The sequence below is a fragment of the Rhinolophus ferrumequinum genome, chromosome 23, assembly GCF_004115265.2.
Source record: "Rhinolophus ferrumequinum isolate MPI-CBG mRhiFer1 chromosome 23, mRhiFer1_v1.p, whole genome shotgun sequence".
In the NCBI taxonomy this organism is placed as follows: Eukaryota; Metazoa; Chordata; class Mammalia; order Chiroptera; family Rhinolophidae; genus Rhinolophus; species Rhinolophus ferrumequinum.
The window spans coordinates 22,352,521-22,466,559 of record NC_046306.1 but is presented as its reverse complement, the minus strand read 5'-3'; the positions used below and the strand labels follow the sequence as shown (position 1 = coordinate 22,466,559).

At 46.6% G+C, this 114,039-nt stretch overlaps 4 protein-coding genes across 10 annotated transcripts; 2 read left to right on the top strand and 2 right to left on the bottom strand.

The window, feature by feature from the left end:
- The first annotated feature begins 7,706 nt into the window (after positions 1-7,706).
- TM9SF4 (transmembrane 9 superfamily member 4) lies at positions 7,707-56,257 on the top strand. Of its 4 annotated transcripts, none has more exons than XM_033094855.1 (18): positions 7,707-8,075; positions 27,990-28,103; positions 32,903-33,002; positions 37,687-37,855; positions 37,952-38,081; positions 38,836-38,959; positions 40,199-40,317; positions 40,414-40,525; positions 41,865-41,935; positions 43,505-43,637; positions 44,682-44,763; positions 44,857-44,932; positions 46,695-46,778; positions 48,432-48,607; positions 49,129-49,192; positions 50,366-50,485; positions 51,077-51,166; positions 52,358-54,265. In XM_033094855.1, the coding sequence occupies exons 1-18, from the start codon at positions 7,947-7,949 to the stop codon at positions 52,475-52,477; spliced, it is 2,013 nt and encodes a 670-aa protein (XP_032950746.1). In that variant the 5' UTR covers positions 7,707-7,946; the 3' UTR covers positions 52,478-54,265. The 4 variants fall into 4 exon arrangements, with proteins under 4 accessions (XP_032950746.1, XP_032950745.1, XP_032950747.1 ...); XM_033094854.1 differs by lacking the exon at positions 52,358-54,265 and adding an exon at positions 54,280-56,257 and having other exon boundaries at positions 7,711-8,075; XM_033094856.1 differs by lacking the exon at positions 52,358-54,265 and adding an exon at positions 54,280-56,254 and having other exon boundaries at positions 7,719-7,961.
- A 7,714-nt stretch (positions 56,258-63,971) lies between these two features.
- LOC117016226 (putative testis-specific Y-encoded-like protein 3) lies at positions 63,972-68,618 on the bottom strand. Its single transcript, XM_033095431.1, has one exon. The coding sequence runs from the start codon at positions 68,056-68,058 to the stop codon at positions 67,000-67,002; it is 1,059 nt and encodes a 352-aa protein (XP_032951322.1). The 5' UTR covers positions 68,059-68,618; the 3' UTR covers positions 63,972-66,999.
- Positions 68,619-70,226: 1,608 nt separating this feature from the next.
- On the bottom strand, positions 70,227-83,618 carry PLAGL2 (PLAG1 like zinc finger 2). Of its 2 annotated transcripts, XM_033095106.1 has the most exons (3): positions 83,491-83,612; positions 77,778-78,151; positions 73,955-75,294 (listed from the first exon to the last, which is right to left on the bottom strand). In XM_033095106.1, the coding sequence occupies exons 2-3, from the start codon at positions 78,035-78,037 to the stop codon at positions 74,064-74,066; spliced, it is 1,491 nt and encodes a 496-aa protein (XP_032950997.1). In that variant the 5' UTR covers positions 78,038-78,151; positions 83,491-83,612; the 3' UTR covers positions 73,955-74,063. The 2 variants fall into 2 exon arrangements, with proteins under 2 accessions (XP_032950998.1, XP_032950997.1); XM_033095107.1 differs by lacking the exon at positions 77,778-78,151 and having other exon boundaries at positions 70,227-75,294; positions 83,491-83,618.
- A 123-nt stretch (positions 83,619-83,741) lies between these two features.
- Positions 83,742-112,013, top strand: POFUT1 (protein O-fucosyltransferase 1). Of its 3 annotated transcripts, XR_004421811.1 has the most exons (10): positions 83,742-83,922; positions 85,529-85,650; positions 89,865-90,047; positions 91,213-91,325; positions 100,096-100,288; positions 101,853-102,095; positions 105,181-108,249; positions 110,752-110,818; positions 111,261-111,413; positions 111,492-112,013. XR_004421811.1 is itself a non-coding variant. In XM_033094742.1 (7 exons), exons 1-7 carry the CDS (start codon positions 83,790-83,792, stop codon positions 105,367-105,369), a joined length of 1,176 nt encoding a protein of 391 aa, XP_032950633.1. In that variant the 5' UTR covers positions 83,742-83,789; the 3' UTR covers positions 105,370-108,482. The 3 variants fall into 3 exon arrangements, 1 of the variants encoding a protein (XP_032950633.1); XR_004421810.1 differs by having other exon boundaries at positions 111,261-112,013; XM_033094742.1 differs by lacking the exons at positions 110,752-110,818; positions 111,261-111,413; positions 111,492-112,013 and having other exon boundaries at positions 105,181-108,482.
- Positions 112,014-114,039: the final 2,026 nt, after the last annotated feature.

Here is a 114,039-nt window from a genome sequence, read left to right as displayed (position 1 = left end):
CCCTCTGGTCACAGGAAAGACAGGTGAAAACATGGGGATAGATACAACACCAAAAGCATGATCCATGAAAGAAAATCTTGAGAAACTGGACTTCATTAAAACGAAAAACTCTGCTCTGAGAAAGACAGCATTAAGAAAATGAAAAGACAAGCTCCAATCTGGGAGAACACATTTGCAAAACATGTATCTGATAAAGGAGTGAGACCCAAAATATACAAAGAACTCTTAAACGCAACAGTAAGAAATCAAATAACCCGATTGAAAATGGGCAAAAGACCTGAACAGACACCTCACAAAGAAGATATGCAAATGCAAGATAAGCATATGAAAAGATGCTCAACATCATATATCGTTAGAGAAATGCAAATTGAAAGAAAACACAATGAGATACCAGCCACTACACACCTATTTGAATGGCCAAAACTCAGAACACTGACAACACCAAATGCTGGTGAGGATGTGGAGCCTCAGGAACTCTCATTCAGTGTTGATGGGAACGCAAAATGGTGCAGCCACTTTGGAAGACATTTGCCAGTTTCCTATAAAATGAAACATAGTCTCACTATACAATCCAGCAACGCGCTTCTTAGTATTTACGCAAAGGAGTCGAAAACTTATGTCTACATAAAAATCTACACACTGCTATCTGTAGTAGATTTATTGATAACCATCAAAACTTGGAAGCAACCAAGATGTCCTTCAATAGGTGATGGATAAACAAACTATGGTACATCCATATCATGGAATATTGTTCAGTGAGAAAATAAAATGAGCTATCAAGACATGGAAGAACCTTAAATGCATATTGTTAAGCGAAAGACACCAATTTGAAAAGGCTACATGCATACTGTATGATTCCAACTACATGACATTCTGGAAAAGGCAAAACTGTAGAGACAATAAAAACTCAGTGATCCCCAGGAGTTTGGTGGGGAGGGAGGGAGGGAAGGTGGGAGGCATATGTGGAGCACAGGGGATTTTTACGGCTGTGAAACTATTCTGTCATGATATTTTTAATGGTAGATATCTATCATTGTGTACCTGTCAAAACTCATAGAATGTACAGCACAGAGTGAACCTGAATGTAAACTATGGACTTAAGTTAATGACAATGTATCAATATTGGCTCATCAATTGTAACATGTACTGCATTAAGGCAAGATGTAAATAGGAGAAACTGGGGGCTGAATAGGGGGGTATATAGGAACTTTGTACTTTCCACTCATTTTTCTGTAAACCTAAAACTGCTCTTAAAATATGAAGCCTATTAAATAAAAAACAAAAAACAAAAACATGGGGATAAATTTTGTGCCACCAATTCTATGGCAAAACTGCACGCACCCCTGCCCTGGAACGTGGCAAAGGAAGGCACGGGTACAATGAGCCATTCTAAGATGTTAAGGGCTTGCTTCAATCTGGCCTGTAGCTATGGCTTTGAGTTACAATATAGAGAAAGCTGAGCCTAACCTTGTTTCATTTTCCCCCCTTGTGACTTGGAACATAAAGCTGCGTCTTTATTCCCCGACCTGGGCCCTCATGACATAAGGCTCTATCAATTTGCATTCTATTTTGCATCCCTTCCTTTTGAGGGTTGGCAGTCAGTGACTGGTAGTTGTCCCCATAACCATGTTCCCCCTTTTTCTAGAGAAATAAAATTTTTATCAGGGGTGTGTGACTACCCAGAATGAAGGCTACACTTCCTACTCCCTTTGCAGCAAAGTGTGGCCATGTGATTAAGTTCAGATCAATGGACTGTGAGTGGAAGCGTGGTGTAGCACCTTTCAGCGTCCTTTCTTAAAAGACAACTGATGTGGGCTCTTTGCCCCTTATTTTTCATCTTTTCCTCTGTCATGCTGCCTAGAATGTACATGTGAAGGCTAGAGCTCTAGCTGCCATCTTGGACCCTGAGGAAAACGAATTAACTCTAGGGATGGCCAAGCGGAATGGAGCCTGGATCTCTGAAGGTATTTGAGGCATAGCCACCATGTCAGCCAGGAGGATCCTCACAAGGGTGTGGCAGGCACTCTGTGTCACTTAACATGGGCTGGACTTTTAGGTGCTGTATTTTGCATCACAGTGCCTGAGTGTTTGTTTTTTTTCTAAAAGGGCAAAAAGCCTCAGCTGCCAGTGTTCCAAGAAGGCCAGAAGGACTAAGGAATTAATAACTTCTCGGATCAGTCCACGATCAATAACTTTTAGGCGTTAGTATATAAATACGCCAGCTCCCTAGCCTCTTGGTTGGGATTAACTCTGAGCTATGTGCTTTGCGTTGCTTCCCAGAGTTTCCCCACAGGATTCAGCTTCAGTTACCCACAGTGATAACTTGGTTGATAACACACCTTCTCCAAATATAGTTCCAGCATGAAGGTGGGTTGATAGTTTCATGTATATTCATGAATAAGATGAAAACGAAATAATGAGGTATGTATGTATATGATACGAGCAACTTCTTTTGCTGAATAAGGTAAGAGTTTCTAATACTGTCATGCTTTTGTGCTAATCACAATGTAACAGCTACAGACACAACACACTTAAAGTTTCATCTGCGTTATTACCATTTTCTCCATCACTGTAAGTCTAGACTTGGTTCGGCAAACTAGGACAAACTGCATTGTGTTGGAACACAAACACACTGTTATTTCTTGTCTGTAGCGGCTTTTGTACCACAAGGCAGCGTTGAGTAGTGGTGACCCGATCACAGTTTTTAGAGCCTAAAATATTTACTATCTGGGGCTTGACAGAAAAATTTCGCTGGCAAAACAATAATTCAAGTCCTACTTTGTAGCATTTGTTGATTTTTGTGGTGTAGAGTCCCACCATGGCCAATTTCAAGATACTGACCACAACTGCATTATGACTTTCATGGACCTTTGTGGGACATACATTATATTTTATATGTATGTATACACACACACACACACACACACACATGCATATATATTAAACATATAGTTGACAACTGCATTGACATACAAATGAATGTTTTAGCATTATAACACATATGAAAACATTTCTTCAACCCCACAGTTCATTTTTTCCTTCTGATTTCAAAAGAAACTAATTTCTTTCAAACATTTTTGTGGCACCTAAAAGTATGGTGGGCCTGGTGCACTGTGTTAATGGATAAGTTGGCTCTGCTCCCAACCCAACTCCACCGAACACAGAGCTGGAAAGAGGTGTGCAGTGGCGCACAATTTCACATCACAACTATCGTACACATAACAGAGGTGTGAATAACTCAAGAGCAAAATGATTCGGAAGCGATGTGTTTCAAATACCAAATGCTTTTGTTTTGATATCATTTATTTAATTCTCAATATATATAACTTAATTTTCAGTAATGCCTACATTCAACAATTGGCTCACAAAATTCCTGAAAATTTAAATATTGGCAGATAGCTCCTGCAGACCATTGCCTTGTGATGGCCCTTCATCTTCCAAATGAACTACTTTTGCTCGAATCCTTGTCCCCAAGTTGGCTTGTTGAGGAAACCACGCTAAGACAGAGGAGAGTCAACTTCCATCTTGTGAAGCCAGTGTTATTTGGAGGTGGGAGGGAGGTCTGGGAGTCTTCCTTACAGCTGGATCTATTTCCAACTGATAGAGCGTGGCTTGAAATTCATTCATAATGCAATCATTCAACAATTTTTTTTTTTTAGCACATGTTTAATAAGGATACAGTTGGGAACAATACAACCCCAGTCTAGGCCTTCATGGGAGATGGACGATAACAAATAACCGAATTGTGTGTGTGTGTGTGTGTGAGAGAGAGAGAGAGAGAGAGAGAGAGAGAGAGAGAGAGAGAGAGAGACCAGGAAACACCTCTCTGAGGAGGTGACAGTCAGTTGAGCTGAGACTTAAACGTGAGAAGTAGCCAAGCACACAAAATTCGAGAGGATTCCAGACAGACAGAACTGCTAGTGCAAAGGCCCTCAGAGGGAGATGAGCTCAGCAAGTTCCAGAGAGGTCTGTGTGGCTGCAGGGGAATGAGTGAAGGGGAGAATGGTAGGGGATAAGGCCAGATCATGCAGGGCCTTGCAGTCCAGGGTGAGGATTTGGGATTTTATGTGAATTGCAGTGGGAAGCCCTTGAGAGTTTTAAATGGGAGAAACACTGCCTGGTTCTTGTTTTTAAAAGACTGCTCTGGCTGGTAAATGCAGACTAGGGATTAGATTGACAAGAATAGAAGTAGGAAAACCACATAGAAGGTACCACAGAAGCCTAGGTGAGAGAGAGGAAGGTGGCCGAGGCAAGGATGGTGCAGTGATTGTCACAGAATGACCCCCAACGAATCACACCTCCTTAAATTCACGAGCTTGTGTGGTCCCCTCCCATTTTGACTCTGGACTGACCTTGTGACTTGTTTTGACCAATAGAATGTGGCAGAACTGATGCTATGAGAGTTCTGAAGCTTAGGCCTCAGGAAGAGCCTCACAGCTTTCACTCTCACCCTCGGAACCTGAGACCACAGTGTGAAGAAGCCTAGGCTACCCCTTTGGGGATGAGAGATCATGTAGAGAGAGAGGCCTGTCTGATAGCCAGCACCAACCACCCAGACATACAAAGCCACCTTATACCCTCCAGGCCCTGTTGAGCCATCAGATGAGAATATGTGAGATCCCAGGTGACACCACCAGAATTGCTCAGATTGCCAACCCACAGAATCCAGAGAAATCATAAATCTTTGTTTTGAGTTGCTGAGTTTTAGGGTGGTGAGTTATGTAGCAATAGATAACTGAAACTAATGTGAGAAGGACACAGATTAGTACATCCCACCCTTCTCCTTGGAAACACCTAAGGATCAGATTTGCTTCCTCTAAGCCCAGCACCTCCTACCCATTCTCTTTGGAGAAGCACTTTCACAGGTATTAGGAACTACATGCTCTGATGTTACTGTAAGCGCACTTTGGTTTGGGTTTTGGTTTTTTCTGTCTGTTTGGTTCTACAGCAGAGGCATGGATGTGACTCAGTGGATTTGAGTCAAACCTTAGTCGCCTTCTGATTCATTGGGTAAACTTGTCCAAATTTCTCGGAACATTTCTTTATCTTATTGTCTCCATCATTCCAAAGATAAGAAGGACTGTCTTACTGACCTCAAAATAATAGTAGTAAACATAGATACAGTATAGCACTTACCATGTGACAGGCACTGTTCTGAGCTTTTGACGTGTATTAACTTACTCAGTCTGCAGAACCATCCTATTAGGTATTATGATACGTGCTCCACAGATGAGGAAGTTGAGGTTTAGAGAAGTTAAGAAACTTGCCCATCTTCACACGCATTAGGATGGTTATTATTCAAAGCAGCAACAACAACAGAAAATAACAAGTGTTGGTGAGGATGTGGAGAAATTGGAACCCTTGTACAGCCACTGTGGAATATAGTACGGCAGTTCCTCAAAAAGTTAAACATAGAATATCATGATTCAGCAATTCCACTTCTGGGTATATGCCCAAAAGAAATGAAAGCAGCGACTAGAACAGATATTTGTACACCTATGTCCATAGCAGCATTTTTCACAATCACCAAAAAGTGGAAACAACCCAAACGCCTGAAAGAGGAATAAAATTCTGATACATGCTACAACATGGATGAAACTTGAAAACATTATGCTAAGTGAAATAAGCCAGACACAAAAAGACAAATATTGCATAATTCCATTTATGGTATCTAGATATTTAGAATGAGGCAGATTCATAGAGACAGGAAGTAGAATAGTGGTTACCAGGGCCAGGGTGGGGTTGAGTAAGGTATAATGGGGAGTGAGTGTTTAATGAGTATAGAATTTTGGTTTGGGATGATGAAAAATTCTGGAGATAGATGGTGATGATGATTGCACAATATTGTGAATATATTTGATACCACTGAATTGTACATTTAAAAGCAATTAAAATGGTAAATTTTATATGTTGTATGTTTTACCACAATAAAAAAGTTTTTTAAAGAAAAAGGAAACTTACCCATGTGATGGACCTAGTGAGAGGTGGGAATGGGATCTAAACTCTAGCAGTCTAGCTCCAGGATTCTGGTGTATATTACCAAAGGAGATTGGGATATGAAAGCCTTTTGGGAAAAATAGAAAGCATGAGGAGGGGGGAAATGGAAGTACTGAGGAGGGACAATACGCCATTTGTGGAGCTTTGTCTTTATCAGTCATCCCTCTTCAGGCATCCAGAAATGGTGGGAAACACCCAGGATGCAAGCTCCAGGAGAACTGGCTTTTGCAATTTATGGCTTACTAGCTATGAGACTCCAGGCATGTCCCTCCTAATCTCTCAAGCTTCCTCCCCGTTGGGGAGAATATCTGTTCTGCTACTCTTCGGGATGGTTGTGCGGGTCACAAGAGATAATGGGTGTGTTTCAATTTTCTATTGCTGCATGAGAAACCACTCCATAATCTAGAACAACTGGGCTCAGCTGGTGTTGGATGAGGTTATGCATGTGGCTGCATTCAGCTGGCAGTTCAGCTGGGGTTGGTACGCCCAAAATGACTTCATTCACAATTCTAGTGCTTAGCTGGAGTTTCAAGAATCTCTTGAGGGGTTGGCTGGACCTCCCTCCCTCTCCATGTGGCCCTCCAGCAGGGTAGCCAGACTTCTTTAGATTCAAGATGGTGGAAGCAGAAGCTGCCAAGCCTCTTAAGGCCAAGGCCCAGAACTGTCAGTCATTTATACCATATTCTATTAGTCAAAGCAAGTGATAGGACCAGCCAGATTCAAAGGAAGGAGAAACAAAATCTACCTCTTGATGGTGGAAACAGCATGAGCATGCTCATACAAAGATGGGAGGACTTGTTGGCAATCATTCTTGCAGACACTCCACCATACTGGTGCTCATAGGTGGGGGATCAGAGTTCAACTGCCCCCTGCCAAGAGATAGGATTAGATAAGAAAGTTTTATGAATAGTTTTAGCACAATGCTAAATGCTGCAGCACACAGTAAATGGTCAGTAAGTGCTGATTATTATTATTATTATTAATCATTATTATTCTTTTAACAACTTTTTGAAACAGCCACGGTCAGCACTGGTACTATATCCACTTTACAGTGACACATGGACCAAATGAACTTTCAGGTCTCTCCTAATTTTAATACCATGATTCTTTGAATCCCCTTTTCCAGGTAGTGGAAACTAAGGCTTAAGAAGTTTGAGTGACTTGCTTCAAGTCACATACTTACCTAACTAGCACATGGTGAAGTCCACATTCATAGATGTTTTCCTCCACTAAATATGCTGCTTTTCATTCATTCATTTAATAAATAGTGTATTGTATTGGACACCTACAATATGCCTGAAGGAGTATACATAAGAGTATAATGACGATTATTTCTTGAATACATGCTATGCAACTTTGTCATTAAATCCTCATCATAAAACTATGATGAAGGTATTATAATAATCTCCTCCCCATTTTACAGATGAGAAGGAAGCAGAGTGAGGTTAAATGAAAGACAGGATCCTACCTTCATGGGGATTACAGTCTATTGGAAAGGATATAGGATAGCCAAGCAAGGAATCATATATATAATTATAAATTATTCTCAGAGTCGGGCTGCTATTAGAGCCCTGGTACCCACCCCACTCACACAAATCCAGGCCTCAGGTAACCCTGGCAACGGGTCTTCCTGCCAATAGTAAAGATGGAGCCCAAAGAACAAGCGCGTTTACGCACACTCCCATAACCCACAATGCATTGGAGAAGAGGGAGGAGCAGCCTCTGCCAGGAGCTAATATGGCTCCCATAGTTACACCATCCTCTCTCCTCCCTTAATCAGCGACTTGACTGCCCAGACCAGGCTACCGATCAGGAGCGAAGTGTCCTTTGTCCTTCCTGACCGCAACTATAGGAGCGATTGAAATCGGGAGGCACCTCGCAGAGTTGAATTTCATAACCAGGGAAACACCACTTCCGCTGACGTCATTACGGCGACACGTGGATCCAAGATGGCGGCGGCGATGGTGAGTGAAGGAGACTCCGGGAGCCAGAGCTGGAGCGGGGTTCTCCGGGAGATCTCAGGACCTTCCGGTGCCCCGTGCCTGGCCCAAGCGACCTCCGGAACCCCTAGCTCAGGCGTAAGGGCGTCCCTGACTGGGCTTATGTCCCCCAAACTCCCCCTATCCCTGGCCTTGGACCCGCACTCAGGCTTGTCAAGGCCCAGAGTTTTAGGGGAGGCACTGGGTCCCAGGAAAGGTCTCGTCTACCGTCTTCGCGGGTTCCTACCTACTTTGGTCTCCGCCTTTTGTGGCCCCCATTTTCCAATTTTCACTTCCTAGCCTTGACCCGAAGAGCCTCCCCTTTATTCCCACCCTTGCTCCTCCCCCTCACGTCCAGACCCTGCTCTCCCCGCCTCCCCACTATCCTGACCAGTCCGCTGTTGAGACCTCGCTTCTGACCAGCCTTCCCAAACCCTGTTTCAGATCCTTTCCAGAGCCCGGTCCTCACCTCCACCCTCACCTGTTCCCATCGCTCACCCGTCTTGACTGCCACCACCTCGGAGCGTGCCCTATCCACTCTCCAATCTTCCGACCCCAGACCCTTCCCTCACCATTTTTCCTGTCTCCTCTTAATCAACTCCATGCCTTTCCTGGGGAGCATTTATCCCATTGGTTCTCAAACTGTTGTGCATAAGACTGGGAGGGTGGGCATGTTGAAACTACAATTTCCTGAGCCCCATTCCCAAAGATTCTAATTATGTAGGGCTGGCTAGGTGATGCCCAGGAATCCACACTTTTATAAGCACAACAGTGATTATGATGGAGGTGGTCTGTACTACGTTTTTTAAAAAAAACAACAACACTATACTGGTCCTATATGGCTGCCTCCCCTTCCTGCTCCTACAGGGCTGCACAACTCGTTAGGAATGAAGTTTCTTAGGATGGAGCTCGTTAGGAGGAATAAGGGTGCAGTGTGCCTGGAAAGTGGGTCAGAACTTGTTGGCTCCTGGTACAGAACCCTGGAAGTAGATCTCTGAAGGACTGGCCTTTCTTCCAGAAGCTCAGCTCACATTCTGCTTTTCAGGAGATCAGAACCAAAATTGAAGACGTTTAGTCCAGAGTGATTTTCTAGGTCTTTCTGTATGTTGCTTCCTTAGCAGATAATTTTATCCTGGGAGTGAATGCAAAGGAAGACACAGAAAAGGAAGTGACATTTGATTTTAACAAAGGAAGATTTTTGTTTAAATTCTTGGATGTTGGTTTTCACCAAACAAGATTATTGGCTGATAATGAGTTTCCCTCCTGTCAACCGATTGATACCTTGTCCTGTTTGTTTAATGAGGGATTCCTTATTTAGAACTGCAGAGCTCAGGTAAAAGACTTCACAGCCTTGCCTGATTTCTGTGGTGTCAGACTTTAATTTGAACAGTGAATGGGGAAAATCCCTAAAGTGGCATGTTGAAACCCATTTTTTTCTGGGCCGTATTCAGCACAAGATGGTGTAAGAACTAAACAGGAAAAGTCACACCCTCTGTTGCCATAGGGAGAATGTTTAATAAAGTGGCATCTGTATCATCGCACTGGGAAATTCCTGCCTTGTTCAAAGGTTTTTAAGAGGCAGTAAATTAGCGATACATACTTCTAGTACACATTTATAAGGTCAACAAAGATGTGTGTGCTGCTCTGTGCTAAGACCTAGGGATGTAGTTGTGAATTAGAAGGTTGAGGTCCCAACCCATGTGGAGCTTTTCTAGTCTGAGGAGAGAGAGAAAAGTAAACAAATGCATGAACAAGATAACGTCAGATAGTGGTAAGTGCTGTGACTACAGTAACTGATTTCAAGAAACTGAGGATGTAATGTATACAGTGACCCATAGGCCAATTTAAAGGGTGCACACAACAAACTTCATGTTTAATGGGATAGTGAAAAATGTAGAAGCAAGTTTATTACCAGGGGATATGTGTAACAGGCAAAGTGGGGTCACAGATAAGCTTGAGTTTGGTCTGTGTGAAGCACTTTACACGGAAGTCATAACAGTCCCCACACCCTTCTACGCAGAGGCTGTTTCACAACCATTGGGGGTGGAAGCATGTGGATCTGCTTTGGGGTGTATGGGTTTCTGAGGCAAGTCATACAACCAGAGAGGAACTGAGCTGCTGGATTCCGTGACCGTGGGAACAGGCTGGGTTTTTGGTTTGTTCTTTTATTTTGAAAGTTAGGGTTGTGGGTGCAAGTTTCAAGTGGTAGTATTTATTAGCTTTTCCCTCTCCTCCGTGTCCTTAGTGAATGGCCGTTCTTCCCCCAGGGTTGGGCTGCCCAGGTCTGTGTTAGCACAGTGGGTGTTTCCTGAACCTGCAGGACAAGACTTCTCCCACTACAGGAGTATGGCTGGTGTAAACTGAAATTCTCTCCTGCCTTCCTGCTGCCCTCGGTTTAGACGACTCTATTGTAAAGTTACAGGATACAAGATGATCTAGCTGGGCCTGAGGCTCAGACCCTGACAGGCTCCTATGTCACTCTTTATGGAAATAGGAAATATTGAGCATATGAAATATACTTTTGGGAATATTTTTGTGGTGGAACTTTGGAAATGTCCATTGAGTACATTTGCAGGCCTCTCAGGAGTCTAGAAACCTCCATTTGGAGAATAAAACTCTGTGTACTTCTCTGATATATATCATCATTCATACAGTTTTGTTTTTTTTTTCCTTTTCTATCGATTTAATTAATATACCATAAAATTCACTCTTTTAAAGTTACAGTTTGGTGGTTTTTAGTATATTCACCAAGTTGTGCAACCTTCACAACTATGTACCAGAACATTTTCTTCACCCCAGAAAGAAACCCATTAGCAGTCACTTCCCACACTCCCCTCCCCAGTCTCTCGCAACCACTGATTTACTTTCTGTCTATAGATTTGCCTATTGTACACATTACGTAAGTGTAACCATACAACACGTGGTGTTTTGTATCTGGCTTTTTTTTTCTTTTTTTTTTTTTTACATAGCATAATGTTTTCAAAGGTAATCTACGTTGTAGCATGGATCAGTACTTCATTCCTTTTTATGGCCAAATAATATTCCATTGTATGGATGCACCATATTTTATTTATCCTTTTATTTGTTGATGGGCAATGGGATTGTTTCCACTCTTTGGCTATTATGAATAATATTGCTGTGAATATTCATGTGCGTTTTTCTGTGAACGTTTTCAGTTTTCTTGCATGTATATAATATCTAGGGGTGTAATTGCTGGGTCAGTTCACACTGTTTTGAGGTTACTTGCGTTTGATCCAGTCCAGAGGCGGGGGAATGGACTCCATGACCTTAAAGCTCCCTTGAGCAGGTGGATGCAGGGCTCGCCAGTCCCCCCAGCTCAGCCAGAAGCATAGGAACTGTTTTTAGTGGTGCCCTCTGGAAGGCAGAGTCCTGGAACAGGAGGCAGGAGGCCCGGATTCTCACTAGTCCCGTGTGTGGGAAGTTGCCGTGTCCTGTGGGCCTCGCTTGTGGGTGGGCATCAGCCCATTAAGGAAGGAGCACTGGAGCAGGAGTCAGCAGCCTGCACTTAGTCCTAGTACTGCCACTGATGCACTGTGTGGCCTGGGGCAAAGTCCTTTGTCTTTATTGGTCCATTCCCACATCTGTCATATGTGAAATTAAGGTTTGGACTTGATGATTTCTAAATACCAGGTTGAAAATTCAGTTGTTTAGAATATTTGCACTTAAGGTGACTCCTGCTGATATGCCTGTAAAATCAGATTGATTTGGGGTTTTTTTCCGTGAACATAGTCCCTGTGGTCTTTCCAAGCTTTTGTCTGTGATTGTGTTGACTGATCTCTTGAGTTGCCCCACCTGGCACATATTCTTCAGGAGCCACTGTGTCCCTGGAGCTGAAGTGCCGACCCCAGGCCTTGGTTCAGATGTGTTTCTCTGAGGAATCCCTTTAAAGGAGTGCCCTTAATCCCCTCAGGAAGCACAGAGGAGGCAGAGACAGGCATTAAGTTGCCTCTTGATTTCTCTTTTACAACTTGGACAAAAGTTCCCCTTTGATGTCCACATTAAAGAAGCAGGTTGCAGAACGCTGGAGAAGGTTGAGTTTTGATCTACAGGCACTGGCAGGAAGGTGGGAACGGCCCAGGATGAGCAGAGCCATCTGGCCACAGACGAATGATAGGAGCCACCTACCACCCGCAAACCTGCTTTGATCCCTGAACCATTTGCTGACACTAGTGTTTGCCAAATGAGTCATGGTTGGGGACAGCAGGGCTTCTCAGTGCGGTCTCAGCCCTCTTCATTGCTTCCTTCTTGGCCTTCCTATCATGATTTCTCACCTACGCCTGAGCGTTAAGCTGACAGACCTCCCAGGGTTTGAAATCCGAAGGCTTTGTATTCAGAAGGGATGCTAAACACTACTAGCAGTTTTTAAAAAGCAAAATCAGATCACAAGTTAGAACTGAATTCTTAAGGCTGTTAGAGAAGGGAGTCTGGGTGGTCTTAACATCTTTGGGCCTCGGTTTCTACTTCAGGTAGACGAGGTGCTATAAATTGGCAATCCATGAACCACATCTTCACGTGGACTTAGTGGGGGAGGGTGGACATTGGCACAGGACTTCAACATTTTTCAAGTTGTCAGTGTTTAATGACTGGGAGATTACACAATTCCAGGTTTTCATTTTCTCTTGAAAATGTGGGCCCAAATTCCCCATTGGGAGCATTCTCCTTGCAGGGCCCAGTTCATCATTTTCTCCTCAATTCCCTCTTGTCTTACTTCCGAGCAGCTTCACCATTTAGATCACTTGCATGACGTGTCTAGGTGGTTGAATTTGCAACCCCAGAATGAGATGGTTTCTATATAAAGTTTTTCCTACTCGGACATTCTGATTCAAAAGCTATTAAAGATCTGTGGTAATCCCCTACATTACCCGACTTTAAGGGAAAACTTTCTACTCACATGATACATTTCAGTTGATAAACCATATGCCCATCTATTATTCCATCTAATCCTTACAGAAACCCATTTTACAGATGAAAAAACTAAGGCTTGGTCTAAGGACCTGGGCTAGAATCTGACACTCTGATTTTATGACTTTTGACAAACTATTTACTTCTTTAAACCTCAGTTACCTTTATAAAAAAATTTTTTTAAATTGTAGTAAAATATACCTGACAAAATGTATCATTTTAAATATTTTATGTGTACAGTTCCGTGGCATTAAGTACATTCACATTGTTGGTGCAACCATCACCACCATCCAGCTTCAGAACTTTTCATCACCCCATATTGAATCAGTTTCCTTCTTTTTAAAAGAAGGATAATACTCTCCTCAAAAGGTTGTTGTGATGATGAAATGAAATATGAGATGAAAGTGCCTGGCACAAAGAGAGCTCTCTGTAACTTTACTTCTCCAAAGTTTGAAGTCTTCCAGAGGCGAACCATTTAAGCCAGTTGCTTGGACTGAGAGGTTTTTTATATATATAAATACTCAAGGCAGAGAGGGAGGGTCAGTGCGTTTCTCAAATTTTATTTCTGCACTTTTCTGGCCTCAAGGTTTAGGTCTGGTTGTCTGTCGTTTGCTGAGGGTAGTTATTTGTTTCATTGGATTTCCACAGCTTACTGCGGGTTTTCCTCTACCCCCAAAGAACAGCTTTGAGTCATTTTGTCATTTCTGCTCAACAGCTACTCTGTGTCTATGGGCTCTGAAATAAAGGCTACAGTTTCAGAGTCTCCTGTGGCTAATTTGAATCTGGGTTTGTTTATTTTATTTTATTTTTTGCTCTGTGAGTTCTTTAGCTCCATGAGGCTGCTTGGTAAGTGGTCTTTAGCTGTCATTAACCATCCTGCCTATGTGGTTGAATAACTTTGGGGGCTTTAGCTGATTGGGTAATTGATTTCAGTTAGCTGTTGGCAAACTGTGCCCCAACGTGTGTGTGTGTGTGTGTGTGTGTGTTTCCTTAATCTGGGGAGCAATTACTGAGTTATCTTAAAATGGCGACTGTATCTTTGAGAAGGAAAACGAAGAATCTAGCTTGCTGTTAAGGAAGGTGCTGCTTTTGCAGCAGGAATGGCATGGAATAGGAACCAGAAAGGCTGTTCCGATTGACCAGACTACCGTTAGGTGATGCTATATACGGGGAAGGAGAACGCAAGGCAGAGGGCTCAGGAAAAGAAAAGGTTAACTTCTGGCCACAGAGAAATGTGAGTGAATAAAATAATTTTCAGTTCTCAGGGGAAACTTCCTATTTTCTTTGGAAGAAATTAATTGTTCACACCTTTATGGAGGGTGAGGGGTACTTTTTAGTCCTAGTAGTCCTTCATTGGGCTGTTGGGGAGAGATTTTTTTGCATGCCTGGCCCCCAAGAATAAAATAAATAGGGAGGCAAGACCTTGATTCTTGGGTCTCTCGAGCTTTATGACTTTCCAGGTCACCCCTATCTTTGCCAGTGGTGGAGTGTTAGATTACAGCACAAAGAGCTTCTAGATTGCCATCGCCTTGTTCCTTGACATGCTGCCTTTGCCATCTCGTGACATGGAAACCAAGTAAAGCATCGAATGGGCTGGTTCACATCTCTTAGGACTCCCACTCCTTTCATGGCTCTGAACGTACAAAAGATGTTTGCTAAATAATTGATTTTTCAAGACCGAACCTCATATGAGAGTTCCTAGTGGTGATCAATTAAAAATTAAAGGAAAATACAATGGAATTTCTCAAGAAGCAGGTACTTTGTTACTCCCTAACTTCCTTACCGAAATGAACTGTGTGTCAGACATCCTCTGTCAGGCCATCAGGGCTGCAGAGGTAATGAAGTCAAAGAATCACAAAAAGTTGACGTACCCAAGACAGGAGTCTTAGCAGGGACCCATGAACTTCTAAGTCCTCAGTCCTCCTGGAATCACACGTCAGAATCTGCATTTTGTAGCGCTTTTCCTGGGAGCAGGGTCTACAGCTTTTTATGAGATTCTCAGAGGGGTTTGCAATACCCTCCCCGAGGTTAAGAACTGCTGATCTGGTCTGGTTATCCACACACCTTGTGCCAGAATCCCCACTGCATTGTTCTTACCTTATAGCTCCCATTTTCTGTATATTTTCAGGAGAACTCACCCAACTTTCCTTCCCCTTCTTAAAATGTAAATGTATTTAGTTTGAATATGGGTGATCCATGCACATGGAAAAAAGTTAGTATAAAAAAGCTATAAATGAAAAGAAATTCACACAGTCTATTCACCAGAGGTAGATAGTCTTTGATTTTTTAAAAAAATATTTCTCCAAAACATTTATGCACATAAAAACGTCTAAAAAATTTCTAACATACACAGACGTAGAAGAAATAGTATAAAGAACCCCCACAAACCATCAGCCAATTTCAACAATTACCATTATATTGCTAAACTACTTTCATCTATAGCTCTTCTAGCTAGTTATTTTTTTTTTCTTAAATGAAGGTATCATTTAACCCCCAAAAATTACCATTTTAAGGAGTCTAAAAAATTTCTAACATACACAGACGTAGAAGAAATAGTATAAAGAACCCCCACAAACCATCAGCCAATTTCAACAATTACCATTATATTGCTAAACTACTTTCATCTATAGCTCTTCTAGCTAGTTATTTTTTTTTTCTTAAATGAAGGTATCATTTAACCCCCAAAAATTACCATTTTAAGGAGTCTAAAAAATTTCTAACATACACAGACGTAGAAGAAATAGTATAAAGAACCCCCACAAACCATCAGCCAATTTCAACAATTACCATTATATTGCTAAACTACTTTCATCTATAGCTCTTCTAGCTAGTTATTTTTTTTTCTTAAATGAAGGTATCATTTAACCCCCAAAAATTACCATTTTAAGGATACAGTTCAATGATTTTTAGTAAATGTGTACACTTGTGCAGCCATCATCAAAATGACATGAGGTTTTAGAACATTTCCATCACCGCAACAAATTCCATTACAGTCAAGGGATTGACACTTGCCGTCAGTCCCTGTTCCCACAGCCAGCCAACCACTGATCTGCTTTCTGTCTCTATAGATTTGCCTTTTCTGGACATTTCACGTAAATAGAATCATGCAATGTATAGACTTTCGAATCTGGCTTTTATTGGATTGGTGCAAAAGTAATTGCGTTTCAAAAGGTTAATTGCAAATACCACAGTTACTTTTGCACCAACCTAATACTTACTTAGCATAATGTTTTTGAGGGTCATCCATTCTGCAACATGAGTTGGTAGGTAGGTCACTCCTTTTTGTTGTTGAATAGTGTTCCAGTGTATAACTACACTACATTTTGTTTATCCATTCCCCAATTGATGGGTGTTGGGATTGTTTCCAATTTTGGACTACTGTGATCAAAGCTGTAGGAATATTCATGTACAAGTCTTTGTATGGACATACCATGTTTCCCCGGAAATAAGACCGGGTCTTATATTCGTTTTTGCTCCAAAAGACGCATTAGGACTTATGTTCAGGGGATGTCATCCTGAAAAATCATGCTAGGGCTTATTTCCCGGTTAGGTATTATTTTCGGGGAAACACGGTATATTTCCTTTTCTCTTGGGTAAATGCCTAGAATTGGAATTGCTGGATAGTATGGTAAGTTTATGTTTAACTTTCTAGAGATGCTGCCAGACTTTCCAAAGTAACTATACCATTTTATATTCCCACCAATATGTGAGGGTTTCGGTTTCTCCACATCTTCGTCCACACTTGTTATTGTCTGTGTTTTTGAGGTTAGCCATTCTAGGGTGTGTGTGTGGTGATACCTCCTTGTGGTTTTGGTTTGCATTTCCCTTATGACAAATGATACTGAACATCTTCTCATGTGTTTATTAGGCATTCATGTATCTTCTTTGGTGAAATGGCTATACAATCCTGTTGCCCATTTTTTAAATGGATTGTTTGTCTTCTTATTATTAAATTATAAGAGTTCTTTATATATTCAGGACACAAGTCCCCTTTCAGATACATGATTTACAAAAATTTTTCTCTTAGTCTGTGGCCTGTCTTTTATTTTCTTAATGTTTTTTGAAGTATAAAGTTTTAAATTTTGATGAACTTCAATTTATCAATTTTTAAAATGTAGACTGTGCTTTTGATGTTTTATCGATGGTAGCTTTACCTAACCCAAGGTCACAAAGAATTTCTCCTAGCTTGTTTTCTGGAAGTTTTATAGTTTTAGCTTTTCTTTTAGGTCTGTGATCCATTTTGAGTTAATTTGTGTGTATGGTGTAAGGTTCCTTTTGCATATGGCTACCAATTGTCCAAGCACCATTTGTTGAAAAGATTATCCTTTCCCTGTTAAATTGCTTTGGCATCTTTGTTGAAAGTCAGTTTACTTGAAGCATAAACATTTATTTCTGGACTTTTAATTCTGTTCCATTGATCTTTATGCTTATTCTTACCACGCTGTCTTGATTACTGTAGCTTTATAATAAGCTTGGAAATTGGTAAGTATAAATGCTCCAATTTTGTTCTTTTTTAAAGTTGGTTTGGATGTTCTGGGTCCTTTGTATTTCATACAAATTATAGGGCCATCATTTCTACAAAAAAAAAAAAAACCTGCTAGAATTTTGATAGGGATTGTGTGGAAACTGTAGATCAGTTTGGGGAGAATTGTCATCCTGACAACACTGAGTCTTCTAATCCATTAACATGGAAAGTCTCTCCAATTTAGATCTTCATTCTTAGCAGTGTTTTGTTATTTCCAGTATACAAGCCCTTTTAAAATTTTTATTCCTAAGTATTTCATTCTTTTTGAAGCTATTATAAATGGAAGTATTTTTTTCTTATTTTTGGATTGTTTGTTGCTAGTATGTGGAAATACAATTAGTTCTTGTAGTTGTTTTGTGGATTCCTTTGGATTTTCCAGATACAAGATATGTGATTTGCAAATAAAAGCACTTTTCTTTTTAATCTGGATGGCTTTAATTAATTATTTGCTTTAGTGCACATTAGTTACATTTATATACAGTGTTGACTAGAATGGCAAGAGTGCACATCCTTGCTTTGTTCCTCATCTTAGGGGGAAGCATTCAGTCTTTCACCATTAAGTATGATGTGGGCTGTGGGTTATTCATAGCTGCCCTTCATCTGATTGAGGAAGTTCCTTTCTATTCCTAGTTTGTTGAGCGTTTTTATCATGCATGTTTGTTGGGTTTTGTCAAGTGCTTTTCCTGCATCTATTGTGATAATTGTTTGGGTTTTGTCCTTTATCCTATTTATATGGTATATTACATCGATTGATTTTCAGATATTAAGCCAACCTTGCATTCCTGGGATAAACCCCACTTGGTCGTGATGTATAAACCTTTTTATATGTTGCTGGATTTGATTTTCTAATATTTTGTTAAGGATTTAAAAATTTGTGTTCATGAGGAATATTCATTTGTAGTTTCCTTTTCTTGTGATGTCTTTTTCTGACTTTGGTACATGGTTTTAAAATTTTATTTAAAGAAATGAGATTATGCTGTACATACAGTGCTGTGCATCTTACTTTTTTTCCTGTTTAATAACTTAGGTTGGCAGTCCTTTAATGATGATTCTACCTTTCTTTTAAGTAAATATTGCTAAATTGCCTTCCCCAAAGATTTTACCAATTTACCTATGTCTAGTATACTCAGATTTTGTAAAGTTTTGTGACTCTGATAGTTAAAAGGTGAGATGTCATTATTTTTATTTGCATTTTTAAAAATTATGAATGATGTTGAGCATCTTTTAGTGTTTGGCCATTTGAACTTTTTAAAAAAACTGGTCATTTATATTCTTTTGGGTTATTTGTCCTTTGTGGGCTTGTGAGAGCTCTTGGCATATTGAAGACATTAATTCTTTGTGAGGTGTGTGGTGAACATATTTACCCAAATTGTCTTTTTCTGTGGTGTATATTTTTTCATTTTCTTCATTGTATATGTCTTTTTTTTTTTTTTTTTGGCTTTTGGATTTTGTTTCATCCTTAGAAAACTTTCCATGTCAAGATTGTTTAAAAGTATATCTATATTTTCTTCCAATACTGCTTCTATTTCAATTAGTATATTTAAGTCTTGTCTGTCTTCTCCAGTACCAAACAGTTTGGATAGCTCTATGCTGCATTTTAGTATGTAGTAGAACTAGTCTGCCTTCATTTTTCTTCTTTTCAAAATAATCCTGAAGTAAAGGGAAAATACCAAACTGACTACAGTGGTTTGTTTCTTAGTAGAAAAGCCTCGAATCGGGGGAGGGACAAGGAAGACAAAGAATCAAAGAGGATAAGAACTAGAGAGGAAGGGTAAGGAGAGACAAATGGCAATGGACCTGTGGCAGCACGCTTCTTCTTTGGACATCTCTAATCATGACTTCAAGGTGTCCTATTGTCCCTTGGCTCCCACTATGGTGACAAACCTCTGATCACTCTGCTCTGCTAGGCTTGGTGCAGCTGGACTTTCTTCACTCTGCAGATAACTTGCTATGTGACCACGGGTATGTCACTTCCCCTCTCTGGTCTCCTGGATGACTTGACCCCTGAAGTTCTTCAAAAAATGTCTTTATCAGACCCAACTCTGGGTGGAATTTTGCCTTGGTTTGTTCCACCTTTAGGTTGCTTGGGTCGATAGGATGTCCCATATTTTCAAGGGAATCATGAATTTCTCGAGTTTCAAGGGAGGTCACAAGGCTTCTGGTTTACCCCGTGAGAACTAGGGTAGGGATGTTGCCTTTTGCTTCCTTCCGTGCTCACCTGCTCCTGTCTGCTTCATTCCCGGTGCCGGCCCCTTCCTCAGCCGGCCAGCTCTTCTGTCGGAGGTTTCCTTACACTGGGCCCACATCTCCCTCCTTGCAGTGAACTCATCGGTCTGCTTCCCACGCAACCCGGAGAAGGCCCTGGCCTTACCAGTCACCTGCCACGTGCCAAGTGCTTTATGCACCTGCTTTAATCCTCACTGCCATCACCACTGCACCACCCTGCCGTGTGCTTAGGGTTATATTCCTAGTTTACAAATAAACCCAAGACTCAGAGAGGTAACAACAACAACAAAAACTCGCCCCCAAAAAGCTTTCCCAAAGTCACACAGCTAAGAAGTGGTGGCTTTGGGATTTGAATTTATGTCTGTATGGTCCCCAAAGCCCGTGCTTTTTCTACAACACTAGTGGTTCTCAAAGTGTGATCCCAAGACCAGACCAGCATATTAGTATCTCCTGGGAACTAGCTAGAAATGCAAATGCTCAGGCCCTGCCCCAGACGTACTGAAGAAAGCACTGTGGGAGTTGGACCCAGGAATCTATTTTAATAAGCCCTCCTGGTAAATTTCCTTGCATGCTCAAGTTTCAGGACCGCTGCCCACCCACCATTCTGCTTCTCCACTTGGCTGCTGCTTCTTGTCACGTCTCACCAACAATTTATACCGTGTTTCCCCGAAAATAAGACCTAACCGGACAATCAGCCCTAATGTGTCTTTTGGAGCAAAAATTAATATAAGACCCGGTCATATACTATAGTATAAGACTGGGTATAATATAATATAAGACCGGGTCTTATATTAATTTTTGCTCCAAAAGGCGCATTAGAGCTGATGGTCTGGCTAGGTCTTATTTTCAGGGAAACACGGTAGGTGATTTATCCTTATTAGATGTCAAATTTAGGACTGGAACTACTTTGTCTCTGGGGCAGAAATGTGCTGTATACCTCGCCCCCAAACACACACACACACACACACACTCTTTCTCTCTCTCTCTTTCTGTATCTCTCTCTCTCTCTCTCTCTGTCTCTCTGTCTCTCTTTCTCTCTCTCGCTAGTTTTTAAAACTGCAAATAGGATTTATTCTTTTACTACTTAAAGTTCTTCCATTTAGTACTTAAAGTTAGTATCTCCAGCTGCACCAAGGACATGCCCAGATTCCTCAATGTGGCTTTTGTGGGATGTGTCCCTTACCTCTTTTCCAGCCTCCTTTCTACACAGACCTATTCATGCTTGCTAGTCAAAGGATGGTCCACGTCATCATCACCCAGGAACTGGTTAGAAACGCAGACTCTCAGGTCCATCCCCAGACCTGCTAAATCAGAATCTGCATTTTAACAAGGTCTCTAAGTGGTCTGTATGCACAAAGTTTGAGAAGCACCAGCGCACACTTCATCTGCCAGAAACTCCTTATGGTTGCCCCAGGCCTTTGTGCCTGTGTTTTGCTTTTCCTGGAACACTTCCCCTTCCCTCGTCTTTCCCTTCAGGCCATGGAGTAGGTTTGAGTCCTCAGATCTGCACCCCTCCCCATGGAGAGTTGGTGTATTGCTGCTCCTGTGTGTTCCCCAAAACACTGTCCTTAGCCTCATAATCTTTCATAGCATCTGGAACCTAGTTTTGTGATTGGCTGATGACCTGTCTCCGTCCCCCAGCTGGCTGAAAGCTCCTTGTGGGCATGGGTTCTGTGATGCTGGCACAGTGCCTGACACACAGTAGGTGCTCAGTAAATAGTGAACTAATTTCTGCACTGGTTAGAGCATGGGCTTTGGGATCAGACTGCCTGGGTTCAAATCCTGACTCAGCTAGTGTTAGGTCACCTCTCGGAGCCTCAGTTTCCTGATCTGTGAAATGAGAATAAGAGTCTATCTCACAGGATTGTTGTGAAAATGAATTGGGTTATTCCATGAAAAGAACCTAGAACTGTACCTGGCACATAATCAGCATTCAGTAAATGTTAGCTGTAGGTGTTAGCAATACGCTCTTCATCTGTTAATATAACCCACCTGCCTAAAAAGAGCATAAGTACCTGTTTCTCTTCATTCTGACCTTGGGTAAGTTATTTAATCTCTGGATCTCGGGTTAAGTGGCAGTCATCTGTGAAATGATGACAAAAACCCCAGGTAGTTGTAGTTGTGAGGATGGTGCAAATCGGTGTTTGTAAAGTGTTTAGCACAAAGCAGGGACTGGGTGAGTGGAAGGGAGGGGCCGGTCTGCCACAGTGCCTGGTACTTACTGGGTAGGTGCTCGGTAACTGTGGATTCCTGTTGCTTTCTCATGTTGTTTTCCACCAGGGTGAGTATTATCCTCATTGTTGTGTCTTTTTTGTTTTGTTTGTGTGTGTGTGTGTGTGTGTGTGTGTGTGTGTGTGTATGTGTACTTGTTTCATTGGTTTGAGACTTTGGAACAAAAGTGTATTGACGTCTTTGAGGATTTGCTTTTCATTCCTTTGCAACCTGAGCTCTCAGGGAGCCCTTGAGTTCCCCAGGCCTGTCTTTCTGCTAAGATTGGAGGATTCTGTTTCAAAAGAAGGTAGAACTGGAGTGACTTCTTAGATTTAATTGGCTTGATAACCCAGGAGATTGTAATCCTCTGCCCTGGCTTCAAATCACATATCAGATAAGGTAAAAAGCTCTGGTATTAATGGCTTCCTATGAGGGGAAATTCAGAACACACACACATATATATATTTTTCTTTTTTTTATTGGGGAATATTGGGGAACAATGTGTTTCTCCAGGGCCCATCAGCTCCAAGTCGTTGTCCTTCAATCTAGTTGTGGAGGGCGCAGCTCAGCTCCAAGTCCAGTTGCTATTTTCAATGTTTAGTTGTAGGAGGCACAGCCCATCATCCCATGCGGGAATTGAACCGGCAACCCTGCTGTTGACAGCTCGCACTCTAACCAACTGAGCCATCCAGCTGCCCCTCTGGAAGCTCAGCGGCAGCTCGTGGTCTTCAATCTAGTTGTGGAGGGCGCAGCTCACTGGCCCATGTGGGAATCGAACCAGCAACCCTGTTGTTCAGAGCTCACGCTCTAACCAACTGAGCCACCCGGCCGCCCTCAGAACACATATATTTTTGATTAGCAAGAAATAGTAATATTAACTGTGGGCTTTTTATATGGCCTTTATTGTGTTGAGGTAAGTTCCTTTTACACCTATTTTGTTGAGAATTTTAATTATGAATGGATGTTGAACTATGTCCAATGCTTTTTCTATGTCTATTGAAATGATCATGTGGATTTTTTTCTCTCATTTTGTTAAGTGGTGTATCACATTGATTGATTTGCATATGTTGAACCATCCTTGCATCCCAGGGATAAAGCCCATTTGATGTTGGTGTATGATCCTTTTAATGTGCTGTTAAACTTGGTTTGCCAGTATTTTATTAAGGATTTTTGCATCTGTGTTCATCAAGTATATTGGCCTATTATTTTCTTTTCTTGTGGTATCTTTGTTTGGTTTTGGTATCAGGGTGATTGATGCTGGCCTCATAAAATGAGTTTGGAAGTATAACCTCTTCTATTTTTTTGGAAGAGGTTAAAGATTGATATTAATTGTTCTTTGAATGTTTGGTAGAATGTACTTGTGAAGCCATCTGATCCTGGACTTTTTCTTGTTGGAAGTTTTTGATACTGACTCAATCTCCTTATTTTTTTATCGGTCTGTTTAGGCTTTCTGTTCCTTCTTGATTCAGCTTTGGTAGGTTGTATGTTTCTCAGAATTTATCCATTTCTTCTAGGTTACCCAGTTTGTTGTCATATTTATTATAGTCCCTTATGATCCTTCTTATTTTCGAGGCATGTGTTGTAATGTCTCCCCTTTCGTTTCTGATTTCAGTCTTCTCTTTTTTCCCTTAAATAGTGTTGCTTAGTGTTTGTCGAGGTTATCCTTTCAAAAAACCAACTTAATTCTATTGAGTTTTATATCTTTTAAATTCTCTCTTTTTATTTATTTCTGCTCTAATCTTTATTATGTCCTTTCTCTGCTAATTTTGGGCTTAGTTTGTTCATTTCCTAGTTTCTCGAAGCGTAAGGTTAGGTTTTTAGATTTTTTTTTTAAAAGATTTTATTGGGGAAGGGGAACAGGACTTTATTGGGGAACAGTGTGTACTTCCAGTACTTTTTTTCCAAGTCAAGTTGTTGTCCTTTCAATCTTAGTTGTGGAGGGTGCCGTTCAGCTTCAAGTTGTTGTCCTTTCAGTCTTAGTTGTGGAGGGCGCAGCTCAGCTCCAGGTCCAGTTGCCGTTGCCAGTTGCAGGGGGTGCAGCCCACCATCCCTTGCGGGACTCCAGGAATTGAACTGGCGACCTTGTGGTTGAGAGCCCACTGGCCCATGTGGGAATCGAACCGGCAACCTTTGGAGTTAGGAGCACGGAGCTCCAACTGCCTGAGCCACCGGGCTGGCCCTAGATTTTTTCTTTTTAATTTTTTTTTTTTAATGTAGGCTTTATCACTATTAACATCCCTCTTAGTACTGCTATTATTGCATTCCATAGATTTTGGTATGTTGTATTTTCATTTTCTTTTGTCTGATGTACTTCTTAAATTCCTACTTGCTTTATCTTTGACCCAATGGTTGTTTAAGAGTGTGTTGTTTAGTTTTTACATATTTGTGGATTTTCCTGTTTTATTGCTGGGTTCTAGTTTCATTTCATTGTGGTTAGGAAAGATACATGGAATGATTTCAATCTTCTTAAATTTAAGACTTGTTTTGTGACCTAACATATGATTTATCCTGGAGTATGTGCCATGTACACTTGAGAAGAATGTGTGTTCTTCTGCTGTTGGATGGGAGGTTCTATATATGTCTGGTAGGTCCATTTGGTTTGTAGTGTTATTCCAGTCAGCCATGTATTGATTTTCTGTGTGGATGTTCTATCCGTTATTGTTAAGTGGTATATTGAAGTTCCTTACTATTATTGTATTGTTTTCAATTTCTCCTTTCAGATATGTCAATATTTGTTTTATATACTTAGGAGCTCTGATGTTGGGTGCATATGTATCTTTAATGGTTATATCTTCCTATTGAATTGACCGTTTTGTCATTATATATAATGACCTTTGTCTCTAGACACAATTTTTGACTGAAAGTCTGATATATTTTGTCTGATATAAGTGAGCCATTTCTGATTTCTTTTTGTTACCATTTACGTGGAATATCTTTTTCTATACTTTCACTTTCAACGTACGTGTGTCTTTAAAATGAATCTCTTGTAGACAACATGTGCTCTGGGTCTTTTTTTTTTTTTTTTTTTAATCCCATTCAACTACTGTGCCTTTTGATGAGAAATTTAATGCGTTTACTCCCTAGGTTATTCTAATATGCATCAACATTGAGAACCACTATTCTATACATGCAGATAGGGTATAGTATAGGCATAAGAGATATTCTTGGGATTCTTAAACTAGGTACTTGGACAGGTGGCAAGGTGGGAGATGTCAAGAACTCTTTCAATTTGAGGATTTAAAAAAAATTATATTCTCAAGGGGATACAGCAAAGATTAAGAACCATAGTATTCAACCTTTATGTGAGTGGATGGTTTTATATTCTTATAGATCAGAGGTTGGTTGGTGCTTATTAATTTGATAAGGATTTATTGAGTACCCCATCAACAAAGCTAGACAAACGATTAGTGCAGCTGAGGAAGAGATGGCAGATACGTAACTGACCATAATTCAATGTGAAAAGTACACTTTTGGGATGGTCTTTTGATACAGAGTGCCAGATTGTCCCCCACAAGTGTTCCCATTTATAACTCCTCCAGCCATATGAGAATATCACAGCAGTGACATTTTAATATCTAAAACTGATAGTGTCATTTTGGGGCAGTCATTAATTCTAAGCTGAACTTCTAAATTGCTTTTGGTTGCCAGTTTATATCATTCAAAGATTCTAGCATATGGAAATACCATTTGCCATTTTTCATCTGTTGATCCTTCCTCAAAGATAAATTGATTTGAGGTTCGTTGATAGGATCTTTTGAGGCTTGTCTATTTTCTGCATCTTTTTTCAAAAATTCAGAGTTGGGTTGTTTTTATTTTTAAACAACTTTTGGATGACAGTGTATGTCATTAGCTCAAGATTTGTCTTCCTTTCATCTTAGTTAACTGGAATTCAAGTACAAAAAGGAATTAGAGGAAGAGAGGGGACAGAGTTTACTTTTCTCACATAAAACACTCACATTCTGAGGACTGACCAATGAGGCTTAGCAGTGGGTTCCAAAGAGGGAGGGAGGGCCCAGATCTTCCGATGACCAGTCAAGTGGAGGAAATCCTCTGATCCAGAGGAAACCAGATGTGACCAGCCCACAGGCAGAAGGCTTTCTATCACAGAAAGAAGAAAAATCTGTTTGTTGTCGTATTCATGGCAAGCCCATAGAACTAAATGAACCCTTCCATTTGTGCATGCACAGAATGTCTCTAGAGGGATTTCGAGGAGCTGTTGATAGCAATTGTCTGTGGGGACCTAACGTGGGAGGAAGATTTCTTTTTCATGGTATACCCATTTGTACTGTTTGAATTATTTACTGTATCTGTTTTACTTTTTCAAAACTTTCTAAAGCTAGTTTTTTTTTTTTAAAGCCTACTCACCCATCGTTATGGCAAATGTTAACATCAGAGGAAACTGGGTGAAGAGTATATGGGAACTCTCATAGTATCTTTGCAACTCTTCTGTAAATCTAAACTTATTTTACAATTTTAAAAAAAAGGAAAAGGACAGAAAAGGGAAAAATAGTGTCTTCCTGTACAGAATCCTGCCCCATTAGGCAATTTTCTATCTTCTAGTCATGTCATTTCCTTTAAAGATTTTCCTCTTCTCATCCCTAATTCTGCTGACCTTCTCATTACCAAATACACTGCAGCTCTCTTAGCCATTTTTTACTGTTTTTATTGGGATCAAACTATTATTACATAATGAACATCAGCTGGCAGATGCTTATAAATGTTCACAACAAATCAGGGGAAAAACATTCGGTGAATATATTGCTTTTAAGTCTTTGACCAAGCTATGCATCTAAAGTGTACAGAGCTCAGAACTTTAAACTTTTAAAGCTATTTTTTTCTCATCTTGTGCTCTTGGTGAAAATGCAGATGAGTCTACATGTTTGGCAAGCACCCTGAGTGATGCTGATTGCCTAAAAACTGAGTTTCAGAAAGAATCATCTGAGTGTGTGTGGTGGGGGGAGGGGTGGTAACTTGAAGGGTGGGGGCGCTGCAGAGGGAGGCTGCGGCCAACGTCTGGGTGAAAGGAAATGAGGGTCAGAAATGCTGCAGCACTAAAGGGGGTGGAGAGAGAAGGCAGAAGCAAGATTGAGTTGGTGATCCAGGTGTGTGGATGACAGAAGTTCCTTGTTCAGACTGGGCAGAATCAGGAAGCTCCTCTAGTTCCTGGAGGGGTGAAGCATAGTATTAATGAAGGGAAGGCATGCTTTGATGGGTAAATTTCTTGAAGCCAGTAATTGGTCTTTCTTACCTTTGATTCCCACGTGACTATCTGCATGCAGATTATTTACTGAGTGCCCGCTCCGTGCCAGGCGCTGGGGACACAGTCCTTGCTCCCCCAGAGATTACATTCAAGTGGAGGGGGACAGATTAGATACAATCAAACAAATACATATTGTACATGTCACGTAGAGAAGTCCATGAAGAGTAATGAAGTAAAGGGATGGAGGAGTGGGTAATGGGAGCTCTGAGGATGATGTTTTAGGTAGAATGGGCAATAATGGCTCCTTTGAGCAAGTGACATTTTAGAGAGATTCGCGTGAAATACGCAGTGAGATGAACCATGCAAGTATCTGTGGGAAGGGTGCTCTGGCAGAGGGAACGTGGAAGGTGAAGGCCCTGAAGGGTGGAGAGGGGCTTGCTGTCGAGAGACGACAAGTAGGAGCTGAGTGAGGTGATGAGGTCAGGACAGTTTTGAAGAATGCTTGTGAGAAATGAGGTTGGTGATAGGAGCTTCCAGACAAAGCGAGCCTGTTGCTATATAGAGAAATGGGAATTAATGGAACACGGTGGAGCTTTATTTCCTGCTAGCTCTCCAGGAGAGGGATGCAATGTGAAACGCTTAGAAGAACATTGATCCAGAAGTGGGGAAATGCGGCTCCTGCGTTAGTCTTCCCTTTTGCCCCATGTCAATTACTTATCTTATTGCTCATTTCTGGAAGTGCAGAATTGATTTTGTAGCACTCGTGGGGGCATTTGGGAGGTAGCACTTGGAAGGGCTTAGGCTCATCAGAGTAGGGACGAGACTGGGTCAGTTAAAGCAGACATGAAGGTGCTGGGACTTGGTCTGCCCTAGAGGGACGGTCACTTCTCTCCCTCATTCCAACCTCAGCCTTTCTTCTTCCAAGCAGGATTGGTTGCTGTGGTTACTGCTCCTCCTTTCCCTCACGTACGAAACAAGAGCCTTCTATGTCCCTGGGGTGGCGCCAATCAACTTCCACCAGAACGACCCTGTAGAAATCAAGGTCAGTGCATTCCTGGACTTTTGGAGCCTCTGCTGGGCATTCTGGCCGGAGGACCCTCGCCAGCGGGTCACGTCCCTCCTGTGGTTGCAGAGAACAAAGACCTGAGCCAGTTACCCTGGGAAAAAGAGGGTTCACTGCGTGCTCACTGGCTGACAGTAGAGTGCCTTCAGGAGCCTGCAGTTCCAGGAACTCTGCCTCTTCATCTCTGTCTCTCTCTGTGCCTCTGTCTCTCTGCATCTCTGCCTGTGTGAGTGTGTTCTCTCTCTCTGTCCTGTTTCTCTTTCTCTCCGGCTCTTTGTGCATTTCTGTGTCTCTGTATTTCTCTCTCACTTTCACTCTTACACGTTTTCCTCTCTCTCTCTCCCTGTCTCGTCTCCATTTCTTTTGTGTCTCTGTCTCTCTCAGCCTGCTTCCTCTGTGACTGTCTGCCTCCCTCTTTCATCTGCTCCATTCTCCTATCTTACCAGCTTTTCCTGCATAACCTATATTGTCTGTGCATACACGGTCTATTATGGCCCCTGTTTTTTCAATTTTAGCTTCAGCCGCCAGCTGGATTCTCCAGTTCAGTATCTTCGAACTGCGAACTACATATCTGAGTGGTGATATATGAGATGATTTTAAGTGGTTGACAAATATATTTTATTTTAATAGCTATTTTCTTTTAATGTATGTTAGAAAATATAGCTAGTACTTCAACTCATGATTTCATGGCTGTCATTGTTGGTTTACTATTTTTAATACTGATATAATGTTTGCTTCTTAAATGTATTTACTAAAAAATGAGTCAGATCCAAATAAATAGTAGAATAAGTGGTAAGTAGATGGGCAAGTTGGTACATGAACGATTAAGGTTTGGGAAGCATTGCCCTAAATCATAAGCCAGAGAGAAGCCATTCCAACTGGTCCACTTCACCTTTTCAGGTGGGATGCCCACCTGGGGGTCAGTCAGCTGTGGCAGGGGTTGAGGGTGGAAGAGATTCACTTAAAATATGGTTGACCAGGGGCAATGGGCAGGCTGGCACCTTGATTATGTCTCTAAAACAGTGAACTCTTGGTGGCATTCTCAGAGCACCAAGCAGGGCTGGGGTCGGTGATGTATCTTTTTGGATCTGGTTTCCCAGGAAACAAACTCTGAAGTGAAGATTTGGTGTAGGAGATTTATTGGGCAGGCCCTCAAGGGCAGCACTTGGTGGAGGGAGTGAGAGAAGCGGGACAGGGCAGAGGGAGACGTTGAGCTGTGGTACAACTGAGGCCTTGGGGAAGTTCTGGAACTCGAATGGCTGGCCCTTCCGAGTTGTTCCAAATGGAGGCAAGGGCACTGGCTCTCTGTCCCACCACGGACCAGTTACTGGATACAGACTGCCACCAGAGAAGGGGTGTAACCTTGTACAAGGGCTCCCATCTAAAAAGACTCCCCTCTGCCATCACCCAAATACGACCATTTTTAACACTTTGGTCTGTTTTTCTTAGTCTTTTTTTTCTGGACAGTGTTCACAGCGTAGGATATTTGCCATTCTTACAACTCCAGAAATCCCTCACTTCTTGACTGCCACATCAGCCCCCCGTAGAGTCATGTATAGTTCGAATTTTTAAGTCTGTCCTCATATCTTTAGTGATTCTGTAAAAAGGGCTAGCAAAACTTATAAAGCGATGAAAATAAATTCTGCTCCTAAAATAAATGTACATTTCTTGCTTCATTACCATGTTGATGTGAACCACGTCTTTACAGGTCTGTGCAAAAACAAAGCAGTGAGATTGCATGAACATAAAGTTTGTATTCTGTCCTGAGCATCCAGTCTTCACAAGGAGAAGCAGAAGACAAGCAAATCGCAAAGGGCTATCCACATGACATCCTCTCATGTACAAGTCCCTTTGTTTGCCACCAAATTTTAAGTGTTAGCAAAATTTCAAATTGTTACACATCATACTCATTTGGGGCATCAATTACAAGCAACTTCTGATTATCCAGGGGCGTTAACCCGTTTAGAGATTAAACATTTAAAAAATACACTAGTGAAAAAATGAAATTGCCATGAGCCAAGTTCCAAAAGGGCAGAGATCTTACCTGTCCTTTTCACTGCTGTATCACCATCTCCTAGAACATTGCCTGGCAGGGTGGATACGTATGTCTGATGAATGACTATTAGAAGGTGTCTGCATTTCGAACGACACAGTATGGAGTACTGTGGGATACATTCTTATCTGTGGGGATACATTCCAAGACCCCCAGAGGATGCCTAAAACCATGGATAGTACCAGCCCCTATATATATATATATATATATATGTATGTGTATATATATATATATATATATACACACATACATATATATATACATATATACACACACTACGTTTTTTTTCTATATACACATACATATACTTTACGGCTCCTCTTTGGCATGTCCAAATTGCCAGCAGCACTATACTCTTGCGCTTTGGGCATTATTAAGTAAAATAAAGGTGACTTGAACATAACACTGATAGGCCTACAGTTGGTCTGATAACTAACGGGCAGGTAGGGTATACAGTGTGGATACGCTAAACAAAGGGGTAATTCACGTCAGGATGAGTGAGACGGTGTTGAGATTTCACACTGTTCAGAATGGCCTGCAGTTTAAAACCTGTGAATTGTTTATTTCTGGAATTTTCTGTTTAATATTTTCGGACCACAGTTGACCGTGGGTAATTGAAACACGGAAAGCGAAACTTCAGTAAGGGAGGCATACTGTAAGTGCAGCATTACATGTGTTGCCTTATTGTGAGTGTCTTCCTTGGAAGTCAGACTTGTAACTTTCAGGCATAATAATTACAATAACATTTATCGAGGGTTATTTACATGCCAGGCTTTATGCATGGCTTAGCTCAGGATCCCCTCCCGCCCCCCCCACCCCCGCCCCAGGAATGTTCTGGGGCAGATACTGTATGTTTTACAGATTTACTGTACATTTTACAGATAAGGAAACTGAGGCTCAGGGAGGTGAAACCACTTGACCAAGATCACCTGGTTAGCCTGAGAGTGAGTTCAGAGCCCCGTCTCTTCAGCACGACAGTACCCTTCCTCCCAGTGCCTCTACAGAGAGTCCCGTCCAGAGCAAAGCTTGTGGCATAGAGAGGACGGGTGGCGCTGGCTTCCAGTCCTGCCAAGCTGGGCATAGGAGAACAGACACCTTAGGTGGAAAGAGAGAAGAGTGGGAGGGCATATAAAGGCAGGACTTGGTCTCTTTGTAATATGGATTCTTTTTGGATTGTCCAGAAAGAGAATACTAAGAAGCACAAAATAACAGGCAGGCTGTTATAACAGACAATCACTTTTTGGCTGTTTTGCCTCAAGCAATTCATGAAATGCTGATAGAGGTCCTCAGCCTGACATCTAAAAAGCTCTGAAACCCAAACTTTTCCTAAGCTTGTAGGCAAGGCCTGACTGGAACTGACAGGGGACTGTTCATTGACTTTATTTATCCCATTTAGTACAAATATTTGTGTATTTCCTTGTATGAATAGTCATTGGATATGGAGTACTACTCCAGATCCAGCCTGGAGGGTGTTATAAAACCAATATGGGGGGTATTATAAAATCAATGTATATTACATCACACCACCCTTTTAAAATCTGAAAAAATTTTAATTCCAAAATGAGTTTTAAGTAAGGCTTGTAGACCTGGATTCTAAACATTATTTACATTTAGATGGTGTATAAGTAGTGGCTGATAGTTCCTAAATAGCAAAGATAATTTTAGTTACATTTAAGTTTAACTTTATTTTTTGCAACATGTTGATTGGTTCTGATTTATCTGTGGTTTTGGGGTTATCTATGATTTTCACTGTTTCCAGAGCTACATTCTGTGTGCTTGTATCATTTCCTAAACATTTTCCTTCATTCTTAAACCTCATTTTTAATGGTTGCGTAATATTCAGTTTAATAAATATATCATGATTGATTGACCAGTTTCCCATTGTAAGGGCTTTTAGTTGTTTTTGTTTGTTTGTTTTTTCATTTTTCCTCTCTTCTGTCATTCATCAAACATTTAATGAGCACCTACCAGCTCATTATATGTGCCTAGCTCAATAGGACTGGGGTTACAGAGGTGATCAATACACACATGGTTCTTGCCCTCATGAAGCTTAAATCGTAAATTTTATTTGAGGAAGGTAAATTAAAAAAACAGCTAAATAAAATAATTAACATTTATTAGACATGCTATGAAGGTAACTACAAGTGTTACGTTGAAAAAGAGAATGATGGGAGAATCCTTCTATGTAAGATGATTAGGGAAGGACTCACGGGTTAGGGGACTTCAGCTGAGACCTACATGTGAAAAGGAGCCAGATATGCATGGAGTCCGGCAGAGAGGAGCAGCAGGTCAAAGCCTGAGGCAGGAGAGGGCTCGGAGACCTGGAGGCAGAACACCACTGTGGTTATAAGTAAGGAGTAAACCTCTTTGTTCCTAAAGGCTTTTCCTCATTTAGAGTTATTTCCTCAGGAAAGATGCCCGGAAGCAAAATTATAGGGTCAAAGGATATCAGCATGTTGAAGACTCTCATCACCTATTAAATTTGTAGTGATTTTAAACTAAATCTGTAATGTAGTCTAAAACTGATGAAAAGTGAAGTAATTCCGAAATGTGGCCAGTGGAGAACATGGTATCCTACCGTTGTATCTGCTGCAGTTCTTTTGCCTCTTAGATCATAGTACCAAGTATACCTAAGATATGTGGGTACCAGGGAAAATTACTGAGACAGTCAGTCATCTTAGTGTCTGGACTGAGGAATAACGAACGGCCTCTCTTCTCCCACTAGGCTGTGAAGCTCACCAGCTCGCGAACCCAGCTACCTTATGAGTACTACTCACTGCCCTTCTGCCAGCCCAGCAAAATAACCTACAAGGCAGAGAATCTGGGTAAGTTCTTCTCTCTCACTGCTGTCAACCTGTCCCAAGGGGAATCCATTGGGAATCCAGATCTTTCCATAATGATAATAGCAGTTAACCCTTATGTAGCACTCACTGTGTGCTGGACCCTGTTCTGCATAGTTACATACGTATTAGCTTATTTATTTAATCCTCATAACAGCCATTTAGAGAGGTAGCTGCTGTTTTCATTCCCATTTTACAGGTTAAGTGACTTGCCTCTGGTTATGCTATTAATTCGCAACTAAGCTAGGCTGGAATCCACATAGTCAGGCTTCCGACCTGGAGCCGTTGGCTACTTACTGCTCAGACCGGCTCTCCCTTGATTTCTAGGTATCATACCTTTCTCTCTCATAGCTTATGTAACCTGCTCTGCTTTTAATTAAAAGAATGAGTGATCCCCTCTGGCCCTGAAGAAAGTGGAGACATCACCATAATTCTTGCTAAGCTGTGTAAGACTCGCTTCAAATAATGTGTGAAGCTGCCAGGGCCGTGTCTGGCACAAGTGTTCCATACTTAGCAGCCATCTTATTCTACTTCAAATAATTCTCCATTTAGCAGAATTTCAGAATTAAAGGAAAAGACATTTGGAGGCAGGACACAACTGTTAGTACTTACTTGGTGCCTGTCTCAGTGTTAAGTCCTGGAGATAAAAACGTGGAAAGACGTTCTCCCTGTCTTCGAGGAACTTAAGAGACTTAACTCTTCTCTTAACCTTTAGGAAGGAGAAAGGAGAGAACTGGTTCTTGAGCAGGCCTCTGAAAGGACTGCCTTCTCTGTTGGGGCTACCCATGGCTCAGGTGTTTCCAGAACCCCTAGCTGACAAGTATATCTACTGCCAGGTATTGGGTGTCCCAGATCAGCTGGAGGCAGGCCTGGGACCAGTTTAACCAAAAGTGGGCAGCACCACCTGTCTCTGAGTCTTGCCTTGTTCTATTAAACAGATTGATCTCAGGGCCTGGGCTAGCCCCCCCACTCTTCTTTTCTCTCCACACCACGCCTGCTCCAGCCACCTGGCCTCTCTGCCTGGGAAGCCTGAGCACCTGGGTCGTCCAGGCCTCCTGACACCAGGCCCCTCACAGCAGCCCCTCCCTTCCGCTGTGAGCTGGTATGGATCCGTTGGCAGTCTAAGGCTCTGTGTTTGGGCACGCTGCAGTGTGATACTGGGTGACCTTAACCTCTCTGAGCCTCTGCCACGTAGTAATGAAGCTGGGGAATGTTCTTGCCTCATAGAAATGGAAACTTCCATGTACAAAAGTTATCCTGCCATATTGTCTCTCCTGTCTTTGCGTAGTGCCTGTCTTCATGGCCTAGGGGCTCTGTGAACATAGGGATCATATCTTACAGTCCTCTCTGACCAAGAGCCTGACACACAGTAGACATGCAGTAAATGTTAGTGTCCTAGTGAGTGGAGCAGAAACAGCCTTGATCCATTTGGACGGTAAGCCTTGCGACATTATCATCGTCGTCACCATTAATACGGGGCTCTCCCTGTGAGCCGGCACTCCTCTAAGCACTGCTGTGCTTTGACTGAGTTCGTTCTCGCAACAGCCCTATGAGTTAGCTGCTCCTATTGAGACACAAGGAGGTGAAGTCACTTGACCCAGGTCACTCACCTAGTAAGTGGCAGGACCCGGGAACTCTGGCTCCAGAGTTTAGTCCCGTAAGCACTTCATTCTGTACATTATCTTAGGTGATTCTTATAGTAACTCTGCAAAACCAAATATGATCACCCTGTTTCGTAGGAGAGGGAGCAGCAGCTTCAAGGGTTTCAAAGACTTGCTCGGGGGCCCGTGGCCAGTAGGTGGAGAAATTGACTTATTAGCCCAAGTTTTTTAATTCCAGAGCCAGGTTCTTCCTGTTGTCAGACTGCCTTCTCCAGAAAGGCTCGACTGGGCTGTGTGAGAGCTGGGCTCAGGGTTCTCACACTGACGGAGATTCATCCCATGGTGTGTGTGTCGGAGCGTCTGTGGCAGACGTGCTGGACCCTCTCTTAGAGGGTCCACATCCATAGCCTGTTGCTCGTTAGGCCTGGCTGGCTACCTGCTCCCAGCTTGAAAAACTTAAAGGAACACTTCCACATTCGAAATGAGCTGTTTCAGACCAGTATGTCCTCTTTCTCGGTTTACATTGAATTTGTAATTATCAAGAAGTGATACCTGCACTAGAGCCCTGCTCTGTCTGTGTGTTCTTCCTCTCAAGTGAGCTCCTTGTTGACCTGAAGAGAAGTGGACAGTAGGGCATGGTGTAGAGGAAAGCCCGGGGGTTAGCACTGCCACAGTCTCCTCTTAGGACGGTGAGCAAGTCACTGTTCCTGTCTGGCTTTCAGTATTGTTACCTGTAAATGGTAGAGGATGACCCGAATCATTCCAGCAGTGGACCGTGCAGGTGTCTCCTTGGTGGCCTTGGTCCCCACTGGCCAGTCCACCCCTGGGTTTTGCAGACTCACCTGTATTACTAGGCTTCTAAGACAGGAAAGTGGGGGAAGAAGCCTTCATCCAGGCCCCTCTTCATCCGCCCCCTCTCCTAGTTGGCCTCATCCACACTTGCCAGGACTGCTTCTTTGCACAGCTGCGTGGTCCCCCCACAGTGGTACAGCTTGTGGCCCTGCTACTTACCATCTCTATACCAACAACTAACTCACAGTTCCGTCAACAGCCTGGACCGCTCTTCTGAGCCTTATAACTGGATATCTGCCTGCCTACTTGACCTATCAAGTCAAACTTGACAAACAGAGAAACATGCCTTCGCTCTCAGTTTGCTTCTCTTCCTGTTTTCCCACCTAGAACCTGCTTATAGAAACCTCCGTCTTCCTAGTCTGCACCACCCTTCACTCATCTGTTTATCAGTCAGCACCAGGTCCCTAGATTTCACCTCCTCAGGAGCTCCTGAATCTGTGTACTCATTGCCACCCTCATCTCACCCTCTCGTCCAGCCACCATCGTCACTCACTTGCGTGACTCACTGCCATCACCCCCAGCCAGTTCCTTGCATCTCCTATGTTTTCTTCACAAAACATCCAGAGCCGTCTTTCTCTAACCGGAATCAGATAACGTCTTCCTCTACCTTTGTTCAAAACCCTTCATTGGCTTTAGTCACTCTCTGGGTAAAGTTCAGACTTCAGTGTGGCCTGCAGGCCCCCTGAGAGCTCGCTCACCAGCTCGCCCCAGGTCACTCTCCCCCTTGCTCACTGCTTTGCAACCACACAGGCCTCTCAATTTACCATGCTTCCCCCACTCTCAAGGGTCCTTGGCACATACTGTTCCTTCCATCTAGCATATTCTTCCCCTATCTCTTTACCTAGTTAACGCGTCTCTTCCTTTACAGCTCATTTCAAGCATCACTTCCTCAGAGACGCTTTCCTAGACCCATTCCCCCATGTCTAGAGCAAGTGCCTCTTGTTATACAATATGTTCTCATTACCCTGATTATTTAATCAAAGTCTGTCTTCCTATTAGACCATAAGCTCCGTGAGTATGTCTCTTCAACATTATGTCTTTAGAGCACTCAGCACATAGCCAGTACCCAGTATGTGTCTGGGAATGAATGAATGAGAGAATAAGTGACTAGGCAGAGAGTATTACACGAAGTAGGACCACACTGGTAGGCAAATGTTAGACCAGTTGAGTGTGCAGGCATTAGTTGTGCCCATTGGCTTTGGTCAGTCTCCTTCAGCTTGCCCGTTTCCTATCATCACAGTAGAATTGCCACAGTAGCTCAGAATGAAAGCACCACGGGGTTTAGTTGACAGGCCCTAACCGCTTGGTGCCTGTTAGCATGACATCTGGCAGCAGTTTACTCTGAGGCAGTCATACAAGGGGTATGCCAGTTCATTAAATCAAAAGATGCTATGGCTAAAAATCGCAGGTGTTGGAGTTTACCCCACTTTCCTCCCCGCCTGAATCAGGATCTGAAGACATAGCAATAAATAGGAAACATTGTCTGCCTTTAAAGGGCTCATAGTCAGGTAGGGAGGCAGGAACTTAATAGATCAATACTGTACAAGGTGACCACTGACGTAAGAAAAGGTGCAGAGGTGATGCTGCTGCTGAAACTAATATTTATTGCTTGCCTACTCTGTGCCTGGTGCTTTATTTCTCACTATAACCCTGTGAGGTGGGTACTATTATTGTTCCCATTTAACAGATGAGGAAATTGAGGTTCCATGTGGTTAAATGACATACGAAGACTGCTAAGTGAGTAAGTGGCAGAGCCAGTGTTCTGTAGCCGGCAGCCCTCTCTCTTCACCACTGTATGATGCTGCCTAGGTGCAGAGGGAAATCGGAGGAGGGAGTGATGAGTGCTATCCTGAAAAGGTCGGAAAGGGCTTCCCCAGGGGTGACAAAAAAGCTGAGCTGGAAGTGTGCGCAGTCCCAGGAACCTGGGGCAGGGAATGGCACTCCAGGGTAAAGGAAATGGCCTGAGGCCCAGAGGGGTGCAGTGAAAAGGCATGTTTGATGAGATCTGAAGAGTCTGGTGGTGCTAAAGCACACATGAGAAGAAGAGGGTGATGGGTGGGAGTCAGAGGGGCAAGCTGAGCCCGAACAGGTGGTGTTGAGCATTGGCTGCAGAACTGCTGAGGGCCCTGCAAGTCAGCCCTGGGTCTCCGTGGCTCCGCTGACCTCAGCAACCTCAGGGCCGAAGCTCTGAGTTCCATCTGTCTCTCTTACGGCAGGAGAGGTGCTGAGAGGGGACCGGATTGTCAACACCCCTTTCCAGGTTCTCATGAACAGTGAAAAGAAGTGTGAGGTTCTGTGTAGCCAGTCCAACAAGCCAGTGACCCTGACCGTGGACCAGAGCCGGCTCGTGGCTGAGCGGGTCATGGAGGACTACTACGTCCACCTGTAAGTCGCCCTCTGCTCCCTGCCAGCCTGTTCACATGGGGAGGGCGCTGACGGGAGAGGGGGTCCAGAGCGACTGAGCGGGCCTTGGGTTTCCAGCATTGCCGACAACCTGCCTGTGGCCACCCGGCTGGAGCTCTACTCCAACCGTGACGGCGATGACAAGAAGAAGGAAAAAGATGTGCAGTTTGAACATGGCTACCGGCTTGGCTTCACGGATGTCAACAAGGTAGAGTGTCTTTGTGTGCTCAAAGGGCTGCGGGAGCCGTGAGCACGTGGGGCCGCGGAGAAGGGGAGACATTTGAGCTCTAGGCTTAGACCAGAAGAGGTGAGGCTGGCCGAAGCTCATTCCTCTCAGTGCCCCTGGGCAAGGCTCTGGCAGGTGCCACACAGGAGGTGGAAGACACAATCCCCGGAAACTCAAATTCCATGTTTATAAGATTAACCTCCCTCGTCAAAAAAAAAAAAATCTAAGGACAAAAACATTTTTTTAAGGCACAGTCCCTGACCTCAAATAGCTTCTGTCATAATTGGAGAGAACTGACAGTGTAAGACCCTGGATCTTACTTAAGTCCCAGTAGCTCGAGGTCAATGCCAGAGGAATTCAGAGAGAGTTCATTGTTCATTCAGGTTGTCATGGAGGGGATGTGCCTTGAAAACTAGGTAGGCTTGAGCTGAGTGGGGTGGCCGGCAGGCGCTCGGGGAGACCAGGTGAGTGAATGTGTCTGAGAAGATGGTGACAGTCACTGACAGAAGGCCTTGAATGCCAGGCTAAGGGATTGGGGCTTTTCCCTAGGAAGCCCCAGGGAGCGCGGGAGGGCTTCTGTCCAGGGCAGAGCTATGAGCATAGTGTTTGGCATGTTGGGGCAGCTGGGCCCGTTGGACGAAGGGCAGGACCTCAGACCTAGAATGGTCTCCCTGCGTGATTTCCTGGTCGTTTCTTAGCGACAAGTTATTTTGTTCTCTCTGTTGCTGTGTTTTAGATCTACCTGCACAATCACCTCTCGTTCATCCTTTATTACCACCGGGAGGACGTGGAAGAAGACCAGGAGCACACATACCGTGTCGTCCGCTTCGAGGTGATTCCCCAGAGCATCAGGCTGGAGGGTGAGTGGGGAGGTGCGGCCAGCGGGACAGGGCTGGGGGGCCTGGACTTGCACCGCCGGGGTCTCCTCACGCTGTTTCCTGAAATGGCTGATGGGCCCCGGTGTGGGACACGGGCCCAGCTCAGGTAGGGTCACTGCATTCCCGTTAGAGAAGGGGGGGAAGGGAGAGCTGACATCTGCTGTGCCCTGGGTCGGCACCTTATCACCTCTGATAGATGAGTAACCAGAGGCTCAAAGAGCTCGGTGACTTGGCTGAGACCAAACAGCAACTTGGGGCTGGGCTGGGCCTCATACAAGACCCAGCCGCTCCCCCTGGGTGGAAGAACAAGGGGCAGTGTACAGACAGAGCCTTTGGCAGCCGGGTTCCGTTTCTCTTCTTCCATGTGAGTGATTGGCATAGACTAAAATCGGCCTAGGGTGAGCAGACCTGGGCCAGTTTCACCTCCCCTGTCAGCACTTGCTTCCCACAGGGCGAGCTTTAACTCAGGAGGCCTGGCCGTTGGTCCACAGTGGTGGTGGGTTTCTGGGGGTTGTTGTTATTGTTGGTTTGGTTTGTTTTTAAGCTCTGGAATCTAGTTTTCAAACAAAATCATACACAGAAGTCTCATATAGAACATCCTGTTCTGTCACAGCCCCCACTGCCTCTCCCGTGAGTGTCACGAGCACAGCTTTATGCTTATTATGTGATTATTTTCACATCATCTCTCCCCCACTGGTTCTTTGAGGTTAGAGACTTTGTGTCCTTTTCTCATCATTTTATGTCCAACACAGTACCTGGCACATAGTAGGTGCGTATGGTATGTTTGTTGGTTGAATAGATAACAGGATGAACAAAATGAGTAAATGAATGAAGAAAACACCTGAGTGAGTGAATGACTCAAGGGCCAGAACGTGGGAGGCTACATGAATCAACATGACAGAATGAATCCATGTTGTTTTGCTCACTGAATGGGACTGACTGAATGAGTAAGTGAAGGTTTGAATGGAGTGAAGGAAGATTGATCGATTAAATGAAGGATTCACACCCCTCCTCCCCCCCCACACACACACACTAGCCGCTAGGGCCCTTTGGAAGGTAAGGACTTGGGAGGGCAATTTTAAAACTATTATTGCCAGCTCTTCTCCAGGCCTCCACTCAGCCTGCCGCCCCCTCAGGCAGCTTCTGAGGGTACCCCACAGAACAGCCTTTGGATGTTGACACTGGCCCCACAGGAACAGACTGAGTCTCTGTCTTTCACAGACCTCAAAGCAGATGAGAAGAGTTCGTGCACCCTGCCTGAGGGTACCAACTCCTCGCCCCAAGAAATTGACCCCACCAAGGAGAATCAGCTGTATTTCACCTACTCTGTACACTGGGAGGTGAGAAGGGGCTGATGCTCACGACGGGAGGAGGTCCTGATCTGGGCAGGCGTTGTCCAGCAGAAGCCTGACTCTCAGTGCTCCTCCCCCCATCAGGAAAGTGACATCAAATGGGCCTCTCGCTGGGACACTTACCTGACCATGAGTGATGTGCAGATCCACTGGTTTTCCATCATTAACTCGGTCGTGGTGGTCTTCTTCCTGTCAGGTGAGTGGTCTGTGGATTGTACGGTGGAGAGGACGGGGTGAGGGTAAGGGGCTGCGGCATCTCATCACTTAAGGGGGACTTCTAGGGTGTTCTCGGGGCCAAGTGTGGGCCAAAAACGGCGCAGGTCTCTGTGCTGGGTGTCAGGCATACAGGTGAACAAGATTTGGTCCCTACACTGGAGAGCTCCCTGGGGAGACGGGTACATCTCATGCACATGTTCTGTCAGCAAGACTTTATTGTCATGCACTCTGTGCAGGCACCGTGTCACATCTGGAGATATGGGGGCGAGCAAACCCAGCCCGGTCTCCGCCCTCACAGAGTCTATATTCTGGTGGTGAGAGAGAGACAGTAGTGGAGTGATCAGTGCTATGAAGCAGATAAACAAGGTGACCAAATACACAGCCTTTGAGGAAAGGGTGAAGGCTTTAGAAGACCTCTCTAAAATAGGAGGAGCCACACCATTCTGAGGCCCAGGGAAAAAGTGGTCCAGCAAGGGCCACGGCCCTGCAGTGGGACAAGCCTGGTGAGAAACCGGATAGCGAGAGGGTGGTGAGGGGACAGGGTGGTGGGCAGAGGTAGAAAGAAACTGCTGGTTTCAATGTCATATGAGAAGGAAGGATAATGCTGGCTACTGTTTATTAAATATTTAACCCAGGGCCCAGCTGCTGTGCTAATAAACACTTTACAAGCATCTCAGTTCTTGAAGTCCCATGAGCTAAGCCTGAAAACGTTAAGCTAGCTCAAGGTCATACAACCCATTGTCTTAACCAGTACACTGTGCTGCCTGAAGAGATAAACGGGGGGGCTATGGAAGTACGGGACAGGGGGCCTTTGCACTGTTTGGGGTGTTGAAAGGCAAAGATGCCCATAGTGACACTTGAAACGTGTGTAGGAGTCAGTTGGGGCAGAATGGGGCATTCCGGGCAAAGGGACTAGCCTGGGTCATGGCAGGGAGGTGAGAGAGATGCGGCCGTGAACTGATAAGAGAAGCAGCAAAGAACCAGGCAGGGGTGAGTGGGAGGAGATGAGGCCAGAGAAGCTGAGAAGCTGGTAGGACCCAGCCGTGGAGCAGCTGGGGTGCCATTCTCCCTGGAATACAAAGCAATGGCCTATGGCTGCCTACACCCCTCCCAGCAGCTCTTTCCTCCCCCTGCCTGGAGGTTGGCCCTCTGTGTGCGCCTCCCCAAGTAGCTGGGCTGCAGCTCTGCCCCGAAGAGGACCTGAGGTGGCTGCGTGGCCAGTTCTCACTGGAGGAAGCCACACACGCCAGCTGTCACTCAGCGCACCACCGCAGGAGACTTGTTTGGCAGTGCTGATGGCCTCCTCTCCTGTGTTTCAGGTATCCTGAGTATGATTATCATTCGGACCCTCCGGAAGGACATCGCCAACTACAACAAGGAGGATGACATTGTACGAGGTCTTGGCGAGGGCGGGGTGGGCTGGGAGAGGAAGGGCGTTGCGGCTGTCGTGCTTGTGTGTGTTACCATTTATAGAGGAAACCTCACAATACTGAAAACGGGCAAAAAGAGTTTATGACCCAAAAGGATGGGAAGAGCCTTTCTCTTTCCTAAGCATAAAAGCGGCGAAAGAAATCACAGAAAGAAAACGTGATGCATTTGACATTAAAAATTTAAAAACTGTCCTGTATGTCAGAATATATAAATGAAAAGAAAAGTGAAATGGCAAAACAACATTTGCAACACACTTCAAAAAAGATGATAAAAGAATTGGTATACAATGTTTTTAAAAAATCTGTAATGTGATAATGAACAAAAAATTTACAGATAAAAAACTATGCATGACTAGTAAACATGTAAAAAAACTGCTTTTACTTTAGAGATAACCCCCAAAATTGCAGATTCAGACAATCATGACAAGACAGTTTTGGGCCTTCAAATGAACAGACTTTTTTTTTTCATATAGTACTGATTGTTAGCAAGGTTAACATGAGCTAAGCCCCTTCCTGTGCCACCCATGCCAGTGTAAATGGGTATTTCCTGAAAAGTAATTAATTGACAGTACATATCATACAGTACATATTGTAAAATAGTTAACTTGTTTTGATCCTAGTAATTCTTCTAGAATTTTCCTAAGGAAAGCATCAAAAACATGAAGACTTGGTCTAGAAATATTTATTGCAGCTTTATTCATAATTTAAGTAAACTGGATATAGCCTAATATTCCATAATGATGGATTGGTTATATTATGTATAGCTGTACAATGAAAAAGTATACAGACATTAAAATGGTAATTGCAAAGAGTATTTATTGGCATGAGGAAATGTTCATGATCAAACGTCAACTGAAAATTATAAGTATGCCGAAAATATAGTATGATCCCAATTTCATTGTTTAGAAATTATATAATATACATACATAAAGTACTAAAGGAAGTACATCAAAACAGTGGTATTAAGTGTATAAATCATTTTCCAGATCTTTTTGGGGTTTTTTAATCTTTGAGTATTTATGAGTTTTATATCTTTTGCTGTTCAGTCTTCTAGATTTTTAAAAATGTTTCTACAGTAAACATTTATCACTTTTTGTTCATTTGAATATCATACCATACCCCAAAAAATTTTTTACTTTTTTTATTATACAAGTAAGAGTACATATTACTTTTATAATCATTATAAAAATAAATTGCTTCTAAGTCTCACAGCCCAGAAACTATCACAGTTAACATTTTAGTATGTTAATGTTTGCATTATTTTTCCATGCATTAGATTTGTGGAATTTGGGGAAGAGATTTTCCCTTTGTGTAGCTGTAAGCCTCATGTTTGTGCCCTCCTTGTCCCATGTGACAGTTGTCAGGGAAGCACTTTGTCTTGTCACTTACACTCCTGTGTCAGAGCGGAGCTAGTTGACACCTGAGGGCCCTTTAGCCCTAGTCAGAGTGGGTCCTTGGGGGTGGTCCCTACAGGAGCTACCTTCTCCAGAGCCGAAGAAGCAGTCTCACTTTCTGGCCCTTTGTTGCAGGAAGACACCATGGAAGAGTCTGGGTGGAAGCTGGTGCATGGTGATGTCTTCAGGCCCCCCCAGTATCCCATGATCCTCAGCTCCCTGCTGGGCTCCGGCATTCAGCTCTTCTGTATGATCCTCATCGTCATCTGTGAGTGGGCCTGGCGGGCCAGGTGTGGGACGCTGTCACCAGGGCCGCCTGGGCCTGAGAAGGGTGGGCTTCCCTCCCTAAAGAAGGGTGCATACGTCAGTATCCCTGGGCCACACGGAGCCGTCCATCCCCGCAGAAGGGCTGGGTCCTCTCAGCCCCAGGCCCTGAAGATTTGATCCTCCTCGGAGCTTTCTAGCACTGTACGTAGCCGCATGTCCACTCCATCAGTGAAGCCACGCATCAGTGCTGGGAGGTTGGCCTCCTTTGCAGTCAGGCATTAAGTGACTCACCCAAGTCAGCACCAGTATTAGGACTGGAATCAGATCAATGGAAACACCCCCCACCCATCACCCCCCAAAAAATCGAAACTAATATGCAGTAGTTACAGACAGTTCTAAAGTCAATCTGCCTAAATTTTTTTTTTTTTACCATTTCAACCATCTTTTAATTGATGTACAACATTGTATTTAAGGTGTACAGCATAATTTGATGTGTGTATATATTGTGAAATGATCACAAGTTTAGTTAACGTCCATCACCTCACATATTAATAGCTGCAATTTTATTTTTCTTGTGATGTGAACTTTTAAGATCCAAACTCTTAGCAACCAGTCTGCCTAAATTTGTATCTCAGCCTCATCTCCGCCTCCAAGCTTTGTCACCTTGGACAAGTTATTTAACCTCTGAGCCTCAGTTTTGCTACCTAAGAAATGGGGAAACTAACCTCCACCTCGCAGGGTTGATGAGGCAGATTCCGTGAGCTGGTATTCATAGTGCTCTCAGCGCAGTGTCTGGTCGGTTACAAGTGCTCCGTGGGCTGGGACCTGCAGTTAAGATGCAGCCAGCCGAGGCCCAGCGGCTGCTGCGCCCCTCTGAACGCCAGCTAAGCCCCCGTCTTCTCCTGTCGAGTGGAAGGGAGTATGCTGTTGCGAGGGAGAAGGAGCCTCATCCTGCCCCGCTGCCCAGGAACGGCGGCCGACCTGGGATGGGGGCTAGGGCCCTGGCCATGAGCCCCTGTGACACTCTCCTCCCTCCCTTCTCCAGTTGTCGCCATGCTTGGGATGCTGTCGCCCTCCAGCCGGGGAGCTCTCATGACCACCGCCTGCTTCCTCTTCATGTTCATGGGGTAAGTGTGTCTGAGCGGGCTCCAGGGGCTGGCACAGGCCCCTGTGCTCCAGCTAACAGGCCCCTTGGTGTGGATCCCTGCCATTTCCCACAGGGTGTTTGGTGGATTTTCCGCTGGCCGTCTGTACCGCACTCTGAAAGGCCATCGGTGGAAGAAAGGAGCCTTCTGTGTAAGTATCCTCAACCTCCTCCCAGTGGGGGTGGGGTGCTGAGAAGCTTCTTCCTGGGCTCCTCAGGGGAAGTAGGCAGGCCCTAGGGGGCCTTGCGGGAGGGGCACACCCCAGGGTCAGAGATGCTGGGCGCGTACCCACAGCTGCGGTGGCACCTTTTAGGGCCTTGCCACATCCATAAAATGAGGGGATTGAGTTTAGGGGATTTTTAGCCTACATTGTCTGATGTGTCAAGCAAGAGAAGAAATGGATTCAGAATAACAGGATTTATTATTCTGAATTCTGTTCTCACAGCTATTGAAAGCCTGGGGGGCGGGGAGCTCAGACTGTTTCAGCTCTGGCTGCCACACCCTTGGCATATAGTAAGCCCTTAGTATGGAAGAGCAGTGATGGTGATTATTCTAGAAGGATCAAAAAAGGTTCCAGAATTCTTGACGCATAAGCATTTTTCTCACGCCACTGTGTGCAATCTCTAGAGGTGTAAAACCCACCTTCTCCTCCTCTGGTGAAGTCTCCCACCAGATACCCTCCAGGATCTCCCTCAGCCGGTCCCATACCAAAACCCACTCCTTGTATCTGGCGGCCCCCAAACCAGACTCCCGGGTAGCTTCCTTTGCTCCTTGTACTCCCTCATGCCCCACCTCCTCTCAGATATCAAGTGTTGACGGTGTTCCTGCCAAGTAGTCCATGAATTTCCTCCCATCTCCATTCCCAGGACTCTTGCTCAGGTTTAGGCATCTTTGCTTCTCACCTGGACCCTTGACTGTCCTTGGCCCCCCTCGCCTCCCTGCAAGCTTCTGACCCTTCCCTGGTGCTCTGCCTCCCTCCACAGGTGGGCATTTACTACAGCCCGCAGCCGTGTGGGCATCCAACCCGTCTTCTCTCCTCCAGCCTCTGCCACCCTCTCTGCCTGGGCACGCCACCCCACACTCTCCTTGCCTCATCCTTTAGGTCTTGTTAGCCCAGCATCACTCCTCTAGAAGCCCCCTTTGCCCCCATTCTATGTCCTCCTTGGTGCCCAGAGGAGCCTGGACAGAGCCTTGTGCCTACAAGGTGCACCGTGTATGGTATTCCCCCTTTATGGGTCTGTCTTCCTCCCTGGAACTTTGTTCCTTTTCTTACCCCTGGGATCTAGCACAGTGTCTAGTCCATACATTTTAGCTAGGAAGGCAGACGAGGAATTGCTGCTGCACGGCAGAGTAAAGCAGGAAGGGAGGAAATGACATTTGAGCTGCCTCTGGTTGTGTGGGTGGAAAGAGCCTGAGCGTGAAAAGCCCTTGGTACAACATTAACACTCAGGAGGCCGAGACCCTGAGGTGTTGACTGCCTACATAAAGGCCCAGGGACAGGGACATGCTGGAGTGGTGACCGGTTGGTGGGTTGGAGGGCTGTGGACCAAAGGTGACACTGGCAGCTGAGGTTGAATGGCAGATTGCAGAGGGCATCAGGCATTGTGGTCAGTGACCCTCCTGGACGTTCAGGCAGCCAAGCGGTAAGAGGCTCAACCGGAGGCCTGGTGCTCTGCCTGGGAAGGGAGGAAGGGGCAGTTCAGGGATCTCAGAGGCTAGAGAACAGGGGGCCTGCCTAGTCTGGGGGTCAGGGAATGCTTTTTCGGGGTAATGATCGTTCAGCTGGGTCCTGGAGAACAAGGCGGGGTTGAGAACTTCTAGTCTGGGGGCTCCACTGAGAGTGGTGGGAGCTCCACTGAGAGTGGTGGGAGCTCCCAGATGCAGCCCCCCAACCCGTCTTCTCCTGCTTCCAGACAGCGACGTTGTACCCTGGCGTGGTTTTCGGCCTCTGCTTTGTACTGAACTGCTTCATCTGGGGAAAGCACTCATCAGGAGCGGTAAGCGCCCTCCCCAGTGAGAGAGGGCCAGCTGCGCTCAGCCCGCTCCTGCAGGTCACTTCCTGCCATTCCCTTCCCTTTTCTGAGTCCCCAAGTTCTGTTCCAAGCCCTAAGGGCTGAGGGCTAGCTGGGGTTTCCCCAGCCCGGCCCACCCATCTGCCTGTGCCCTGACCTTCCTGTGGGCTCTTTCAGACAGCTGGCCAAAGCTCACTTCTCTATAGGGAGGTTTCCACAGGCCAGGGGCCAACTGGGGAATTTCCCTTGGTCTCAACCAAGGGAAAGCTGCTTGGTGTGAATTTGTTAGCTCAGTATCCCAAAACAAGGCTCTCCCCCAAATGGCCGTGCCCCTCGGCACCAGCCCTTGCAGGTTGTCCTGTCCTCAGAGCGGGACCCTGCCAGCCCGTCATTGCTGACAGCTGCCCAGGACTCAGAGTAGAATTGTGAACTCATTGGTGGTAGGGAGAGGGGGTCTTGATCGATTAGCAGGACTGCGGCAGAAGTGAGGCAGGCCTTTGCCATCCCAGCCACAGTGGGCAGAGCCGCTGCCTCTCCACCTGCAGGTGCCCCCTAAAGGTTTTGGGGGAGGCTTCTAGTCTCGGTTCCTGGAGGATGGGGTTCTTTCCAGCAGTCCTGGAAGCCGCCCTCAGGAAACACAGAATCATGCTCTTCCTCTCACTTCCTCTTTATACCTGTATTCCTTCTCTCTTTCAACATTTTTCTCCCAATTACTAACTTCTCATTACAAACACTCCTTGTAGAAATTTTGGAAAGTACAGAGAAGTTAAAGAAGAAGTTAGAAATAACCCATAATCCAACCGCCCAGAGATAAATACTATATGATCTTTACTATGTGTTCTTTTTTCTTTTTCTTTTTTTTTTTTGATTTATTTAAAATCAAATGATGTGATTTAAAAATTATGAAATAATAATAGCAAATGTTTATATGATACTTACTTTTAAATAAGTCCTGTTCTATACACTTGACATATATTAATTTATTTCTTCCTTGTGTGATTCTTACAAAAACGTAATACTTTAGAGAAGAAGATGAAGAAGAAAATGAAAAATCAGTTCCAATCCCCCATATCCCAGCTGAGGAAGTACTGTTTGTTACCTTTCTGGCATAGGCCTTTCTAGACACTTATACATATAAATATTGGGGTGTTTTTATTAAAATGGAGTTCTAGACATACGGTTTTATAACCTGCTTCATTTACTTTGTAGTATATTGTGGGGTTTTATTTTAACAAAATGAGGAACACACTATTTGTGCAGTTTTGTTTTTTCCCTTTGTTTCTTCACTGAACGTACCACGTGTAATTTCCCTTCATTCTGGCCTCTTCATCTCCCCTTCATTGTTCTCACTTCCCTTCGTCTCTGTTCTTTCCCCATTCCTCCTTGGACGACAAGCCCTGGGATGCCGTGGGTCCATCTTCTCAGCCCACATGGTCCACCATCTGCACACCACTCTTCCCTAGGGCTGGGGTCAGCTCCAGGGCTGGGGAGCTCCAGCCAGGGGACCTGTGGGGGTGTGTCTGTAGGCCCTCCCTTCCCCATGGTGGCCATGGTGAGCCCAGAAGGTCCCCGTCCCTGCTGCACAGCCCCCAGCCTGGCGTCAGGACCACGTGGGGCCTCATGGTGCTGTGCTCGCAGGTGCCCTTCCCCACCATGGTGGCCCTGCTGTGCATGTGGTTCGGGATCTCCCTGCCCCTCGTCTACCTGGGCTACTACTTCGGCTTCCGCAAGCAGCCGTATGACAACCCTGTGCGAACCAACCAGATTCCCCGGCAGATCCCTGAGCAGCGGTGGTACATGAACCGATTTGTGGGGTGAGTCTCCAGCAGGGGCCTTGTGGAGTGGGTGAGGCCAACACTGCCCTGAGCTATCTCCTTAGGATGACGTGGAAGAAGGTACCCCACCCCCCGCGCCCCCACCTCCCCCGCCCCCCAGGATGCTGTGACAGCTGTTCTGCAGCTCAGCCGCTGTAGCGGACTTCATGAAAGCTTAGCTTCACTCCAAGGCAAAGACGACCACGTGTAGCCAGACTTGGTGTCGGCCTAGGAACCAGGACAGGGGAGGGGTGGAGGGTGCAGTGAGACAGGTGAAGACCATCCTTTGGACCTCAGGCAAGTCACGCCACCCCTCTGTACCTCAGTTTCCTCATCTATAAAACGGAGAGACGATGCCCACCCTGCCTACCTCTCAAGAGGCTATAGTGGTACAAAAGCATGCCGAAAGAATTAGGGCCACCACACCCTGGAAACACTCTCAGTCGGGCTGGCCGGGAAGGAGTCAGGGGCTTCCGGTGGCCGGGTCTCCTCGCAGTGCTAACCTTCCCGTCCTGCCGCAGCATTCTCATGGCTGGGATCCTGCCCTTTGGTGCCATGTTCATCGAGCTTTTCTTCATCTTCAGCGTGAGTACTGCTGCCTGCGCCCCGCCCCCTCCACACACACAGCCTTCACTCCCGCTGGCCTGGTCTCTCCACTGAGATGCTCGGCCTCTTACTGCCGGTGAAGTTTCAGGCAGTAAGAGGCCATTTAACCTCTCGGAGCCCCCAGGCTTCACCCTGACGTGGGGTAATAGTCTTGCCTCTCAGGACAGCTTGGAGGGTTAAATGAGATGTGGCATGTGTACAGGGGCTGGTGTGTGGGCAGGGCTCAGTCAAAAGAAGCTGCCCCAGTGATGCTGCAGTCAGTCACCACCACTATGAATATCGTTGTTGCATTTGCTTTGATTCCCGGGGTCCTACACATCTTTACCTGAGTTACTCAAAGTTCTCAGGAAAGTGGGGGATTCTCAGGATCCCTGTGAGGCTGGAATGGGATAATGTCTGTGAAAAGCACCATGCTTAGCATGTGGGATGTGCTGTTAAATTGTAGCTGTGGTTGTGAGGACGACGGCTCCTGTCCCAGGCGTGCCAAGAGGAAAGTTGACAGTAGGGCACTTGACAGCCATCTCATTGTAGCTGACCTAGCTCGGTGCCCAGCACAGAGAGCGCTTTGCATCAGTAAATGCTGGGCAGTATCCACTGCTCTAGAGTGGTCCAGCCCCTCCTTGCTGAGATCCCCTCACCCACCCAGCCCTGCCTAGGACGAGGGTCAGAGGATGGGTTGGCTGCTTTCCCACAGAGGCCACCTCATTCTCTTTGTGTGGCCCTGCACCAATCACCAGCCTCTGCGCCTTGACTTCCTCAGCTGTAGAAGTCCATATTTTCATAGGTTCACATGTGGAGATGTCCATGAAGCATGTAGCTTGCCTTGCACGTGGTAAGCTGCCCCTAAGTGGTGGTGGCTGCTGTGTAATTTTGGGGGTAGGATTTTCAGGCTGGAGCCCACTCATTGCAGGGTCAGCCTTGTCTCCCTAAGAACAGCCTGGCTCACCCTGTGCTCAGGGAGGAGGGGCCATCACAGCCGTATGCCAGGCCCACAGGCCTTGATGGCATGATGGTGTCTCCATTGCTGCCCTGCTGACAGGTGGTATGCTAGTCCTGACTGAGGCTGGCGTCCAGAGAACACGCCAGGTGTGCCAGGGGAAGGGCACTGGGTAGAGGCAGGCTAGCTGACCGCCAGCTACGGTGTGTCCACAGGCAATCTGGGAGAATCAGTTCTATTACCTCTTTGGCTTCCTGTTCCTCGTCTTCATCATCCTGGTGGTGTCCTGCTCGCAGATCAGCATTGTCATGGTGTACTTCCAGCTGTGTGCAGAGGTGAGGAGGGGCTGGGGCCAGGAGTTGGGGTGGGGAGCTGGATCCAGTAGTCCGTGGGTCAGTGAGGCTGTCTGCGTTTCCCATGCGATTCCCATGTACCCCCTTTCTAGCCACATGGTCTTAGGCAAGTACCTTGCTTAACCTCTCTGTGGAGCCTCCGTTTATTCCTCTGGCTGCTCCATTAGTGGCTCTGGTTGGCAGTCGCTTATCCTCTCGGTGCCTTCCTCATGTGACAGGGACAACAGTAGGATCTCACTCAGGGCTGCTACAACGATGAAACTGAGCTGCTTCACAGATAGCGCTTAGAATAAAATGTTAGTTATTACTGTTTTGTTGTTGTTGCTGATTTTTAAAAATTGTTTTGTTGTTGATTTTTAAAAATTGAATAGTAAAGTTCACCCTCTTTAGTCTACAATTCTGAGTTTTTAAAAACATACAACTGCAAAACTACCATCACAGTCAAGATATAAAACATTCCCGTCCCCCCAAATATTACTGTTCTTACCCAGAGCCTTTAACCCCTCGGGCAACTGTGAAACTTGGGGAAGAGGTTCTTCCTGGAGACACGTGACCGTTCTGTTTCCTCCTCAGGATTACCGCTGGTGGTGGAGGAATTTCCTAGTCTCCGGGGGATCTGCGTTCTACGTCCTGGTCTATGCCATCTTTTATTTTGTTAACAAGGTACCTACGTGAGGGAGCCCCTTAGCCCTTTCAGGAAAGGATGGTGAAGGGGAGGGTGCTGGGGAAAAACTCAAGTGTTTGAATCTTACTTTCCCACCAAGAATGGGGAGGATCAATGCCAGTATAGAACTGTTTCTTCTCTAGAACATGTATCTTTTTAGGAAAGAGAGCATCTGTGTCCTATACGTTTGGGAGACAAAAGCCTTCAGAATATGTAACAGTGAGAATATTACATACAAAACCTGTGACATGGAGCCAAGGAGTACTTAAAGGAAATATATCACCTTACAGTGCTTTTAATAGGAAATAAGAGAGACTGATAATACAATATTCACCACAAGAAGCTAGGGGGGAAAGATAACATGAAAGAATAAAGAAGGTAAATGAGAAGAGTTAATAAAGACAAAAGCAGAAGATGCTGAAATAGCCTTTAGTACCCAAATGCAGGACCTCAGGCATCCTATCTCTGGCGGCTTCCTTCCTTTCTTCATTCAAGTACCGTTTGGTCCTTCACAATAAGGACGGCCAGGCCAGGGCTTTGCCTGCGTATTGGAGCGTCGTGCTGTGAGAGCCACATAGGGCAAGTGTGGGTGACTGAAGGGAGCCTGGCTCACCTGACTCAGGAACATTCACAGAGCCTGTTGTCCCAAAGAGTGGCATCCCCACAGAGTTCTGGTAGGTTCATGCATGACACAAACCATGTCCACTGAGAGGAAGGAGTCTGGGGCGCTCTGGTGGACCCTTCAGCTCCGAGGCTAGCACTGAAGACTCGCTCTCACCCGCTGTCCTTGGGGTCTCCAAAACCCAAAAGCAAGCAGTCCTCTGCTTGCAACCAGGGTGTATTCCCAAACTAGGGTCATAAGTCAGTTGGTTGAAACTTGGAAGGTTCTTTCCCCAAAATGTCAGATTGGAAAGGACTAAAGGGATCATTTAGTGCAGGATCCACCCGTTTCCAATTTGCTGACAGTGCCCCTCTTTTCCAGTGATTCCAACAAGTGATCATCTAGCTCAGGGGTCAGCAAACTGTAATCCATGGGGCCAGCAGGCCTGGTTTTGTAAATAAAGTTTTATTGGAACACAGCCATGCCACTTCTTTTACATATCGTCTATGTTTTCACAGTGGCAGAGTTTAGTTTCAACAGAGGCCGTAAGGCCTGTAAAACCTAAACTATTTATGACTTGGCCCTTTAGAGTTTGCTGACCCCTGCTCTAGCACATCAGCAACAGAAGACGCTCCCTCCTGACACGCCCGCTCTCTCTTTGGATAGCTCCTGGTATTATCAAGTTCTTCCTGGATTCACACTGAACTGAATCTCCCGCCCTGTAACTTCCATCATCAGACTGGTATTCCTGAAGTCATCCAGAACAAATCTAATTTCCCTCCTCTATAGCCCTTATTAATCAGAACTCTTTTGAGTGGGAAGTGACCAAAAGCCAGTTCCGAATGGCTTAAGCCAAAAGAGAATATATTGATTGATATAGGGGCTTCAGGCATGGTTAGATCCATCATCCCAAACGATGTCAGGGCTCTGTGTCCACGCCTCAGTTCTGTGTGTGATTTCTTTGCTGGCAGGATTTTTCCACAAAGTGGAAAGATGGCCAGCGGCAGCCCTCGAGTCTTGTCTTTTCAGTTTTGTAGCCCTGGAGCTAAAAGAACGTCTTTCTTCTACCACCATATTATCAATCCCAGGGAAGACTCTTACTGGCCCTGGTTACATGCCGTCCCTCACTGTGCCTCAGGTCCCATACTCCGACTGACGAGCTTAGGTTTTGTACGAGGACTGACAGCCCCAACAGGACCACAAAGTCGGGAATGGGTACCCCAAGACACTGGGCAGAAGGAAGACATGAGACAGCGTTGGGCAAAGAAAACCACAGCCCTCACCCGCTCCCTTGGAGTCACATGAAAGCCTCCTGTCCTTCCTCCCTCTGCCCCATTCTCCTCTGTTCTAAAACCTTCCTCCTCCAGCCTGAGCCTTGGCTGTAAAATGATGGCTTTGGCCTCGCTGAACTCAAAGGGCCTTTCTAGCACTGCCTTTTGCTTCGTCTCTTTCTGGGTTTTACCACCCGATTTACCACTGCCCTGTCCCCGACCCCCAGCTCCCATCTCCCTCACCCCATCTCCAGCCATGAGAAAGCTTATAGAAGGAGAGATGGGGGTTGAGCCTGAAAACATGGCCTTTACCCCCTTGTTGAAAATGTTTGACCTTAGGGAGAAGGTCTCAAAACAGTGACCTTTATTGTTTTCCTTCTGGGCCCCTGGCATTTTGTGACCGTGTGTCTGCCCGTGAGCCCTGGAACAGGCCCCACTCGGCTTTCATGTGCTTAGTGCCAAGGTTCTAGATGAGCGCTACTTGGCCCAACAAGCACCACCAAACCCGGAGTCCTGGCCTCCCTGCCCCGGCCTCTGAACTCTGCAGACGAGTCCCACATGCTCCCCGATAACATCCGTGTGAGTTAACAGAAGAGACAGGCGCTCCCAGGAGGAGAAGACTAGGCTGGGGCCGGCAGGTGGCGACTCTCTGGTCCTTGAGCCGGAAACCGTGATGCCTCTCTCATCCCCCTGCTCCTTGGTGGATGCCCCAGCCATCCAGGAATGTTACTGTACTTTCTGGGGACTGTGGAGGGTGAAGAAGTGGCAGCTATGGCCATGCCTACCTACTGCATTCCGGCCCTGGCCCCTGAGGTCACACCTGCCTCCCAGGGTCCTAGTCCTTTCCCCCAGAAGACTCCTACCCCTGCCAGCAATGGCCTGGGTCAGTGGAGTTAGCCTGGAACTCCTAGCCCTCTCGCCCCAGGTCCCAGTTCCTTCTGCTTCCTAGCCATCTAACTGTGGGTATTGTTTAAACCCCCTCCCCCATCTGTAACGTGGGCTAATAACCTACCGTGGTGGTCGTGAGAATCCAAGGCAATGCGCAGGCCCTCATACTGATGAAGGTTCGCCGTGGCTGTGGGCCCCACCGGCCGCTCACTGCTCACCAGGAGCACGCCCCTGCCCCAGCCAGGCTTCAGCTTCACCACCAGATCAGTGAGGAGGTGGGGCGGGGGCCCAGTTGGCATGGCAGGCTGGCACTAAGCATCCACCCCTCTTCTCTCCCCCGCTCGTGCCCCAGCTGGACATCGTCGAATTCATCCCCTCTCTCCTCTACTTTGGCTACACGGCCCTCATGGTCCTGTCCTTCTGGCTCCTCACGGGCACCATCGGCTTCTATGCAGCCTACATGTTTGTCCGCAAGATTTATGCTGCTGTGAAGATAGACTGATGGGGGTGGACCCTGGCCAGGCCCACTCCGTCCATGGACAGGAAGCCACCCTGCGTGGAGAACTGCAGGCACGCAAAATAAAATAACTCCTGCTCGTTTGGAATGTAACTCCTGGCACAGTGTTCCTGGATCCTGGGGCAGCGTGGGGGGCGGGAGGGCCTATAGATAAATCTTACATTTTTCTTCATCATATTCCAGTTCCATGAGGGATGAGGTTTTTGTGCGTTGTTTTCTCTTCAGTGCTAAGAAAGTTCCCTCTAGCAGGAACTCTCGGACCTGTTTACCCAAGTTTATTTTTCATTTGGAGTTTTTTCCTTAGTTTTTTTTAACAAATGGATCCAGCGTGGACAAGTCCACCGAGACACTGGGTTTTGGTCACTGTCTCCACCTCAGTTCCTCAGGGCTGTTGGCCACCCCACGACTAACTGGAAAAGGAAACGCCGAGCCTTCTGGGGCTTCAGTGAGATTTCCGAGCCTCTCACCGCCTGCCCTCACCATTGATGCCGTGAAAAGCACACTCTGGTCCAGACACGCATTCTCAGTGCCAACTAGCCTCTGCCAGCCCTTTCCCTCCCTCTTCTGTCCTCCCAGCCTCCTCCCTGGGCTGCTCGAGGCAGGGCTTCCAGCCAGGCCCCCAGGTTTCTTGTCACCAGAAGCAAGCCCAAATCTCGGTTGCTACAAGGAAATCCCGTGGATGCACTGGAGGCAAGTGCCCCAGGACAGCAGGACTCACCCCTGCTCAGAGCAGCAGGAGTTTGCTGGACCAGAGGAGAGACATGCAGTGAACTGTTTTTGTGCCAAGAAGCCCTGGATCCGAGGCCAGGTATTTCCAGAGCCAAGCCAGTGTCTACGTGTCTGTCTGGGCTGAGGGTCTCACCCCTCAGGATTGCTCCCCAGCCTTTTCCTCGGGGGGTTGCTGCTGTTTGCAAAGTGTGCTGGTGGCGAAACCCCCCTTTCCCACTTCTAGGGCAGAACAAGGTCTGGAAACCTCAGATCCCTTCCTTTAAGTGGCTGGGGAGAGGCATTCCCTCCCTGACATCCCCCAGCCGCAGTGCTCGTGCACAGCTCTTTTAGCTAGACCCATCCCCTCCTTCCTCTCCCCCTCCCATCTGAGTTCTTGCCTCCTATGGGGAACACCCAGAAAATTGCTGGTGAGAAGGGAGATGGAAGGCAAGTTCTGTCATTCCTTCCCCGTTTCCCAGGAATAGACAAGGAGCCCCGTCTTCCCAAGTTAGAAAAAGGGAGCTAACATGGCAGGCTTGGCTCCACCATCAGTACCCACTCTTGGGGCCAACCTCCTGCCCACCCTGTGCATGTCACAAACACTTGCTCTTAAATTGCAAGAGACCAAACCTACCCTGGGATTAGGGTTTAAGGAACAGCCTCTCACCTTTGTTCCAGCTCCTTGGGGAATCCCACCACAGACAAAGCTCAGGATGCTGGTTAAGCTAGGAACACATTCTACCCCCTCCCCCTTTCCAGATTCTTCCAACAGTCTTTACCACCTCTACCAATCAAACCAGTGAACTTCCCAACCTTGCGTCACAGTAACTCTGCAGTGCCAAGCGGCGGCCACCAAGAATCAGTTGGAGAAAAGGGAACCCAAGCAGTAAGAGAATGATAATGGAGTCTTTTGTTTATTCAGATCTTGGATTTTTTCCCCTAGGAGATTGTCTTTTGGGGCGAGTAGGAAAATGAACTTATAAAGTGTTTAAACAGCATCGATTTTTCTGACTTTTTTAATCATCATCATTATTATTTTTAATTAAAAAAAATGCCTGTATGCCTTTTTTGGTCCAATTGTAAATAAATATGCCATTGTCCTGTTGTCATGTCTCTTGAATCTCTTGCAAGGCTTAGGGGTCTGAGGTGAGGCAACTTCCCCAAATGGGTTGAACCGAGTGGTTTCCCCAAGGGGAACTGATTGGCTCATAAGTCACCAAGAAAAGGAGTGGTTTGTCTTCAGGTCTGGATAGATCCAAGGGCCTTAGGATTCCGCCTTCCTCCACTGTGCTCCTCCCTGGCCCATTCTGTCCCATTGTCAAGGTCTCCTTCCCTATTGGGGGAGGTGGGGTGGGCATGGCACACATTGCTCTAGGCTGACATTAGCCAGTGAGGGAAGCCTGGAGGAAACAGTGAGACGTCGCCTTCCCTACTTCAGTATATTTAATATAGATAAATCCCAGGAAAAGTCTCTGATGGGCCCAGCGTGGATTAGTGTTTGACTCCTTGGACCAGTCACTGTATCCAGGGTGACAGAGTACTATTACAGGTTGTGTACTCTCAGGGTATTGGCTACTATACGTTGCAGAATCACATGGAATGAATAATGAGGCAAGAACGATTTCCCACGGTAAGGGATACAAAGCAACAAAACTAACAGTTGTCTATGATACCCCACCCTCTCCAACTCTAAGCCTGTTAATTTATTCTAATAGTTTCTTAAGGTGGAAGCTTAGTTCATTTATTTGAAGCCTTTATTTTTTCTAATATAGGAGTTCAGTGCTATAAATTTCTTCCTAAGTACTGCTTTAGCAGTATCCCACAAATTCTGATATGTTGTGTTTTCATTGTCGCTTAGTTCAAAATACTTTTAATATCCATTTGATTTCTTTTTTGATTCATGTTGATTTCTTTTTTGATTCATGTATTTAGTCTGCAAATATTGGGGAATTTTTTTCAAAGATCCTGTGTTACTGATTTCTAATTTAATTCTATTGTGGGCAGAGACTAAAATTTGTTGAGACTTGTTTTATGGCCCAAAATATGGTCTGTCTTGTTAAATGTTCCTTGTATACTTGAAAAGAATTCGTATTCTGCTGTTTGCGGGGTGGAGTACTCGGTAAATGTCAGTCATGTCAGGTTGGTTGATAGTGTTGTTAAAGTCTGTGATGTCCTTGCTAATTTTCTGCCTGCTTGTTTTATTGGTGACTGAAAGAGGGGTATTGAAATCTCTGACTGTAATTGTAGATTTGTATATTTCTCCTTGCAGTTCTGTTTTTGCTATATGTAATTTGGAACTCTGTTAGGTGCATATTGTCCTTTAGATGAATTTATCCCTGGTAATAATCTTTTCTTTGAAATCTACTTTGATATTAATATAGCCAGTCCCACTTTCTTTTGACTAATGTTAGCACAGTGTCTTTTTCCATCCTTTTACTTTTAGTCTATCTGCGTTCTTACATTTAAAATGTGTTTCTTATAGGCAGCATATAGTTTGGTCTTTTTTATTCAGTCCTACAATCTCTGCTTTTTAACGTTTAGACCACTTACGTGTGATCAAACAATATGGTGAATGTTGAAATTTAAAAAATTTATTATAGTCAAAGACACATTGCCATTAATCCCCCTCAAAATACTCCCCCTTGCTTTGAACACACATCCCATGTTCTTACCACTTTCTGAAGCAGTTCTGAAAGTCCTCTTTTTTTCTTTCCCCCTTCTTCTGCCTCCCCTCCTCCCACTCTCCCCCACTCTGGTTCAAGCCGTTGTTTCTCAATCTAGTTGTGTAGGACACAGCTCCCTGGCCCATGCCAGTATTATGAGCCTTGCGCTTCCCCCCAGCTGAGGCAATCTGTCATCAGTCATTGGTCAGCTGCTCACAGCAGCTCTCACCAGCTGCCGGAGCTCATGATGGCTGATGGCCACTCATGCTGGCCACCGGATGCTCATGGCAGCACACAGCAGCCCACACTGGCTGCCAGCCGAGTGGCTGCTGGCCACTCCAGCTGGCCGCTGGCCACTCACAGTGGCACACAGCAGCACTTAGCCCACTGTAGCCCACGGCAGCTTATACCAACCTCTGGCTGCTCATGGCATCCCAGCTCCAGGGAGAGCTGTTGTTCACAGCCTTAGCTGTAGAGGGCGCAGCTCACTGGCCCATGTGGGAATCGAACCAGCGACCTCAGTGTTAGGAGCACAGAGCTCCAACCACCTGAGCCACTGGTGCTGGCCATCCCAGAAGTCCCCTTTTGTGAGTGTCTTTAGTTGAACTGTTGTGGCTGCCTCATGTCCTAAATCACTTTGGGGAAGAGCCAGAAGTCGCACAGTGCCAGGTCCAGTGAATAAGGTGAATGAGGACACGCAGTAATGTTTTTATTTGACTGAAATTGCCATATACCAGAAGATGTGTGACACGGAGCGATGTCATGATGGAGGATGATTTACGGCACACTTTAAAACACACCTCTCAACCGTAGCTCACACCCAACTGACTGCACTGAACAAGCTGAAAGTTGTCACACACTGTTACTAAGGTTTGACGCACCGCTTCCTGTATTGAAGATCCCTGCCTTTCCATTGGATGGCACTTGGCAGCAGCATTCACCATATTTCGCGATCACAATGAAAAGGCAGGCTCCATGTCACACATCACTGGTATGGCAATTTTTGTGAAATAAAAACATTATGGTGTATCCTCATCCGCCTTATTCACTGGATCAGGCACCGTGCAACTTCAGGCTCTTCCTCAAAGTCAAAATGACCATGAAGAGTAAACATTTTGAATCAATCCAGGACATCGAGGCAGAAGTAACAGCACAACTAAAGACACAAAAGAGGACTTCCAGAACTGCTTCAGAAAGTGGCAAGAATGATGGGATAAGTGTGTTCAAAGTGAGGGGGAATATTTTGAGGGGGATTAATAGCAATGTGTCTTTTACTATAATAATTTTTTAAAATTTAAACATTCACTGTAGTTTTTTATCACACCTTGTACATTTAATGGCTAGGTTTTCGCTAGGTTTAAGTCTATAATCTTGCCATTTGTTTCTTGTCCCATCTGTTGTTTTTCTCTTTTCCTGTCTTTTTTTGGATAAATCAAATATGCTTTATATTTTAATCTCCTTCGCTGGTTTATTGTCTATAATTTTTTGTTTTGATAATTTAGTGATACTTTAGGCTTTATAATATATATCTTCAACTTATTATAGTGCCTTTAAATGATATACAACTTCACATATAGTATAAGAAGCTTCCATTTCTGCCTTCCCAGCCTTTATATTATGGTTGTCATTCCTTTTTACTTTTACATTATGATATAAACCCCACAATATACTGTTGCTGTTTTTATTTAAACAATTGTCTTTAAAGAATTTAAATAATAAGAAAAATCTTACATATGTACTCAGGTAGTTACCATTTCCAGTGGCCTTCATTCCTTTGTCTAGATATAGATTCCAGCTAGTATCATTTTTCGTCTGCTTGAAAGACATCCTTTTACATTTCTTGTAGTGAGGATCTGCTGATGAGAAAGTTTTTCAGCTTCTGTATGTCTAAAATGTCTCAATTTTACCTTTGTTATTGAAAGGTATTTTTGCTGCGTATAGAATTCTAGGTTGACAGGGTTTTTTTTTTCTTTCCTAGTTCTTTAAAGATGTTACTCTATTGTCTTATCACTTGCATTGCTTCCAACAACAGATCCAATGTCATGAAGCTTTTCCCTGTTTTCTTGTAGGAATTTTATAATTTTAGGTTTTACATTTAAGTCTTTGATCCATTTTGAGTTCATGTTTGTATATAGTGTAAGGTAAGGGTCTAACTTTTCTTTTCTATGTAGAAATTCAGTTTTCCCAGCACCATTTGTTGAAGACTGTCTTTCCCCCATTGAGTGGTTTTGGCACCTTTGTCAAAAATGATTTGACTATATATGTGAGGCTCTACTTACCTATTTTGACATATGGAATACAATTACAACTCTTAATGTCCTTATCTACTCATTTTAACATCTGTTTCAGTTGTGGGTTGGTTTTGATTGCTTATGTTCCTCATTGTGGATTATATTGCCTGCCACTTTATAGGCCTGATTATCTTTGATTGGATGCCAGACATTGTTGAGTTTCACCTTGTTCAGGGCTGGAAACTTTTGTAACCCTGTAAATCCTCTTGAGCTTTGTTCTGGGACAGTTACATTACTGCAAACAGTTGAATCCTTTTGGATCTTGCTCATAAGAATTTTTTTAGGCAATTCCAGAGCAGTGCTCATTCTAGGGCTAATTACCGGTCATTACCGAGGCAAGACCTTTCTAAGTATTCTCAATACCCCATTTTCCTCTCCCCAGTGCCATGGCTGGTGGCAACAGGCACTGTTCCCTTTAGTCCTCCCTGATGGTTCTTCACCTGGCCTCAGGTAGTTTTCCCACATGCTTGTGTCTATCAGATTCCTGATGAATACTCCAGGGACCCTCTGCAGATCTCCAGGGTTCTTCTGTGCCGCTCTCTCTCTCTCTGGTATTCTGTCCTAGGGACTGGTTACCTTGGTCTACCCAGACTCTCAGCACGGTCTCAACTCAGAGAGTGTGCTGGGCTCCACTTCAGTCTTTTGTGCTACAGCCTGAAAACTCTCAAGGTAGTAGCTAGAGCCATCGTAGGACTTATCTTGCTTGTTTTCCATCTGCTTGGGATTGCTGTCCTTTATTGGTCAGTATCCAGAGCCTTGAAAACCACTGTTTCATGTATTTGGTCTGGTTTTTCTGGTTGCTTCTGGTGGGAGGATAAATCTGATCCCCGTTATTCCATCTCGGCTAAAAGCAGTAATCTGTCTCTACTGCTGCCCTTTTTACCTGTGTGATCACAAGGTCTCTGTGGAGGACTGTATGAGTTCTGTTAAGTGAAAGAGTCACTCACACTGTAGGTGCTCAGTCAGTTAGTTATTCCCTCCTCATCCACTGGGCCTGACTCCTAGCAAGCTTAGCTTGGCAGTGACTTGGCTGGACTTAAGGAACTCTCTAGGACCAGAAAGCTTGCAATTGGACCTGTGCTAACCCAGAAGTCAGCACTCTCTAACTCTGAGGGCCATCACGGCATGTAAGTGCCATATGAAGTCCCATAGAAGGGCTGAATTGTGACTGAGCTCTTAGAGATGATGGGCTTCGCTATCCCACTGGACATTGTGGGCAGACATCCATTGCACCCCTGATGCTTGGTCCCAGCAAGTCATGGTACCGTGCTCTCCCTTGCCAATAACTGATTTAAGAGCAGACGTGTGACCCAGTTCTAGCCAATAGATGCAGGACCTGGAGAGTCTAGAGTGGCTTTTGGGAAAGGTTGCCTCCATTTTAAGGGTGTCAGCCTTTTCTGGAGTTGCCATATCCCAAAGTGATGCTTGGAGCTACTTGGCACCAAGTAGTTGCCACCATCTTGGCACCAACCTGAGGGTGGAACCAACAAGAAGGATGGCAGATCAGAAAAGAAGGCCAAGGCCTTGAAGACATCATTGAGCTGCTGAATCAAACAGCCCCAAAGCACATCTCACCTCTGGACAGAGAAGAAAAAAAAAATCTCTTGTGTAATTCAAAGTTAGAGTTTCTGTTAGCTGCAGCCAAAAGTATCGTCCCTGAGCCAGTCAGCTGGAGTGCTGGAGGACTGTGTGGAGGGGGAAGCACCTGTAAGGGACGTTTTCTTCCTGCTGAGGTGTTCCAGGTTCTCCTTTAGATGAGAAACAGGCTGAGAGCCGTGAAAAGACAAGTCCGAGGCCTCAGAGTGGGGAATCGGGAGTGTGCAGGCCTGTCAGGCTTCCCGCTCATACGTGCCTGCTCCACCGTGGCCCTGAGCCCTGGAGGTCCCGAGTCAGCCCCGAGGCTGGGGCCTGTGGGCTGGGGGCCTCAGCCTGCACCCACCTCAGTCAATGTTCAGTTCTGCTGAGCAAGGGCAAGCAGATACCACAGACTTCCTTGAATTTTTGTGCTGAAATCGTGTCCTTGGAGGAATAGATCAAAGTCCCCCAAGCTGTAATCACGGTGGTCACAGGTAACAACTAATTGCTATAGTTTCTGGACAGACTTTTCTGATTGAAAAGCACTGGTTCAGAGTTCTTTCCCAGGCCAACAGAACAGGGTAGACCTCTCAGAGCCGAGGTGAGCAAAACCCTGTTGTCAGAGGCTTGTGTTTGCTCTCCGCACCAGAGCAGGAAGCCCTCCTCACCCCAACCTCCCCCGTCCACCCGTGGGGCATGTGAAAGCCAGGCGGCCACCTCTTAGAAGGGACGGGAATGGGCCGAGATACCACCTCAACTCCAGAGACTGCCTGGAAAAGGGCTGCCTTGGGCTGTAGCCCTAGAGATAGTCTTCTCCTTGCCGACCTGGAAGACCTTCTGGACCTCAAGGATGTGAAGCATTCATTCATTCCACAAAGAATTTCTGAGGCCCCCAATGCCCAGCGTTGTTCTAGGTGAGGGGTGTTCAGCAGTGAATAAAACCAAGTCTCCATGAGTGTAGATGAAAAGGCAGGTAAATAAATGAATCTACAATATGAGCAGTCAAGAGTCTTGTAAGTGCTCTTAACAAAATCCAAATCATAGAAATGGGAAGGAGACTGACAGGGTGCTTTTAGAAAGGGTGGTCAGGGAAGGCTTCCCTGAAGAGGCAGAATTGTTAACAGGTGAGCTGAGAAACCTTGATGAATTGAGGACCAGCCATGCAACTACCTGGAGAAGGTTCCAGACAGAGGGAAGAGCAAGAAAGGTCTTGAACTAGGTTTGAAGACTAGCAGAAGGCTGGTGTCACTGGAAAGTGGTTTGGAGAAGAGGCAGAGGAGATGAAGTTGGAGAGGTGACAAGATGTCAGATCGTGAGTCTTGCAGGCTGTGAGAAGCACGTTGTCTTTTCCTCTTGCATGTGATAGGAGCCATTGGATGATTTGGAGCAGAGGACGTGGCCCAACTCGGGTCTAGAGAACCGCTCCAGCTGCTGTATCTGTGTAAGCCCCTCGCACGTAGTAAGTGCTCATTAAATGTCAGAGGTTCTTGTCACTGTTTTCAGCTTCATCATTGGACTCTTGAGCTCACTGAGGGCAGAGACCTGAATAGTCACCTCGTGCCCCAGTGGCCAGTACAGAGGGGGTGCTACGATGTGTGGATGAACAAATGCGTGACTCAGGACCTGAATGAGTGAGCAAGCAGGAGTGGATTCTGAGAACGTGACTCGCTCTCCAGAGGCGTGGCTGGGACGCACTGTTCCCAAGGTCAGTCACTGTGTGAAGGAAGCATGCCACTGGTTACGCAACAGGAAGATCAGGTAAGCACCTGTTTTGGTAAGTACCAAATTTGCGGTGCAGGAGCCAGAGTGTACCTGCCAATCACCATGTGCAGGGCAGGCAAACCACGTGGGGCACCAGCTTCCAGGGCTGCCAGTATGCTTTGACACCTCACCCTGATTCCCTTGGGAACATCAGAGACTGGTGTTTAGCACAAGAAAAAGCCAGAGGATGCAGCCCCCCTTGGCACTGGTGTCCAAAATTCAAGGTCTAGGCTGTACCTGAGAGGTGGCAGAGATTGCCGTGGGCTAGGGCAATCATGGAGGGCTTCCTGGCAGAGCTGCAGCCTGGACAGATTGGATAAGAGTCAAACTGAAGATACTAGACAGCTGGAATGGCAAACATTCCCCTCCCCTTGTCTCCAGCTGCTCTCTGAGTTCTCCCACCCCTGAAACACATCTGATCCCCCTCCCCACCATCCAGGGGATAATGCCTTAGCTTTGTAGGCAGAGTTCCTCTTTCCAGAAAACAGCCTTAACCTTCCCACCCCCCAGCCTTGCCTCTCCCAAGCAGCCACGTCCAGGGTACGTGCCCTGAACACGTCAGCATTTTCTATCCGACTGCCTCTGGTCAGGAATTCCTTTCCACTGCCCCCTTCTAAACTGCCTGTTCCTCAAAGCTCCAGGGTCCAGACCTCAGAGAAGTCTCCACCCTCTGACATCACACACAGGAGGGATGAGCTGTATGCCAAGCTGGACTTGGTGGGGTTCTGTCTCTTTGGCGTGACCGTTATGTGCCAGTTAGGCCTCTTGCCCTGGTGTAGTTATTAGTCATGCCCCTTTCACTCCCAGATGTGTTCCAGCTGGATGACAAAGTATATGGTCACCCTTCAATGCCCCCACCCTTATTCATTCACACAGGTCACTGTTGTTGAGGTGCACGTGGGGTCAAACAGCAGACAGGAGAGGAGAAGAGATGGGCAGAGGCACAGGATGACTTCAGATAAGCTGGGCAGGGAAAGCCTCCAAAGAGGCCTGAAAGAATTGAGGGAACCAGCGATGAGAATATCTGCGGGAAGAAAGTTCCAGAGACAGAAAAGCAAGTGCAAAAACCGTGAGGTTGGGACGTGGTTAGTGTATTAAGGAGCAGCAGAGAGGCGAGTGTTGGGGGAGCGTAGAGATCAATGGGAGATGTCAGCAGAGACCAGAAAATGCTGGGTTTTGTCAGCCACGAGGAGGAATTAGGATTTTTTTTCTGCCAGTGGAGAGTGTGGGATGGGGGACTAACATGACCTGGGTTATTTTTTCCCCAGACTGAACGGTTTTTATTTTTTCATCATGCAAGTAGAAGACAAAAGTACCATCAATCCCTCTTCTGATCGGACAAAGCCGCCTCATGAATATGTCACTGTTTAGAAGCAGAGATGTCATTTGCAGTGATGTTGACTACCACCGGGCCACTGGAGCACAGAGTGAAGACCATTCGGGTTTTAGAGTTCTTTTTGGAGGTTACCCTCACCGAACATGGTAACAATTTCCGTTCTTAAGTCCTACTATATTACCGTACTCAAGCTACTAAGTACAGGGTTATATTAACAGGCCGCAGCAACTTGATAACAATCGTGAATAGCCACGTAGTTTCCAAATGGCACTGAAAAATTATGAAGACGACGTTCCTGTAAATGTTCTCAACGAAAAGCAGCAAGCAGGCCTGGACAACTCAATTTCCCCCGTAGGTAGAAATGGAGAAGTGGATGCAGAGTCTTACTTAAAAGCAGTGAAATTAAAAACAGCATTAACTTGCTACCAACACAGGGTCACACCTGGATGGAGAAATCCTCTGAGGTTGCAGTGTTACTAGTTCTCCTAATTTAAAAACAACCTGGTGCATCAGAAAAGTTAGGAACAATCCGGGGGCTCTCTTCTCTCCACCCCACAAGCTCAGGCATCCCTGGACCTTTCCGGTTGGCTCTGGCTTCTGTTGCATTTCCCTACCTGACAGCGGCAGTCCTGTGTCCGCCCAGCCCCACCATTATTTTGTGTCAAAGCCTCCCCAGGTCCGGGGGAACAGAAAAGAGAAGGACTTCCATGGGAAGGGGCCTGGATATGGTCATCCCCCAAATGAGATGGAGACAGCCCCAAAAGCCTGAGAAAGGGAACTTGGGGTGGGGGACAGCTAAGTTCTTGTCCCTATAGAATCCCATGACAGGGTTTGGACCTGGTGAAAACAACCTGGTGCATGAGAAAGAAGTAGAGTTAAAGTTAGTCTGAAAGAACACAGCATAAAATAATGAACTATCCCTACCCCTGGGGGCCCAGACCTCCTGGTCTCTGTTCAGCAGCCCTGAGCTGTCCCCCTTTGAAGATTCTGGGCCTTACTGAAGAGGGCAGGACCTGGGAGCCCAGGGCACAAAGATAGCGGCACTCTATGAGCCAAGCCTCCCTCTCTGGAGACAAAGAGGCAAATTCAGCAAGAAAGCCCGTCCCTTCAGCTATTTATATATTTCAAAACAAAACAGAAAGCTTGCTTCTTCAGTTGTTTGTTTCTAAGCTGTCACTTTAAAGAAAATAAAAAGAAAGATGTGTGCTCTGGGCAGGTGAATAGAAAGGCCCTGTGAGCAGAAACACCCCCTCCCCAACACACCCAATCTGGCAGCCTAAAAACAGGTGGAGACGGGAGAGCTGGAATCTGTGGGAGTTCACTGACAGGCTCAGAAAGGTAGGTTTCTGGAAGGGACCCCATCATTGCCCCTGCCTTGAGCACATGCCCAGATATGCCAGTGCAGCCGAGTTACTGGGGGTTTGGGGCCCTCTTATGCATTGGCAGGTGGCCCACCTGGGTCCACAGGCACTTCCTGGGAGCATTCAACAGGGCTGGTGGCAGCCTGAGCAAAACTCATGAGAACGGTGATGGCCAGACATTGGTAGGGTACCACACAGACCTTCAGAAGCAGAGAGCAGGCTGCAAGATGGACCAACATGCGTAAGAAGAGCAATCTGATCACAAAGAAGGCGTTGCCCCTCCTTCGTGTCCTTCACCTGACCCATGCCCATCAGCTACCTGCTGGCTCTGTGCCCATTCTGCCAGATGCCCAACAGTCCAGTAGCCTGCCGGTGATCCTGAAGCTCTGAGGCCCTGGAGTTGACAGCCAGCACAATGCAGCCACTTCATCGTGGGTGATGAGACTCAGCTTGCCGCAGCCAGTGGTGGGGCCAGTATAAATATGAAGCCCAGCACGTTGTGGCCTTAAAGTAGTAGGCCTCGAAGAGGCACTGGTCCTCCCAGAGATGACTTGCAGGTGCCCATCCCAAAAATGGGTGGGAAGGCCATGATTGAAGATAGGCCAGGAAGATGATGGCAGTACACGTCCATGGCATTGGGTGCTTGGGTAGACAGTGTAGCATGTGACAGTCCCGAGATGCAGGAGGGCCACATGGAAACAGAAGAACTAGGCCACGAAGGCCACCATCTTGGATCCCAGTCTACTGAACGTTCAGAAGGGCCAGAGTACACGGAGGAGAAAGCAGACAGCAGAGTGCCATTGTTGGTCCACAGGAGATAGAAGGGAGGCTGATGTAGCAGCCAGGTCCCAGGGCAGGGCTTAGCCAGACTGGAACCCGTAGGGCCTAGGGGAGGCCTCTGTAGGCCACCTTGCTAAACCTCGCCTGGCTCTGTGGGGCCTATCCCCCAGCAGATAATACTGCAGGGGGTTGGGCCACAGGTCCTCTTTAATAATCTGGGCCACACTGTCTGCCTCTGGGAGGCTGTGCTGTGAGAACCAGCTGAAGAAGCTGCGGACGGTGTCCCGGTTCCTGTGTACCAGCACAGGGGGCTCCTGGCCCCGGTGCCATCGGATGCGAGTTGCAATTGACACCACCTGACCTGAGGACCTGCATTCATACTCCTTCACGATCACCTTGTTCCGGAAGTAGGGGTTGCTCCAAAAGCGAAACTTGAACTTGCAGCCTGTCCTGGCATACCTGAGCTCCCTCACCTCCAAATTCATCAGGTAGCAGAGTATGTCTTCATCTCGCGGGCTGATCATAGCTGACAACTGCGGGTGGTTCAGGAAGGCAGTGACCCAGAAGCCAGGAATATTCTGGATGATGAAGCTCCTACGGGCTAGGTGTAACCGGCACATGCGCCCAAACCTGCGCTCCAGCTGCAGGTAGGCCCTGTCCGCCTGGGCACTCACAGCCTCCAGCTCCCACTGGATGGCGTCCAGTGGGTCCACAACTGGGGCATCAAGGTTTAGGGGCCCTGGGACCTCCTGCGCCTCCACTCCCACCTCCATCTCCTCCACCTGCTGCTTTTGCACCTCCCTCTCCACCTCCTCCATGAAGATGGCGCCCTCATTCGTCACTTCCTCGGTCTTCCCACCGGCTCCAGCCTGAGCCCTACACCGCTCTGCGCCACAGGTTTCTGGGGCCTTGTCCCCGACAAGGCCGTTTTCCGGGCTGCGATCAATCACCGCAGAGGCCGCTTCCCTGCCCCCAGGGGAAGCCGGGACGGTTCCGGGGTTGGCTGCCGGGTCGGGGTGTCCGCATCCCGTGGCTTCTCGGGCCCCAGTCGCGGGGGCCAGGCGTGGGCCCCCTTCTTGTGCCCGGCCGGGCGGCAGGCGCGCGGCGGTTTCCAGGCCCTCTACACCCTGGTCCGCCATCACCTGCGGAAGCCTCTGGCCGGGAGGGGCTCGGGGCGCGCGGGCGACACCGCGGGTTCCGCGAGAGGGGCGGCTCGGTGGCTGCAGGCTAGCGGGGGCTGCGGCAGGACCGCGGACGGGAGGCCCGGAGGCGCGGTCTCCTCCTCCAGGTCGCGCTCCGCCTCTCGTGCCCCCTCCTTCCGGATGTGATTCGCTAGGGTCCCCGGGCTGCAGGGAGCGAGGTACCTGTAGGCCTGGCGAAGGGGCAAGGGACCACCCTGTAGGAATGCGACCACGGGCTCCAGACAGAACTGGCCCCAGATTGGTAGAGCTCTGGCCGTGGAAGTGCAGGGAAGCAGCTCGGAGCAGGCACCAGGGATCAGGCCCAACCACCACTCAAAGACAAATAGAACCTTCCATCACTGCCACCACGCCAGGCAATTAGTTCTCGCATCTGCGGTGGGCAGGTGGGAGTCGCCCAACGCCCACGCTCATCTGCCCTTTGGGACACCTGCAGCATCGTACTGGACATATTATTCAGGAACAGGCAGAGGACTCAAGAGGTATCCCTTGCAAAGACTGGCCAGACTCATAGTGGGAGCCAGAGTTGGTCATTGCATGGCTAACGGAGGTGCTCATAATATTTATGTGGAGAAAGTTAAGAACGAGGTCAGAGTAGAAGGATCTGGGGCAAAGGAGGGTCTCAGATGCTGCCAACCAGGGAGCGAGTGGGATCTGCCTGGTTTCCCCCACACCAGCTGGGTCCTCGGACTGGTAGGCTGAAAGGTGGACACTTTGTCCTAGGCCCAGGGGCTGCCCATGGCTCTGTATCAGGTATTTCACAAATGTGAACTCCAGTCTGAAGTGCGGGGTCTGTACTTGGAGAGGATAAGAGCCTGGATGGACCAGCCCCTGCAGCCCTGATCCTACAAATGCACCTGTGCTCTTGTGGTCTTTGCTGCCCAACTTGTGGCCTGTGGTCAATACACCTAATAATGCCTACTCTGCCTGAAAGTCCTTGCACCTCCTCCACAAAGCCTTCAGCTTCCTCTGGTCCAGTGGATAAGATAGTTCTGAGCCCCCAGACCCATCCTAGGGTATGCACCCCCTAGAGGGCAAGGTGGGTTCCCTTGGGGCCCTAGCCAGTAATCCGACACAATGGGGTAGACAGTGAATGTCCAGGAAATGGAAGGCCAAAGAGATGAAGACCGGCCCACTGCCTTTGTATACAAAACACTCGTTACACACAGTAACACTTGTTAACGCCCTGCACTCAGGCTGGACTCCAGAATGACTCGCACGGCTTGGCGATGGACACTGGCTCCAGACCACAGAAAAGCAAGTTCAGTCTGCGCCCTGGGTGGGAGGGTTTCAGCACCAGGGAGGGGGTCCAGGATAGTGATGACGACCTTTGTTAGACTGGCCAAGCAACATCAGGCGAAGCCATATCAGCCTCTCAACAGTTGGTCTGAACCCAATGGGTAGGCACAAACGTGGCCAAGGTCACTCACTAGCTCTGCACCTTGGGCAGTGGGTGACATTTCTCTTGAACGACCAGCATCCATTACTCTTGCTACTAGTACCCCCCATTTCCTTTGAGAAACCACTTCTCCCGTCTCAGCCTTGTGCTCATTGGCTTTATAGACTGGTTTGGGATGGCACGGAACCCCAAGGCCAATGAGACGGGGGTTTCTGCGAATAAAAGGATTCCTCTCTCCTGTGAGCCTGGAAAGGTTCCCTTTCTTTTCCTGGTCAGTACTGTGTGAGAATGACAGGTCTAGAATCATGGCAGTATTCTACTACACAAAGGGACAAGCCACTTTGTAGGGCTCAAGAACGAAGTCACAACTGCACAAGATAGGGCAGAGAAAACTAGGGATGCTAAGACCAGCCCTGCTGGATGTGCTGGATCAATCCTAACCGAGGCTCCCCAGCTGGCATGTTCAGGTACGTGAAATTGTATGAAGCCAGTTTGATTTTTCTGACCCCTGGATCCAAGATTATCAAGTGATGGTATGATGCCACTTACCTCAAAGGCATCCTATTAAGAGCTTTCCTTTCAAAGTGCGGTTTGTAAGTTGTTACTGTTTGTCCCCTACTCACCATCCCCTGGATGCTAACAATGCTTCTTCCCCAGGCTCTCTCTCCCCAACCCTTTCCCAATCAGACAGGTTCACAACTTCCAAACACATCATTCAGAAGTTTTTAATAAACAACTTCATTATAAAAACCTTTTTTTGAAAATGTAATTCTGTAAAACATTGAAAAATCTACTTTAACAAAGATCCGCCCTGTGCATGTCCTAATGGCACTTACATTTTACAATTAAAAACCTTGTTTTATATAAAGCCAAAAATACTCCAAGAGGTTATTCACTGTGTTTACAAAGTGCTAGAAGGTTTTTGTCTTGTATTTTTCTCATTAAATAATCTGGCGTTACGAAAGAGTGGCTCCGAAGCCTTGACCACTGGGGGGGAGGGCAGGCGCATGACAAGTGGTTTCAGGAGTCCTGGTGCCGCGGATTCAGAGGTGGAGAGGTGCGTATTCTTACATCCGAAGAATCAAACTGGAGTACTTCTTCATACCCCTCTACTCAGGCACTAGTTAGCATGGTGACTCCTCCTGTCAGAACCACAACGCTCCTTTCCCTTGCCACAGACCCTACTCTCCAGTGGTGAAGGTCACAGCCAATTCCTTCCACAGCAGGTTCAGAGCTCCAGGAGAGGCCAGGGTGGGGTCCCAGAGGAATCTGGACTTTCCTGGCCAACACCTGCCTAAGGCAAAGTTTATTACATAAATATCCTTGTTAAAAAGCAAAATATTGATCCTGTACAATATAAACTGTTAAAAAAAAAATCGTGCTTACAAATAGCTCCTAGATAAGGGGGGGGGATTGGGGAAGGGGTGGAGAAAACAGCTATCAAAAAGAAGGGTGGGGAGGATTTAAAGGACTACTAGGGGAAAGTTTAGGGCAGTGGGAGAATGTCAACTTAGGACAGTATCTACGAGCAAAAAAGTAATCACACCTGCTTCCCGGATTTCCATTAACAAAATGCAATTTTTAAAAGGTTGGGGGAAAGAACTCATTGGTGCTCCTTTCCCTACCTCTCACCTCTTTCAGATGTGCACAGATCCTTTGCACTGACACAGCTGGGCATGTCATTCCCTGGCCCCCAGGACTGTACTCCACGCTGACCAGCTACTGTGCAGGGCGGGAGGGGCCTGTCCCCTGTTCAGGGCAGCTCGCTGCTGACAGAAGTTGGAGGAGGTGGTGGGGAAAGGGGACATCACCCTTTTCCTGGTCCCTGTTTGGTCTCTGCCACATGCTATGGCTCCTGTCCTGGGCGGATGCCCCTCAGGCTCTCCTGGCTTCAGTAAGGGTACTGAAGTGGGTTTGGTACTGAGTGTAGGATAAAGCTATTCTTATCCTTTGAACAACCAGACCAATGAGGATTTTTTTTTTTTTTTTTTTAATTATGAGAAGGGAGATTTAAGAAACAGCTGGGTGGCTATGGCCCACCACCCAAAACAAAAACAAAAACAAAAGATGAAGGCAGATGTTGCTCTGCACCAGCAAAGTTCACAGTGATAGGGAAATTCCTCGTGGCTGGTGAGGGCACTGAAGGAAGGGGAAAGGAGGGACAAGATGGAAGGGGGGGGCAAGGCCCCAGCTACACATTTTACATATTTGCTTTACCTGTCCTATGAGTTTCTCAGCATTACTAATGGGGAGAGGATTCAAGGATCAGGGAAGAGCAGGTAGAGGAGGGGACTCCTCTAACAGCCTGAGACTATTCTGTGGCCAGAGGCCCATGTGCCTCCGTAAACGAAGGGTGCAGGGAAGTGGGCAGAGGTGGTGAAAGGCTGCTGGGTCTAGTGGTGAAGACCAGAGACAAGGAGAACGGCAGCACTGAGTCCTGCCTGGATCCTCACATCCCATTTCCTGGGCTACGAGCCCCAGTAACATGCACAGCATGCAGGAGGTGGCCGCGTACCAAGGGGGACGCTTTTAAAACTAAACCTTAATCAGTCCCTGGGACTCACAGAAACTAATTTTTAGAAGCAAATCACCTAGTCTGATTCTAACCTTGCCAGACATTTTTATATCTGGTTTTGATTTTCTTTTTTTTTAAAGGTATCCCAAGCTACCCTAAATCAAAACATGCTTATGCACTCCGCATTGCTTCCAATCAAGGGGTAGGAGGCTACATTTTAAGGCTTTCACCTCGAAGAGTACTGGCCTGGGCTGAAGCAGAAGCCTGGGTCTTGAACCTGCTCAGTTCATGACGACAGACCAAGGTGAATTCTAGACAGAAAGGGGAGAGGGAGGACTGGGAGGGGGCTGAGGCAGTTCCTTGGTAGGTTATCCTGAAACCCTAGTGGAGAAGCCAGCACGAGGCACCCGCTGAGAGAAGTGCCCAGAAACTGCTGGCTGCAACTGTAGGAGTTAACAGTAGAGAGGTAGAAGTGTGTTTCTGAATCAGAGTGGAGGTGTCTCAAGAGGGTCCCACAGTGGTGGTTCCCGAGCTCCCATGCACAACTGAGATGAGGCTGGGACAGGGTTCGGCGGGGCAAGGGCTGCGCTGTCTGTGGCAGAGAGCCCCACAAGTCAGGAAAGAAAGCTTGCTGAGTACTGAGGCGGCCACAAGAGGAAGGTGGCAGTTCTCTGATGAAGAGCAGAGAAGCCTATGCACAGTGGCCCTGAGTCCAAGGGAACTGCAAAGTGGAGGAGACACCAGGGACACTGGGTTAAGAAAAAAGTTTGGTGTGGGAGGCAATGATGTACCCATAGCGTAGGACTCAACTATCTGCCCAGTCCTAACTTTCTGATAACTCTTCTTCCAATAATTCCACAAATGCCTGGAAAAGGGAGAGGCAGGAGACAAATGAGGGGTTCATACTTCTTCTTTGCCATTCACACCAGCCTCGAACCCAAGTCCCTCTTCTAAGATTAATAACAACAGCTCATGATGTTTAGGGTGGGGGTGAGGGAACGGGGAGATGATGAAGTGGGCACGCCTTTCGTTTCTTCCCCTCTCCGGTTCAAAAGGAAGATGAGGGGGTCCGGATGTGAACTTGGAGACAAAAAGAGTTGCAGACCTGTGAGAAAACTGCTCCAATCTTCTTGCCTGTCGCCTGCGGACAATGCTGAGGAAGGCAGGAACAGACACAGTCATGGAAGATGGCAGAGACTGAAGCAGTCCAAAGTCAGTTTATTTCCCCACAGGGGAAAAGTGTGACCTCAAGTGAAGAGAAGTCAGCAAGACCTGACTCCGCCTTGTAAACAGGGCTCCAGTTAACACCAGGTACCAAATGGGTCTGGCTGGTGCCAACTGGAATGGACTGATGGGAATGAATTCACGGTGTGTAAACAATGTTCACTGCAATCATTCTAAGGCTAACAGTTCGGCAAGGGAGGTGAAATGGTGTGTCTGAAGCGACTGTGTAAACGGTACCGTTGCTCGACAACACTGACTGAAAATGGAGGTGCCGGTACAGGAGGGATAGGGGTGGTGGGGAAGAATAGAGGCCCACTCTCCTTTCTGCCCATTAGTTGGAAGCAGGTGATGGAGCCAAGTGACCCTCTCCAGCAGGGCCTGACCGATTGCTCTGGGGTCTGCAGGTTGGGACAAGAAGGTGGGCTTCTTGAGCTATTTCTCTCGAGGTCATCCGAAATGAAACCCTGTGTGTCTCCAACAGGTCTCCCCCTTCTCCAAAGAGGAGGAGGTTCGGACACTTTGGAGAAGGAGAGGGCTAAGTGTGGCTGCCGATTCAGATAAAAAAAAAGTAAAAATACCTGAAGTCCTATAGTATGCGACCTTTTCAGGGAGTTGGCGCTCAAGGCTCCTCCTGGAACTGATACTGGAGCCTGAGACCCCAAACCAAGTGCTCGATACAGATACTGGAATTTTTTCTGTTTGAACCCAGCTCTGAAAGCTCAGCTGCCTTCACGGGGGATGCAGACAAGATGGGTAGTGAGGCTCTCCGACAGAGTCCACGCCTGAGCTGAGGGGCCTCCTTGGGGGCTACTGGAATGCCTGGTGGAAACGAGGCAGAGTGGTGGTGCTCAGGCCAGAAGTGAAGACAGGAGGCAAGGAGTGCAGAGGCCCGAAGTTCAGCGGTCCCCCAGCTCCTGGGGAATCTTGCGGCTGAGCTTGCAATGTGGTGAGCAGGGGCTGTGCCTCAGCCTGAGAGTAGCCCATGACCAGGCCTCCTGTGGCCCCGGGTGGGTTACACGAGGGCAGGTTGAGTGGAAGAAAGCCCAGTAAGTGGGAGAAGTCCACATTAGCAGCGCAGAGGGCCTCAGAGAGGTTGGCGGGGCTCTTGGTGAGCAGTGCTTCATCTAGGAGGGCCGCAGCTGCCGCCGGCTGAGGTGAGGCGGGCTGGGGTTCAGCGGATGAGAGAGACAGGCTTCCAGGAAGCTCCGCCAGAAAACTATCCACCTCCACTTTGGGCAATTTGTCGGGCAAGTATGAGGTAGATCCAAGCTGGTATTTAGGAGGAAGTTGAGCTGGAGAAGAGATGGGGGAGGATTCCAGAGGGTAGCTCATACCCATGGGCAGCGTGTTGTGTACCAGGGAGTGTGGCACGCCTGCACTAGGCATGGAAGGGATGTGGGCGCCGTACATGCCCATGGGCAGCATGCCAGGGAAGGCCTTGGCACCCATCATGTCCCGAGAGGCCATACACAGCACGGGGCTCAGCTCTTCCTTCACGCTGACTGTGGAGCTGCAGCTGAGTAGGCCTAACATGTCCACTGGCTCTGTCTTGATCTTGAGCAGCTCCTGAGAGTGGCTCTTCTTGACATGCCGGGTCAGGTGGTCCTTGCGGCCAAACCGCTGGGCACAGTACTGGCACAGGAAGTCCTTCCGGCCTGTGTGCACCACCAGGTGCCGCCGCACATCCTTACGGGTATAAAACCGCCGGTCACAGTGGTCACAGGGGTGCTTCTTCTCCTTGGCACCGCCCGCTACCCGGCGGGAGTGGGCCTTCAGGTGCTCCAGCAGGGCTTGGGTACTCTCAAAGGTCTGCAGGCACACCTTGCAGCTGAGGTCACCGCTGCTGGCCGCATGCATGGCTAGATGGCGCCGGTAGCCCAACTTCGTATTGTAATTCTTCCCGCACTCGGAACAGTGGAGGGCCTCTTTGTTGGGGTCGTGGGTCTGCAGGTGGTTCCGGAGATGGTCCTTGCGGTGAAACATCTTATCACAGTACATGCACTGGTGGGGTTTTTGGGCTGAGTGGGTGGCCATGTGCCTGGGGTAGGGATGGAGGAGAGAAGAAAAGAGAGGTCACAAGGGCTGGCCAGACAACCAAAGTGTCCATTAACAGGGAACTGGATATAGAAATTGTGATAGCGCATGCAATGGACTGGAGTGGAATACCGTGCCAACTGTATTCTATAGATATCCTCGCCGACATGCAGGATCACGTATGCACTGCTATTCTTTGCAGCATTGTAAAAAGTAGCAAAACATTGGGAACACGCGAAGTGTCTATCAATAGGGAACTGGTTAAATTATGATTAAGTCCCAAAAATGACTCAACTTTTTAAAAAAATAAGGCAGCTTTCTATGTACCCACAGGGAACAAGCTCCTATGATACAGTAAGTGGGAAAAAGCAGTGAGACACGAATAGTGCATACAGAACAGTACTATGTACGTGAAAAGAGGGAAAAGTTTCCTTGCATGTACTTACAATATTTCTGGAAGGATATATAAGAAACTAAAAATATTGGTTGCCTATGAGGAGAAGAAATATGTAGTATATAGGTATGAAGGAGCATTTTCACTGTACACCTTTTGAATTTTGAATTATGTTAATGTTATTTCCCTTTCGAGAAATTATATTTAAAAAATTTTAAATGACACAATAAAGGGAAAATGAAGTGTATCGAAACTTCCTGATCTGGAACAATCTCTTAAGATATAGGGGGCTGAGTCAAAAAAGGAAGTTCAGTATAGTGTGTAATACAATCCCTTGTGAAAATAAAAAGGGAAGAGAATACATGTTTGAATGTCTCAGAAAGGACACACAAGAAACTGACCCGTTGGTTGCCTTTGGGGAGAATAGTGGCTGCGGGTGTTAGGACAATTCATTTTTCACTGCATGCCCACTGTACTATTTAAATTGTTTGCCATGTAAACCAGCAACATTTAAAAAATATTTTCATGGCATGGCACCTCAGTATCCCTTGGTTTACCTGCTCCCATTTGGCTGCAAAGCAGCTCAGAATCCAGGAATTACAATTGAGAGCTCCCTTCATACATTCAGAATCAACGCAGCAAGACTTTGAGGGCCCACCACTGGCCAGGCCGTGTGAGCTGTGCCATAAACCTTGCTCTCCATCATACCCTGAAGCACAGGGCAGCCCCACCCCCATCAGTAAGTGGCAGAAGTTGAACTGAAATACAGACCTTCTTGAGAACTGGGTTCACCGAGGCATGCCACCACTGTCCCCATTACCCTCATGCTCCATGACTGCTCGCGCCTGAGGGTTACTAATGACCTCCTATGACATAACTGACGTGATACTATAAGACAGGGAGGCGCCGAGTGATCCACAGTCCACTAACCTGTTTGCAGGTGAGAAAACTGAAGCCCAGAGGCTTAGTAATTTACCTAAGATCATACGGTGACTACGGAGGGAGACAGGGCTCCTGCCTCCTGGACTAGGATCTTCCTTGAAGCCTCCCACTGACAGCCAGCCTGTCGCTAAGGTAGTGTAAGAGGACAGCCCCAACTGGAGCCCACCTAAGCCACCGCAGCACACAGAATCAAAGCATTCCTGAGGACCACAGAACTGTCGTCAGGGCAATCCTGCTCACATGCTACCCTGTTACCTGTTTTAGTTCCTTCCTGTCAACTGTTTTCCACACAAGGAACTGAGGCTTTCTGTGGTTATCTTGTTGGTGTGTCTCCTTGTTTGCTGTCTGTCCACACTATTAAGATAGTAAACTCAAGGAGAGCCAGCACCCCCATCTATTTGTGCCTGGTATGCAGCAGGAACTCAATAAATCAGAGTTTGCTAGATGAATGGATGAAAGACTCGGCATCAGGCAGTCTCTCTTGTTCCTCTGACGGAAAGGCAAGGATAAAATCACAACTGCTTCCAAGCAAGCCCCCGTCCCTTCAGAGCTGCTCTGCCGTGTCTGCTTTACACCATTTTACATGCCTTTACACCATTTTACATGCTATTTCACTTTCGCAGGGATTCTTGGGCTTACAAGTTTCAGGAAAGCCATTGACCCCGAGGACGCCAGGACTCTACAGACACGGAAGCCATCATCTTGTGTGGGAGGCAGTTCAGCAGGGCAGGCACTCACGGAAGGATCTAAGAAGCTGTGTGACCTTGGGTAAGTTACTTCCCCACTCTAAGCCTCCACTTTAAAATTTACAGATTAGACCACAGGGTCACCTTTTTCTTCTAAAGTTCTGACAAATTCTTAATTTCTGGCTAAAATTGTCACTCTTATCTGACAGGGGTGGGGAAAGTAGTATTGAAAAAAATGCTCAATCTAATTTGTTTATGGCTGTCTGATATTGTATCCATCATATTCTAGTGTTTGAATAAAAAAACACCACCATTATTTTTTAGTGAATGACCTCAAATGGTTGGCATTCTGGGCACACTTAGGGGACAAATTAACCTCTCCTCTCCCGCCACACTCAGTGGAGTCTCTCTGGCTTTGTCCTCTGGGAACCTCAAGGCAGGAAGACGTATAGGAGTGTCACCTACCTATACAGCTTGTACTTGGAAGCAAAAGCCTTGCCACAGTGCAGCTGAGGGCAGCTATATGGTCTCTGCTCTGGATGGGGGAGGCTGTGAGGCCTCAGCTTCTCCCCATTTGAGAAGGGTGTCCCCGAGATTTCACATTGGCACTTCACTTGACTCTCCGCCTCCCGGCCCCGAGGCCTGGGAACTAGTTTCCAGCCCACTTCCTCCTCCTGCTTTGCATCTTGAATCCAGGGGGGGACGCTGGTGAAAAATGTGGTCATGGCAAAGCTAATGGCGAAGGGCCATGTTATTCAGAAAGCCTCCCCATCGGCTCCACACGGGCTCTCTGCTCTGTCACAGCCTCCAACGCAGCCTTCAGAAAACAATCTCTTCACCTGAAACATCAGAACACCTGGTGTTAGGGAGCCCCAAACCATGAAAACATGGGCTCTAGAGGCAGCGAGATCCCCGTTCCAATCCAGCCCTTCCACTTAAAAGCCATGTGACTTTCAGCCAATTACTTACTTCCCTGAACTGTTTCCTCATTTAAAAAATAGGTATCATAACCTCTTAAATCATAAGCATGTTTTGAGGATTAAATGAGATAATGAATATAAAGCATTCAGCAGAAGGCTGGGCACCTAGTAAGTGTTTAGGGGTAACCATTATTACTAGTACAACCTGGGCTAACAGGAAACAAGATAATCCGAGGAAGTAAAAGCCCTAAACTCCAAACTTTCTCTTCTAACTTCTCTTTTACATTCTTTCCACTAAACTTAGAGATAGCAGCTCCTCCTCCTCCCCTTTACCACTACTTTCCACAAGACTCCTCCTCATGGAAGTGCTAAGGAGCAATAAAATGTCCAAAAGGCAACAGAGAAGGAGAAGCCTTTACTTAGGAAATTTACACCCTGGAAAGTCAGCCCTGTGCCAGATGTGTTTTTTAGCAGTGCATCTACATCAAGAGGTTCTGTCGGAGGCAGCGATACACACATAGCACAGCCGGCATTTCCCCTAACCCCGTACTGCCCTCCACCACTTCTCTGGGACTCACGGTCTTCGGCACAGACCACGCTTCTTTAGCAAAACCTGTCCAATACCCCAAGGGGCTGAGTGGTCCCTCCTACAGATCTCATGGGCACATGCATTTCTTCATTACGAAGAGGTAACACACTTGCATTAGAACTTAAGTCTCCTCAGCCAAACTCTTATTTTTTGAGGGCCCAGAGCACATCCCTTTCATCACCTAGCATCTACAGAACCACCCTCAACTTTCTTTTAGATGAGTAAATTAGTCATTGAAAGCAAGCTGATTCTCCTGAGCTTAACGTATGCTCAGGAAGTTCTGGTTTAAAGTGGGTTTACAGCCCTTCAAAGTGTGGAGCCATTATCTTGAAGTCTGATCCTTTCTCTTGTTGAGTAGAGGGGTGAGGGTGGGGGGGGTTGCAGCAAGGTGACACAACTTCTTTCCTGACATCAACTCAGAGGAAGAGAGGATGGGAGTTTCGGTCCTGACTCTCAAAAGGGGGACGACGACAGACATTCACACTCACAAGCCCATCACAGATGACCAACTGCACTTCAACTTGCTATAACACGGATTCCTTTTGAAGAGGTCACGCCAAAATCTGGTCATGAGGCTTTTCCATGTGGAGGGAGCAAAAGGGGTTTGCGGGGATTGCCCACAAGAATCTGGGGAGGGCTCCAACCACACAATCCAGCTGTGGGCTACAGAATGCTTGCTCAGCTCATTAGCGCCTGCTGCTTAGTGACCATTCATCCAACAGATTGGCCGTGAACGAGATGATGGGATCAGCAGGTTCATACCCCAGAGAGCTTTGCTCATCATTAACGTGAGCTGCGTCCTGTTCAGGAACCATTCCTCTTGTTGAAGAAATATTGCAATGTAATATGATAAACATTTCCCCATCACGAGTGCAGATTTGCCTAGAAAGATCTGCACAAAGGTGGCTGCATTTTGCATGAGTCATGTGCTGGGGAGGCGTAGGTAGCACTAAAAACTAGTCCCACTTGAGTCTTCAAGTCATGGCATATTTACCTGCTTCACTATAAACCTCAAAGGGCTTGCCATCTCGCTTTCATTATTTAAGGCCCCCACCCCTTCACAAGGGTGGAATTACCTGTTTGTAACACCAGCAATTATGCATCTTGGAATTGGGTAGACAGCAAGCATGAGTTTGAACATCTAGTTTGCAGGGAATTTCCCCTACCTTCAAAGTCAAATTCTGTTCCCCTTGATATCTGAAATCATGCACCTCAGCCTCTGGAAAGCTGGGAAGGGCAGCCAGAGGGAAGCAAGTCGTATCACTCTGGCTGCTGTGAGAGGGGCGCCGAGCCCTGGAAATTCCACACAAACTCAGAAAGAGAGCAGCACGTCCCCAGCCTCCCACACATCCACCTCATATGTTCTCCTGAACAAGCACAAACAAGACAGAGCAGTTCAGTATGCTGCTACTGAAAGAGTGAGCAATGGGCTTCTAGGAACAGGCTGGCGGGGGCTCAGAAGGGCTCACGAGGTTGTACTGATAGAACCAGAGGAGGAAGGCAGCAGCCATGTGCTTGCCTTGCTCTGCACTGAATGGGGCTATGGCTTTAAACAGAAAACAGCCAACACCCGGATCCTATTCCCCCTAAGCTTTTAAGAAAGCACAGCAGAAGGCCTTACCTAAAGTACCTGAAAGGCGGCTGGATAACCGAAGCTGCTAGTGTTACCTTAGGAACCCTTTTGGGAATCTAGGCTCTTTTCCTCTGTCCTTTGTCTGCAAACTCCTCTCATCCAGAAAGATTCCTGGGCTTCTCTCACATTATCAGGCCTATGCCTTCAGACTTCTTCCTCAGCAACTGTCAAAGAATTCTACTTCTCTTTCAAAGCTGCTCTTCTGGTCTCACATGCTAACCTTAACAACTACAGAGAAGCTGACAGAACCTGTTCCCATAAAACAAACACAATCTCTCCCTCCCAGTTACTGGTGTAACTTAGTAGATTTTCATCCTAAGATTCCTCTGGCGCCTGATCTGAAGGGGGTAGCGTGGAAAGAACCTTGGACTTGCTATCAGAAGCGCTGCCTCTTACTGGCTGTGAAACTAAGGGCAGGTTGTTTTGTTTCTCTGAACCTGTTTCCTCAATTTTTAAAATAGAGATTTATTCTCCTTACCTACAATATTCTCGTGAAGGATTGAGACAGCACTCTTGAAAGCATCTGACAAAATGTGTGCATACATGCAGTGCTGTCTCTGAGCTCTAAACTGTGTCTCCCTTCTACATGGGGCCCGAGTAGTACTTCATTTTTTCCCTCCTTTTAATGTTGCTGCTCAGACCTCAGAGTGAGTTTCCTTCCCTTCCCAAGACCTCCCCAAAATGCGGCCTTCCCCTTTTCCCCTCGCAATAAACCTCAGCACATCCCCTCTAACCAGTCCCCTTCACTTTGCCTCCCTCCAGCACCGTATCCCGGGCCAGAGGTCTTTCTCAGGAATCACTTCTCTGAAGGCTCCGCACCCCAAATACAAACGCTTGCTGAAAACTCAGTATGGCTGGCCCTCTTGGGAAGCTGAAAGGAGACAAACTGCTCCCGAGCCTGTCTGTCCCCTGTTGGGAGCCATGCTGCCTGCTGCCCTCTGATGAAACTATAGTTTTTATGGTGTTACATCATCTCGATAGAAACTGTGTTCTTTCTCCATTATTAGCCTGTTTCCTCATCTGTAAAGCTAAAAATACTTACCTCATGGGCTTGTTGTAAGGATTATTTTAGTCAGGTATGCAAGCGGCTCAGCACAGGGTTTGGCTTGCTGTAAGCACCCAACAAGAGGCCGCTATCGGCTTTGCCTTTGCATTGAGATGCAAGTTCCCACCTTCTACTGCCACACTTGAATTCTCCCAGCCCTCCCCAGAAACTGTTGGAAAATAGCCCCCCTGCAGCAAGGAAAGGGTTAATCTCTCAGTGCTCTTAACTAGAGAGACCCAGAGGATTAACAGCTCCACTTCAGTGACTACCCTAAAATAGCTTTCATCCCTCCTGCCCATGAGTTACTCGGGGATCTGAAGAACTCAATTCAACACCTGCTGAGGAGGAAGCACGTCCTGGAACGTTCCTTGGGGTGGATAGAATCTTCCCTTAAGCAGAACCCAAAATAGCAATTGGGAAATTATAAATAGAGTTAAAGGAAAAAACCAGGTCCTGACCTGGGCACCAGAAACAAATCCAAAAGGCACACTGACTGGCTGGAAAACAGTGCGAAGGGAAGGGGGGAACGAGACTAGCTGCCTCCTTCACTCACTTTCTCCCACACACTCCACAGTGGTGGGAGAATTAAATTACAGGGAGGCTGGAGAGTTACAGTCTCCGTGACTTGCATCACTCCAAGAGACATCAAACTGGATTAACAGGGGCTGAATTTCTTCTCAGGCTGCTACTTCTTGTCTGCATAGATGGGCCCTCTCTGGAGTCCCTTTGATTCGCTATTTCCTCTGATTCTCGCTGCCTCCCACTCCTGAGAAGGCCTTGAGCAAATGGCTGCGACTCACTACAGTCCCATTTTCATGAAGAGGAAACCTGATGAGACACCCCCCCCAATCCATCAGTCTCACGTTGGGTTTGTGGTGGGGAGTGGATTAGAAACCCAAGGCCAGACAGACTCTATCACAGCCCCAAGCTGACAGGAGGAAAAACACACAAGCCAGGACACACTGGCAGGTGAAAGCACCAACTCCCAACACCAGTTGTCCCCTTATCTTCCACCTTACAGGTGCCTTTCCTCCACCAAGCGGGGGCCATAGCGTGGGGATGGGTTTGCCGGGAATAGCCTGGCTCCTCCAGCACCTTCTAGACCATCCCACTGTGTGGTGGGAAAGGTTCAATTTCTCCGGGGTTTGGGAGAGATAGGAGGGGACAGCTGCCAGGAAAGGGACAGAAATTCAGGGAGAAGTCTGGAAGAGATCTCAGGGATGGGAAGGAAGGACAAGTATGGTAAGGAACCAAGAACAAGCTAATTGAATCTCTAAGGGACCCCTCCCCGCAAAACAAATAAATAAGAAGATAAAAAATAAATTAAAAAGAAGAAGAAGAAAAGAAAGAAAAAAGAGATTGGGGATTATAAGGGCTAGAAGTTTCCGGGGATTGAAGATAGTCACAAGCGAATTCCCCGAATTAAAAGAGTCTCAAAACGGGTACTTGGATGGAGGATGCTTATTTGGGTTCTCCAGAACCAGGTATTCGAGGGAAGCCTCCAAAGGGGTTATGTGGTTCTGGAAGATGAAACCGAGGATAAAGAGCGCGCTATTTGGAGCAGGAAAGGGGGTTAAGTGGGTCTGGGTAGGCGTGTCTGAGGGGAGGGAGCAGGTGCAGCTTATCTGCGCCCCCCAGACCCGGGTCCCCAGTAAGGTTAGCAGCGCGTTATCTGAGTCACCAGGGAGCCTGGGGGTCGCGGGTGGGGGACCCTCCGGGCTGCGTCTCCAGGTCTCGGAAAGGAAGGGGCCAGTGGGGTTTCTTCAAGTCCCCCAGACCCAAGTATCGGGTCCCGGTAGAGTTTTCGTCACCCTGGGGCCTATCAGGGCCCAGGCTGACGCAGAAGGGGGCCCCGGTCGGGGGTGTGGACGACCGCGCTGTGGGGCCCGGGAAGAGGGGCGCCACTGCTCCGGGTGCCGGTCGCGCGGGAGCAGCGAGACGGACTCCCGACCCGCTCCCCACCGTCCCAGGGGGCCCTTGCCGGCACTCACCGCGCTCCGGGCCCCGCGCTGCGGGCCGGGCCGCGCTCGGGCTCCGCCAGGCCCGCTCAGGCCCCGGTAGTGGCGGCGGTCGGGCCATTGTGCGGTGCATTGTGGGAGCCGCGCGAGCGGGCGCTCGGGTCGTGGAGGGGGCGGTGCCGCGGGCTCTATGGTCCCGCCCGCCCGCCGGCTAGAGCGGCCGGGGCGGCGCGCGGGCGGCGCGCGGGGACCGCCGGGAGCGGGGCGGACGCTCGCGCCCCTTCTTCCCTCCCCGCCTCCGCACCTCTGCGCGCTCGGGCTCTGGAGCTGACATGGGCGCCGCCGCGTGGGCATCGCCGCCCCTGGCGCTGCGTGTGTCTCTCCTGCTGCTACTTCTGCCGCTCCCGGGGCTGCCTGCGGGCTCCTGGGACCCGGCCGGTTACCTGCTCTACTGCCCATGCATGGGTAAGGCCTCCCGAGCCCTCTGATCAAATGGGGAAACTGAGGCCCAGAGGGGCGAGAGTACTCCTCTAAGCCACTTCTCTGAGGCTCCCACAGACACCGTGACAGGTCCAGGAGAGAACTCCAGCGTGGTCACTGAGGGGGCCTCTGTCCAACTTTCCATCTGGCAGATGAGAAAACTGAGGCTAAGAGAGGTTAAGTGTCTTGTGCAAAGTCTACGTTAGCCTGGAGTCCAGTAAATGGAGTTAGTGGGGTAGGACTTGATGTCACTGATTCAACGCTGGCTCTGGGTGATTGTCATTCATTCAACAAATATTTATAGGGCGCTTACTCTGTGCCCAGCCCTATTCTCTGCTCTGGGGATATGGCATTGATAAGAGAAAACTCCCTTGTGGAGCCTTTATTTTAGTTGAGGAAGGCAGATATTAAAAGATAAACAAAAAATAAGCGATTACATAGTATCTTAGAAGAGGATGAATGCTACGGGAGAATAAAATAGAGAAAAGTAGGGGAGAATCTAAGGGCCAGTTGAGGGATGCAATTTAAACGGTATGGTGAATCATCACTGCGGAGGTCATACCTTCTTAAAATCCTCCAGACTCCTTACTGTGATGACTTGGCCCTCTGCCCATCTCCACCATTCCCTTCTCCCTCACCAGGTCCTCCAGCGGCAGCCACACTTATCCCCTTTCTGTTCCTCACACATACTCAGGTTCTGGAGCCTGTGCTGTTACTGCCTGTGCTATGCCCTCTGCCTGGAACACCCTCCTGTTCACTTCTGCCAGACTAACTCTTTCCCATCATCAGGTCACAGCTTAAATGTCACCAGAAAGGACTTCACTGACCTCCTTATTGTTTTCCCTCGCCAAACTTTTCTTCATTTCTTTCTTGAAATTATCAACATTCATCACTATATATTTGCATGATTCATGTCTCCTTAGCTGGACTGGGAATGGCTTGAGGGCAGAGAACTTTTCTTTCTTGCTCACTCCTGTATTCCAGGACCTAGCAGAGAGCCTGGCACATTGTGGCCTCTCGATAATATTTGTGGAATGAATGAATGGATGCTAGTTATAATAAAAAGAATTGGACAGGGTCCTTGCACTTGAAGCATTCACAGGCTGAGGAAACAGCCATTACAGAGGCCAAGAAGTGGGAAAGGACATTCTCAGAAAAGTGAAGAACCATTAACTCAAATCCAATATGAGAGGCAGAGGAGAGGGACTGAGTGTGGCAGTGGATTGGTGAAAGGATCCCAGTGAATGAAGCATTGGAGCTGCCCTTTCTTGTGCGGGGGAGTGGAGGTAGAGGTGGAAGAGCACTCCTGGCTGAGGGAACAGCAGAAACAAAGGCATGGGTTGGGAAAGTGTAGAGTAGACGTGTAGAGCATGTTTGGTAAACAGCAAGGAACCTGGAGTGGCTGAGGCAGAAAGGGTAAGGCCTGACGGGCCTTTTGACTGTCAGTCGTGGGAGTCCAGACTTGATCTCTGATCCCATGCTGCCAGCTCCCCTGGCCCTCTCCACCCCTGGCTCCACATCCATTATGAGCCCTGCATTTCCCATGCCCTTGATGCCCCAGGCCTCACCTCTCCCACGATATACCATTTAGGGCGCTTTGGGAACCAGGCTGATCACTTCTTGGGCTCCCTGGCATTTGCAAAGCTGTTGAACCGCACCCTGGCTGTACCCCCTTGGATTGAGTACCAGCATCACAAGCCTCCCTTCACCAATGTGAGTATCTCCCTCTGAGTATCAGGCTCTTGTCTATCCTTCACCTCTGTTTGACCCCAAGCCCTTCTCTGGGCTTTACCTCGCCCTACTCCCATCCAGAACTGTCTTCCCTGGAATTACAATGAGGAACATTTATCCATTGCCTGCTGTCTGCCACGCACTGTTCTGAGAACTGCATGAAGATCAGCTCTTTTCTCCCTCATCAATCCCTACGAGGAAACAGGTTCAGAGAGGTTAAGTAATTTGCTGAAGGTCACACAGCTTGTAAGTGGTAGAGTTGGAATTCAAGCCCATGTCTGTCTGATTCCAGAGCCTGCGTCTGAACCTAGAGCTCCATTTCCAGCCCTGATTGGTCCCACCCTCTGCATCCCATTGGTCAAGGGGTCATGGGTGGTAATATCAGTTTTGAAAGAGAAACTGAAGCCCAGGTTAGTTAAATAAGGTGTCCAAGGCCACACACCCAGGAAGTTTGGCTTCAGTGCCGCCTCTCAGCGCATCAAGGGGCTGCCTTAGCATGGTGATGCTTAGCATCCTCTAATTCCTTGCTCGTTCTTTGTGTCTTCCACTGGTCTTGTGCCTGTCTTTGTTCACACTGTGTCCGCAGGAGCCTGGCAGTAGGAACTGAATTCATATTTAATGAATTGACTTTGAAAGTTTTTAATAAACTTCAAAAGGTTGGTTGATAGATGGGCGGGGGGGGGTGGGGGTAAGGGGAAAGGTGAGGGGATTAGAAAACAATCAGTAACCACAAGATGGCCACGGGGTTTTGAAAATTAATCTGGGGAACATAATTTAGTGGTTACCAGAGGGTAAGGGGGTTGGGGGGTAGGAGATGAGGGTAAGGGGGATCAAATATATGGTGATGGAAGGAGAACTGACTCTGGGTGGTGAACACACAATGTAATTTATAGATGATGTGATACAGAATTGTACACCTGAAATCTATGTAATTTTACTAACAATTGTCACCCCAATAAATTAAAAATAAATAAAAAATAAATAAATAAAACTTCAAAAAAAACAAACAAACAAAAAAAAGGTTATATTTAGTATATACAAAACACTGTATTTCATTCTCAAAGTCTTTTGTCTGCATAGGTTTTATTTTTTCTTTCGCCTGCCTGTATTTAGAGAGGTTTTTAACAGTTAGAGGTTAAAAGCCAGAGTACCTGAGCTCTTAGCCTGGCTTGGCCACTTACTAGCTGTGTAGCCTGGGTAGGGTCCTTGACCTCTTTATGCCTCGGTTTCCTCATCTTTAAAGTGGGCTGGTAATAATTGTTGCTACCTCCCATGATGACTTAGTGATTGTGGCATGCCTTGAATGTTTTGTGCCTCTCTCTTAGAAACAGCTGAGCTCATCAATGTAAAATGCTTATGATCCAGGAAGTCCTCAGGAACTGGGAGCCATTGATGTTCTGATTGTTTTGCACTCACCATTACAGTTTAGACATTGCCCATTCATCTCCTTTTGGCTTGCTTTCTCTTGCTTTGCCTTCTCACCCGAGAGTCTTTCGGAGTCTCCACTTCTTGCTTTCTTTAGGTTACTCAACCCATCCCAGTCGGGCTCCCCTTCCTCACTGGGACTGTTTTCACAGAGGTCACCAGGGACCTCAGAATTACCAATCCAGGGGTCATTTCTCAGTCTTTATCTCAGCTGACCTCCTGGTGGCACCCGGCTGCATGAGCCTTTCTCCTTCCTGAACTTCTCTACTCCTCCGTCTTCCAAGATGTAGCCTGTTCCTGCTTTAGTCCTGACTTCTCAGCATTTTCCACTTTGTGCTATACGAGGTGGAGGTGGGGGGATCTGCTCTTTCCACCCACTGTTTAAATGTTGGTGTGTCTCCTCTTTCTGTTTGCTTATTAGTTGTGACCTCTAGATGAGTTATCTAGTTTTTGTTGGCTTGGGTTTCTTCGTAAGTAACCTGGAGATGGTTGTACCATATTCCTACTCTTAGAATTAGATGAATAGTCCATGAAATGTGATGAGTACGTACAACACCTGGCGATAAGTCAACACTCAATATATATTAGTTGCTATTATTGCCATTATTTGCTTTGCTATAAATTTCTGTTGATTCTTGTGGTTGTCACTCTTCTCCATGTACCTCCCAAATTTATATGTGTCCCAGACTCTCCTCGGACCACAGGCGTGTGTTTCTAACTCCTTGGCCCTCTAGTCTACTTGGATGTCCCACATATATCTCAAATTCACCAAGCCAGAACTGGACTCGGCATCTTTGCCCTCAAAGCTGTGTCACCTCCTGTATTCCGAGCCTTAGTTTATGTCTCCTCCATTCACCTGGATACCACCACGCCTGGAAATCTAGAAGTCATCCTGCATGCTTCCCTTTACACTCTACTTTGCCTTTCTTGACATTTTCTAGCCTGTCTATGCTGCTCCATCTTCACTTGGACTTATGAGAGATGCTCAGAAATATGTGTTGAATGAACAGACAGTTGAACAAATAAAAAGGACCATTGCAGTAGCCTGGTAATTCCTCTCCGCCCTCTAATCTTACATCGGTACGTTCTCTGCTCCGCCACCAGAATGATCTTTCAAAAAGGAAAGCAAGTCTCATATTATTTCTCTTTAAAATCTTTCAGCAGGACCTTGTTGCTAATAGTTAACAGTGCCTGTACAGACCACAGACTTTGTTCCCAACGTCTGTACATTCGAACACCAGTGGCTCATGCAAGAAGTGTGCAGTGATTAAATCACATTGGGAAGTTATATTCTCATCTTCCCATCTCCCCAAAATTGGAGATTCACAATGCATGTTAGCATATTAAAGGCCCTGATAAGTCTTACAGTGAAGAAACCATTTTTTTTTTCTTATAGTGAAGAAACACAGCATTTCCCAGGCTGGTTTAACTCTCCAGAGTCTTTTTATTGCAGCACCTTTTATCCACCTGAACTAGTGGAACATGCTTGAGAACCCTGACCTATAGGTAATGTCTAAATGTTATTCCGTGGTGTTCTAAGAATTCCTTTTAATCTAGGAAAACACGGAGATTAATGTCACCACCATCCACGTACCCATCAGTAGAAGTGATAATCGTTAATATTGCTACAGTGTTACAGATAAAACTGTGAAAAGATCAGATCTCTCTTGGCTCCTGAGACTAATCCTAATCCCTCCCCCTCACCCCTAAAGGCAACCACTATCATGGATTTAGTGTCTTTGGTGTGACTTCTTCTAAGTTCTTTCCCGTGCTGTCATTGTGGCACTGAGCGTCCTTGTACCCGCCTGGTGCAAAGTGCAAGAACTTTTCTAGTGCAATTACCTAGAGGTGGTGGGAGGAGCATTTTAAATTCCATTAGATGCTGTAAGAGTACATTCCAAAGTGGTTGTTCCAAATGTACGTTTCTACTCCAGCCAAGTACAAAAATGCCCCTTTCCCACATTCTTTCCAACGATTACAGTTAAGCTTTTAAAATTTTGCTAGTCTCACGGATGAGAAGTGACGTCTTATAATTGTAATTTGCTTTTCCCTAATTACTAGTGAAGTTGCATATCTTTTGGGTGTATTGGCTATTTGGGTTTCCTTTGCCGCGAGTGGTTCACTCCTATCCTTTTCCTGTATTTTCTCTTGCATCATTTGTCTTTTTTCTGATAGATCAGCAGGCATTTTTTAACACAGGAGATATTACTCTTTGTTCTTTAGCTTGCAGATATCTTTTCCTAGTCTGTCTCTGTCCTAATTTGTTATCTTTTGCCAAAAGTTTTTCATTGGCATATAGTCCGAGCTGTCTGGGTCTTGGAGTATATGGTTTTGTTTTTTGTTTTTTATATTGGGGAACAGTGTGTTTTTCCAGGACCCATCAGCTCCAAGTCAAGTCATTGTTTTTTAATCTAGTTGTGGAGGGCGCAGCTCAGCTCCAAGACAAGTTGTTGTTTTCAATCTCATTGTGGAGGGCGCAGCTCACTGGCCCATGTGGGACTCGAACCGGCGACCTTGATGTTCTGAGCACCTCACTCTAACCACTGAACGAACTTGCTGCCCACCGGCAGCTCAGCTCCAAGCTCAAGCCATTATCTCTCACTGGCCCATCTGGGAATCGAACTGGCGACCTTGGTGTTATGAGCATCAGGCTCTAACCACTGAGCCATCCAGCCGCCCCTGGAGTATATGGTTTTAACAAATGTCTGCAGAAAAACCACTAGGATATTGAGGAGTGACCCCTGCCTCTCCATTACTCCCTTTTCCTGTAGCTCCATGTGTCCTACCAGAAGTACTTCAAGCTGGAGCCCCTCCAGGCTTACCATCGGGTCATCAGCCTGGAGGACTTCATGGAGAAGCTGGCACCCACCCACTGGCCCCCTGAAAAGCGGGTGGCATACTGCTTTGAAGTGGCAGCTCAGCGAAGCCCTGATAAAAAGACGTGCCCCATGAAGGTGGGTCCTGTGGGACTGGTGGGCCCTTTTTGCCTGTTCCATGTCCTCTGTGACACTGCACGAAGACATATGGGGGGGAGGGGTAGGCATCAGAGGGCATAGAATAGAAATATGGAGACTTAAGTCCCATTTCTGGCATTTGTCGGTGGTATCACCTTGGGCAGAGGACTTTGCTTGCTCTGAACTTTTATATCTACCTACAAAATAAAGACGCCAGTCCCTGCTCTGTCTCACCCATAAAATGTCATGAGGGCCAGGTATAAGAGTACTTGTAAACTGTAAAGTGCCACATCAGTAATAACAACTAATGCTCACATGGTGCTTACAACACGCCAGGTACCATGCTAAGAGCTTTACACATATTAACCCACTTAATCTTCAAAGTGCTCCATGAGGAAAGTACTATTAACATCCCCATTTTAGAGACAGGACACTGAGTATGACAAAGAGGTCCAATATTTTGCCCAAGGTCATATAGCAAGCAAGTGGTGGAGCTGGGATTCAACCCTAGGTAATTGGACTCTATTGTCCACTCTCCTGACTTGTATACTTTCCAGCCTCACAGCAGGTAGACAAAGAAGCTATTGTATTTTATCAGTAGAAATTTATAAATTTCTGACACTTTGGGACTGAGACAGTCTTCTCTGTTTTTCAGCTTATGCTGAAGTCTCGGGAGAGTAGTTGGAGGAGCCATGAAATTTGAGAAAGGAGACTGCTTATAGCCCCGACACTGCCCTCATTTGCTATGTGAACTTGGGCAAGTGCCTAACCCTGTCTGGGCTCTGGTTTCCATCTTAAAAGATGCATTGGATTAGCTTGTCTTGAAAGTCTTTCAGAGCTCTTAACCAGTGGCCCATATCCAAGGTCCACTTCTCCCCCAGACTCACACCAATGCTGCAGGGTCAGTGGGATGGGCATTGTGAGCACGAAAGACTCCTTCAGACACTGTGGTGAATATCTGCTAGAAACTAGACCAGATGTGGAACTGCCCTCCTCAGGCCCCAGCCCAAGAATTACAAAGTGACATTCCTAGTGGGCCATCCTCTGAGGGTGTTTCAGCCTAAATCAAATGGCCCAGGATTCCGCCACCCATAATTCTTTGGCCCCATCCCCAGTTGGCTTTCCCTCCCCCTCAGTAAGCCTTTGACCACTCTTCTTTCTGCAGGAAGGAAACCCCTTTGGCCCATTTTGGGATCAGTTCCATGTAAGTTTCAACAAATCGGAGCTTTTTGCAGGCATTTCCTTCAGCGCCTCCTACAAAGACCAGTGGATCCAGAGGTATTCGGAGGGCTTCGGGGAGGGGCATGGGCATGCGGCACCTTCCTGGCCCTCTCCTCCTCTACCACACCCTAATACATGAGACCAAAGGTGCGGCCATTCTGTCTGCTGAACTTGGGATCCTGTGTGATCTGTTCCCATCTGAACACCTGACACAGTGGGACATTGACCAGCCACGAGGTTGAGGAAGAGCTTATCAGCCGATAAAGGATGTCATAAAAAGAATGTTGTGCAATCACATGAGTCCCGATTTCCTCTTCTAGGCGTGAGAATCACTCCTCTGTTACCTTTGTCTTCACAAGGTGAAAATTGGAAGCAGCTTCTAGAGAAGAACAACTTTAGGCACAGACTGAGAAATGATGTCATCCTGATAATAATTGGATGTGCTTTTTTTAGTTGTGCTCCAGTAGGCTCTATTAAGAAAATAGGTTAGCAGGGCATAGGCACAGGCCATGAAATATTTATAGAGCGTCTGTCATGTATGATACATAGTACTCAGAGGCCTGAGGTGCTATATAAAAATGGGGAAGACCCAGCCTCAGCCTTCAGCTAGCTGCTGTCTGGTTATAATGATGATAACTAACATAGTGCACTTGCCCTTGATGCTATAGTGTGGCAAGAAAGAGCGTGGGCTTAGAAGTCAGACTTGGGTTAGGAGCTCTAAGGAGTTTATGAATTCATGCATGCTCACAGCATTTAGTAGGCCAAAGACAGACCCAGACAAACGAGCACAGGCTCAGAATTAGACAGGACGGAGCTCCGCCCCAGCCCTGCTTCTTTCTCAGGTGACCCAGAGCAAGCCGCTGTAGCTGTCTGGACTGAGTTTCCTCCTTGGTTTAATGGAAGGAGCACTGTGGTATCTGCCTCCTAGTGTATGACGTGCACGGCACATTGTAGGGGGCCAACCAGTGTTAGCTATTGCTATTATTATTTACATGCTTTCTTTAAGCCTTTGAGAACTTTCATGAAGTGGGTATTATCAGTTTCCATTTGACAGGTGAGGAAACTGAGCTCAGTGAGGTTAAATAATTTGCCCAAGGTAATGCAGTTGTTGAGTGGGCAGCTGAGGTCTATATATAAGCCTTTAATATATAATAAGAACTAATATTTATTTATTTCCTACTCTGTGCCAGATACCATTCTAAGTCTTTACTCCTATGTCTCCTAAGGTAATAACTCATTTAATCCTTCCACAAGTCTGTGACAGGTATTACTGTCATCTGTGCTTTACAGGTAAGGAGATTAAGGCAGACAGGACTGAAGTCATTTGCCCAAGGTCACACAGCTTGAAGTGGCAGTCTGGGATTTGAACCCAGGCAGCCTGGGTGGAGAAAATGGCTTTGCCTTTAACAGCTGCCAGATCCTATTTGGGTTGCCTTCGGAGCTAGTTCATGAGCTACTGAGGACACTCAGTTATAGCGGAGTCTAATCCTCTTCATTGTTGATCCCAGATAAGGCAGTCCAATTTAATCACCTACTTCATTCTCCCCATTCAGCTCTGAATGACCTGGACCTGCCCTCAAAGGATGGAGATTTGCCCCTATTCACAAAATGCCAGAAAAAAAGAAAAAAGGACACCAGCTCTACAAGTAGCTCCAAAAGTAATCCAAAAGCCAGGAAAAGCAAATGGTTCTGGTTGGAAGAGGAGGGACAGTACTTTATGCATGCATCAGTTGGGGAATGTTGCTGAAAGACTTGTTCATTGCCCCATAGTCTTTGGAGTTCACGGAGCTGTAGGAATTGCATGAGAGCTTGGGGAAACTTGTGCCTTACAGCCAAATTTTAGCAAAAGGAAGGCTAGTAAGGAAGATGTGGTCCCTGGAGGCAGTTTGAGAGAGTTAGGACCACCTGGGCAGCTTCCTTCCTTCCTTCCTTTCTTCCTTCCTTCCTTCCTTCCTTACTTACTTAAGAAGCACCTCCTGAATCTTAAGCACTGGTCTGGACGCTGGGGATACAGGCAAGAATACGGTAGATAAAGCCCTTGCCCTGATAGAGCTGAGTCTAATGGCAGAGACAGTGAATAAACTTTAACATAAGATAGTTCCAGAAGAAATAGTGCGATGAAGGACATAAACAGGTGATCTGTGATTGGCAGAGCTAAAACCTTAGCTTTGTCAGCTCAGGCTGCTCTAACAAGGTACCACAGACTGGGTGGCTTACACAACAGACATTTATTTCTCACAGTTCTGGAGACTGGGAAGTCCAAGTTCAGGGTTCCAGTACAGTTGGGTTCTGATGAGGACTTTTTGGCTTGTACGTACTGCTGCCTTCTTGCTGTATCCTCACACTTGGCGAGAGAACAAGCTCTCTAGTCTCTTATAAAGGCACTAATCCCATCATGAGGACTCCACCTTCATGACCTCATCTAAACCGAACCACCTTAAAGGCCCTACCTCTTCATACCATCATGTTGGGGATTGGGGCTTCAACATATGAATATAAGGGGGGGACACAAATATTCAGTCCATTACAGACCTGAAGGATGAGGAGCCAGCCATGCAAAGAGCTGGAGGAAGAAGTAGTGCTTCATGGCAGGAGATGGAGAGCAGAGGCTCTGAGGCAGGAGCAAGCTTGGTGTGGCCAAGGGCCAGGGTGGCTGGTGTGGGGCATGAGGAGAGGGTAGGATGTTCCCGTCGCCTGTGGCATAATAAACCGCTCCAAAAGCTAGTGGCTCAACAATAATTTATTATTTCTCAGAGTTCTCTGGGTGGACTAGGCTTAGCCAGGCGGTTCTTTTGTTTGTTTGTTTGCTTGTTTGTTTTTCTGTTTTCTTTATGGAATCCCAACTGTGTAAGTTTCAATCCATGTTAAACATCTAATTTCTTAGAATGAATACCCTTTAGAATACCCACCACAGATTTGGTGAGAGATTGGTTTTTCTTTTAATAAAGAGGAAATGAAATGTAATCCTAATCTCACCATCCCTCCAATACAAGACTATTAGCCTTTTGATGTATATACTTCTACCCGCCAGACTGTTTTTATCCACTTACGCATACCTATACATACTAACTTAAAATGAAGTGTTTATAATCCTTGTAAGACTGAGCAGTAGTCCACTGTAGGTGTAGACCACGTTTTGTTTGTCCATTCATCTGCTGACGGACACTTGGGTTAGCGGGGCACTTCCTGTGCTCTCCTGAGGCTGCATCAGCTGCTGGCGGGGCCTCGCACCATGTGAAGGCTCGATGGGGCTTCATGTCCGAGAGCTCACTCGTGGCCTGCAGGTCAAGCTGACGCAGCTGGGGCAGTTGGCTGGCGTACATAGAGTTGACCTCTCCCTGGGGCTTGGACTCTGACAGCACAACAGCCGGGTTCTGAGAGCGTGCATGCAGGGAATGGGTGTTCCAACGGACAGGAGGTAGGACCTGCTTGCCCCATAAAGACTGGGCCTGGTAACCTGGACGCTGTCACTTCTGCCAGACGCTATTGGGAGACGGCTTAGAGGCCACCCAGTGGGAGGAGGTTTGAAGAATTAATGTGCCATGTAGGACAGGAGATTGGAGAAGTGAACAGGGTCAGACCACAGAGCTTTATGGGCCCTGGTGAAGCGACCTGATAGGAAGCCTGTGAGTGCATTTTAGGGAGTATGGGTTTTCTCCATTTCCTAAAATAGCAGACACTTGCTGTAGAAAACTGTCCTTTGGAGGCGAGGATATGGGTATAGGGAGAATGGCATTGGAAAGTGTCAGGCCCTTCTCCGGCTCACTGAGCGACTCAGCAGATTGCTTCCCTTCTCTGGCCGCAGTGCTCCATCTGTAAAATGAAGCTGGGAGCAAGATCAGTGTTTTTCAAATTGTTCCCTGGAGTTCTTGAGAAATGCCTGCAGTGCCATGGTGGGGGGCAATTTGGAGGGGCTCAGTTCTTCTGTACCGCCTTCAACCCTCTTACATGTCACCCAAAAGTTTGGATGGCTAGCGGTCTAGGTGTTTCAGGCTTCATTTAGGCTACATATAACAACAACAAAAAAGTAACTCAAGTTAATGACAGATGTTTACTGTTTTCTTAAGTAAAAAAGTACTGGAGTATGCAACCCTGGCTGGATGGCAGCTCATGGTGTCATCAGGAATCAGGCTCCCATCTGTGTGCTCAGCCATTCCAGTGCTGGCTTTTACTCTTGGTGTCACCTCATGGACTGAGATGTCTGACAAAGCTTCAGCTGTCAGTCACATCCTTGCCCCAGGCAGCTGGAAGGACAAAAGGGGCAGAATGAGAAGGCACATCCTCACCTTCTTAGGTAGCCTTCCTTACAGCTGACTGGCCAGTACTTAAGCACATGGCCATATCTAGCTACAAGAAGTACTGAGAAATGTCTTTTATTTTGGGCTGCTGTGTGTCTAGCTGAAAGTTCTAGGAGAAGAAGAAAAGAGACATTTCTTTCCCACTAAGTGATTTCTAATCCTTTCAGCTCTGTCGGTTCTGAGTCTGTGAATGCCCTGGTGGAGGTTTAATTCCAGACATTTGTTGCATATTTACTGTTGAAAAGCTATGGACCATCATGCTGAACCATTCTTGTAGCGTGAAGGTAACAAGTATTTGAGTATGTGGCCTCCCTGGGAGGGCATAAACAGGTGATAAATAATTGGTAGGGCTAAGACCTGCAGGATGAGAAGGAGCCAGCCATGCAAACAGCTGGAGGAAAAGGTCATTCTTCATAGCCGGGACAGTGAGAGCAAGGCTCTGCCTCACTTGTGTCCCTACATCTTCTGCACTCAGCGTGGTGTACATCCACAGATGTATACTGGACACAAGTGGATGCTGTGCATAGAGAAAGCCTAGCTGGTTGGGGGATATCAGTAGAGTAGGTGTGGTGGTGGGGAACCCCAAAGGTTTACTGCGTATAGCAGCAGGAAAGACAGCCTCCTTCAGGTGAACGGTCGGGGCAGATGGAGCTACTCAAACTTGCTTTCCAAACAGTGCTCGCCCTCACTGGGAGCAAATGAGCCTCTCAGTCTTGGCTTCTTGCTGCTCGTTAGGTCGAAGCCGACGTTCTGCTGGGACAGCTGGGTACTGATCCAGATCCAGGTGGAGGGGATGGACTTTCTAACTCGCATTCATCACGGGCCAGCAGCAGGTTCTTTTCAAGAGGTCAGGAGAGTGCAGATCCTGGTTTTATCCTAGTGTTCCAGCCCCCTGGGCGATCACAAACTCGTTTTCCTTTGAAACCCTTTCCTTTGAAAGAAACTCAGCTGAGGGCCTGACCCATCGTAGGTGTTCAGTTAACATTCACTTTTTCCTCTAAAGCCTGACAACCTGATTTGGTCTTTCTGGTGAGATCCCTGAATCCTACTCATTCATTCATTCATTCATTCATTCTAAAAATATTGATTACACCTGCTGTGTGTTGAGGCCTGTGCTAGGGTCTGGGAATCAGAAGAATACACTGCAGGCAGCTTTTGAGGTGATCGTTGACCGAGTGGGGAAGACAGGGTGAGATGTGGTGGTTGAGGATGTAGGTTCTGGAGCAGACTGCTTGGATTCAAGTCCCAGCCCCACCAACTCCCAGCTGTGTGATCATGGGCATCTTCCGTAACCTTCCTGGGCCTCAGTTTCCTCATCTATAAAATGAGAATTACAATAGTACTTATCTCACAGGGCTCATAAGAGAATCACATGAGTTAGTATACACAAAGCAATTGGAACATTGTCACATAATAAGGCTCAATAAATGATTTACATGTACAGATGTACAGATGGTTCCTGACTTCCGATGCTTTGACTTAACGATTTTCTGAATTTATGGTGGTATAAAAGTAATACGCATAATAAATTACATGAGATAGTCAACACTGTATTATATAATGGGCTTTGTGTTAGATGATTTCGCCCAACTGTAGGGTAATGTAAGTGTCTGAGCACACTTAAGATAGACGAGGCTAAGCTATGATGGTCGGTGGGTTAGGTATATTAAATGCATTTTCCACTTACAATATTTTCAACTTAAGGCAGGTTTATTGTGACATAAGCCCATTGTAAGTCAAGGAGCATCTGTGCATATAAAATTAAAGTCAGACGAGTTTTAGTTAGAGCCAGGCTGTCGATGAATACTTGTGTGTTGCTTCCTTGGCACTGGGTCTGGACCAGGGTGTGTGGGAATCATGGTGAACAAGACGGCCTGAGCCCCTACCCTCCCGGGCTGACGGTGGAGCAGGGAGGACAGTTGTTGAGAACATCATTGAGCCGAAGGCAGCAAAGGAGAAGGGAGCAGGGAGCCCTCGCGGAGGGGCTGAGGCTTAGGAGTGGCGACAAGACTTGAAGATCTTGGAGGTTTAGAAGGTGTTCGTGGACCGAGGTGTTTGGGTTGGGCGTGAAGAAAGGGGCACGTCCATTGCAGCACTGTCATATGACTGAAAGATTAGAACAATCTTACTGTCTAGCAGGAGGGTACTAGATGAGTACATCCCAGTTTATTTGTGCAAAACAGAAAATTCCAAGAGAAGCTAACCCGATCACAGGATCCACATGATCAATGTGGCCAAATCTCTGAAACATAAAATTGAATTTTTAAAAAGTTGAAATAGGTTACACGCACTGTGGTGACGTGACGAGGAGCAGGAGGAGGATGATAGAATTTTCGTAGAGCTTTCTATGTGCCAAGCACTGTTCTGACGCTTTGCTTGTGTTAATCCATTTAATCCTCTCAGCAGCCCTGTGAGGTAGGAACTATTATCATCTCTATTATACAGACGAGGAAACTGAGGCATGGTTAAGTCAGAAGGGCTAAGTCACCTGCCCAAGTTAATAAATGGCATAGTCAACATTCTAGAAGAAGGTCATCTGGCTGGACAGCCATGCTTTCACCATTACACGGTGTAAAACCCACACAGTGTAATACCTTTCTATACAAATAGTGAAGTGTAGTCATGCATAAAACCACAGTCTCTTCTGGGAAGAGGACGGAAAGAAAGATGATAGGCTAGACCTTTTATTTAGATACATATCTATACCTATCTATATATCTGTATATATTTTTTAAATCTCAAACAAAGCAAAGTATTAATATCTGCTAGTTTGGGTCATGGGTATGTGGATTATTTTTTGTATTATGTGAACTATTTCATAATTTTTAATTGAAATTTTTGTTGAGTAATTGCAGATTCACATGTAGGTGTAAGAACTAATACAGAGGGATGCCATGGTCCAGTTTCCTCCAATGGTGACATTTTGCAAAACTATAGCACACTATCACAGCCAGGATGCTGACATTGATACAATCTACTCATATTATTCAGGTTTCTCCAGTTTTACTTGTACTCACTTCTGTGTGTGTGTGTGTGTGTGTGTGTGTGTGTGTGTGTTTCGTCTGTTCTATTTTATCATGTGTAAGTTCGTGTATCCACCACCACAGTCAAGATATCAAATAGTTCTAACATTACAAAATCCTTGTGTGGCCAGTTTATAACCACACCTACCTCCCTAAACACACACACACACACACACACCCCACATCCCCCTGGCAACCACTAATCTGGCCTCCATTTCTGTTCTCCATTTTGTCATTATAAAAATGTTGTATAAATGGAGTCATACAGTATGTAACCTTTTAGGATTGGCTCTTTTCACTTGGCATAATTCCCTTGAGATCCATCCAAGTTGTTGCCTCTATCAAGAGTTTGTTCCTTTTTATTGCTATAGTATTCCATTGGTTGGATGCACTACAGTGTGTTTACGCATTCACTTGTTGAACGACATCTGAGTTATTTCCAGTTTGGGACTATTATGAATAAAACTGCTGTGAACACTTGTTTCCTGGTTTCTGTGTAAACATAGGTTTTCCTTTCTCTGAGATGAATGCCCAAGAGTACAATTGCTGGGTCATAAGGTAGTTGCATGTCTGGTTTTATAAGAAACTGCCAAATCATTTTCCAGAGTAGCTGTGCCTGCTTCATAATTTTAAGAACAGGATTCTGACTGGCAGAAGGAAGGCAGTCCAGGCAGAGGAAAGAAGCCTCCAGAGATGTGGCGTTTGAAAGTTGATGGGCCAGTAGGGTGTTTCATGTTGCTGGGAGAGGCTCTGGGCTTAGCTCAAGAGGGAACACAGGCTTGCTCCTCACCCATTCAGTCAGCAAATCTTAACTGAGTTCGTATGTGTGCCAGACACTCTTCTGAGCACATGGACACACTGCCTTCAGAAGCCTGAGTCCAGCAGAAAAAACGGGTGAAATAATTACAAGGTGCATAGTATATGGGGAGCGAAGCCTTCGAGAGAGGTCTGATGGGGGCATCTGTGCTTTCCATGAGGGCAGGAACCATGCCTGCCTCATTCTCCCCCGGGTTCCAAGCACCTAGTAGGCAATTAGTAAATATGTATGAAGAGTGAGTGAGCTTATCCAGTGTCACGTTCCCTGTGAGTGTGGCCTGTCCATTGCCCTCTGGCAGCAGCTGCATATCCCGGTCTCGCCGTGTGGGTAAAAGGGCAAGGCTCCAGACACCACACCCTGGAGACAATTATCACACCGCATATTGGAAGCCAGCATGATATATAAAAGCTTGGAATGCACTACTGGAAATTTTTAATTGTTAAGCAAGCAAAGAGGGTTGTAAATTCCGGGTGGCGGGACAGTTGCATATTGTGCCTGTTGCCGCCGCCAAGGTTTCTTATCAGCCCGTTGGGGTTTCACAACCGCTTGTGCTTCTTGCATGTTACAGGGGCCCCTCCACAGGGTCTCTGGGACATGGAGCAATGCCATCCTTTTTCCCGTGGGGGTGGTGGCCATGCTCTTTCTGTGTGTCCTCTCTCTGACTTCCCCTCATTCTGTCTTGTATCTAGATTTTCTCCCAAGGAACATCCAGTGCTGGCCCTGCCAGGGGCCCCGGCCCAGTTCCCCATCCTGGAGGAGCATAGGCCACTGCAGAAGTACATGGTATGGTCAGACGAGATGGTGCAGACGGGGGAGGCTCAGATCCGCGCCCACCTCATCCGGCCCTACGTGGGCGTTCACCTGCGCATTGGCTCAGACTGGGTAACTTTTCCCTTCCTCTCATGGCTGGGTTGGACATGTCCCTGAGCAGGGCCCAGGCCTGTGGGGGTGGAACACTGAACCCATTGCACCATGTCCCAGCCACGGCAAAGAGTCCTCGCTCAGCCAAGTCCATGGGACTGATTCCCGTGATCCTACCATAGACACAGCAGAAATATGGCTCCAAAGTGCTTGCTTGCCAGTTCTCATTTTAACAGTTCCATTTTTATCCTCATTTTTCAGATACATAAATTGAGGTATCAAACTAGACTACGGGATCCAGCCATAAGCCAGGGAGAGACTCATAGCACAAGAGACCTCTGTCCCAGCTCAGTGTGTGGTCAATAGACTCCTTGTTGAAAAACAAGGTCTGGAGATTGGGTGGGGCTCCCAAGAAATGAAGATGTCATTCTCTAAATTTGGAGGCCACTGAAATGTGCAGGAACCTCCTCAGATTATCCTCTGTGTGAAAATAACAGGAGTAATATAGACAGTCTCTTTAATTTACATAAGAAGATACAGATATCGAGAGATGTATACATGTATGTGTATATATACACACACACTTCTATACATAAATATTTATACATACATGTTAGAAATGCTCATTGTTGAAGACTTGAAAAGTATAGACATTAGATCAAAATTCATTCAGAGTCAGTTGAAGAAGTAATCACACATTTACCCTCCTTTTCTTCCACAAAGAAAAGGAGCCTTTTCTTCCACAAAGAAAAGGAGCCAGGCCCAGAATATGTTATGAGTAGTTTCAGTCAAACCTTCAAGGAACAGACCATTCCCATCTGTACTTTCCTAGAACATAAAAAGATACAAGAGGCTATTTTTTCTAAAGTTAGCATTACGCTAATAACCAAATTCAGATAAGGTCAACTTGGAAAAGTATACAACCCATTCTCACTTGTGAATATCATAGATACACAGATCCTAAGTAAGATATTAGCATGTAAAATTCAATAACATATTAAAGAATATACAACACAAACAAGTAAAACTTATCCCAGGGATGCAATGAAATTCACTATGTTAATACCCAAAGAAGAAAAATCATAAATCATTTCAGTAGAGGCCAAGAAAGCATTTGATAAAAGTCAATACTCATTTATGATTTAAAACAAAAAACAAAAACACTTTTAACCAACCAGGAATAGAAGTGACCAACCTTAACTCGATAAAGACTATCTCTGTGAAACCCACAGCAAACATGTGCTTCTTGGGAGCTATCAGAAGTGTTCCCACTGAAGTCAGAAATCAGATAAAGCTGCCCATTGTCACCACCATGGTTCAGAATTCTACTGGAGGTCCCAGATAATGGGACCAGTAAAACCAGTGGGGGAAAAAAAAAAAAACTTTGTCAGAAGCCAATATCCCACTACCCAGAAATAAGCGCTCTTACTGTCTTGATGCATTTCCGTCTTCCCTCAATGCTTTTTTTAAAAAACATAGTTGAGCTCCTCCCATATAGCCTGTCCTTTTTCACTTACCGGCTCTGGCTTCTGGGGTTCCCAGCCAGTTGCTGTCTTTAACTCTGTCCCCCAACCCCACCCCGTAGAAGAATGCCTGTGCCATGCTGAAGGACGGCACTGCTGGCTCCCACTTTATGGCTTCTCCTCAGTGTGTGGGCTACAGCCGCAGCTCCGCGGCCCCCCTCACCATGACGATGTGCCTCCCTGACCTGAAGGAAATCAAGCGGGCCCTGAAGCTTTGGGTGACGGCGCTCAACGCCCAGTCGGTCTATATCGCTACGGATTCAGAGAGTTACGTGCTTGAGATCCAACAGCTCTTCAAAGGGAAGGTATGCATGGGCCCAGTGGGAGTGCAGCGGGAAAGGAATCAGAGAAAGCAGAGGGTCCCACTGCCCCCACTGCATGCTGCATGTCCTCCCACCACGAGGCTTTTGCTTGGCCACCCGGTTTCTCTCCAGTTCCTACCCTTCTTTCAAACCCCAGCTCGAGGAGAAGATTCTAAGATGGTGGAATAGGTACCTGCTACCTCCCATGACCACGTTAAAATTACAGCTAAATTATAGAGCAATCAACCTTAGGAACTATCTGAAGCCTAGCTAAACAGAACCCCTATGACCAAGGATATAAACAAGAGGCCACGTGAGATCAAAAGTTAAAAAAAAAACACAAAAAACGAGCTCACACACCTCTGCTGACATTCTTCAGTTTTCCCTCCACTCCTGCAGCTAATGTGTCCCGACTGGGAGCTGTCACAGAACTTGATCGCATCTTCTCTGCGACACTTTCTAGACTATGTGAGACTAGTGTAGAAATATGTCTTATTTTCTCCCAGGAATTGTGGCTCTTTGAGGGCAGGATCCCAGGTGGACTCAGTATTCTATTCCTTGGAATCTAGCCGGTGCTTTGACCTCCTCCGGGGCTGAGACCCCGGCCCCCTTGCCGTCACCAATGTCTAGGACAGTGCCTAACACAGAGTAGACACTTAGTAAATGTTTGCTGAATAAGGACATAAAGAGTGGGCCCCTGGGAGAGATGCAGGGTAGCAGAGGAATTAAAGGCATGGGCTGTGGAGCCAGAGAACTTGAGCTCTACTCACCGTGCAGCTTTGTACCAGTTACTTTACCTCTCTGTGCTTCTGTTTCCTTTTCTACACATGGGGACTGCAAGTGGTACCTATCTCAAACCGTGATTGTAAGATCAGATGTAAAGAAATTAAAACCGTTCTGGTACAAAATAAATGCTCAGTAATGTTAGCCGTCATTGATAGGAGAAGGTGGTGGTTGATGAAGAAAGGGGAGGACCTTTTGTTCTTAGTAAATGCTTAAGGAAGCCATGAATAGTAAGCCTTCAGTATATGAATATGTAGTAGAATGTGCTTGGTACTGTACGCATAAAGAGTAGGTATCGGTAAAATGAGTGAATTAATAGTAAGCATTCAGTAAGACTTTGTTGAAGGAATAGAAGCCCTAAACGCTTCTACAGACCTTAAGAGGCAGCCGTCTGCTTTTTAGCAGTGAGTGCCCTCTGCTTTATGTGGAGGGGCTCCCTTTCTCTTTTACCCCAGACCCAGGCTGGAAGCCCCGGCTCGTAGAGAAAGTGCTGAGTCAGTGCACTCTGGCCTCCCATCTACCCACTTTATAGAAGAATATCAGAGTTGGCAGACCTTGAAGTGCCTCTAACCCAACCCCTGTGTTTTATTGCTGGGGAAACCAAAGTCCCAAGAAGGGACAGAATTTACCCAAGAGGTCACAGAGCTAATTATAATGGGCATGACACAGAGTGGGTAAGTTTCAGGACATGGGTGGAATTATTCAGGGGATTTTGGCCATGATTAAACTCATATTATTTGTTTGCTACCATCCAAATAGCAAGATGATGATTTTTGTTACATCAGAAACCTCTGCATGACAGCAAAGCACTTTCCGCCCCAGCTCTGCCCACACCCCCACCTCGGTACTTAGTTGAAGCATGTGGAGAGCCCCAGGGAGTTTTTTTGTGAGTTTTTGGCATTGACATACTCGTTACTTGTTACATCTTGAGTCTATTGCCATTTTCTATTTCCTGTTTCTGTGCCACTGTTCTTGCCCTTCCGCGCTCCCCAGCCCCCTTCTCCACAGGCTCAGAGCTCCCCTTCCTCCTGAACTGTGTCTTGCTTCTCTTAAGCTGGGCTTGTGCTGAGCCAGGGATACTGATAAATAAGATACGGTGCTGCCCTCCAGGGCTCACAGTCTAGACTCAAGAAAAGAGATTTTGAGGAAAACTATAATACATGCCACAAGAGGGGCTGGGGCTCATTCATTCACTTGTCCAGTCAGCAGATGTTTCTAGAGGCAGGCTCTGGCCAGCAGTGGCAAGCAAACTGACAGAGCCCAGCCCCCGTCAGGTGCAGGAGACTGACATTACTCAGAGAATCACTAGAGTACAAATTACAAACAGATGTGTGCTCTGAAGTGCGGGGCATGGTTCTGTGAGAATGCAGAACAGAGGACCCTGGCCTAGCTTGGGGGCCGGGGAGGACTTCCTTAAGCGGGTGACACTGGAGCTGCAGAGTGAAGGTTAAGTAGGAGTTAACCAGGCAAAGAGACAAGCACCCCAAACGGAAGAAAGAGCATATGCAAACGCCCTGAGGAGGTTGGAGCCTGGTGTGTAGTGGCTGGAGGTATGAGAGGAGGTGGAGATGTGGCCTGAACAGGGCCTATAGGCCACAGTCAAGATTTGTCATCTTTATCTGAAGAACAGTAGGGTACCATTTAAGGAGGTTCAGTTTGGGGTGGAGCAGGGTGCAGGGTTAGAGGTATCTAAAAAAGTTTCCTCTGATTGTTCTGTGGCAAGCAGACCCGGAGGTGAGGCAGCAAGGAGACCAGAGATGACAGTAGCTGGCCAGGAAGTGGTACTCCATCAAGAGAAGGGTTCACCTTTGGGGAAAATCTTGGGGAAGAGACTAGACAGGACTTCAGGCTTGGAGGCATCCAGGCAGCAGAACTGGGTGGGTGGGGCAGCGTTTGGTCAGGCCATGGTTTGGTAGGGGAAGCCAAGCCCATCGGCTAGGGCTTCATGAGGAAAATAGAGCTTGAGCTGAGATTTGGGGATTTTAGGGTAGGGAAGGATATTCCAGGCGGTGGGAACTAACAAGCAGAGGCACAGAGTACGAAAGAGTGGTGTGTTTGGAGCTGAGGCTGGGGGCGTGGCGGGGAGAAGGGTACTGGGGGTGGTGTTCCATGTGCGGGGGGCTGAGGCAGCTGCTGGACAACACTTCTGTCAGATACCGACCCTACGTCTTAATCCTCTGCGCCGTCGTTTGTGTCTGTAACTTCAGCGCAGAGGAAGAAGACTGGGAGCAGGGTGGCAGGCCTTGGCTGAGCTGGCCACCTCGACCTGCACCTTAGCTGCAATATCCTGCCCTTCCTCCTGCAGGTGAAGGTGGTGAGCCTGAAGCCTGAGGTGGCCCAGGTCGACCTGTACGTCCTCGGCCAAGCCGACCACTTTATTGGCAACTGCGTCTCCTCCTTCACCGCCTTCGTGAAGCGGGAACGAGACCTCCAGGGGAGGCTGTCCTCTTTCTTTGGCATGGACAGGCCCCCACAGCTACGGGACGAGTTCTGATCCTGGCTGCAGCGCATCACCAGTCTGAGCTGGTCACTGCAGCCAGGCCTGGCAGCCAGAGCTGCTCTCAGGATTGATCCCCAAAGGAGCCAACTCCTCTTCACCTGCCAAAGACAGAGAGAAGTACCAGGGACTTCCTACAGGAGGAAGACATTCCCTCTCCCGGGCACAGGACGTCCACGTTCCTAGGAGCCAGACCATCTACGCTCCTCGTGTGATTCCGGCTGTTTCTCCTGGGAATTTCTAATACCAGCAAAACAGCCCAACCTCTGTCTTTTGGGCTGCCCTGCTCTGAGCAGCCTGCAATGCGGAACTCTCTTCAGAGAGATTTTTTATATACCTATATATAGAGAAAGATTTTTATAGTTTTGATACAAGGTCATGACTACCCTAGAACTCTCCCTCGTTTAAAAAAAAATCAGCGAAGTTCATTAACGTAGGTACCTAAAGTGACCTTAATTGAATGTAGATGAGGCCAGGGATGGGGTGGGCGTATTCACCACTTTTCCATATGACCTCCAAAGTGGCCCTCAGACTCATCCCCACTGCCTGGCCAGAGCCACTGTCACCCCGCTTCCTGGGCCATTTCCAGGTTCGGGGCATGAGCACTGTCCTCCACTGTAAACACTATGCAAATATAAGTTCTCAGTCAAGGTGCCCTGTAACGCTCTGCAGACAGCGGAGTGCTGCTCAAAGCACAGTCCCAGCAAGGAGCACAGGTCATCAAGCCTGACCGTCATGGCATTGCTCTCAGTCAGAGACTCTTGGCAGTTGGTGGCCTGCCACAAATGTGGCACCATCAGGGTTTCCTAACGCATCACCAGGGGCCAGGGCTTACTGGCCTGGTGGGATCCTTCTGAGGGCTTTCTCCTTTTTGATCTCTTGCCTCAGGGGCCTGGTTGTAGAATTTTGTCATTGAGTTAGTATCTATGGCCTGTTCTCCCAGTCTTTCTCCTACAGCTGGAGCCCTCAGACCATATTCTCTTGCAGTGTATGCTAAGCCTCTGACCAGACAGAAGATACTCCAGATCCAGCAGCCATCAGTCCCAGTTAGGAAACAGCCTTTGTTCGTTCCTATCCAGTGTAATCTCTCTGTCAACCCCATAAGGCTTACAGTGTTACGTTGTCTCTCAGATGCTGCAGTCGTAATAATCCATAACTCCCGAGAGTGATTTTTTGGCCTTATGGTTCTAAAATTTAGGTTTTAGCACCTGCTGATCTCTTGCCATCATGTGACCCCTCTCGGTCTTCTGTCCCGGAAAGGTGGGGGAGACTGACGAGAGCCAGGCACGCAGCTCCAGGCCAGGGCTTCTCCTTTCTGTGTCAGGGCAGACTGAGTCAGAGATTACAGGGCAGCAAGGGTCTCAAAGACTAAAGGTGACATTTGCTGCTCTGAGTTACTGCCCAACTCTCAAGTGGGAGAAACTACAGAAAGGGCTTTTGTATTTCTCCTCTCGGGAAAACAGTGAGATGTTTTAAATCCTAGGTGGATTCTGAGAGACAATTTGTCTGTTCAGACTTGTTCATGAGCCTCATTCAGAGACATGGAGCCCCTGCGTCCCTGCCTCTCTATTGGCTGGTTGGGGAAGCGTGGCTCACTGGCTGATTTCACTTTCTGTTCACAGACTAGCACTAGGTACTAGAGTCTGGCCTCTAAAGGACCATCCAAACTGTCTTGATTAGCTTTACCAGTGATAACAGCTTGTGTTTCTAGAGGAGAGGGTGTTGAGAGCTGCAATCAGACTTAGTATGTTCTATAGGCCGGCACTTTTGACCCAGTTTTCCCACCAATAAAATGGTGATAAAACTGCCAGGATTGTTGAAAGGCTCAAATTGGATACAACATGTACAAGATCTCATTGTAAACTTGAAAGAGACAAAGGCACATCTGTAGCTGTTGATTAATTGGACTGCCTCTTGCCACACACCTACTCTGTGCCAGGCACTGTGCTTGTTAAGTGATTTATGGGCATTCTCTGGTTGAGACCCCACCCCAGCCCTGAGATATTGAAACTTATTATCTACTTTCTGCATAAGGAAAATTTAATGCTCAGGAAATTCTTATAATTGTTCCAAGGCCGCACAGCTGGTGGCAGCAAGTCAGAATCTGACCTCCCAAAGCCAGTCCTGGCAGCTGCCATGCCCTGCTGCACCCAGGTCACAGGATGCACTTTTCACCCATTGGGCTTCTGCTGCGGGTCTTCCCCTGCCAGAGGGTTTGGGGAGGAGGAGATCACTTGAAAAACAAAACAGTTGTCTTGGGTGGCTTTTAGTTCAACATCCTTTCAAGCAACAGGTATTTATTGTGCTAGGTACTAGGGATTCAGCAGAGAATCAGACGTAAAGTCTTTGTTCTCAAGGAATTTGCATTCTAGTAAGTAGAAGACACAATAATCAAATGTACCGTGGGAGGTGTGAAGTGCTACTAAGGAAAATAAAGGGCATGGGGGTTGCAGAGGGGGAACAGAGTTGTTTTAGATAGGAAGCTTGGGTAAGGCCTCTCTGAAGAGGAGGGAGGGGCGCGCATTCAGATATCTGGAGGCTGCACCTTGCCAGCAGAGGAAGCTGTAAGTGCAAAGGCCCTGACGCCGGAGTAAGTGAGAGGAATAGCAAGAAGGCCATCACGGCTGCAGTAGCAGAAGCTGGCAGGGAACAGCCGTAGATCAGCAAGAGAGGTGACTCGTCCCACAGCCTGGAGGGCAGTGATAAGGTCGGGACTCGGCTTTTATTTGGAGAGAGATGGAAAGCCTTGGTGTGGTCTGAACAGAGGAAGGTCGTGGTCTGATTTATGTTTTAGAAGGACCTCTTTGGCTGCCACGAGAAGAGATGGGAAGGAAGGAGGGTGGAAGCAGACCAGCGCGAGGCTGCTGTGGGATGCAGGTGAGAGACGGGGGCTCAGGCAGAGGTGGTTGCGTCGAAGGTGGTGGAAAGGGGTCAGATTCTGAATATGAAATTATTTTTAACTTTAAATATTTTTTAAAGATGTAAGTCTTTGCATAGTTGTAATCATGTAGTATATACAATTTAATGTCCTGTTTTCCACTTAATAGTATGTCATTTTTTCCATGTTGGTACATGGCCTGAATAAACGTTTTTAATGATATAGAATTCCATGGTGGGGTGTCTCATAGTTTATTTTTGTCCTATTATGAGAACGTAATATGTTCCCAGTTTTTTACTATTAGTATTTGAAAAACATTTTATTTGTAAGGTATTTTTTCTGTATCTAAAATTTCATTAAGATAAATTCCCAGAAGTGGATTTGTTAGATCAAAGACTTAAAAGCTTTTACTATGGAAACATTCAAATGTACATGAAAACTGTGAGTGATAAAATGAACTCCCACTTTAAACAGTCCTCAACATTTCGTCAGTCTTGTTTCATTTATCATCCCATCCCCAAGTCCAAGCGCTGGAACCTTTTAAAGAAAATCTGACTGTGTTTTGAAGGAAGAGCCAACAGGGTTTGCTGACACACTGAATGGAGGATAGGAGGGAAGGAGACGTCAGGTTTAGGGCCCAAGCAACGGAGAAGGAGTTGTCCGTGACTGGCAGAATGACCTTGAGGAAGGTCACTCACCTCTCTACCTCATTTCCAAGTGCCAGGTGCTAATCGTAGTCCCAGGAGTGTTCCTCAAAGGTGGTCTCCAGAGGTTCCTTGGAGCTCTGATTGATAAGGCGGATTCCAGGGAACCACCCAGACCGGAGCAATCAGAATGTCTGGTTGGTCATGCCCAGGAATCTGCATCTTAAGAAGCACCTACAAGTGATTTTGGTGGCCAATGGCCCCAGACCTGCCTCCGTGTGGTCCTGGGACCAGCGGCATCAACATCACCTGAGAGCTTGTTAGAAATGCAGACTCCCACGCCTCACCCCAGACCTGCTGAATCAGAAGCTCTGGAAATGCAGCCCAGGAATCTTTTAACAGCTCTCCAGGAGCTGAAGTTTGAGCACCACTGGTTGGAAGGCTATGGGTCAGCCGCAAGCCCTTGATGGAAGGCCGTCTCTGCAGGCCCCTCCCTGGCATGCCGTGAAGGTTCCATTCAGCACGGTCAGTGGGGTGGCTTCAGGAGGTGCCCAGTTGTGCTCAGTTCGCGTTGTAACATTGGCTTATTTCTCGTATTGTGCCTTGGGGGAAATACACAGCCAGATAGTCGAACCCTTGATTTAATGGATTTTATTATCTTAGGATGGGTCCAAATTTACATAAGCAAAACAATGGGAATTACATTTTTTAAAAATTAAGTAACTTCCAGTAGAGATGGGTTGTGGATTAGGCAGAAATAGAGAAGCAGGTGTTCCCAAAGGAACCCAAACTGGGAAACACTGTCCTGGTACATCATAGATCTTCCAGAAATATGGAAGGGAGTGGAGAAGAAGAGAATAAGGAAGGAGAAGGCGTAGAGGGAGAAGAAAATGAGCTGAGCTCAAATTTCCATGTTCTGTTCAATCAAAGAAACTTAGTGAATAATAATAGTAATAATAAGTGTTCCCTGGCCCAGAAATAAAGACCCCTTTTGTTTTCTCTCCATCCTTAGCGGAGTTGACAGGAAAAAAACCCATAGCCTGAAGGCAAGTCCTGCACTCTGGATTATATTGTCAGAATTAATTCAAATTCTTACTTGAAACTCAGTTTATTTCAGCTGGGACCTTCCCTTGAAATACCATTATTTAAGGGCAAGCAGGTTTGATTTGTTTTAACGTCTAATCCCTTATTGATCATCAGCCCAGGATGCCACGCCCAACCAGGTAAACAGTGGGAAGAGAAGGAACAAAAGGCATTTTCCAGAAACTACTTCCTTCCCCCACACGCAGTGACGCAGCAGCAGTGGGGAACAGTGCCCACCCACGGGTGGCCGGAGGGAAAGCCTGAGAGGAGACCCCATCCCTCTCTCAAAGTCCGCCTCTCTAAAAAAAATGAGTGACACACATTCATTCTCTCCAGTGTGGGAGATATTTCCCCACTCTAACAGTGGCCAAGATGGTTTAGGAGGTAGAGGGCACTAGCAGAAGGAGAGCATGAGTTTTTCAGCCTCTTCTCAGTCCTGCCAACAAGGCCAGAGAGAAGGTCTCAGCTCAGTGCCAGCATGTTATTGACTCCTCTACCACTCGCTAATAATCTGTCCTGGTTACAGCGAGAACACACCTCAGAGTCAGACATTAGCCAGCTAGAATTTAGTAACGCTATCTTGCTCTCGTTATATTTAGTTTTTGAATACTTTGTATGTTTTTTCATTTACAGATGTGGTTTAAAGTTTCCTTTTAAGTCATTTTTTTAGTTTACAAAAAATGAGTTGATTTGGAGAAAAATATTAAGTAAATGATGTGTGAATTAGAAAGATGAAGTTTGGGAGACTCTCACTCAGCCTTATCTTTATGCCAGGCCCTGAAGACCCTCAGAACAAGACCCATGGGGCAGTCAGGATGGGACGGCAAGTATTGAAGTTCCTGTAAGAGGGAAACTCTATCGCCATTCATATTCTTCTCACTCTTCACATCTCCACACTCTTGTCAAAGCTTTCCCTCTGCTTATATCATAGTCATCAGTACTTCAAGATCTTATTCTAAGAAATGTTCCTCTTCTGAGTTCCCACAGCACCTTGAAATTGTAACGAGCAACATGTATTGTTTTCCGTGTGCCATGGCTCTGTTCTAAGCATTTTATACAAGCTAACTCATCAAAGTCACAGAATAACCTTATGACATCGACCCTCTTATTATTTCCATTCTACAACATAAGGACTTTGAGGCACAGAGAGGTGAGGCCGCGAGCTCAAGCTCAGACAGCTTGTGAGTGGCTCAGACCCTGAAAGTATGGGACAAGTGTCAGTGTCCTTAACCCCTATGCTGTGTTGTCTCTCATATTACTTATCAGAGGATATTTGCTTCTAGGTTTTCCTCCAGCTAGAAGAGAGCTTCCCCTAGAACAAGGACCATGCCTGATGTATCTCCCTCTTCCAGCCCCTAACCCAATGCTTCGCTTATAAGTGTGTCCATTGTATATGGGTTGAATGAATGCATGTGCAGAGAAAGTGGTCTGGAAAGGTGAGATGACGTCTGACATCGTGGAACTTTCATGGAGGAGGTTGGAGTTGAGTTGAATGATGGGAACAATTTCAACAGGTACTCATGGGGATGAAGAAAAGGAATTCTGGACGGAGGAAACCACATGAGCAAAGGCGCCAATTGGGGACCATCATTGGTCTAGTGCAGCTGGATTGGGGGAAGAATTTGGAGAGCTCGTTGGGGTCAGAACATGACAGGAGCCGGTGCTTTGGATGCCAGAGCGTTTGTATTCCCAGGAGCCGTAGGGAGCCAGTGAAGACTATGATTCAAGGCAAGTGACATAGTCAGAACTGGGTGGGAGGGCCCTTCACGGGACTGAGTTTAAATGATTGAGGGGAAAGGCTGTATGATGAAAACCAGAAAGATAAGTTTGTGGGGAGCATTAGTCAGTGCTATGCATGGGTCTGGGGAGATGGAGATCAGAGATGAGGCAGCAGAGGAAGGTTTGAGTAGCATGTAAAGGACTGGAATGCCAAACTAAGAGTCTGGCCCTTTCCCTTGGAGGGAACAGAAAAGGGTTTTAAACCGAGGCTGCTTGATCAGATCTTACTCAGAGCTGTCTCTGGGTCAAAGGCAAGCAAATGGGGTAAGGGTGGGAGGAGGGATCTTTCGGGGCTCACGTAAGGGGCCACCTGAGCCATCAGGAGTGAGTGCCAAAGGGCAGCGCGCTCTGGCTGTGTAAATTATTCAAAAATTTTATTGAAAAGAAATTCATGCACAAGGTAAATATTCAAACAGTATAAAAGAATAGATCTGTAGAGTGAAAAATAAATGCCTGCTCCTAGCCCAGAGCTCTCCCCAGAGGCAAACACTGCTAACAGTTTCTTGTAAATCTTCCAGGAATTTTTCATGCCATTCATAGGCATACATCTGTGTGTATATCATTTTTTAACAAACAAAACAAAACACAAAATTGTACTGTCTGGCTCTTGCTTTCGCACATAACATTCCTTAGGGTATTTTCCATATGCAGATTTTTTTTTTCTTCTACCCTCCATATTCCATAATATGAATGGACTATAATGTATTTAACATATTGAGTGACATTTAAGTTTGATGATTTGGGCCATCACTAACAAAGCTGCAACGAAGAAACTGGAACAGTTGCCCTCTCCTACAAGTGCAAATACATCAGTAGGATATGTTTCAGCGAGTGGAACTGGTGGGTCAGAAGAGTGTTTGCATTTTGATTGGCATGACTATTGCTCTCTAACAAAGTTGCGCTAATTCATACTCCCCAGCGTTAGCGCCTGTTCCCAAAACGGTCTGGCTTCATTGGTTTTTCATGTGGCGTAAGGAAAAGCCACTGGTCTTGGGTTTGGACACTTTGAGTTCTACCTTGGTGGTACAGTGTGCTGGCTCTACACAGCCTAGGAGACTGCTTCGAATCCCAGTCCAGCCACTAACTAATGTGTGACTCCAACAAGTTGTCAGCCTGTCTGAACCTCAGTTTTTGCACCTGTAAAATGGAAATAATGTCTTCAGTCAAGGCTCATCTTACTTTTAAAGTCAAGTCCTAAAGTATAAAGACAAAATTTGTTCTCTTTCTGCCCTAATTTGTTAACCTTATGTATGACATAACTCCATTCTACTTTGTGGTTGTTGGGAGAATTTAAAGAACTAATATTGCCATCATACCTGGCACATAGTAGATGCTTGATGATAGTGTCATTATTTTGTGAAATTGCAAAACCTTTCTGAGGCTCAGTTTCTTCCACTATGAACCATCAGTTGGCATGGGGCTGCCAGAGAGATTCCAAAGTGCATGAAAATGTTTTACAACTTTTAGGAGGGCCCCAGGTATAGGGAATTAAGCTTTATCGGGGCTCTGGCAGCCCTGTTAGGCACTGCCTGGTATAAGCTTCCTTTACTTCTCTCCCTGGCTTTTCAATGTTGTGTTTGTTCATGGTGAGACCATCTTCTCCCAGTTGTTGCCAGTGAATGAACAGGAACCTTGAGCACTCAGCCTGCTGGGGAAATGAGTGAGTGGGAGAAGTTTAGGCTTCTGAGGAGTAGGGCCTGGAGGGAACCAAGGACCCAGGCCATTCAGATCAGTGATGTGGGGGTGGGAGGGAGAGGAGGGCAGAGAACTGCCTCTCTGTGGCAGGGAAGGCCTCAGGAAAAGTCCTGGACCTCTCTGAACTCTCGTCTCCTCTTCAATTACAAAATGAGGGCTTTGGAGTGGGTGACCCTTTGAAAAGGGCACTAGGTTTGGAGTTCAAAGGCTTGGGTATAAAGCCTAGCTTTAACATTAATCCAGTGTGTAATCCCTGGGACTCAGTGTTCTCATCTGTAAAATGGGGGTACAAATTAAACCATTTAACCCTTATGGATTGAGTGCCCCCTCTCATGGAACTTGCTTTCTAGTGGGGAAGAAAAAGAAAAGAAACAAATATATAATGTGTTGAGGAGGTGATGAAGAATATGAAGGAGAATGAAATAGGGTAAACAGAAGGAGAGTGGGGTGGTCAGGGAAGGCCTCCGTGTCCAGGTGACATTTGGGTGGAGACATGCAGGAGGTGAGTGGGTGAGCTGTGTGGATATCTGGGGAAGAACATTCCAGGAAGAAGGAACAACAAATGCAGAAGGGTTGGAGTGGAGGTTA

Bases quoted from the DNA above. Each gene is read 5' to 3' on its own strand.
- TM9SF4 (XM_033094854.1), top strand. From the start codon at position 7,947: ATGGCGGCGGCGATGGTGAGTGAAGGAGACTCCGGGAGCCAGAGCTGG. The intron at 37,856-37,951 runs GTAAGTCGCCCT...TTGGGTTTCCAG, and splicing joins GAGGACTACTACGTCCACCT to CATTGCCGACAACCTGCCTG. The intron at 44,933-46,694 runs GTAAGTATCCTC...TCCTGCTTCCAG, and splicing joins GGAAGAAAGGAGCCTTCTGT to ACAGCGACGTTGTACCCTGG.
- LOC117016226 (XM_033095431.1), bottom strand. From the start codon at position 68,058: ATGGCGGACCAGGGTGTAGAGGGCCTGGAAACCGCCGCGCGCCTGCCG.
- PLAGL2 (XM_033095106.1), bottom strand. From the start codon at position 78,037: ATGACCACATTTTTCACCAGCGTCCCCCCCTGGATTCAAGATGCAAAG. The intron at 75,295-77,777 runs GTAGGTGACACT...TCCCTACCCCAG, and splicing joins TCCAAGTACAAGCTGTATAG to GCACATGGCCACCCACTCAG.
- POFUT1 (XM_033094742.1), top strand. From the start codon at position 83,790: ATGGGCGCCGCCGCGTGGGCATCGCCGCCCCTGGCGCTGCGTGTGTCT. The intron at 85,651-89,864 runs GTGAGTATCTCC...CTTTTCCTGTAG, and splicing joins ACAAGCCTCCCTTCACCAAT to CTCCATGTGTCCTACCAGAA. The intron at 91,326-100,095 runs GTATTCGGAGGG...TCTTGTATCTAG, and splicing joins AAAGACCAGTGGATCCAGAG to ATTTTCTCCCAAGGAACATC.